The sequence below is a fragment of the Chelmon rostratus genome, chromosome 18, assembly GCF_017976325.1.
Source record: "Chelmon rostratus isolate fCheRos1 chromosome 18, fCheRos1.pri, whole genome shotgun sequence".
Classification (NCBI taxonomy): domain Eukaryota; kingdom Metazoa; phylum Chordata; class Actinopteri; order Chaetodontiformes; family Chaetodontidae; genus Chelmon; species Chelmon rostratus.
The window spans coordinates 4,385,805-4,529,983 of record NC_055675.1 but is presented as its reverse complement, the minus strand read 5'-3'; the positions used below and the strand labels follow the sequence as shown (position 1 = coordinate 4,529,983).

At 42.5% G+C, this 144,179-nt stretch overlaps 6 protein-coding genes and 3 pseudogenes across 6 annotated transcripts; 3 read left to right on the top strand and 6 right to left on the bottom strand.

The window, feature by feature from the left end:
* Positions 1-6,459: 6,459 nt before the first annotated feature.
* LOC121622385 lies at positions 6,460-13,165 on the bottom strand (annotated as a pseudogene).
* An 11,566-nt stretch (positions 13,166-24,731) lies between these two features.
* Positions 24,732-25,712, bottom strand: LOC121622384 (trace amine-associated receptor 1-like). The gene has a single exon (XM_041959344.1). It carries the CDS (start codon positions 25,710-25,712, stop codon positions 24,732-24,734), a length of 981 nt encoding a protein of 326 aa, XP_041815278.1.
* A 17,899-nt stretch (positions 25,713-43,611) lies between these two features.
* LOC121622383 (trace amine-associated receptor 1-like) lies at positions 43,612-47,995 on the top strand. Its single transcript, XM_041959343.1, has 3 exons — positions 43,612-43,710; positions 44,924-45,027; positions 47,092-47,995. The coding sequence occupies exons 1-3, from the start codon at positions 43,612-43,614 to the stop codon at positions 47,993-47,995; spliced, it is 1,107 nt and encodes a 368-aa protein (XP_041815277.1).
* A 20,945-nt stretch (positions 47,996-68,940) lies between these two features.
* Positions 68,941-69,921, bottom strand: LOC121622380 (trace amine-associated receptor 1-like). Its single transcript, XM_041959340.1, has one exon. It carries the CDS (start codon positions 69,919-69,921, stop codon positions 68,941-68,943), a length of 981 nt encoding a protein of 326 aa, XP_041815274.1.
* Positions 69,922-95,246: 25,325 nt separating this feature from the next.
* LOC121622379 (trace amine-associated receptor 1-like) lies at positions 95,247-96,146 on the top strand. Its single transcript, XM_041959339.1, has one exon. The coding sequence runs from the start codon at positions 95,247-95,249 to the stop codon at positions 96,144-96,146; it is 900 nt and encodes a 299-aa protein (XP_041815273.1).
* A 10,834-nt stretch (positions 96,147-106,980) lies between these two features.
* On the top strand, positions 106,981-110,410 carry LOC121622378 (annotated as a pseudogene).
* A 2,051-nt stretch (positions 110,411-112,461) lies between these two features.
* On the bottom strand, positions 112,462-113,463 carry LOC121622377 (trace amine-associated receptor 1-like). Its single transcript, XM_041959338.1, has one exon. It carries the CDS (start codon positions 113,461-113,463, stop codon positions 112,462-112,464), a length of 1,002 nt encoding a protein of 333 aa, XP_041815272.1.
* Positions 113,464-121,667: 8,204 nt separating this feature from the next.
* LOC121622376 (trace amine-associated receptor 1-like) lies at positions 121,668-124,187 on the bottom strand. Its single transcript, XM_041959337.1, has 4 exons — positions 124,147-124,187; positions 123,184-123,918; positions 123,034-123,146; positions 121,668-121,684 (listed from the first exon to the last, which is right to left on the bottom strand). The coding sequence occupies exons 1-4, from the start codon at positions 124,185-124,187 to the stop codon at positions 121,668-121,670; spliced, it is 906 nt and encodes a 301-aa protein (XP_041815271.1).
* A 9,482-nt stretch (positions 124,188-133,669) lies between these two features.
* Positions 133,670-134,576, bottom strand: LOC121622375 (annotated as a pseudogene).
* Between the last annotated feature and the right edge of the window lie 9,603 nt (positions 134,577-144,179).

Below are 144,179 nucleotides of genomic sequence, written 5' to 3'. Positions count from 1 at the left end.
GCCAGCTGAATCATTAGCACTGATAGCTAAGTTCTGCCTCCCCTTGGCTAGCGACACCTTTTTGACCTCATGACATCCGCATTGCATTTTTTCAGTTGATCTCTTTTATGGGCCCAGAACTTTATGTATTGAAAATTTTTCTTGGAAATAAATCCATTTTTGTGGAAATGCCTGCCTGCTTGGTCCCTCACAAGCCAATTGAACTGAAGCTAGAGAGTCCAGCTTCTTAAGAAAAATACAAGAGATCATCACACTTTCTGCTTTGTGTGACTTTTGCAAAGTTAGCAAAGAGTTTTCCTTCTTCCCATGTGTCTCCTTGGACTACAGCTGCCATGTTTGATCAGTTCCCTCCAGAGGTCCTTCAAGGTCAATCTTGTTGAACATCACTTCACTAGGTGTGGTACATGCAGTGTTTGCTGGTAGTATCACGTGCAATAGCATGCTAGCAACTCTGAAATGCTGTTTGTGTGAAGAATGCCTTTCTGACACAATCTGTTCACAAGCAGCTTGACATTTCGATGGTCTATGTAAGCACATGTGTTTTTGTCACAGCTCTGCTGGTGTTACATAAAAAGGGCAGTATCTCACAAACAGAGCTCCTTCACAGCAGTACCCTCCCTTGCACACTTGATTTTGCTTTTCATTCCCTGAATCTGACCTGTGGTAAATCAGTAAAGTGGGTTTGGTGATTGGACCCAACAGTTTGGGGTCAAGTTGTATTCTACCATAATTTGTTTTGATGGCCTCTGCCATGAATCGTTTTTTCCCTGAAAGTGTCAGTCTTAAACATTTCAGTCCTGCTTGATTTGGCAACACTTGCACTTACCGGTGGCAACAGCAAATGTGTATATTCTGTCCAATATATTATGACATTTTAAATGAAATCATGATGAGTTTTGGGTTGATTAGATGTGACAGAAGTGGGGTCTAGCTTCCCTCATAAGCACAATGATTACACATTAAGCCACTGACATAACCCGACATTAAACTGTAAAATAACTTTCCTTCATTTGATATTATTTTCATTTTAAACAGTGTTCTTCAGTAGTGCTGCCACTGTGGTGGGAAGAAAGGAAGGTCTGTGATTGCCATGACACACAGTGTGCATCCATCCATCCATCCAGTCTAAGCAGGGATGCCCAGACTTCCCTCTCCCCAGACACTTCCTCCAGCTGGGGGGACCCTGAGGCGTTCCCAGGCCAGCCGAGCGGCATAGTCCCTCCAGCGTGTCCTGGTAGGGCAGGCCCGGAACACCCTCCCAGGAAGGCATCCAGGAGGCATCTGATATAGATGCCCAAGCCACCTCAGCTGGCTCCTCTTGACGTGGAGGAGCAGCAGCTCTACTCTGAGCTCCTCCCGAGTGACAGAGCTCCTCACCCTATCTCTAAGGGAGCGCCCCGCCACCCTGCGGAGGAAACCCATTTCAGCCGCTTGTATCTGAGATCTCATTCTTTCGGTCATGACCCAAAGTTCATGACCATAGGTGAGGGTAGGAACTTAGATTGACTGGTAAGTCGAGAGCTTTGGCTCAGCTCCTTCTTTAGTACGACAGACCGGTACAATGACTGCATTACTGCTGCCGCCGCACCGATCCACCTGTCAATCTCATGCTCCATCCTTCCCTCACTCGTGAACAAGACCCCAAGATACTTGAACTCCTCCACTTGAGGCAGGAGCTCTCCTCCAACCCAGAGGGGGCAAGCCAACTTTTGTCTGGTCGAGAACCATGGCCTTGGACTTGGAGGTGCTGAATTTCATCCCAGCCACACTGCAGCACTCAATTCTGTCCATAAAAATAATGAACAGAACCGGTGACAATGGGCTGCCCCGCTGTCCCCGCTGAGTCCAACATGCACTGGGAAACGGTCTGATTTACTGCCAAGCTCCTGCTCCGGTCATACAGAGACCTAACAGCCCTTAATCTCTATCAATAACAATAATAATAATTATAATAATAGTAATATTTATTTATTTAGCACCTTGCAACATCAGACAGATGATCAAAGTGCTTCACAGAGAAATTACAAAAGATACAAAGCAAAAAAAACCAAAAAACAGTAATGCAACAGTAAAATGCATATCAAAGGGTAAAAGTTACACAAAATTAAAAGCCAGTCTAAATAAATGAGTTTTAAGATGTGATTTAAAAAGTGCCAAGTCATTAATAGAAAGCAATGCAGGGGGTAGGGAGTTCCACAATTTCGGGGCTGCTATCAAGAAAACACGATCACCCTACTGTTTAAAATTAGAAAAAGGAACTTACAACAGGGGCTGTTTTGAGGACCGGGGGGCTCTACAGTGTCGTCTAAGCTTTATACAATCTGACAGATACTCTGGAGCAAGACCGTGGATAGCTTTAAAAACAAACATTATCAATTTAAAAATGATCCTAAATTTAACTGGGAGCCAATGTAGTGCAAGAAAAACGGGAGTGGTGTGACTGTAACGGGGGTGTTGGTTAGAAGGCGTGCTGCAGCATTTTGTACCAATTGAAGGAGCGCGAGAGAAGATTGCTTGATGCGGAAGTACAAGGAATTACAGTAATCTAACCTAGAACTGATAAAAGCATGGATAACCATTTCAAGATCGTTCCTGCTGAGGAAGGGCTTAACTTTAGTGAAAAGATGTAGTTGGAAGAAACTCAGCTTCACTGCAAAGTCAATCTGCTGGTCAAAACATAGACCAGGGTCCAAAATAACTCCCAAGTTCCTTACAGCAGGTTCAAGAAGAGAGGCAAAGGAAGAAGAATCGCAGTTACTAAACATTTTCACATACATCAGAGGTACCAAAGACAATACATTCCATTTTAGACTGGTTCAAGTGAAGAAAATTTTGAGTCAACCATTGGTGGAGCATTGAACCTGAATGTCATCAGCATAACAGTGAAAGTGAGGATTATGAGTGGAAATGATCTTTCCAAGAGGCAGTAGATAAAGGGTAAAAAGAAGAGGGCCGTTTCTGAGGTATGATGAGAGCCATTCCAATACTGGACCCTGAATGCCTACATGGTTGGACAGACGGGAGATGAGATTGGAGTGATCAACTGTATCAAATGCTGCTGTAAGGTTTTTTTGTCAGCTGAAAGGAGGATATTGTTATGGATTTTAAGAAGAGCTGACTCAGCACTATGGCGGGATCTAAAACCAGATTGAATTTTTTTCGAAAATGGCATTGTCTTCCAGAAAAGATTGTAACTGAATAAAAACGACCTTCTCTAAGACCTTGGATAAAAAAGACAGGTGAGAAACAGGCCTAAAGTTGGATAAAACTGAGGGATCCACGTGAGGTTTCTTAAGAAGTGGTCTGACCACGGCATGTTTAAAAACATCTGGGACAGTACCTGGGCTAAGGCACATATTGATAAAAACAAGAAGGTAAGATCCGACAGTATGAAAAACCTCTTTCAGCACCTTAGCGGGGACAATGAGGAGTGGGAGGGAAACAGGGTTAAAATTATTAAAAACAGCAGTCGGGTGCAAAGAGGCAGAATTCAGCCCATTATCTGCGACGTTGTTGTTAGCAGTAATTTCTTCCCGCACAGAAACAATTTTGCCAACAAAGAATTTTAAAAACTCTTCACATATTGCTGTTGAAGCATCTGTGGGGCTACTAGTGGATGGATGAATGACAGAGTTTATGGTACTGAATAATACCCTTGGAGGATTGCTGCTCGTAGAGATGAGTCTGGAATTCTAACTTGGAAGTAGCTAACTTGTCCCTCCAGATACCCAGCAAAATGGGAGATTTTTGTTTCTTCCATTTCCGTTCTGCCCGTCTGCAGTCTTGCCTAAGAGCACGAGTATGATTATTCTGCCACGGATCAGCCCTGGACTTTGAGGATTTTATCCTTACAGGAGCTACAGAGTCGAGAATTAAAGTACAGGTCGAGTGGAAGGAGAAGATGAAACCGTCAGGTGAGGCAGGATAAAACAGGTTGTCTAGGGTAGTGGGATTACTATTCTGAAATGCTGATGCAAAGTCACTAGCAGTGGAAGAGGTGATAATGTGGCGACGGCAAGGAGGTAAGAGGGGCTTAATTGCCAGAGATGGCACTATTAGGTCGAAGAGTATGGGAAGATAATTGGAGAGGGGCGTGGCACTGATTTCTTTGACTGACACCGAGAGACCATAGGTAATTATCCGGCTACCAAGAATCTCATTACCCAATTGATTGGCTGAGCAGCAGACATGTATTTTAAATGTATATTATCGCCGCAGATAAGAATCTTGTCAAATTTTGGTAAAAACTCTGCTAAAAACTCAGAAAATTCAGAAATAAAATTCTGGTTTGCCTTAGGAGGACGGTAGATAATAGCACACAGGATGGAACAATTTCTATCTGACACAAAGACCTGCAGCTCAAAACTAGAGTAAGTATTTGTTGTGATTAATCTGCATTTTAATTTATTCTTGAACACAGAGGCTACACCACCACCTCAGCCTATGGCTCGGGGACAGCTGAAAAAAGAGCAGCTAGGAGGGAGGACCTAAGAAAAGGCGGTGACATCACCTGGTTTTTGCCAGTTTTCGGTTAACAGTAAAAAATCTATAGTGTGAGCAGAAAAAAGTTTTTCAAAATAAAAGTCTTATTGTTAAGAGATCTGGCATTGATCAGTGCCATCTTAATAGTCGAGGGAGGAGGAAGGGAGGAGGGAAGCAATGAACGCTAGAGACATGTATGTGCCCCTTGTTGGTGACTTTGAGCAGGGCGACGACTATACGAGATGAAGACAGGAATAACGAGTGGGGAATTGCACGGTGTAAAGGCTGCGTCGTCAGGTGATGATGAGCGGAGATGGCTAGAGATTGGGAAAGTTTGCAAACTTGTAGGATGGAGAGGGGGCACAGAGGGGGAGAAGGAGGGGTGGGCTTTTCCCCTGTCAGGGGCGGGGGGGTAATTCAGTTGTTATCAGTCATGCGTTCAATACTGCGTGTTGGAGGTTGCCAGACAGTACGCGGCGGCCCAGCCTGTTTGGATGAATACCATCACCCTGGTAAAAGGAGGGACAGTTCCAGAATAGATTAAAATTGTCAATGAAGTTAAAGTCCTGCTCTCTGCAGGCAACCTGGAGCCAGGAGTTAAGGGACAGGAGTCTGCTAAAACGTTCTGAGCCAAGATTGAGTGTGGGAAGAGGGCCACTGATGTAAACTGTTTTATCACAAGTTTTCAAAAACTCAAAAAATCTGTTGAATCCGGCTTTTAGCACCTAAGATTGCTGGTGGGCAGTATCGTTTGTCCCTACATTAATAATGATGCGGTTTACAGAGGGAGGAGTTGATTTGAGCGGGTGACTGTGTCATGTTTGTAGAAGGCCATTAAAGAACACCTACTGTACATGAATAAGACCTCTGTTAAAATGTCAAAAAAGAACTTGGCCTCCAAAAGCTTGTTGACACATCAGTGCAGAAATGATAACACTGAATGTGATGGCCTAACGTTTAGCTTTTGTGTCAGCACTAAAGTAGTGTTTGTGGTGATTCTGGTCATTTTCTTCTTCTTGTTTGTCTCAGACATTTTTTCAATCCTTGTTCCAATTACAGAACCATATAATGAAGGCATTCAAGACATAGTGCAGATCAACATCTCTAAATAGAACAATAATAACTATGAGTGACACAGAATTGCTCAGAATGGAGGCAACAATTATGTACATTTACAATCCAGCTCTCAGCAGGAGCAGACAGTTTGAGGTCAGTATTAGGATCATTCCTGCTGGGGGAAATGTGCTCATCCTGCAACTGTTCAACAATGTTTTTGAAAGCTCACCCACTAATGTCATTCAGTTCAGTTAATTTTAATATAAAATGTTGAGCAGAATTTGAAGTGTTGTTGCAAAGGGTCTGGATATTTATGTCAGTGTGATAGTTCAGTTTTTCCTTTTGAATAAATTTGCAAAAAAAATCTAAAATTCTATTTTCACTTTTTCATTGTGGCACACTGAGTGAAGATTAATGTGGGAAAAAAATAAAAAAGGATTGTAGCATTTGGCTGCAACAATAACAAAAGTGAAAAAAGTGAATACTTTCTGAATGCATTGTATGTTTTAAGATGTTTTTAAAAGTGTACCAGTTAAAACAATTGCAATCAACTCAGAGGTGCAGTAATCAGTATTATGTTGAATATTTTACTCAATGTGGGCGTCATAAAGCAACAGGAAAAGTTGAAACAAGCACAATTAAAATATACATGTGCATTTGTACAAAGTGTGTTTCAGCCATTTACATGATCACATGAACAGTTTATTATATTGAACCTCAGTGTGTGTTTCATTTGTAGCTTTTATGGAATCATAAAAGTTATAAAATCATTCAAGACATGGCACAAAGGTACACGTTGCAGAGTCTTATGACATGCTTGATCTTTATTGTTGTATTAGATTGCTATTCTTCGTTTTGATTGTTCCAAATGTTGTCAGTACTGAGTTGTCTGTTAGCTTTTTCTGCAGTCCAAAGAATAGATCAAAGCAGTTTTGAGTCAGAAAAATCACCTTGAAATATTTTTCTTGATATGATCAATCTGAAAGCTGATCTGAACCAGCTGTAAAAGAAAGCATAAATAAATGGGTTGAGCATTGAGTTTGAGAGTGCAAGCCAGTTAAGACTTTCAATCACAGCAAATGACACTGACACATGATTCAAAAGCTGAAAGGAAATACAGAGAAATAAAGGAGTCCAGCACATCAGAAACACTCCCATTACAGTTGCCAGAGTTTTAGTGGCTTTTCTCTCCATCTTACTGGCAGTGGCTCCAGACTTTGTTCCCTGGATGCTGCGTACCTGTCTCTGTGCAACAAGGAAAATCTTCAGGTAGATTCAGAGCATTAAAATCACTGGGAGGTGAAATGAGAAAATAGGTCCTAAAATGTTTTCAAGCATAACATCAATAACACACTTCTTGACATCTATCTTGTTGAAATCCTGCCATTACAAGGCAAATTGCTACTGAAAGAGAAACACTCCAGCTCACCACGATCATGACAACAACAACATGAACATTCACCTTCGTTCTATATGTCAGAGGGTGACACACTGCATAATATCTGTCAATAGAAATGCAATACAAATTCAAAATGGAGGCTGTGCTCAGTGCTACATCAAAGCTCTCTCGTACTTTGCAAAATAACTCTTCAGAGAACACACATGAACTAACAGAGAATTCCATGTTGAAAGGAAAAACTACAAGCCCAACAAGCAGGTCAGCTACTGCCAAGGAAAGGATGAGAGAGTTTGTAGGAGTGTGGAGCTGTTTGAAGTAAATGATGGAGATTATTACAAGAAGGTTTCCACATATTGTGACAACAGACAATGAGCCGAGGAAAACATACAATAAAACACATACTGTGGAAGGTGTGCTTGTCCTCCTACATGAAATATTATGTATTTCATAACAGGGATGTGAGCCAACATAAGTGTGCTCGACAGTGACTTCTGGTGTCATGTTTCTGGAGTTCCTGCAAATCAGTTTTCATAAAACAATATTTAAAACAGAAAATATATATAGATATTTATTAATATATTTTGCCCTGTATTAGTGAAACATGACAATGACATCACCTCTTAAACGCTGAAAGTAGTTGATGCATCAGTGTTGATGGATGTTCTCCATGACTGAACCACTGGGCATAATCCTGTTTTTATCAACTCCTGTCTCATTTCCATAATAAGCAACTTCTAGAATTGTCCAATCAGAAGTGGGACTTTTTATCTTGTTTACATTAGATGCCGCAGCAACATACTGTACTGTAGATGAGATTAACTTATTAAATCCTTTTGTGAGTCTTTTCATTTTATCAGAACTGCTAATGTCTGATTTATAACATCAAGACCTACATCTTTTTAAAAAATATTAATCCTTTAATTTAAGATGTGAGAATGGGCCCGCTCTGACAGGTTCATGTGAGGTAATTTTATACCCCTGGGCAGCACAGAGCGTGACAGGAAGAGACTGAACAAGCTGGTCAGGATGGCCAGCTCTGTCCTGGGCTGCCCACTGGACTCTGTGGAGGAGGTGGGTGAGAGGAGGCTGTCGGCCGAGCTCACAGCCATCATGGACAACAGCTCTTACCCACTGCACCGGACTGTAGAGGAGCTGAGCAGCTCCTTCAGTCTCCATCAGTGCAGGAAGGGGCGTTACAGCAGGTCATTCATTCCCACTGCTGTCAGGCTGTGCTGTACTCCAATGTGTAGTTATTATGTGCAATAACCACTGTTCCTCTCTGATTACAAACATTATAATCAACTTTTGCTGCGCAAAAGACACTTTCTATATTTTTTTCTTAAACTGACATATACATACATGTACATATGACCTTCTGTAAGAGTGAATTTCTCCATCGTGAGATTTATAAGGTTTTATCTAATTTCATCTAATCTATACTAACAGCAATAAAGTATAGTAGCTACGCTATAAGCTATAGTCACATATAGTAGCTACAGTATAAGTAGTTACATTATATGCAGTAATAGTGGTAGTACTGAGAGTTTACAACATTAACTCTTTCATTACGCTTCTCTAATGCTCTTCTGTGGAGAGAGGAATCTGGCAAGGAGTGGAAATCACTTGCACAATCCACATCAAAAGGCCATGAGGTATATGATCAAATCAATCAAATATCAAATATATGTTGGCTTAAGCATGATCAGGGGTAAACTGATGTTGGGAAGGTAGACCACTCTTAGTTATGGTATGTGAGGCCATGCAGGGCCATGGAGGATCAGATCAGGAAAAGGGACACCAGAGGTGGTAAAGTTTATAGAGGGGCTATTAGGACGTAAACCTCCTATAGAGGTAGATATAGATTGTCGCAAAGGAAAACATTCCTCAGTGGGACAATGCCCAGAACATGAACTGGTTTTTGAGTTAGGTAAGATATGGGTGGAGTAAGACAAAACGCCATGCTATGTGTTGTGTTGTCTGTATGTTAAGGGCAGAGTCTTCTGATCTGACCCTGGAGCTCTCTCGAATGGCCGGCATCTGATCTGATACCGCTTGTTCATAAAGGTCTCTTCAACTCAGTTCTTCCTACATCATCATCACACCACTGTTCAGCAGGACCTGGTTGATAAACATCAGCCACTCAGTGTATTGCTGTCAAACCAGTGATACAACCTCAGAGTACATTTATAGTTTAGAGGACGACAGAACATGTCAAACCTCATGCATCCTGAAACATACATTTAATTGAAACAGATCATCATCAGACCACCATCACATTTGAGTTTCCCATAATTAGAATAAGGACAGGTTTTTCTCAAGGAGGTGAATGACTAAAAATGGTGGACAGCTAGCTAGACAACTTCAGTAAAAACAGAGCAAATACAACTCTATTGTTCTCAACAGAATAATTTTCCATTTTATTTGTCTTTAGTGAGGATGGTGCCATCCTGTTGGTGAGAGAGTCTCTGATCCAGTGGCACAGTGTTGCAGGCAGACCCACTGCATGTAGCATTTAGCGCCAGCTTGTCTGGGATGACGGTGTTGAAAGCTGAGCTGACGTAGGTGTTGGGCTGCTGCAGGTGGGTCAGGGCTGTGTGTAGGGTGATGGAGACAGCATCCTCTGTGTACTGATTCCCTCTGTAGGCGAACTGAAGGCTGTCTAGGTCCGAGGGGATGAAGCCTCTGATGTACCTGAGAAAAATCCGCTCAAAGCACTTCATGATTACCGGGGTCAGAGCAACAGGCTGGTAGTCATTCTGGCAGGTGATGGATGTCTTCTTAGGTACCGGAATGATGGTGGAGGACTTGAGGCACTCAGGAACCATACACAGCTGCAGGGACAGATTGAAGATGTCCAGGAACACTCCTGCTAGCTGGTCAACGCATGTCCTCAAAGTCTTGCCTGACACCTTATCCGGTTCTGTAGCTCTGCGGGTGTTGATCCTCCTCAGGGTGGATGTCACCTGGTGCTACTGCAGGACGAGGGGCTGGTGCTGCTCTGCCACCCATGCATCTTCAGTGAACAGAACGGAAGCGAGACCAATCAGAGAGGGTTAAAGTGGAAAATGCTTGGAAATACTTATTTTATTGGCTGACAGGTCTGTCAATTCATCAAGTGATGGGGTCACTGTGACAAACACAAGCTACAGTGAGTCAGTCATGGACGTACAGAGATTTTTTGGTGACAAAATGTAAGCAGTGGCACCACCATCCTCTCATGCTGAGCCAGAAACACAAGGTTTATAAATGTCTGTATGATCTCCAACTTATGTGAACATGATAACAGCAGATCTTAACATGTATGCAACAACATACTTGCATGCCTTGCGCTGTGGCCAGCTAAACCACTAGCAGTGATAGCTTAGTTCTGTTGTGTCTCGTTGTGTCTGTTAATGTGTTTTGTTCACTGGAGTGATGTCTTGTTCTGCACTTCCTGTTTTATTGTGAAACCTAACTCTCCTCTCCTTTCAGACCATTGACTTCCTGGTGTCCTTCCCGCCAGTCTGATTGTCTGCCCTGCTGTGATCGTTTCCACCTGTTCCTTGTTACCTTGTGCATATATAATCTCTTTGTCCTGTGCCAGTTTGTATTGTGTACCTTGCCTTGTTACCTAGCCAGTTTTTGCCTTGCCCAGTGAACCTTGTAACTTTAGTTTTGCCTTGATGAAAACCTTGCGACTTTTGTTTGCCTTGTCTAATTACCAAGCACCTTTTGTTTTTGCCTTGTAAAAATCCTAGAGACTTTTTGCTATTAAAACGAGCCTTCGACTTTGACTTCCTCTTGTGTTTTGAGTTTCTGCATTTGAGTCAAAATCCCTCCAGCCTGAGAGCGTGTTAGGTTCAGCCTTCGCTTGGCTAGTGACACGAAACTAGCCCCGTCTAATTGTGTTCATGGATGTATAATTAGAACTGGATACAACTTTGGAGGTTAAGATCTGTTCATTCCTTTGAACTTTGCTCAGTGGCCCACCAAACAGCAGACAAACATAGAACACAGCAGAGCATTTAGCAGCTAAAGAGACAGATGTTCCTTTTGGGAGTTGTTGGAGACCAAAAACAGAGCAAAAAGGAGAGTGACTATTGGATTCCGTGACAGCTTGATGTGCAAGTTAGCAACACAATTGGCAAAACAACTTTACAAGATTACATTATGTTAAGGTTGTGTTTGCACTGGTTGACCCCCCGAAATTGATATATGCTGTTTTAAGTGCATTGTGAATGTAAAATAACATAACAATCTGTTTTCTACTGGTGGTCACAAGCTTGACTGGTGCCTGAAAGAATTAGATTGAAGATTGGTTCAAATAGCACTTGTTTACAGTGTGTCAGGGACTATATCGAGAAGAACTTCATGATTCAGGGGGACATTTATGCTATCAAGGCTGAGAGGGACCAGTTGCAGTTTCATCACCTGATAAGGGTGCCTCCTGGGTGCCCGTAGGATCTGGAGAAAGACAGCTTCTATTGTGTTGCAGAGATATCTACTAAAGTTAGCACGCTAAGCCAGTTAGCTGTGGCAGAACCTGTCCTGGAATACCACTTTGTACCTCAAGAGTTGATAGTGTAGCCCCTCATAGTTTCAGCTGGGAGATGTGTGTGGGTTTTCATGTATAAGCTGTGTTAGCTTTTCAAGTCAAATAAAAAAATAAATCACTCACTCAGAAAATATGAAGGGAGCAAATGTTCTTACATCGACTTCCTAGTGCTTTGCAAAGGCAGCTAGACTTGCTTGTGAATGGAAGTTTTTGCCTGGAATTCCCTTTTAAGTTTGCCATGTTCAGACCTCACTGACATTAACCTGACATTCTCTCACAGGACAAATGTGTGCATGTGCATGTGTGGGTTTGTGCATTTTTGATTTTTATCAAGGGTGCTGTGCTGAGTCATCATATAGGTGCAATACAAAATACATAAGAAACAGACACAATCCTGAACTTTCCCCAGTCCATCGACCAAAATAGGTCCCAGCCTGAGCAAATACTTTATTTTCAGGGTGAATCTGACCTCCAGTCACTCAGAGGGGTGGATTGGGTGATCTTATCTAACAGTTTGGGATAAAATTGTATTCTATCATAAAATTGTAAAATAAAGTCGCAATATTAAAGATTTCAGTCCTGGTTAATTTGGCGACATCTGTAGATGCTGGTGGTAACAGAAAATGCAGTTAAATACTTCAGGTCACGTAATTCTGGGAGTAGCAAACAAACTGCTGTCATATTCATGAAGAAGTGAGGCAATATTTGACCTTTTTCCATCATTCTGTGAGCAACCGTGATCAGATTTTATGATGCACGCAGCATGAGTCTGTGACCAGCAGGGAACAGTGAAAGGAGTTGGTTGCCTTACAGAGAAGTTGGAGGTTTGCAGCCTCACACCTGCAGGCCTTCAGTTAACAGCTTACTGTGGCTGCTTCTTCTTGTTCCCTTACTCCGTGCAATATTTCAGACTGATCCGCTGTCAGAAAATACTGAAAATAACTGTTGTCTTGCTTATACACTTATATTTGATGAATGAGTGTTAATCCCACGAACTGGATTTCTGGATGGATCTACACTTACACCTGTGGAGGCTAATGAGAGACTGAGGAAATGTGTTCAGTCCACAGACTGGAGCATGCTCTGCAGCTCTTATGGAGATGACATCGACTGCCTCACACACTGTACCACGGACGACATCAGCTTCTTTGTGGACAGCACTGTGCCAACCTGGTGGGTACGGTGCTTCTCCAAAAACCACACCTGGGTCACCCCTGAGCTCAAAGCCCTCCTGAACCAGAAGAAAAGGGCTTTTAACTCAGGGGACAGAGAGGAACACTCACTCCTCCCTCTCCATCACATCAGACCAGGTGAGGAGAGAGCTGCGGCGACTGAAGCGGAGGAAATCTGCAGGACCAGACGGCATCAGCCCCAGGCTGCTGAGGACCTGTGCGGACCAACTCTGTGAAGTCCTCTGACACCTCTTCAACCTGAGCCTCAGCCTGGAGAAGGTCCCCGTCCTGTGGAAGACCTCCTGTTTGATCCCAGTTCCTAAAACAACACACACCAAGGAACCAGCCCACTACAAACCTGTCGCCCTGACCTCCCACCTCATGAAGACCATGGAGAGGATCCTCCTCAGCCACCTCCGCTCCATGGTGAGCTCCACCCTGGACCCGCTGCAGTTTGCCTACAGGCCCAACATTGGGGTAGAGGATGCCGTCATCTACCTGCTGCAACGGGCGCTCACCCATCTTGAGACAGCCGGCTGCGGTGTGAGGGTTATGTTCTTTGACTTCTCCAGCACTTTCAACACCATCAGACCGGCACTGCTGAGGGGGAAGCTGGAGGAGGCTGGAGTGGATGGACATCTTGGTGCCTGGACCATCGACTACCTCACTGGCCGTCCACAGTACGTGCGACTGCGCAGCTGTGAGTCAGAGGTGGTAGTCTGCAGCACGGGTGCACCCCAGGGCACCGTCCTCTCACCTTTCCTCTTCACCATCTACACCTCTGATTTCACCTACAACACTGACAGCTGACATCTTCAGAAGTTCTCTGATGAGTCCGCCATCGTGGGCTGTGTGTCAGAGGGGAATGAGCTGGAGTACCGGTCAGTCATTATGGATGTTGTGGACTGGTGTGAGTGCAACCACCTGTGCTTGGACACCAGTAAAACAAAGGAGATGGTGGTTGACTTCAGAAGGAGGACACTACCACACTCACCAGTGAACATCCAGGGGGAGGACATTGAGACAGGGGATAGTTTCAAGTACCTGGGTGCAATAAACAATAAACTGGACTGGTCCCACAACACCAACGCCCTGTACAAGAGGGGCCAGAGTCACCTCCCCCTCCTGAGGAGACTGAGGTCCTTCAGACTGTGCAGACCCCTGCTCAGGACTTTGTATGACTCTGTGGTAGCCTTTGCTATCCTCTACGCTGTTGTCTGCTGGGCCCCGGGCAGCACAGAGCGTGACAGGAAGAGACTGAACAAGCTGGTCAGGATGGCCAGCTCTGTCCTGGGCTGCCCACTGGACTCTGTGAAGGAGGTGGATGAGAGGAGGCTGTTGGCCAAGCTCACAGCCATCATGGACAACAACTCTCACCCACTGCAATGGACTGTAGAGGAGCTGAGCAGCTCCTTCAGTGGCCGACTGAGACACCCTCAGTGCAGGAAGGAGCGCTACTGCAGGTCACAAAAATCCAAATCCACTACTGCTGGACAAAAGACACGTTCAATTTGAAACAAGGGCACGCAGTTCAAGAACTCCACCGGACAAGAGCGTGATTTCCAATTATAAAAGTCATAGGTTTATTAAACAATTATTTAAAATGAGCACAGACTAAATAAATCAAAATAATGATAATAATGGTCAGGAGTGATGTGAGGAGCAACCAAAAAGAAATGAGGGACAGGGCTGGGGCTTACCACGACAGCAGTAATGAAAAAGGGAGGGATCCAAAACTACACTGCACCCATGACACAGCAAACCAAAAAGTGAAAAGGAACCACCACCAGGGGAACCGCTGCTGCACTGGGCCTCAGCACCTGTCAACAGAAAAACAATATTAAAACCATAAAATCAAGGCAGTCCTCACACACAACATAACCCAAACATACCAAATACCCTGAAACCCAAGAGGAAACTACACTAAATCACAAATGATCAAAATCAGGGGAAACAAGGATTTCTAAACAATAACCCCAATAACCCAGAAACTCAACCAATAATAATTAAAAAAAAAAAGAAAAGAAATAAACTCAGGCAAACAAATGTCTGCTACTCTAAATTAATTTAAAGCAGTCTTTAGAGGGGACGGCTTGGTGTCCACGAGGGTCTGAACCCCCTCTTTCGGCTCACGTCAGCAACTTTCGTCCAGGCTGTATTACCACAGCCTTGGCCCCATTAACAGGGCCAGATAAAAAAGTCAGATGATGGCTGAACCAGAGCGCCGAGTTAAGGCAGTTGGAGTTCCCAAACGAGCCAAACCAAGGGGAGTAGGTCCACCTGAGAAGGGAGAGGAAACCAAACCAAAAGCCAAAAGAAAGCCGAGGCAGAAGCCAAAACAAAGTGAGAGAGAGAGAGAGACAGAGAGAGCCAAGACAGCAGCAAGGCTCACAGCGGTGAGTGACAGCCGCGCATGGAGAGCAGGATCAGGATGTCACAGCGGCAGGAGGAGGAAACCCGCAGCCCAGACTCTACCAGCGATGGCTGGGGGAAACAGTAATTAATACAACTCACCAGACCATCGGCAGCTCAATATAAGCAGCAAACAACTAAGCGTTTTACCCGCAGAGAGCGCACCACGCGCACACCAGCCCGAGGGAGACAGCCCTGCTCCGGTAACAGCACGCTGGCGGGCGGAGCGAAACTTCGGTAAACACCAGGTCCACGACAACGCTGAGAATCTCAAGTAGAACAGAGCATGCATACCTTACTTTGAGATCCAACCTGCAAACTAGCGAGGCACCGCCACACACGCTGTCAGCTCCGTGAAGGAGGAAGAGGAAACGGAAAGGGCGAGGAAGGGTCCCACCTGGTCTATTTATAGGCGATCGCTCGCAAATTGTCTACCACACTGCCCCTCATGGTAGGGAGCGCAGCGCTATCCTGCCACATCTACCCCCAGATTTTGCGTTGTCGGCCCGACGATGAGGTAAGGAAATTACAGATATTAACACCAGGGCCTAAAAATGGCCATTTGGGCATTAGACACAGGCTGTGGCGGAACTCCATGCTGGCCGGCAGGCGAGGGAAGATGATGAGAATTTGAATGGTGGCCAGCTGTAGCGCAAGCAGTCCGATGTGGAACCTGCTGACTGGTGGTTGATCTGAGGGGGACAAGGAATAAAGGGGTGGTACAGTGCCCTTCGATGTAGGAAACGCACCTGAACAGGCCTGAACCTCCAAACAGGTTTCGGCGGAGGAGCTACTCAGACCTGCAGGAGGCAAGGGTGTTTCAGGTACCAAAAGCCACAAGTCACCATCACTGAGGGAGCCAGTATCCACCTGTTCTGATCTACAAGGTGGTTGGGCCCTAGGAGGGGCTGCTAGATTCTCGGGGCCAAGAACAGCTTTCAACATGTCTCGATGGACTGTTCGTGCCTGGTGCAAGTTATGCACTGGAGCAACAGTGTAGACTGCTCCTTGATCTACTGGGGCTGTTAACACCTGGTGAACAACAGAGCTCCAGATATCCTGGATTTTATGCCGACCCCTAGAACTATGATCCTTTAGATACACCAACTGACCCACTGGGAAAGGGGCCTCACGAACACGCTGATCGTGGCTCTCCTTCCGGTGACCAGCAGCAGCCAACAATCGCCCCCGAGCACCCTCAAAAGCCACATTAAGTCTGGCTTGATGTTCAACAACCCGATCGTGTGCTTCCCCTCGTACAGGATCCTGAACTCGCCCTAAGAGGAAGTCAATAGGAAGACGAGGTTCTCTACCAAACATCAGGTAGAAAGGTGACTCTCCTGTACCCTGATGAGGTGTGGTGTTGTATGAAAACAACACTTGAGGCAGACAGGAGACCCAGTCCCGCTTCTTGGAAGCTGGAAGAGTGTGCAAAAGGTTATGAAGCGTTCAATTAAACCGCTCGCACTGCCCGTTGCCCGCCGGATGGTATGGCGTAGTACGAGATTTAGTGACATTGTACAAACAGCAAAGCTGGTGAATCAAGGCGCTCTCAAAACTCCTACCCTGGTCTGAGTGCAGACGACTAGGAACACCAAACTTGTAAAACCACTCAGTAAGTAGGACCTGAGCCACAGTGGAGGCCCGTTGGTCTCGTGTGGGAACAGCAACAGTGAACTTGCTAAACATATCCATCATAATCAGGACATTTTCCACACCATTGCGAGACGGCTCAAGCAGGGCGAAATCAACGGCCACAATTTCATTGGGCTCTGAGGCAAGCAAGTGAACCATTGAAACTGTGTGGAACTGAGCCAGAGTCTTTGACAACCTGGCAACGCTCGCACCCTTGGACCCACCGTTTGATGTCTGCTAACATCCCCGGCCAGTAGCAGCGCTGCCTCACCAAGTCGGTGGTCCGATCAATGCCCTGGTGGCCATGCTCCTGATGTAGCCGATTTAGAGTCTCGTGCTTCACAGCGGCAGGCAAAATCAACTGAAAGGATTCACTCCCACCATCAGGCTGAAAGACTGATGGTGGGACAGAGCACACCCTCTCTTTCAACCAAGCGGTCCCACTGACGCAACAAAGCCATTGCCGGCCCTGAAACCTGTGGTCGCTCGGCAGGAGTTGGCTTAGCCTGTCTCCGCCAGAACACCAGGACTTCCCCTATTGGGGGATCTGCCTCATGCAAGGCACAAATATCGGCAGGGGGATGAGATGGAAAAACTGATACAACACTCTGGGTTGCCACAACTCCCGGGTCTGGATGCGCTGCAAGCTGGAGGGCACTGAGGATGGAAGTGCCTGGCACAAGACCAGAACCAGACATATACTGCTGAGAAAGGGCATCAGCGTTGCGATTACTGTGACCTGAACGATACTTGATGTCAAAATCGAAGGCAGCCAGCTAAGCAGCCCAACGATGCTCAGTGGTTCCAAGCTTTGCAGACTGCAGGTAACTCAGTGGGTTGTTATCAGTGAAAACCAGACACTTATGGCCCAACAGATACTTCCGAAACTTTTCGGTCATGGCCCACTTCAACGCCAAGAATTCTAATTTCATGGAGCTGTAATTATCCATGTTGCGCTCAGTGGGCCTGAGGCCTCCACTGGCATAAGCCACGGGCTGAACACCTCTGTTGGTCTCTTGGGAGAGCACGGCCCCAAGGCCACTTTGACTGGCGTCAACCTACAAAATGAAAGGACGAGAAAAGTCGGCATAAGTCAAGAACATGTCTTGCAAGGATTTTCCTCTAGTAACATTATCAGCAGGGTTGTTGCTAGAGTCCACATATCTCCAGTTTTGACGGTTTGTGAGGGTTTGGATTTCTGCAACTCTTGCTCCTACAAATACTTTAAAGCGACAAGAGTCTGCCTGAATCCAGTGGAGTACAGTTGTGGAATCACTCCAAAGTGTTGTGCCTTGGATTGGCAAAGTCAGTTCATTTCTGATCACATCACAAAGGCGGGCACCAAATGTGCAGCACATAACTCCAATCTTGGGACTAACAGCTGTCGTTTTGGGGAAACACGTGAGCGAGCCAATATGAAACACAGCTCTACTCGTCCTTGGTCATCTTCTGATCTCAAATATGCAACAGCGCCATAAGCATGTTCAGAAGGATCACAAAAGATATGGATTTCTTTGACTGAAGTCGGAGCATGCATTAATGTGGAGGTGTAACAGCGAGGGATAATGATTTGAGGAAGATATTCAAGTTCTCCTTCCCAGGATTTCCAGACTGTTAGAACGTCATGTGGCAGCAGGGGGTCATCCCATTCCCTCTCTTTTCTCCATAGCTGTTGGACCAGGACTTTTGCACGAGTGGTGAAAGGCAGAAGGTAGCCTAGTGGGTCATACAGACGAGCAAGGACACTATATATGTACCGCATTGTTGGAATTTGTGGTTTAGAGTGTTTGTATTTGTACCTGAAGAGATCATGTTTGCAGTTCCATAGTAATCCTAGGATGCGTTCTTGGGGCTCACTTCGGTATTCTGAAAGCCAGAGTTCACAGCTCTCAGACCTTGCTTCAGGTGGTAAATGGTCGATGACAGAGGGATCATTGCTTGCCCATTGACAGATGTCAAAGCCTCCTGTCGAAAGGCTAGCTCTCAGTTTGTCAAGGAGTGTTTGAGCAGCAACAGCAGAGGGAAAGCTTTGCAAACAGTTATCCACATAGAAGCTCGGACTTACTGAATGCTGCACATCTTTATCGAGCTGGTGGTCTTTCGCATGTTTCTGCAGAGCATATGTGGCACAACAGGGGCTACAAGTAGTACCAATGGCAGGTCCTTCACCTGCCATTGGTACACTGAAGGGGGGACCTCTCTATTCATGTTACGCTACAGGAATTGAAGAAGGGGCCTGTCTTGAGGAAGAAGACGGATCTGGTGAAACATGCTTTTAATGTCACCACTTATTGCTACAGCATGTTGCCTGAAGCACAGCAACACACCAAGCAGTGATGGCCCAAGGATTGGTCCTGGTAAAAGGTACTTGTTAAGGCATTGTCCTTGGAAAGTGAAAGAGCAATCGAATACGATGCAATTTTTATTGTTATGGGTTATCATGTGATGAGGGATGCACCAAGCCTCTTTGCTGTTCTGTACCTCTTCAGGGGTTAGCTTGGTCATGTAACCAGCCTTCTCCAGTGTCAAGATCTGATCATTGTAGGATTTTGCTCTGTCAGGGTCCTTGGATAATTGCGATTCTGTGTTTTGAAGTCTTGACATTACAGCAGACTGAGGAATGTTTAATTTGCTAGCTTAAGAAGTGGAGTAGCGTAGCGATTGATATCATTGACTTGGACTCTTGTCGTGGCCTGTCAAGAAGCTCCAAAGCTTGTTGGTCTTGTTTTGATCTAATGACTGCTTTCTCACTTCTTGCAGGTAGAGCATCAAGTTGCCACAGTTTCTCTACATGGTAGCGTAGCTCCTCAAAAGAGAAGCTAATGGATGTGAAAAGACACTGGACAGGCAATGAGGAATGGTTAGATGTAAGCCTCTGATTGGCCCTTGGAGGGTCCAGCCTAAGGGAGTTTTAACAGCAGCGGGTGACCCATAAGGACTCAGTCTGACTGGTGCAACAGGGGGATGAGGTGGATGTGATCTGAGCCTATGAGCAGCAATGGGGATGCCTTGTGGATGTAAGGCAGAGGAATGTCTTGCAGATGCTTGTATTTCCGTTGCAAGGATAACACAGGATAAGTGTGATCTGACAATGCCAGTTGGCTTGCAGTGAAAGCATGATTAATAGTGAAAGTCTTGTATGGGTTGGCAAATGGTGAGATCTGGAAACTGACAGATGAGCCATGAAGTGTTTCAACGTTTTGGCGTACAGTCCTGAGTGATATTTTCTCAGCTTGACCATGTAGGTTGAGATGCTGAGCAGCTGGCTGCAGGAGAATTGTACGTTGCGAGCCATCATCAAGAACAGCATAAGTCTCCAGAGTCCTTTTTCCATTGTGGAGGAGCACTTTCACAACTTTCAGGAGCACACCATTGCAGTCACTAGGTCGATCAAGATACAGTGTTCTCAAAACAGGACTAGTATCATTGTTGGATCTCTTATTTACTTCACACAGTATTTGTAGATGTCTTCCTTTGCAGATGGCACAAAATTTCTTAAGGTCACATTTAGAAGCTTGATGAGCAAGCTTCTAAATATCCATTTCACCTTGTGATCCTTTGACATGTCATTGAAGTCAGGACATTTGCTGATATGGTGTTCAGTGGATCTGCAATATGCACAAGTTGCTCCAGATTTTGAGGGGAAGTCTGAAAATGATGTGGGTTCACAAGATTTGTTTGCTCCACGCAGAATCGTTGTCAGGACAGGTGTGGATTCATGGGGCTGTCTGTGCTGATTGTAAGATGAAAAGGAAATTTCCTTTCTAGGTTGACATCTTGCTTCAGTTTGTAACCAAGAGGAGAACACCAACAAGTCATATGTCATGGCACCTTGATTTCTGTAGACATGTCTTTTGAAAGGGCTGGAATGTTCAGCAGGTAGCTTCTCAAGGAGACGATCAACGTGAGAGCCACATAGAAGTTCTGCGTGTCCTTGATCTTTCATTGTGCTGAGCAGACCAACAAGCGCTTGTACATAAAGGGCAAAGTTGTCCAGACTGTGACCATCCTCTGCTCTGATAGGAGGGAGATCCATGATGTTTCTAAGCTCCTTCAGTGCCAGTTGTCTTGGTTGCCCATAACGTTCGTCAAGAGCCTGTATGGATTGTGTGTATGGATCAGGAGCATAGGAAAAGGCAAGGGCTAGTCGTTTAGCTTGGTCCACTTTAAGATGACCAAGAAGAACATGGTATTTGAATTGTTCTGTCTCATTTGGGTAAAGCAGGTTAGTGAGGGCCATACGCAGCATCCGATACTGCATCTCATCCTCTCTGGTCAGGTTTGGAAAGGAAGGAGCTTCACATTTGTAGACGTGTATCCTGCCAGAGGGTGCCAAAGGTCTCTGTTCCTGCTGATAATGAGAGATGGACTGTGGCCTTGAAGGTGAAGACTGCCTCTGTTGAGAGGAGAAGGAAACTAGAGGCTGAGCAGGATTTATCACTGAAGGATTCAAAGGCTGAGCACTCTGATTTTGTAGGTGAACCTGTAGTGATGCAGGAACAATGGAAGGTAACAAATCTGGAGAAAGGATCGGCCTGGGAAGACCAACCGAAGGAACTGCAGCATCAAGGATTGACAGGTTAGATAATTGGGGAATGGCAGCAGAGATAGCAACAGGATGACGACGGACCTCGGGTGGACATGAGGCAGACTTAGATTGGTAATGTGATTTAACACTGGGCATATCAGGTTGGAGCGTAGGAGAAACTGCTGGCCAGGTTACTCACAGGTGGTTTCTTCCTTGTAGATGACCCAGTTTTGGATGAGGATTTGGAGGAAGAGGATTCAGGAGTACAGGATCTATTCATAAAACGCTGAATACTCCACATCGTGACAAAAAGTTGCTTCATAATTTCAGTCTGATTTGTTGGAACAGGACTAGCACAGTCAATCATATATTCCCCTTCATCACTGTCACTGTCAGGCTCATGTGTTTGTTCCTCTTGTGTGTCATCCTCTTGTCAAGCTTGCAATCCATGTGTGTCATTTACAGCATGTGTGCATTCTGTTTGGCATTCAGCACCTTTGGTTCTAGGATATTCAACTTCATAATCTCGGAGATGAAGAAACACACATGGACCGATGTCTCTGAAACAAAGCAAATCAAGGATTAGAAATGATCAAGTCCATTAAACTTCTCTTAAAGATAAGGATAAATAAAGATCTAATTTAACTTCATGAAAATGCTAAATGTGCAAAACCAGCCCTTACCTGTGCTGCCGCCCCGTGAAATGGTGAAAGACTGAATGAATGGGTGAGCAGGACTTAAATAGGGCGTGCACAGGTGAATGAGGTGAGAGGCAACCAATGAGTGAAGAAGAAAGGGAGGGAAGCGAGGTAAAGGGAAGTGATGTAAAGGAAGTGAGGTGAGCTAAACAGGGTGGGGAGACATGAGAAATAAGAGTCTTTACAACACGTCTGGTCCATAACAAGATGGTGGCGGGTGCAGATTCAGCAGCTCGTTGCTCCCGTGATTCCGTTTTTGTTTGTTTGTTTTTACTTGTTTCCACGTTCACTACTCTTCTGGAAGCTCTAACACGGTACAGCAGTCTGAACTGTACTCGAAAGTTCAACAGTTTCGGACTCCACACACGCCCTAAACTGGACTTTATTCCACCGGAGCTGCTACGGACCCCAGAGACCACCGCCATCCGCCCGCTGCTGCCAAGGAGATGGAGGAGGCACTGTAAACAAAAGCGTGGCAAGAGAGCCAGCTTGTGCTAGGCTACATGCTAACCCTCACAGACCGGCTCTCTCCAGTTTCTTCCTCACTAACACCAGGTGTCTCGCCAACAAAATCGACAAGGTCCGTCTAAGGATAGCCTCTCGCCAGATGGACAGCTGTGTTACCGTTGTCACAGAGACCTGGCTGGATGACAACATCGCGGACGCAGCGGCGGAGATAGCGGGTGCTCTCTTTTCCAGGCGGACAGGACTGCAGCTTCAGGTAAGAGCGGAGGCGGAGGTTTGGCGCTGTATACACAATGCCTGGTGTACAGCCACACACACCGTCAGCACATTCTGCTCTCCTGATTTGGAAGAGCTGGCGGTGAAACGCCGACCATTCAAGCTGGTTAGAGAACTCTCGTCTGTTGTTATTGTGGCCGCCTACATCCCACCGCAGGCTAATGCAAAGTTAGCATTAGAGGAGCTGTACTGCCTAATCAGCGGGCAGATGAACAACAACCCGGAGGCGGCTGTGATAGTAGCAGGGGACTTGAATCATGTTTTTCACAAATACATAAAGTTTCCTACCAGAGACAGTAACATTTTGGATCAGGTTTACTGCAACATCCCTGCTGCTTACAAGGCTGTAGCAGCTCCACACCTGGCCATGTCAGACCCCAGCCATCCAGGCCACAGACTGTTTGTACTGCTTCCATCAGGAAAGCGATAAAGGAACATCCGCACCACCACCAACAGAGACCAGCAGCCCCTCACTGGAGTAAGAGACTGTGAGCACTATGAGCCACTGCACACTGCACACTGCACTTTTACACCTTCACCTCCACCTCCACCTGCACCTTCTGTGTACTTAACATTTAAGTACACAAACACTTAACTAAATGGTCAGCTATTGCACTCAGCAAAAACATTTTAGCATATTTCAGCTGCTGTTGGTACATTTCATTGGTATATTTTATTGTTTATTGTTTAGTGTATTTTATAGTCTTTTCATTTCTGGTATATTTTTATTGCATTTACGAATATTTTTGCTGTATGTTGGTTTATTTTATCCTAGTATTTTAATTTTATTTTATAATCTTTCTTATCTTTCTTATTATCTTGTTTCTAACATGGGGGTTGCAATGCAAATTTCATTGACATGTCATGCTCAATGACAATAAAGAAATCTTGAACCTTGAAACACTGGATCATGCACTGGATTTAGGCAGACACCTGTTGACAACAACAACTGGCTGTCGCAGACACGTACAGACAGTCCTGTCTGCCACTGATGTCGACAGGGGCCGAGTGCTCACGGTTTTGGTTCTGTCTTGAACTGCACTCATTTTGATGTGCTTGTCCTGCCCCGTTTTAGCTTTAATTTTAAACCTAGTGCAACTGTTTTCAATCCAAAGGGTTATGATGTATCTGAGTCGGTACCCACCAGCACACCCATGGCCCATGGATCGAAGCCAACTGCTGCACTGAACCAAAATATTTTAAATTCCAGTTCCCCATGCCTCCACTTCCTCTCATAGATTTACATTCCTTTAAGTCAAAGAGAGGTTTGGACTGAATGCATTTAAGCAGATCAGTGCAGAAATGATAACACTGAATGTGATGGCCTAACATTTAGGTTCTGTGTGCAGCACTAAAGTAGTGTTTGTGGTGATAAATCATTTTCTTCTTTTTTGTCTCAGACTTTTTTCAATAGTTGTTCCAATTACAGACCATATAATGAAGGCATTCAAGACGTGCAGATCAACATCTCTAAATAAAACAACAATAACAATGAATGAAACAGAATTGTTCAGAATGGAGGCAACAACTACGTACATTTACAATCCAGCCCTCAGCAGGAGCAGACAGTTTGAGGCCAGTATCAGGATCATTCCTGCTGGGGGAAATGTGCTCATCCTGCATGTGTTCAATAATTTTTTGGAAAACTCACCCACTAATGTCATTCAGTACATTTAATTTTATTACAAATATGTCTTTTTACTATGCATTTAAAAGTGTGCTAGATTAAACATTTCCAATCAACTTGGAGGTACAGTAATCAGTATTATATTGAATATTTTATTCAGTGTGGGCATCATAAAGCACCAGGAAAAGTTGGAACATGCACAATTAGAATGTGTGCATTTGTACATAGTGTGAATCAGCCATTTACATGATCACATGAACAGTTCATTATATTGAACCTCAGTCTGTGTTTAACTTTAATTTGTTGTTTTTATAACATAATAAAAAAGAATCATAAAATTATACAATAAATAATGCAAAGGTTCAGGCTGCAGAGACTAATGACATGCGTAAACGTTACTATTCCAAATTTGATCAGTACTGACTCATCTGCACTCCAAAGAATAGATCAATGCAGCTTTGAGCCAGAAAAATCACCTTGAAATATTTTTCCAAATATGATCAATCTGAAAGCTGATCTGAACCAGCTGTAAAAGAAAGCATAAATAAATGGGTTGAGCATTGAGTTTGACCGTGTAAGCCAGCTGAGACTTTCAATCACAGCAACTGAAACTGACACATGTTTCAAAAGCTGAAAGGAAAAACAGAGAAAGAAAGGAGACCAGCACATCAGAAACACTCCCATAACAGTTGCCAGAGTTTTAGTGGCTTTTCTCTCCATCTTACTGGCAGTGGCTCCAGACTTTGTTCCCTGGATGCTGCGTACCTGTCTCTGTGCAACAAGGAAAATCTTCAGGTAGATACAGAGCATTAAAATCACTGGGAGGTAAAATGAACAAAGAAGTCCCAAAATGATTGCAAGTTGAACATCAATAGAACACTCTTCTAGACATTTATCTTGGTGTAATCCTGCCATTGCGAGGCCAATTGTAAGTAGAAGAGAAACACTCCAGCTCACCACGATCATGATCACAACAACATGAACATTTATCTTCGTTCTATATGTCAGAGGGTGACACACTGCATAATATCTGTCAATAGAAATACAACACAAATTCAAAATGGAAGCTGTGCACAGTGTTATATCAAGGCTGTTTCGTACTTTGCAAAATACATTTTCAGAGAACTCACATGAACTTACAGAGAATTCCAAGTTGAAAGGAAAAACTACAAGCCCAACAAGCAGGTCAGCTACTGCCAAGGAAAGGATGAGAGAGTTTGTAGGAGTGTGGAGCTGTTTGAAGTAAATGATGGAGATTATTACAAAAAGGTTTCCACATATTGTGACAACAGACATTGAGCCGAGGAACACAGACAATAAAACACATACTGTGGAAGGTGTGCTTGTCAATATGCAAGAAACATTATGTATTTCATAACAGGGATGTAAGTCATCATAAGTGTGCTCGACAGTGACTTCTGGTGCCATGTTTCTGGAGTTCCCACAAATCAGTTTTCCATTAAAAATTAACAATATTTAAAACAGAAAATTTATATAGATATTTATTAATATATTTTGCCCTGTATTAGTGAAACATCAAAATGACATCACCTTTTAAACACTGAAAGTAGTTGATGCATCAGTCTTGATGGGTGTTCTTCATGACTGAACCACTGGGCACAATCCTGCTTTTATCAACCCCTGTCTCATTTCCATAATAGGCAGCTTCTAGAGTTGTCCAATCAAAAGTGGGATTTTTTATCTTGTTTACATTAGATGCTGCAGCAACATATTGTAGATGAGATTAACCTTTTAAATCCTTTTGTGAGTCTTTTCATTTTATCAGAACTGCTAATGTCTGATTTATAACATCAAGACATACATCAAACTTTTGCTTTCATGGCCAAAAATATTAATCTTTTAATTTAAGATGTGAGAATGCGCCCACTCTGACAGGTTCATGTGAGGTAATTTTATAATCATAGCAGTATCTGTATCGTAGCTATGCTAAAAGTAGCTACAGTTTAAGTACAGTATAAGTTGTAGCAGTAATCATGGTAGTACTGAGAGTTTACAACATTAACTCTTTTAGTTATGCTCCTCTAATGCTCTTCTCTGGAGAAAGGAATCTAGCAAGGAGTGGAAATCACTTGCACAATCCACATCAAAAGGCCACTCAGTGTATTGCTGTCAAACCAATGATACAACCTCAGAGTACATTTATAGTTCAGAGGAAGACAGAACATGTCAAACTTTATGCATCCTGAAACATACATTTCGTTACAACAGATCACCAAAGACAGTTGAGTTTTGAATTAGTTTTTCCAAGGAGCTGAATGACTAAAAATGGTGGACAGCTAGCTAGACAACTTCAGTAAAAACAGAGCAAATACAACTCTATTGTTCTCAACAGAATAACTTTCTATGTTTTTGTCTTTCCTGAGGATGGTGCCATCTTCCCCCTTTGTTTTTTTTTTCCAAATCTCTGGCCATTACAGCCATTCCAAGAATTAAAAATTGTGCATGCAGGAGGAAACATGAATGTTACATTACCTGGACATCTGGAGCTGTAGCCAGAATAATTCTCCACTTTAAGCAATTTGTCATTTTGTCATTAAAGAAGACAACAGTCTCGTAATTTTGCATCTTCAGTGAATGGAACGGAGGCAAGACCAATCAGAGAGGGTTAAAGTGGAAAATACTTGGAAATACTTGTGTTTTATTGGGTGACAGGTCTGTAAATCCATCAAGTGATGGGGTCACTGTGCCAAACACTAGCTCGCTCACACAGTGAGTCAGTCATGGACGTACAAAGATTTGGAAGCAGTGGCACAAACATCCTCTCTTTCTGACCCAGAAAAACAAGGTTTATGAATGTCTGTATGATCTCCAACCTATGTGAACATGATAACAATTCAATTCAATTTTATTGATATGGCACCAAATTACAACCAAAGTGGTCTCAGGACATTTTACATTTAGAGCAGGTACAGACCTAACTCTTAATCTACAGAGACCCAACAATTCCTTTATGAGCAAGCACTTGGCGACAGCGGCGAGGAAAAACTTCCTTTTGGGGGCAGAAACCTCGAGCAGAACCAGGCGAGATGAGGGGGAGAGAGAGAGAGAGAGACAGAGAGACAGAGAGAGAGAGAGACAGAGAGAGAGAGAGACAGAGAGAGAGGTTCGGCGTTGGACAGAAATCACTTTGACAGCTGTGATAGATTTATAAGCGTACAAAGTACATATGGCATGGTATATGCCTATGTGATATAGTTATGTATGTGATGCATTAACATATTAATAGTAGATAGTATATGAACATTGTACGGCACTAATGATCTAATAATAATGGCTGCATAGCTTATAACAATAAAAGTTGCAGTGGATGTTCGGCAGGTGAACTCAGTAGTCCAGGCTCAGCCACTCTCCATTCGGACCTGCGAGACGAGGAAGCACAAAAACTCCGGGGAAGAAGCCGAGTCAGTAACGTACCTTGATAGGACAGGAAAGCATACAGATGGAGAGGGAGAGAAGAACAGAGGAAGTCCCGCGGCAGTCTGATTCTGTAGCAGCATAGCTCGGGGCTGGTCCAAGGTAAGCCTGAGCCAGCCCTAAATGTAAGCTTTGTCAAAAAGGAAAGTTTTAAGCCTACTCTGAAATGTAGAGAGGGTATCTGCTTCCCGGACAATAGCTGGAAGATGGTTCCACTGGAGAAGAGCTTGATAAGTAAATGACTCTGGCTCCCATTTCTGGTTTTTGAGACTTTGGGAACCACCAGTAAGCCTGCATTCTGGGATCGCAATGTTATACTGGGGTAATAGGGTGCTACAGTGCCTATCATAAGTATTCACCCCCTTTGATGTTTTACCCTTTTATTGCTTTCATAAATCAATCATGGTCAATAAACTTTAGCTTTTTCAACACAAAAATTTATTGGAAAAAACTCTTTAATGTCAAAGTGAAAACAGATTTCTATAAAGTAATGTTAATAAAAGAAAATTATATAAATGAAAACTACTCAATACTGACTTAAGGGGGGTGAATAATTATGCAAACAATTATTTTTATTTATATATTTTTATTTCATTAACATTGCTTTATAGAAATCTGTTTTCACTTTGACATTAAAGAGTTTTTTTCCAATAAATTTTTGTGTTAAGAGAGCAAAATTTTATTGACCATGATTGATTTATGAAAGCAATAAAAGGGTAAAACATCAAAGGGGGTGAATACTTATGATAGGCACTGTATAAGTCCTTTAAGATAAGATGGTGTCTGACCATTTAATGCTTTGTAGGGAAGGATTTTAACTTCTATTCTGGATTTCACGGGGAGCCGGTGCAGAGTGGCTAATATCGGAGAAATATGGTCTCTTTTCCTGGTCTTTGTCAGAACACGCGCAGCATTCTGGATTAGTTGGAGAGTATTTAGCAATGAATTGGGACAGCCTGATAGTAAGGAATTGCAATAATCCAGCCTGGAAGTAACAAATGTGTGGACTAGTTTTTCTGAATCATTGTGAGACAGAAAGTGCCTGATTTTACAATATTTAGGTCGACTGAATAACACCTCCAGCGTCTCACCTGAAAGGCCCCTAAGCTGCACCAAAGTGCCTGTGTGAGCTTTTCCCACACAGGCACACAAAACAATACATAACAATGAAAATAATACATGAAAGCAGGGAGTGTCCAGTGTCCATTAATATGCTGAAACAGTACTGTGGGTCTGTCAGTTCTTCAGCTGAACTGTTGCTCTACCAAATGCTAGCTAGCTCGCATAGCTCGCAGTTATTTTTCTTTCAGAGATGATAAAAATCCATCAGTTACTATCATATAGACACTATCCTTCAAACTCTTTAAATGCAGAGTCTTGCTAGAGAATCGCTGTTTGGGGTGAAGGGTATAGCTAATGGTTAACTCCTGCCATCTCCTACAGCCCACCTACTTTCAGCAAGTGTGTTTCCATTCATCAGCCCAGTCTCCTGGAACCCTAATCTTAACCAAAGTGCATGTGACCGACTGGCATCATTTTACCAACAGGCTAGGTGTCAAACACTGTAAACTAAAAGCTCAAAGTCCATTGACAGCTGTCTAACTTCACTATTATTCTTCTGTTGTGTGAGTACAGTGTGTGTACAGAGACATAACTCAATGATGTAAATAAAGAATTCCATTTAGGCTGAATCATCATTCCTACACTGAAGAAAATGTCTGATGTGATATTAATTGGGTAAAAAATGTATTCCCCAAACTATAAGGAGGGTTATTCTTTCATTTCTTGTTTGTTTCTTGTTCTTCATTAAATTGGACTCTGTAGGTGTATTATGTCATTATTCAGATCATTAATTGGCCATGAATTTGTTTTGCTCTATTAGTTCTGTTATTGCTAGAAAACATTAAGGCCCCAGGTTGAGGAGGTGTGATGAAGTAGTCAGGAAGTGTGTGTGTGTGTGTGTGTGTGTGTGTCTGTGTGTGTGTGGGTTTGTGACAAAGGCAGCCCAGGGACCAATAACCACAACATCCATTCACACCTCTAATTGAAGGCTGTTGCATCACATCATCTAACTGGAGACATAATTATGATGACATAAGCGGGAATTCGGACCAATGTGCATTAAACTTTTAATTTAAAAAAAATATATGCTCCCCACACCAGGAAGAATAAACATACAGTGATAAAATTATATAAGGCAAACAAAGTGTAAAGTCGTGAATTATAAACACTGCTACAGTTTAAAATAAAACAAACAAGAAAACAGAATGAAAAGAGCTGATTGTGACAACTGTGTGAAGTTCTGTCCTGAACAGCTATTTTAAGCTATTTAACCGATGTTATCCACAGTAGCTTCTCAGGCCTGCTGGAGGTGGAAACCATGACTCTTTTTGCTTCTACTATTCGGTTCGATTCATAGTTGCTGACAATGAACTTCCTTCATTTTTCCTGACCCTGCTGGCATCATCATGCACACACACCTCAGTATGCACATCAATAAACAACCAGCACTCTTTCTGACTGTCTTCAGTTCAGCAGAAAAGTCTTTTGATGGTTCAGTGTTTTGTTCAATTAAAAGTCAAATGTCCTCCCAAATAGAACAACAGAATCAGTTATTTCAACAAGTGTCCCAAAACAAATTGCCATAATAATTATGACTGGAGTGAAGGAGCAAGACATCATTAGAGCAACAAAGAATGTAGCCCTGCCAAAACAATGGATTTAATTTGAGGACTAGGCCGATACAAGGAACATTTCTATGGCTTTTGCTTCAGTAAGCTTTCAACCAGGAAGTAACAGACTGTGTACAATGGCTGAGTTGTCAACACTGCTTTCAGTCAGCACTGAGGGGATCTGAAATACAAAAAACAACTGATTCTGGCAGTAGCACGGATGATTCAGATGGTCAGGTGTGCCTGAGTATTTGATCTTACAGCTTAGTTCATACTCTAAAGCAGGAGCTCTCAAGCTTATTATTCAAAGGCCTGCATTTGATTTTTATTCAAGGTCAGAGGTCTGGAACGATTGACGATAGCAAAATAACATTTGATCTGGTAATTAATGTCACATCTCTTGTGATTGGGACAGCATGAAAGGAAGCGAGACGAGGCTCAGACAGTTGGTCCATATTTGTCTCTGACTGACTCGCACAACTACATTTACACTAACTGTAGAAACTGTGTACTCAAGAACATGGGACACCTTCTATATCTGCGACTGAGGAGCTGATAGCAAAGGTGTAATTTTAGTGTGTGAACTCAGCAGCAACAATGGACAACAATCTCTCCAGCAGTTACCATTGCAGTGTCAACAGTGTCACCAATGAGGAAATAATCCACACATATTTTGACTTTCAGTGTGAACAGACTAAAAATCATGGAAAATCCATAATGATACTTGCTGTCAGACCTCCTCCAAAGAGGCAGTCAGTGCTCAATTCAAAACCTGCAGTTACAATGAAAGAGTCTCTGTCTCAACAGAAAACTCAACTTTGTGATTCCAGGAAGAAAATAAATAATCAGTTTGAGACTTAATACAACATTTGGCCAACAAAGATAAACCCAAGTGACACCTCTTGCTTCTAATTGATAAGCTTTAAGTCAAGTTTAATTTTTATAAGACACATTATTCCTCTAATATTCAAATAATTTCAATTACTTCCTAATTGAAATTATTTGCTTTTATCAGTACCTGTGGCAGTCATGTTTTCATTCGTATTGAAGTGAACTAATGTCATGTTCTACAGATGCCTGTTTGAACTTCAGTTTTCCATAAAGTGTGTGTGTGTCCACAAAAAAAATCAGTCCAGTAAATAGGTGCAGATGAGTAAAACACTGAACAGAAGCGAAAAGGACACAATGACCTCATCAGCTTTTCTTTCTTCAAGAGAATTTTTAGTTAGTAGACCCAGGGGTTTTTATATTTTAATCCCTTCTTAAGATTCAGGTCCCCTTATCGGACTTACATAGCAACAAGCTTACATAGTAAGATAAATCCGATCAAACAGAAGCATTTCTTAACAAATCACTATTAAAGCTTCCATTAATTATATTAGCCACCCAATATGGTGGTTTGTAAGAATGTAGGAACACACAACCAAAGCCAAGGATTTGCAAGATTCTTCATGAACTTCATAGCAAATTTGGTTGTTCATTTGTGGACTCTGTCGTCATCAGTGCACTCTATAGGTTAGCGGGCACTTTAGAACTGCTAACTTTCAAATGCCCCTCACCTCAGTGTTGCAAGCTATAGATTTGCAGCTAACTCTGAATGACCATACTGTACTGCAAACAGCAGTGTCACCATTTGAACAAACGTGCCTAGCCAGCTGTCAACTGCCACCATTAAATCAATGTTTGGATTCAGCATTTATCTCTTTATTTTCCCCTGTGGTTTTATTGTAGCCCAGTTAGCAACATTTCTGTTTGACAGTTGTCAAGCAGCTGAGCTCAATCACGTACAACCAGTCAGAGGTGAGGACCAAGTCAAGGAGAGCCACAACTAGTGTAGGTTCATCAACAGCTGCCCATAAGTTTTCATTAATATCTATTATAACGAGTAGGAAAAGCTTATATGAATCAGTTAGATTCTGTAGAACTAACCATCAGAATTATGGAAATGCATCAAATGACTACATACTGCTTCCACCAACCAGCTGCTCGTCGCCCTCAGGAGACCATCTAGCTGTGTTTGGTTAGGAGACCAAACCCCCACTACATGTACTCAATATTGGACTTAGTTCATTGGGCGACCAGAAACATGACTGCATATTAATCTTTAGATTCTTGCTTTTTGTCTGCTTGATGGGTTTTTCACAAAACATAGGGTATTCATTTGGCTGCAAACTGTGGTTCTGAAACTAATGAGTCATACTTATAATAGGAATAAAAATGACTCTTTCTTGACTCTGAAATGTTGTGAGGGAACATTCAGTGGAGACAAAGCATGCATACTGGTATTGACTGATATTCAAGCTACAGCACAAAAACAAGGCTGGGAGCTGTGAGACTTCAAAAGCACACTCACACAAGCAAACTATTCTGCTCTCCACCTGTGTCTTTATTATTGTGTGAAGCAGGTAACCACAAATGACAAACACTGAAACAGCAAAAACAGTCTTGGAGTCCCATTCCTGAAAACACAATTTTTGTCACATTTGACATAAAATACTGTGCTCAAACTTCCCCCATTGAGAAACTAAAGAATTAAGGCCAATAGATATTTCCTGCAATTCTCAACATCCATTTTATTTCCAAACCTTAGAAGTAGCATAACCTGGATGAATGAGAATCTCCACTGACAGTCCATTTTATTGTCTGTTTCCATACTTTATGTATAACTACTATATAGTAAGTGAGGCATTTTACATTTTTCTATATTTTGTGTTGGGGCTGTGCTGACTATGGTTTAACAGACAGGAGCACTCCAGCAAAACTCTGTCTGACAGGTCTGGCTGTCAGTGGTGCCATCTACTATGATAATATTTTTGGATCCTAAATGGATAGGCTAGCCACAGCCTAGAGTAACTAATGAATATGTGTTGAATCAAGAAAATGCAAACTGAACTGTGTTTAATGAATTTAAAAATGCAGGATTTGTGTGGTTTACTTATAATCTATAAAAACACACTGCAAAACCCCCTAAAACTGAAAAAATCTATCCTAGATATGTTTCTTTCCAGCCAAAGCTGATGAAAACTAGCACAGTCAGCTACGTTTCTGCCAACTCTGATCTGGCAACACCAAATTGAAACACATCATGTGCGCATATTGAAGCACCCTGAAAAAACTGAAAAGCGCACACACACAGTGCATCGTTGTTCAACTTTGTTCTTTTGTTTGTTCATCACATGCAAACAGGTTGCAGTTTCCTATTCCCAACTGGACAACAGTTATGGTGATGAGATGGATGATGAGAAGTATTAAGGTTCTGCACAGTGTTAAATGTCACCAGTCAGCACTAATGCATTGACGATCTTGAGGGTTTCAGAGGTTTGAGATGAAAAATAAATGGATGTGTTTCCTTTTTTCAGTTGATATTGTTGACACTGTGCATTGTTTCTGACTCAGATAATATATTTATGGAAATATATTTTCTATTGCAATTTCTCTATACTGTTAATCATAAAAATTGTATTGATTTGTAGGAACCCTAAAACATGGAACCAGAAGTCACTGTCAACAGGACTGCTGTTAGGACTGACATACATCCCTGCTATGAAATAGATCATTTCAATTACACACTGACAAACACTCCTTACATTGTATGTGTGTTATTATATGTTTTCCTTGCATTATTGTCTGTTATCACAATATGTGGAAACCTTCTTGCCACAGTCTCAATCATTTACTTCAAACAGCTCCACACTCCTACAAACTATCTTATTCTCTCTCTGGCTGTGGCTGACCTGTTGGTTGGGATTATAGTCTTTCCTTTCAGCATGGCCTTCTCTCTTAGCTCATGTCTGTATCACGAGGATTCATTTTGCAAAGTACGGAGCAGTTTTGATATATCACTGAGCACATGTTCTATTCTGAATTTATGTTGTATTTCTATTGACAGATATTATGCAGTGTGTCAGCCTCTGACATATAGAACTAAACTAAACCATCATGTTGTTGTGATCATGATCCTGGTGAGCTGGGGGGTTTCTGCTCTAATTGGAATTGGCGTCATAGTTGCTGGATTAGACAATGAAAAATATGGGGAAAGGTGAATGATCATTTCTGGGAAAGTATTTCAAGGTGATTTTACAAACTCAAATTTGCACTGACATACTTTTTGTGCAAAAATAGACCAAAGAAATGTCAATGTCTCAGTAAATTCTGATACAATGAAAGTGACTGCATTCACACAGGAATTGATGCAGTTTATTTAACTCTACCTAAGCATCACATCCTTAATGGTAATAGAAATATAAATGAAACAGTGTATATGAAATATTATAAAACACAGTGTGTCTGAAGAAGACTTTTATTCAACAAGGTCACATATAAATAAACATGAGTAAGAACTGAACAAATACTTGCAAATTCTTCCGGTTCATCTTTTCCAAGCAACATTATGCAGGAATTGGTATTCTTTGCAACTTGGTGCCCCTGCAGTTTGACACCCCTGTTGTAGCGAAGTGATTTACAGTGGCTATGACTAGGAGTCTGATGGATTGCATTTTATGTAAAAATATTTGCTGGTTTTAACTGTGATGTCTTCCAGCTGCTCCACCTCAGCTCTCTGTGATTTATGGAGTTTCCTATGGACACGTGGCTTTAGTTGTGGCTAACAGTTAACTGCTGCTAACTGTAGCTCCTGTTAGCTAGTAAGCTCAGTCAGCTGTGTGTTTTTTTTTTTTTAATGATCTTTAGTCTAAAAATGACTGATTGCATTTAAGTCAATATTTAGGTAGCTAACCCCACACACAAGCTTTAGCATTATTAATCAATAACAACTAATGTTAATGCAAAGGAAACATGAACTATACTATTTTCGTACCTGAGGTCAAGTGTGAAGCACACTGACTGGAGATGTCGCAAGAGGTCGACAGCTCCAATGAGTGTGCTTCACACTTGACCTCAACGACTCCAGCAACTCCAACAACTGCTGTTACACAGCCAGGAGTCCCCACTAGTGAATTAAAACTCAGGAAGCTCCTTGGACAAGATGCAAAACCTTTTATTCTCTACAAAGAAAGCTAGTCACCCTTAATTTAACTCTCAAAGGGTTAAATCCAAACCAGGCCTGTATTTGCTTTTCAACAGTGAAAAATTGAGTTGTAAGACTAGTTGACCAGCTCTGGCTACATAGAAACAAAGACTGTCATTTATATTTAAAATCAAAGCCATCATGGAAGCCACACAGGACAGGATGGGATGAACAAGTGACTGCAAATGGTCCTGTTTGAGATTACACAGACCCCCTTGAACAGCAAGAATTCTCCTTTGACATTGACACCACTCACAGGGACGAGCATGTCCATGGATTGCAGATTTTTCTGATTTTCCTTTCCAAACTGTCCACAGAAAGTGATATGCAAAAGCTTATCAAATTAAGTCAGACCACTGGCTGCGCTGTGAGGGTCACGTTCTTTGACTTCTCCGGTTCTTTCAACACCATCAGACCGGCACTGTTGAGGGGGAAGCTGGAGGACACGGGAGTGGATAGACATCTGGCTGCCTGGACCATCGACTACCTCACTGACCATCCACGGTACGTGCGACTGCGCAGCGGTGAGTCAGAGGTGATAGTCTGCAGCACAGGAGCACCCCAGGGCACTGTCCTCTCACCTTTCCTCTTCACCATTGAGGTTTATGATCAGATGAACCAAATATCACATATGTTAGATTAAGCATGATAAGAGGTAAACTGATGTTTAAACTGCAAGCCACTCTTAGTGGTGGTATGTGAGATGACACAGGACAGGCCAGCAAGAGGGAGTCCTAATGTGGAGATGTATACAAAGGGGACCGTTTAGAGGTGAATCCCCAACAGAGGTGGACATATATGGGTGAGAGTGGAGGAATGCACTCCTCAGTAAGACAATGTACAGAACATGGCCTTTTTTGTGAGTTATGTAAGATATGGGTGGAGTAGGACAGACCATTATGCTATATATTGTATTGTCTTTAGGATAACGACAGAGTTTTTCTGATCTGACCCTGAAACTCTCTCAGATGGCCGGCATCTGATCTGATACTGCTTGTTTATAAAGTTCTCTTCAACGCAAGCTTGTATCAGCGGAGTCCTTTCTACATCATCATCATCACACCACTGCTCAGCAGGACCTGGCTGATAAACATCACCATCTACACCTCAGACTTCACCTACAACACGGACAGCTGCCATCTTCAGAAGTTCTCTGATGACTCCGCCATTGTGGGCTGTGTGTCAGAGGGGAATGAGCTGGAGTACCAGTCTGTCATCATGGACTTTGTGGACTGGTGCGAGTGCAACCACCTGCCCTTGAATACCAGTCAGACGAAGAAGATGGTGGTTGACTTCAGGAGAAGGACACTACGACACTCACCAGTGAACATCCAGGGGGAGGACATTGAGACCCCTGCTCAGGACTACTTTTTTTTTTTTGACTCTGTGGTAGCCTCTGCTACCCTCTATGCTGTCATCAGGAAGAGACTGAACTAGCTGATCAGGAGGGCCAGCTCTGTCCTGGGCTGCCCACTGGACTCTGTGGAGGAGGTGGGTGAGAGGAGGCTGTCGGCCAAGCTCACAGCCATCATCGACAACAGTTCTCACCCACTGCACCGGAGTGTAGAGGAGCTGAGCAGCTCCTTCAGTGGCCGACTGAGACACCCTCAGAGCAGGAAGGAGCGCCACCGCAGGTCATTCATTCCCACCGCTGTCAGGCTGTACAACTCCAATGTATAGTCAGTATGTGCAATAAAATGTTCCTCTCTGATTACAAACATCCAAATCCACTGCATCTCCAAATCCACTATTGCTGAACAAAAGACACTAATTTTTTTTCTTAAACTTAATGTACATATGAGAATTTATTTTTTAATTTTCAAATCCTTTTTGTGGTTTGCACAGTTGTAATTTATTGTTCTTATTTGCACCTCCTTTGCTGCTTGCCTCCCCCTTCATGGGTTCTGTTTCCCCTAGTTTCTTTAACTTAGTGTGTTCGTGTCATACTTCAGATGTGAATTTAGTCTTTCTCATGTTATTGTGTTAGCAGTGTATATTAACCCCTCTGTAACAGCTATCACAGACTGTGATGGCAGCAGTGGAGCTACAAACAGGAACATCGCTAGTTAGCTACATTTTCAGGAGTGTGGGGGTAGCGTTGCTGTTTTTTGAGTCAAGTAGCTTTTCAGTCACTTCACATTTTACAGACATGTGAGCTTGAGTTTACCTGATGAAAATATGGCAGCGGGTGAGGACAGAGAGGAATTGAACCCAAAGGAGTCAGGATTTTTTCATTTTTCTACGATGGTTTGAGTCATTAGATTTTGAGTTATCTTACAGTTTGTTCTGCGAATGTGCCCATGTCGAAATTGAGCATACCCATGCTTCCACCAGGCTGTCAGGATGCTGAGCCCTCTCCCCTCTGCCCCAGAACGACTTGACTGTAATCCCCGTCCCCTCATCACACACTGTACATATCCAGCACCAGCCACTTTATATGAAGGGACTATATAAATAAAATCCGCTGCCATCTGTTCTTGCACTATGAACCCACCACTGTTAAATTTTTAGCACTCTTCAGTAGTTTTGTGTCAAACTGGGCACATCTCAATTCTCTTCAATTGCCTCCACGTTTCCCTCACTTGCATCTTTTCCTTGCGTCTTAATCCCTGGCACTGGGGATGCATGAAGAGACACAAGGAAACCACGCAAGGAGAGAAGAAACAAGGAAATATGTTTCAGGAGAATTGAGACGTCCTTTCCTCTGAAGCGTCACGTAAAGCAACATCTGTTTCTGGTGACGCGGCACACCTGGATCTGCTGCATTTGCCATTATATTCACACCCCTACCACCCCCGCCCTCAATACTCAGCATAGACAAACTTCACTTATATTGACATTATTAGAAAAAAAGTCTCCAGCACTAGCAAGTAAGTATGTAGTACTTTTATTAATGCACATGAAAATTAATAACTTCATTCTTGGCTGGATGCCTGTTGCTGGTAAACAGGTGGTCATTTTCTGACCTGAACTTTATCAGGTCAGAAAATGAAGGCAAAACCGACAAGCCAGGAAACACATTATTTCACTCAGATAGCATGCAGAACACATGACGAGAGGTCAGTGTGCTTGGTTTATGTATCAGTGACAGTTCTGTAAACATGCCGTGGAAATGTGAAGGCTTGTTATCATAACTTCACAGTTTCCTCCACTTGAAGTTTGATAAATAACAGAGTGCTGTAGTATAATCAAATATGTTACACGCATGCTGGGAGGCTGCTGTAAGTGAGATTTCTAACATAACAAAACAGGTGGTGGATGAAATAAATTTAACTGAAACATGACAGATCCTCATACTCTTGTATTTTTGCTCTTTGGAGAATGTAACGTTAAGTTAGGGACGTCTGAATTACAGCCATTCATTGCAACAGATTCTCTGTCATCTCATTCAAATGTGCCAGCTGTGGGGGCGGAGTCTTCATACCTTTAGTTGAAAGACTTCTGGGAAGGATGCACTCGTGTATCCTCGCTCATGGCTCCTCCGAGATCCCTCCTTGTCCTTGGAGCAGAAATAAGAGCTTTGACCTGCAAGATGGCGGACCATAAGAACTTCCAGTTCGAGCAATGATCGAGGAAATGACAATTAAGAGAATTGAGATGCACCCTCTGTGTTTGCCAAGTCTGAGATTAAAGCTGGTAAAGATTATCTTTATGTTCTGGTGCAGGTTGGTTTGGGTCCTAAACCAACCGGTTACAGTTTCGTGCCTCTGTATTTATTTGCCTTGTTTTATCTTGTCTTCTTTTTATCTTTATATTTTTGCACACACTGTGGGACTGTCAAACAATATTTCGATCCCTCTTCATGTCCTATACATATGGCAAAATTGACAATAAAGTTGACTTGACTTTGACACCCCTTTTGCCCTCCATGTGGTTCCTGGTGACTTAACCCATGCCTCTCTATCTTCCCATTTGTCCACCTTCACTCAATTTGCTGTATGCAACACCAGACACTAGGGGTGGGTGGTACACCAGTGTCATCATCATCACCGGTGTCATATTGTGTCATATCATATTGGATTTTGCCATACTGTCACTACCATGACAAATATATTCCTCACTATAAGGCTAACTTTGGTAACACAATGTGCAGGGTAACATTAGAATTATGATCATAACAATTTTCTTTGTTGTTGGCTGCAAGAACCAAGACAAAAAGCTTCATCAACTCCCACCATCCAAGGAGGTGAGGACCCAGTGGCTGTAGGACTCTATATCTAAACACTAAAAGGCTATGTCTGTCACAGCCCAGCCCTAATCTGTCCTGCAATCTAACATGCAGGGTTGGCCCTGTATATTCCGGCCCACTTTTCCCCTGTGGCCCTGCCCTCTGGTGACAATGGTCTGAACCTACACCACACCACCTGCGACCAATCACCTACCACAGCCCGGCTACAGCTGCTTCCACTCTGCTCATCAGCCACGGCTTTAAAACTAAGCCAAGGACTATGGTCATCGCAAGATTGTTGGTTGCCACTCTGAAGTGTACTCTGCTCCTGTTGCTTGTGCTCAAGCCTTGCTTTGCCTGTTTTTGCCTTGTTGTGACCCTTCTTGCCACGTGAGTTTTGTCTTTGTTATTGTTATCTTTGTTTTGGCTATTGCACATTATAACTATACAGTAGAGTTGTACAGTCTGACAGCGGTGAAGGACCGTCCATGATGGCTGTGAGTTTGGCCAACAGCCTCCTCTCACCCACCTCCTCCACAGAGTCCAGTGAGCAGCCCAGGACAGAGCTGGCCCTCCGGACCAGCTTGTTTAATCTCTTCCTGTCCCGCTCTGTGCTGAACGGGGCCCAGCAGACTACAGCATAGAGGATAGCAGAGGTTACCACAGAGTCAAAAAAAAGTCCTGAGCAGGGGTCTGCACTCTCTGAAGGACCTCAGTCTCCTCAGGAGGTGGAGGCAACTCTAGCCCCTCTTGTACAGGGCGTCAGTATTGTGGGACAAGTCCAGTCCAGAGATGAACACCTAGGTACTTGAAACTGTCCACTGTCTCAATGCCTCCCCCCGTATGTTCACCGCTGAGTGTCGTAGTGTCCTCCTCCTGAAGTCAACCACCATCTCCTTCATCTTACTGGTATTCGAGCACAGGTGGTTGCGCTCACACCAGTCCACAAAGTCCATGATGACCGACTGGTACTCCAGCTGTAGGTGAAGTCGGAGGTGTAGATGGTGAAGAGGAAAGGTGAGAGGACGGTGCCCTGGGGTGCTCCCGTGCTGCAGACTACCACCTCTGACTCACAGCCACCCATTTGCACGTACTGTGGATGGTCAGTTAGGTAGTCGATGGTCCAGGCAGCAAGATGTCCATCCACTCCCGCATCCTCCAGCTTCCCCCCAGCAGCGCCGGTCTGATGGTGTTGAAAGTGCTGGAGGAGTCAAAGAACATGACCCTCTGTGTGCTGCCGGCGGTCTCCAGGGTGGAGTTCACCACGGAGTGGAGGTGGCCGAGGAGGAGCCTCTCCATGGTCTTCATGAGGTGGGCGGTCAGGGTGACAGGTCTGTAGTGGGCTGTTTCCTTGGCGTGCGTTGTTTCAGGAACCAGGATCAAACTGGACAGGGACCTTCTCCAGGCTGGGGCTCGGGTTGTAGAGGTGGCAGAGGACCTCACAGAGCTGGTCCGAACAGGTCCTCAGTAGCCTGGGGCTGATGCCATCTTGTCCTGCAGATTTCCTCTGCTTCAGTCGCCTCAGGTCTCTCCTCACCTGTAAGCGTCCTTCACTTACAGCAGGTCTAGTGTCTTATTATCCCTCGTATGACACTTAACATACTGTGTGAATTTTGGGAGAGAGGCAGAGAGTGAAGCGCAATTGAAGTCCCCACTGATCAGCAGCAGTGCTCGGGGGTGGCGCGTCTGGATCTGGCTGACAGCGCTGAAGCCTCCGCCGAAGGAGGAATGTACACGCAAAACACAATCACTTGCGAAAACTCCCTTGGTAGATAGTAAGACCGCATGGCCACAACAAGAAGCTCCAGGTCCCGCATGCACAGTTGTTCCTTCACGTACACGTTCGTCAGGTTGCACCAGCGCTCATTCACATTCCTACCGCTCTCGGCTGCACTCGCACGCGAGTGTAGATCCGTCAAGAAATCCAGTTAGTGAGATTAGCACTCATTCATCAAATATAAGTGTATAAGCAAGACAACAGTTATTTTCAGTATTTTCTGACAGCGGATCAGTTTGAAATATTGCACGGAGTAAGGGAACCAGGAGAAGCAGCCACAGTAAGCTGTTAACTGAAGGCCTGCAGGTGTGAGGCTGCAAACCTCCAACTTCTCTGTAAGGCAACCAACTCCTTTCACTGTTCCCTGCTGGTCACAGACTCATGCTGCGTGCATCATAAAATCTGATCACGGTTGCTCACAGAATGATGGAAAAAGGTCAAATATTGCCTCACTTCTTCATGAATATGACAGCAGTTTGTTTGCAACTCCCAGAATTACGTGACCTGAAGTATTTTCTGTTACCACCACATTTTCTGTTACCACCAGCATCTACAGATGTCGGCAAATTAACCAGGACTGAAATCTTTAATTTTGCGACTTTATTTTACAATTTTATGGTAGAATACAATTTTACCCCAAACTGTTAGATAAGATCACCCAATCCACCCCTCTGAGTGACTGGAGGTCAGATTCACCCTGAAAATAAAGTATTTGCTCAGGCTGGGACCTATTTTGGTCGATGGACTGGGGAAAGTTCAGGATTGTGTCTGTTTCTTATGTATTTTGCATTACACCTATATGATGACTCAGCACAGCACCCTTGATAAAAATCAAAAATGCACAAACCCACACATGCACATGCACACATTTGTCCTGTGAAAGAACGTCCGGTTAATGTCAGTGAGGTCTGAACATGGCAAACTTAAAAGGGAATTCCAGGCAAAAACTTCCGTTCACAAGCAAGTCTAGCTGCCTTTGCAAAGCACTTAGAAGTCGATGTAAGAACATTTGCTCCCTTCATATTTTCTGAGTGAGTATTTTATTTTTTTATTTGACTTGAAAAGCTTACACAGCTTATACATGAAAACCCACACACATCTCCCAGCTGAAACTATGAGGGGCTACACTATCATCTCTTGAGGTACAAAGTGGTATTCCAGGACAGGTTCTGCCAGAGCTACCTGGCTTAGCGTGCTAACTTTAGTAGATATCTCTGCAACACAATAGAAGCTGTCTTTGGTCCTTCTCAGCCTTGATAGCATAAATGTCCCCCTGAATCATGAAGTTCTTCTTGATATAGTCCCCTGACACACTGTAAACAAGTGTTATTTGAACCAATCTTCAATCTAATTCTTTCAGGCACCAGTCAAGCTTGTGACCACCAGTAGAAAACATATTGTTATGTTATTTTACATTCACAATGCACTTAAAACAGCATATATCAATTTTGGGGGGTCAACCAGTGCAACAAGCTATAAACACAACCTTAACATAATGTAATCTTGTAAAGTTGTTTTGCCAATTGTGTTGCTAACTTGCACATCAAGCTGTCACAGAATCCAATAGTCACTCTCCTTTTTGCTCTGTTTTTGGTCTCCAACAACTCCCAAAGGGAACATCTGTCTCTTTAGCTGCTAAATGCTCTGCTGTGTTCTATGTTTGTCTGCTGTTTGGTGGGCCACTGAGCAAAGTTCAAAGGAATGAACAGATCTTAACCTCCAAAGTTGTATCAAGTTCTAATTATACATCCATGAACACAATTAGACGGGGCTAGTTTCATGTCACTAGCCAAGCGAAGGCTGAACCTAACACGCTCTCAGGCTCGAGGGTTTTGGACTCAAATGCAGAAACTCAAAACACAAGAGGAAGTCAAAGTCGAAGGCTCGTTTTAATAGCAAAAAGTCTCTCGGATTTTTACAAGGCAAAAACAAAAGGTGCTTGGTAATTAGACAAGGCAAACAAAAGTCGCAAGGTTTTCATCAAGGCAAAACTGAAGTTACAAGGTTCACTGGGCAAGGCAAAAACTGGCTAGGTAACAAGGCAAGGTACACAATACAAACTGGCACAGGACAAAGAGATTATATATGCACAAGGTAACAAGGAACAGGTGGAAACAATCACGGCAGGGCAGACAATCAGACTGGCGGGAAGGACACCAGGAAGTCAATGGTCTGAAAGGAGAGGAGAGTTAGGTTTCACAATAAAACTGCAGCAGTCCCTGCAGCAGGGACAGTCCCTGCAGCTGTCTATGGTTCCTGAGTGCCTCAAGTCGTCCACCATCATTCCAGTACCTAAGAAGACATCCATCACCTGCCAGAATGACTACCAGCCTGTTGTACTGACCCCAGTAACCATTAAGTGCTTTGAGCGGATTATTCTCAGGTACATCAGAGGCTTCATCCCCTCGGACCTAGACAGCCTTCAGTTCGCCTACAGAGGGAATCAGTACACAGAGGATGCTGTCTCCATCACCCTACACACAGCCCTGACCCACCTGCAGCAGCCCAACACCTACGTCAGCTCAGCTTTCAACACCGTCATCCCAGACAAGCTGGCGCTAAATGCTACATGCAGTGGGTCTGCCTGCAACACTGTGCCACTGGATCAGAGACTCTCTCACCAACAGGATGGCACCATCCTCACTAAAGACAAATAAAATGGAAAATTATTCTGTTGAGAACAATAGAGTTGTATTTGCTCTGTTTTTACTGAAGTTGTCTAGCTAGCTGTCCACCATTTTTAGTCATTCACCTCCTTGAGAAAAACCTGTCCTTATTCTAATTATGGGAAACTCAAATGTGATGTTGGGCTGATGATGATCTGTTTCAATTAAATGTATGTTTCATGTAACCCAGGTTAAATAAATCTGCCGTACCATTAATGCACTCCGAACACGTCACCCGGTCATGTGACTGAAATCCAACCAATCACGTCCTACCGAGCGAAATTTGTAGCAGCTGCGGCGGATCTCCTCTCAGAGTTGCGGGGAGAGCCGGTCAGCAGCTGTGTGCAGGTTCGTACCATCTCGTTTTTACAGACATTCACTCGTTCGTTTTACTCAGCATACTTAGTATGTCGTAATTTTTAGATCCGACTACTGGGGTGCTTGGAGTCCGTGCCGTCGCCGTCGTGTGCGAGGTTTTCAAACGGAACTGGTGAGTGTGTTTACGTGTTTGGGATGTTATGCTAGCTCCGCTAGCATCTACCGTTCATGATTTACTCTGATTATGTTGTGTTAAGTAATGCAAGTATTACCTTGTGGGTTGGTGGCTATGTCCACTGCTTGTATTATGGCTGTAGCACAAGCTGTTCACAGTGAGTTAATTGTCGTAATTTGCTATTGTGTTAGCGTGTGCAAGCTGTATGCTAACCTGAAGTGCTTGTGGTTATAGCTAAGACAGGGAAACTTCGCTAGCACTTGGGATGGTTGAATGTACTACATTTTCTATATTTAGTTTATTATTTTCCATTTAATTGTGTACACATAAATGGATCAGCTGATAGTTAACACAACCATTGTCTGACACATTGGTTTGACTGGACCTGTTATCTTGATGCAGGCCAGGTGTCTCCTTTTGGAGCTAAAAGATGGCGAGCTAAGGAACATTCGGCTGGGAGCCAAACAACCTTTGCATCATTACAGCATCACAGCCCTGCTGGCCTGGTAGGAGGCTATCACAGCCTGGCCCCCGTAACACTCACTTGACTGCCACATATCCACCCACATCCCTTTTCCCCTGAATGGACAATATTAACTGACAAATCCCTTTGAACACTCACTCACATCCTTGTGGACCCTTGTGGCAGTGTGTAAGCAGCTTGGATTGTGTTATTTTCTCATTATGATTTTTTTGTAAACTGTATGTATTGCGTAAGATCCAGAACCAAACTGAGCTATATGTAAAGTGCACTTTATAGTGATATTCAACCGGTTGTCATAACTGCAGTTTGTATATTTTGGGGTTTTCTATTTTTTTTCCCTTATCATTTGTTGTTGTAAATAGTTTGGGTAATCATTCACTTGCAATACAAGGTACCTGCTAACTTACTGTCTCTAGTGTCCTTATTGATTGCTGACCACCAGCTCCCACAGCCGTGTCTAGACTTCTGTTCAGATCTAGCCCATAACATTGGTTAATATTACCAACGCACTGACATTCAGCTAACAAGTGCAAATACCCGTTACATGAGGTTTGACATGTTCTGTCGTCCTCTAAACTATAATTGTACTCTGAGGTTCTATCACTGGTTTGAGAGCAATACACTGAGTGGCTGATGTTTATCAGCCAGGTCCTGCTGAACAGTGGTGTGATGATGATGTAGAAAGAACTGAGTTGAAGAGACCTTTATTAACAAGCAGTATCAGATCAGATGCCGGCCATTCGAGAGAGCTTCAGGGTCAGATCAGAAGACTCTGCCTTTAACATACAGACAACACAATACATAGCATGGCGTTTTGTCTTACTCCACCCATATCTTACCTAACTCAAAAACCAGATCATGTTCTGGGCATTGTCCCACTGAGGAATGTTCTCCTTTGCGACAATCTATATCTACCTCTATAGGAGGTTTACGTCCTAATAGCCCCTCTATAAACTTTACCACCTCTGGTGTCCCTTTTCCTGATCTGACCCTACATGGCCAAACAGCGAATGGAGGTGCAAATGAGAACAATAAGAACAATAAAGGTGTAAAATAAGAACAAAAGGAGCAATCAATTACAACTGTGCAAACCATAAAATAATTTAAATATGTATTTTTTTTTAATTCAAAAAATAAAAGGTCATATGTACAGTCAGTTTAAGAAAAAATATAGAAAGTGTCTTTTGCGCAGCAAAAGTGGATTATAATGTTTGTAATCAGAGAGGAACAGTGGTTATTGCACATAATAACTACACATTGGAGTTGTACAGTCTGACAGCAGTTGGAATGAATGACCTGCGGTAGCGCTCCTTCCTGCACTGATGGAGTCTCAGTCAGCCACTGAAGGAGCTGCTCAGCTCCTCTACAGTCCGGTGCAGTGGGTAAGAGCTGTTGTCCATGATGGCTGTGAGCTTGGCTGACAGCCTCCTCTCACCCACCTCCTCCACAGAGTCCAGTGGGCAGCCCAGGACAGAGCTGGCTCTCCTGACCAGCTTGTTCAGTCTCTTCCTGTTACGCTCTGTGCTGCCCAGGGGTATAAAATTACCTCACATGAACCTGTCAGAGCGGGCCCATTCTCACATCTTAAATTAAAAGATTAATATTTTTTAAAAAGATGTTGGTCTTGATGTTATAAATCAGACATGAGCAGTTCTGATAAAATGAAAAGACTCACAAAAGGATTTAAAAAGTTAATCTCATCTACAGTACAGTATGTTGCTGCGGCATCTAATGTAAACAAGATAAAAAGTCCCACTTCTGATTGGACAATTCTAGAAGTTGCTTATTATGGAAATGAGACAGGAGTTGATAAAAACAGGATTATGCCCAGTGGTTCAGTCATGGAGAACATCCATCAACACTGATGCATCAACTACTTTCAGCGTTTAAGAGGTGATGTCATTGTCATGCTTCACTAATACAGGGCAAAATATATTAATAAATATCTATATATATTTTCTGTTTTAAATATTGTTTTATGAAAACTGATTTGCAGGAACTCCAGAAACATGACACCAGAAGTCACTGTCGAGCACACTTATGTTGGCTCACATCCCTGTTATGAAATACATAATATTTCATGTAGGAGGACAAGCACACCTTCCACAGTATGTGTTTTATTGTATGTTTTCCTCGGCTCATTGTCTGTTGTCACAATATGTGGAAACCTTCTTGTAATAATCTCCATCATTTACTTCAAACAGCTCCACACTCCTACAAACTCTCTCATCCTTTCCTTGGCAGTAGCTGACCTGCTTGTTGGGCTTGTAGTTTTTCCTTTCAACATGGAATTCTCTGTTAGTTCATGTGTGCTCTCTGAAGAGTTATTTTGCAAAGTACGAGAGAGCTTTGATGTAGCACTGAGCACAGCCTCCATTTTGAATTTGTGTTGCATTTCTATTGACAGATATTATGCAGTGTGTCACCCTCTGACATATAGAACGAAGATAAATGTTCATGTTGTTGTTGTCATGATCGTGGTGAGCTGGAGTGTTTCTCTTTCAGTAGCAATTTGCCTTGTAATGGCAGGATTTCAACAAGATAGATGTCAAGAAGAGTGTGTTATTGATGTTATGCTTGAAAACATTTTAGGACCCATTTTCTCATTTCACCTCCCAGTGATTTTAATGCTCTGTATCTACCTGAAGATTTTCCTTGTTGCACAGAGACAGGTACGCAGCATCCAGGGAACAAAGTCTGGAGCCACTGCCAGTAAGATGGAGAGAAAAGCCACTAAAACTCTGGCAACTGTAATGGGAGTGTTTCTGATGTGCTGGTCTCCTTTATTTCTCTGTATTTCCTTTCAGCTTTTGAATCATGTGTCAGTGTCATTTGCTGTGATTGAAAGTCTTAACTGGCTTGCACTCTCAAACTCAATGCTCAACCCATTTATTTATGCTTTCTTTTACAGCTGGTTCAGATCAGCTTTCAGATTGATCATATCAAGAAAAATATTTCAAGGTGATTTTTCTGACTCAAAACTGCTTTGATCTATTCTTTGGACTGCAGAAAAAGCTAACAGACAACTCAGTACTGACAACATTTGGAACAATCAAAACGAAGAATAGCAATCTAATACAACAATAAAGATCAAGCATGTCATAAGACTCTGCAACGTGTACCTTTGTGCCATGTCTTGAATGATTTTATAACTTTTATGATTCCATAAAAGCTACAAATGAAACACACACTGAGGTTCAATATAATAAACTGTTCATGTGATCATGTAAATGGCTGAAACACACTTTGTACAAATGCACATGTATATTTTAATTGTGCTTGTTTCAACTTTTCCTGTTGCTTTATGACGCCCACATTGAGTAAAATATTCAACATAATACTGATTACTGCACCTCTGAGTTGATTGCAATTGTTTTAACTGGTACACTTTTAAAAACATCTTAAAACATACAATGCATTCAGAAAGTATTCACTTTTTTCACTTTTGTTATTGTTGCAGCCAAATGCTACAATCCTTTTTTATTTTTTTCCCACATTAATCTTCACTCAGTGTGCCACAATGAAAAAGTGAAAATAGAATTTTAGATTTTTTTTGCAAATTTATTCAAAAGGAAAAACTGAACTATCACACTGACATAAATATCCAGACCCTTTGCAACAACACTTCAAATTCTGCTCAACATATTTATATTAAAATTAACTGAACTGAATGACATTAGTGGGTGAGCTTTCAAAAACATTGTTGAACAGTTGCAGGATGAGGACATTTCCCCCAGCAGGAATGATCCTAATACTGACCTCAAACTGTCTGCTCCTGCTGAGAGCTGGATTGTAAATGTACATAATTGTTGCCTCCATTCTGAGCAATTCTGTGTCACTCATAGTTATTATTGTTCTATTTAGAGATGTTGATCTGCACTATGTCTTGAATGCCTTCATTATATGGTTCTGTAATTGGAACAAGGATTGAAAAAATGTCTGAGACAAACAAGAAGAAGAAAATGACCAGAATCACCACAAACACTACTTTAGTGCTGACACAAAAGCTAAACGTTAGGCCATCACATTCAGTGTTATCATTTCTGCACTGATGTGTCAACAAGCTTTTGGAGGCCAAGTTCTTTTTTGACATTTAAACAGAGGTCTTATTCATGTACAGTAAGTGTTCTTTAATGGCCTTCTACAAACATGACACAGTCACCCGCTCAAATCAACTCCTCCCTCTGTAAACCGCATCATTATTAATGTAGGGACAAACGATACTGCCCACCAGCAATCTTAGGTGCTAAAAGCCGGATTCAACAGATTTTTTGAGTCTTTGAAAACTTGTGATAAAACAGTTTACATCAGTGGCCCTCTTCCCACACTCAATCTTGGCTCAGAACGTTTTAGCAGACTCCTGTCCCTTAACTCCTGGCTCCAGGTTGCCTGCAGAGAGCAGGACTTTAACTTCATTGACAATTTTAATCTATTCTGGAACTGTCCCTCCTTTTACCAGGGTGATGGTATTCATCCAAACAGGCTGGGCCGCCGCGTACTGTCTGGCAACCTCCAACACGCAGTAGTGAACGCATGACTGATAACAACTGAATTACCCCCCCGCCCCTGACAGGGGAAAAGCCCACCCCTCCTTCTCCCCCTCTGTGCCCCCTCTCCATCCTACAAGTTTGCAAACTTTCCCAATCTCTAGCCATCTCCGCTCATCATCACCTGACGACGCAGCCTTTACACCGTGCAATTCCCCACTCGTTATTCCTGTCTTCATCTCGTATAGTCGTCGCCCTGCTCAAAGTCACCAACAAGGGGCACATACATGTCTCTAGCGTTCATTGCTTCCCTCCTCCCTTCCTCCTCCCTCGACTATTAAGATGGCACTGATCAATGCCAGATCTCTTAACAATAAGACTTTTATTTTGAAAAACTTTTTTCTGCTCACACTATAGATTTTTTACTGTTAACCGAAAACTGGCAAAAACCAGGTGATGTCACCGCCTTTTCTTAGGTCCTCCCTCCTAGCTGCTCTTTTTTCAGCTGTCCCCGAGCCATAGGCTGAGGTGGTGGTGTAGCCTCTGTGTTCAAGAATAAATTAAAATGCAGATTAATCACAACAAATACTTACTCTAGTTTTGAGCTGCAGGTCTTTGTGTCAGATAGAAATTGTTCCATCCTGTGTGCTATTATCTACCGTCCTCCTAAGGCAAACCAGAATTTTATTTCTGAATTTTCTGAGTTTTTAGCAGAGTTTTTACCAAAATTTGACAAGATTCTTATCTGCGGCGATAATATACATTTAAAATACATGTCTGCTGCTCAGCCAATCAATTGGGTAATGAGATTCTTGGTAGCCGGATAATTACCTATGGTCTCTCGGTGTCAGTCAAAGAAATCAGTGCCACGCCCCTCTCCAATTATCTTCCCATACTCTTCGACCTAATAGTGCCATCTCTGGCAATTAAGCCCCTCGTACCTCCTTGCCGTCGCCACATTATCACCTCTTCCACTGCTAGTGACTTTGCATCAGCATTTCAGAATAGTAATCCCACTACCCTAGACAACCTGTTTTATCCTGCCTCACCTGACGGTTTCATCTTCTCCTTCCACTCGACCTGTACTTTAATTCTCGACTCTGTAGCTCCTGTAAGGATAAAATCCTCAAAGTCCAGGGCTGATCCGTGGCAGAATAATCATACTCGTGCTCTTAGGCAAGACTGCAGACGGGCAGAACGGAAATGGAAGAAACAAAAATCTCCCATTTTGCTGGGTATCTGGAGGGACAAGTTAGCTACTTCCAAGTTAGAATTCCAGACTCATCTCTACGAGCAGCAATCCTCCAAGGGTATTATTCAGTACCATAAACTCTGTCATTCATCCATCCACTAGTAGCCCCACAGATGCTTCAACAGCAATATGTGAAGAGTTTTTAAAATTCTTTGTTGGCAAAATTGTTTCTGTGCGGGAAAAAATTACTGCTAACAACAACGTCGCAGATAATGGGCTGAATTCTGCCTCTTTGCACCCGACTGCTGTTTTTAGGGACGCTGCAGGAGCCAGTGCCTCGGAGCGTGCCCCGAGTCACTTATTACTATCCCGCGCGTTTCTTCTTCTTCTTCTTCTTCTTATTAGGGACACGGGGCAACGTCCCGAGTCACTGATTACTATCCCGCGCGTTTCTTCTTCTTCTTCTTCTTATTTTTCATCCTCCTCCAAGTTTTCGTCCCTTAACTCGCCCCGCAGCTTTGAGAAAACCCTCGCAAATTATATATCAAAACGTGCGTATTGTTCGCGATCGGTGTGCTATTACTTTTCTCAAATTTATCGCAGTTTTTCGCGTCATAAGACGCGAAAAACTGCGATAAATTTCCCATAAGAAATGAATGGGACGGGCGAAAAAAACAAGATTGAAATTGGAGTTTTTCAAACATCTGTAGCTCAGGCATACATTCACCGAGAGACTTCATTTCAACTTTAAAATGTAGACCCAAGTCTGGTCTATTGGTGTGTTCATCCACATTTTGATTGGTCCTATAGTTTTTGATCAGTCACTGTTCAATGACAGTGATTGTTTGGAGGGAAATTTTGAGATTATAATGGGTGTGTATTGCGCGGAATGTTCGCGCTAGAGTGCGTGCTAGAGTGGCACAGAGTCTAAAAACGATCCTAAAATCTTCTCTTTTTCTCGTCGCTACGGCCACAAATTACACTCTACACGCATAATTTTGGGATCAGTTTGTAGACAAACTTGTCCTCTTTCATGCGATGTCCTCGAAAAAGCTGAGAGACTTACTGAATTTAAATAGTGAGGCTTTTTGTGCAGCCAGCTCCCTCCTGCTCTCCCATTAAGTCCCATGTTAAAATTCAGAGCTGTTTTGTGAGCAAAGCAGAAATGCCTCTTGTCTTTAGCTCGCCATAAAACAAAAAGTTGTTGTCTCAGGAATAAAACGAGGAGATGGTCGGACTCAGGAAGTTCTCGGGAGTCCGATGATCTATAGTACACTCTGATACGAGGTACGGTTCTCTCACCAGAGGATTTAGTTCGGGAGGTTCGCCGAACCCAAATCTCACTGCATACAATACAAACTCCTGTTCTCTGAGTCGCAGAGTCTTTTTAAGTCGACCATTTTGTCATTTTTCTAAAGAATATCTGGACACAAAACACACGTACATCTGGCCCAGACTTGTCCGCATCTCACAGTGTAATCGGTTTTTTGATAGCAGCTACGGTTTTGACACAATCGCAAGTTGTTCGGAAGAAACCGACAGCGAAAAAGCCGCTTTTCAAGGGAAGAGTTTAACAGGTGCAACTGTCAGTTACACACACACCGGTCAATAACCCACGCACACACATCTGCAGGACAACAAGCCTGAGAATGATTATCTTAACGAGCTCAGTCAAAACAAGGGCATTGTTTGAAAACAATCTCTGTCCAACAAACAGTTAAACTCAGCTTCAGAAAGCACTTTGCCAAAGAGTTTCAGACAGTAGTCACACAAATGCACACACAAAAAGGGCTAACCAACAGCTAAAAAGTGATTAAAAACAAGCACGTCAAAACTGAACAGGAACAGGTAAACAGTGGGAGAGGTGCAGAGGTAATTATCAGCAGGTGGGGCAGAAGTTACACACGCACACACGCACACACACACACACATTCAGACACACATATACCAGACACATCTCCATGTAGGAGCTGGTTGGGCTGCTTGTGTAGTTCAAGCAGACACACACACACAAACAGATGAAGACACACACATACGCAGTCACACACAATGACAGATACATAAACACACACACACACACAGACAAATGCATAATGAAAACCCCATCCCCCCGCCCCCTTGTTAACGCCGTTAGCTCTATTAGCTCTGTTAGCACAGTTAGCTCTGTTAGCGTTAGCGCCGTTAGCTCTATTCGCACCGTTAGCTGTTCGCTCCGTTAGTGTTAGCTCTGTTAGCTCCGTTCGCATTAGCTCCATTCATGTTTATTGATTCAGTTCATTAATTCATGTTAACAGAGACATGAAGCAGAGGAGAGAAGCAGACACAGACAGCTGAGGTGATCAACAGAGACAGACAAGGAGAAAGCCACAGAAACACAGCTGGGAGCAATTCATTAATCAGGGACTGACTGCCTCTGATATCTGCCGTTTTCTCACATTGCAGCCTTTTTCAATTGTCCGCTGCTTCGCCATAGTTTCTCCTAGAGACTTCATTCAAACTTTAAAACGTAGATAATTTTGTCGGCTCCAAATGACCCTCGGCACATTTTGATATCTCTTACGGTTTTCGAGCTATGACCATCGAAGGCCGACGTAAGACGCGAACAACTGCGATAAATTTCCCATAAGAAATGAATGGGGAAATTTCCTCAAATTTCAGCCTTTTTCAATTGTCCGCTGCTCGGCCATACTTTGTCCTAGAGACTTCATTCAAACTTTAAAACGTAGATAATTTTGTCGGCTCGAACACACCCCGTGTCCCTTTCAAAATTTCCCAGGGGGAATTTTCTAGTTAATCATTTTAACCCTGTTTCCCTCCCACTCCTCATTGTCCCCGCTAAGGTGCTGAGAGAGGTTTTTCATACTGTCGGATCTTACCTTCTTGTTTTTATCAATATGTGCCTTAGCCCAGGTACTGTCCCAGATGTTTTTAAACATGCCGTGGTCAAACCACTTCTTAAGAAACCTCACGTGGATCCCTCAGTTTTATCCAACTTTAGGCCTGTTTCTCACCTGTCTTTTTTATCCAAGGTCTTAGAGAAGGTCGTTTTTATTCAGTTACAATCTTTTCTGGAAGACAATGCCATTTTCGAAAAAATTTCAATCTGGTTTTAGATCCCGCCATAGTGCTGAGTCAGCTCTTCTTAAAATCCATAACAATATCCTCCTTTCAGCTGACAAAAAAAACAAACAAAAAACATGATACTAGTCCTCCTAGACCTTACAGCAGCATTTGATACAGTTGATCACTCCAATCTCATCTCCCGTCTGTCCAACCATGTAGGCATTCAGGGTCCAGTATTGGAATGGCTCTCATCATACCTCAGAAACGGCCCTCTTCTTTTTACCCTTTATCTACTGCCTCTTGGAAAGATCATTTCCACTCATAATCCTCACTTTTACTGTTATGCTGATGACATTCAGGTTCAATGCTCCACCAATGGTTGACTCAAAATTTTCTTCACTTGAACCAGTCTAAAATGGAATGTATTGTCTTTGGTACCTCTGATGTATGTGAAAATGTTTAGTAACTGCGATTCTTCTTCCTTTGCCTCTCTTCTTGAACCTGCTGTAAGGAACTTGGGAGTTATTTTGGACCCTGGTCTATGTTTTGACCAGCAGATTGACTTTGCAGTGAAGCTGAGTTTCTTCCAACTACATCTTTTCACTAAAGTTAAGCCCTTCCTCAGCAGGAACGATCTTGAAGAGCTGTTGTCCATGATGGCTGTGAGCTTGGCCGACAGCCTCCTCTCACCCACCTCCTCCACAGAGTCCAGTGGGCAGCCCAGGACAGAGCTGGCCCTCCTGACCAGCTTGTTCAGTCTCTTCCTGTTACGCTCTGTGCTGCCCAGGGGTATAAAATTACCTCACATGAACCTGTCAGAGCGGGCCCATTCTCACATCTTAAATTAAAAGATTAATATTTTTTAAAAAGATGTTGGTCTTGATGTTATAAATCAGACATGAGCAGTTCTGATAAAATGAAAAGACTCACAAAAGGATTTAAAAAGTTAATCTCATCTACAGTACAGTATGTTGCTGCGGCATCTAATGTAAACAAGATAAAAAGTCCCACTTTTGATTGGAAAATTCTAGAAGTTGCTTATTATGGAAATGAGACAGGGGTTGATAAAAGCAGGATTATGCCCAGTGGCTCAGTCATAAGAACACCCATCGAGACTGATGCATCAACTACTTTCAGCGTTTCAGAGGTGATGTCATTGTCATGTTTCACTAATACAGAGCAAAATATATTAATAAATATCCGTATAAATTTTCTGTTTTAAATATTGTTTTATGAAAACTGATTTGCAGGAACCCAGAAACATGACACCAGAAGTCACTGCTGAGTCCACTTATGTTGGCTTACATCCCTGTTATGAAATACATAATGTTTCTTATTTGAAGACAAGCACACCTTCCACAGTTTGTGTTTTATTGTATGTTTTCCTCGGCTCACTGTCTGCTGTCACAATATGTGGAAACCTTCTTGTAATAATCTCCATCATTTACTTCAAACAGCTCCACACTCCTACAAACTCTCTCATCCTTTCCTTGGCAGTAGCTGACCTGCTTGTTGGGCTTGTAGTTTTTCCTTTCAACATGGAATTCTCTCTAAGTATATGTCTGTTCTCTGAAAATGTATTTTGCAAAGTATGAGTTTTGATGTAGCACTGAGCACAGCTTCCATTTTGAATTTGTGTTGCATTTCTATTGACAGATATTATGCAGTGTGTCACCCTCTGACATATAGAACGAAGGTGAATGTTCAAGTTGTTATTGTCATGATCCTGGTGAGCAGGGGTCCGTTTCACAAAGCAGGTTCAACAAACTCTGAGTGTAACCCTGAACTCTGAGTTGATCTACTCTGAGATAGGAAACTCTGAGTTTTCGATTCCACAACAGCAGATTTGAGTTAGTTTGATTAACTCAGAGTAGGTTCACGTCGAGTTAAGCGCGTGCACTGCAACTTTAAAAAGACAGCATCAATGGAACCCCGATTTAAGGATTCACCATGGCAACGGGGAAGCGGAAGGCTGCCTACTTCACGCCACTGGAAATCAGACATTTTAATGCGCTCATACAGCGAATATGAACACGTTTTTAGACGGAAGTCCAACACCGCTGCAGCTGCGAAGGAGAGGGAGACGGCGTGGGAGAACATTGCTGCTCGGGTCAATGCGTGAGTATAAATGTAGTCCTTTGAAATCACAATAATATTACAGGGCAAAACTGCTTGAATGGTTGCCTATTAATTTATTTCATTTAGGTGCAATCCCGCGGGGGAGAAGCGCACTTGGCAGCATCTTAAAATGAAATATAAAAACATGGTTCAAACAGGTAAGACCTCTGGATGATCTCATGGAGGTAGCTACCTCATTTTGATCATGTTTTACATTGTAAATATTAAGTGGCTCCCTTTCATTGTAAAATTGGGTATATTGTGTTCATATAATGTTTTGTTTTTTGTGAACGAATGAAATAAAATTTAAAAATGAAAAAAGTGTTCTTATCTATATCATGTTATGTTAAATAATTAAGCCTATATTTAAACTAACACAGACTTTTACTTAGCCAACAGAAAGAAGGCAGATGCACGAAGAACGGGTGGTGGCCTAACACCGATAACTGTCTGGAAAAGCAAGAACATCGTGGTCTGATAACTATCTCCCGACGAATATTTAATTTTCTGCGCAGTATCGCTGCACCTTCATCCACGGGATCATGATCAAAAGATGTTAACATGCCATGTTAACGAAAAAAGTCACCACCTACTGTGCCTAATGGACTTCCCACTGGCTGATATTTTTAATGATTTTTTTTAATAACAGACGGCAGAACTATGCCAAAACTCGTCTGCCGACTGAATGAATGAATGAGGAAGTGAATGCGGTGTGCGGTTGAAAGAGGGCGGAGACACAGAGAAACTCGAGGTTCCTTGAGTAAAACCTGGTCCCGACCAGGTTAGGTTCATAGACTCTGTTACTGCGGTAACTGACTCAGAGTTTAACTTACCTCTGTCTGTGAAACAGGCTTGAGTTACCCCTCTTTCTCTGGTTTGACTTACCTTCCTATGTGAAACGGAAAACTCAGAGTTTCCCTCATTTCAGGGTTAACATACTCGGAGTTTTCAGTAAACCTGCTTTGTGAAACGGACCTCTGGAGTGTTTCTCTTTTAGTTGCAATTTGCCTTGTAATGGCAGGATTAGACCAAGCTAAATGTCATGAAAAGTGTGTTATTGATGTTATTGTGACGTATTGATCTGAGAGGGACCCAGGAGCGGAAACGGAGAAGGTTTAAACAAGGTTTATTCAAACAACAGAGGAAGCAAAAAGTCAGACAAATGAAGTACGTGATCCAAACAAACTCAAAAAGGCTTCAGAGAGTGCTGGGCTGTGTGGGCGCGGGAGGCACTGGAAGAAAAACAAAAGAGACACAAAATTACTCAACACGGAAAGTTTACAAGCGAAATAGTTAATAGTTTTACCACTAGAGAGACGTGAAGCCACTGGTACCACGGTACTGAGGAGTATACTCTGGCATCGAGGAGCGTCTCCGCAGAGTATAAATAGGCCTCTTGATTCGGGAAGTGAATCCAGGTGCGCCCAATCACTCCTCGACACAGCAGGGGGGAAGGGAGCCTCAGGAAATAAAAGTAAAGTAAGCGCACCAACACAGCAAAACAGGAAGAGGACCTTCAAAATCAAAGCACCGGAAATACCAACCGCCACAGTTATGCTTGAAAACATTTTAGGACCTATTTTCTCATTTTACCTCCCAGTGATTTTAATGCTGTGTATCTACCTGAAGATTTTCCTTGTTGCACAGAGACAGGTACGCAGCATCCAGGGAACAAAGTCTGCAGCCACTGCCAGTAAGATGGAGAGAAAAGCCACTAAAACTCTGGCAACTGTTATGGGAGTGTTTCTGATGTGCTGGACTCCTTTCTTTCTCTGTTTTTCCTTTCAGCTTTTGAATCATGTGTCAGTGTCATTTGCTGTGATTGAAAGTCTTAACTGGCTTGCACTCTCAAACTCAATGCTCAACCCATTTATTTATGCTTTCTTTTACAGCTGGTTCAGATCAGCTTTCAAAATGATCATATCAAGATAAATATTTCAAGGTGATTTTTCCAACTCAAAACTGCTTTGATCTATTCTTTGGACTGCAGAAAAAGCTGCCCTGGAGCAGCAGACGACTCAGTACTGCCAAATTTTGGAACAATCAAAATGAAGAATAGCAATATAATACAACAATAAAGATCAAGCATGTCATAAGACTCTGCAACGTGTACCTTTGTGCCATGTCTTGAATGATTTTATAACTTTTATGATTCCATAAAAGCTACAAATGAAACACACACTGAGGTTCAATATAATAAACTGTTCATGTGATCATGTAAATGGCTGAAACACACTTTGTACAAATGCACATGTATATTTTAATTGTGCTTGTTTCAACTTTTCCTGGTGCTTTATGATGCCCACATTGAGTAAAGTATTCAACATAATACTGATTACTGTACCTCTGAGTTGATTGGAAATGTTTTATCTAGTACACTTTTAAAATCATCTTAAAACATACAATGCATTCAGAAAGTATTCACTTTTGTTATTGTTGCAGCCAAATGCTACAATCTTTTATCATTTTTTCCCACATTAATCTCCACTCAGTGTGCCGTAATGACAAAGTGAAAATAGAATTTTAGATTTTTTTGCAAATTTATTCAAAAGGAAAAACTGAACTATCACACTGACATAAATATCCAGACCCTTTGCAACAACACTTCAAATTCTGCTCAACATATTTATATTAAAATTAAATGAACTGAATGACATTAGTGGGTGAGCTTTCAAAAACATTGTTGAACAGTTGCAGGATGAGGACATTTCCCCCAGCAGGAATGATCCTGATACTGGCCTCAAACTGTCTGCTCCTGCTGAGAGCTGGATTATAAATGTGTGTAATTGTTGCCTCCATTCTGAACAATTCTGTGTCATTCATAGTTACTTATGTCTTGAATGCCTTCATTATATGGTACTGTAATTGGAACAAGTATTGAAAAAGACCTGAGAAAAAAGAAGAAAATGATTTATAACCACAAACACTACTTCAGTGCTGCACACAAAACCTAAACGTTAGGCCATCACATTCGGTGTTATCATTTCTGCACTGATGTGTCAAAAAGTTTTAGGAGGCCAAGTTCTTTTTTGACATTTAAACAGTGGTCTTGTTCATGTACAGTAAATGTTCTTCAATGGCCCTCTTCAAACATGACACAGCCATTATGGATAGAGATGCACACTGTGTGTCATGGCAAGCCCAGACCTTTCTTTCTTCCCACCACGGTGGCAACACTACTGAAGAGCACTGTTTAGATGAAAACAATATCAAAAACAGCTCTAAAAGTTATTTCACAGTTTAATTTGTAATCATTGTGTTTATGAGGGAAGCTGGACCCCACTTCTGTCACATCTGAACAACCCAAAACCCATCATGATTTTATTTAAAATGTCATAATTTATTGGACAGAATGAAAAGAATTCTCATGCCGTGTGGCACATCGAATCAACTCACGGTGGCCAGTTATTGTCTGACTTCTTTCTCAGCTCAACAATTGGTTGTTAGCTGAATTATGTGACCTGAATTATTTAACCACATTTGCTGTTGCCACCAGTAAGTGCAAGTGTTACCAAATCAAGCAGGACTGAAATATTTGAGACTGACACTTTCAGGGAAAAAACTGTCAGGAAGGGGGGATTTACGGAGAACTGAGGGATAGAACCCAGTAGGACCCAATAGGAACACACTTACACAAAACACAACGGGGCATGGATGAGACAGCACAAGAACTAACTTAGAACGAGACAACTTAAGACACAGACGAGACTAGCAACTGGTGTTAACATAAAACATGGCACGACTAAGACAATGCAAGAAACACACATACATGAAACATGGCAAAACTAAAACACTACGGCTACAAAACTAGACAACCAAAAACGCTCCCGAAGGAGGAAAACACAAAGGGCTATGAAACAGAACTGACCAACTGAAAGAACTAGATAAGAAAAACTAGCAACTCAAAATACACTCCTAAAAACGGAGGAACCAGAATCCAAATAACAAATGTAATCAAACAGAAAATCACTCTTAAAAGAGGAAAATTCGGCAAAGCTATGAACTACAAAAAGAAAACAGAAAGTAAGTTATGAACGTACAAACAAATAACACGCACGACAGAACTATGGCATGAGAAACTCAAAAAACAGCTAGGGAATAGCAGACAATACTAAGGACGGGGAATACTACATATAACACGGCATGAACATGAACTAAGGACAAGAACAAGACGATAAGTTAACTAGAACCGTGGCAAATAAAAGACAAAGACAAACCAAGGATATAATCACATAAATCACGGCGTGGACATGAACAAAGAAAACACACTTACATAGACTGTTAGAATGACAAGAGACAATGACAAAACTAGAAGCAAACTTTACATGGAACGCGACACGGACATGACAAAGAAATCACACGACAAACACTCACTAAGGGACTATGGCTAGAACTATGACAATGCCACAGACTATGACTATGACTATGGTGAGGAGCGTAGACAGCAAGGTTACACAGACAACGACCCGACAAGGACAAGGGGGAAGACACGGACTTAAATACACAAGGGAGGAACACTAATGACACACAGGTGAAACACATCAGACAATCACACAGGAGGGAAAACACAGGAAGTAAAGTAAACCAAAGACACATAACAAGAACCTTCAAAATAAAACAGGATGTAACAAAAACCAAAGACAACACACAATGGGAAACTTAACAAAACACAAACACGATGGGGCAAGGGTAGAGACTAAGACAATACAAAAACTCTCTTACATAAAACATGGCATGACTGAGACAACACTAAGTAAATGAGACAATGGCAAGAATCAAGAAGAGGAAAACTAAACAAAACCGGCGTGCAAGGCACGGGTCATGACAAAAACGATACAAGACTGAGCTCATCAAAACAAATTATGGTAGAATACGACTTGACCCCAAACTGTTTTGTCCAACAACCAAACCCACTCTACTGATTTACCATAGGTCAGATTCAGGAATTGAAAAGCAAAATCAAGTGTGCAAGGGAGGGTACTGCTGTGAAGGAGCTGCGTTTGTGAGATACTGCCCTTTTTATGTAGCACCAGCAGAGCTGTGACAAAAACACATGTGCTTACATTGACCATCAAAATGTCAAGCTGCTTGTGGACAGATTGCATCAGAAAGGGAAAAGACAAAGGGTACATATAGGGAGGAGCAGGTGGACAATAGGGCACAGGTGAAACACATCAGGCTGATTAGTAAGGGGGGGAAACTTGACAGGAACTTGAGGAATGAACAGAAACCTACCAAAATAAATCACTGAGCACAAACTTGACAGATCATGACAGTGCCCCCCCTCAAAGGCACCCGACGGCCCCGCACAACACAGACAGGTCCGTAATGCATCCAGGGTCCATGATATTGCTAGCCGGAACCCAAGATCTCTCCTCCAGGCCGCAACCATCCCAGTCTACCAAGTACTGGAATCCCTGCCATGAGTTTCTTTACTGTATATATTGGTCCTCCATCAATGGACCAGGGGGTAGGTGGGGGTCTGGAAGCTGGGACCAAAGAACTCGCCTTGATAGGCTTAATGCAACTCACATGGAAAGTGGACTCTCATGGAGGGAGAGTCCACTGTATGTCCACTGATGTACAACTGGTGAGACTAGTGATTTGCTTTTTACTCTTTTCTGGACTTCTAAAAACAACATCGGGAGATCCGTTCAGCCATAGCTTCATTGTTTATACTCGGGATCAGCTGTTAGCGCTGTGATAAGGAGACAGAAAAAGGGATGTGGAGCTGGATTTAAGTGCCTGCAAACTACGGATAATTAGCCTCCTGTTAATTGAGGATCTGCATTTTAAGTTGTAGAATTGATTAAACCATGTTGAAATATACAGAATTGTCCTGAGTTATAGAAAGGTTTAAACACTCACTGGCCAAATAATTAGACTTTTCATTGAAGTTTAGCTGCCTGGGAAATTGTTAAATTCTTTTACTCTCAGACTAAAAAATACTTTTGTCATAATTACTTTAAAGAAGAAGACAGGCAACCGGACAGATGGTGGCAGCTTTTGTCAACAGACGAGAGGCAGCTAGGTCTCCCTGCTGAAAGAAAGTGTGTGTTTAAATATCAGAGAACTTCTCTCTAAGCCCTCCTCTCCACAGAGTTGCTAGTACAAGGCAGCAATGATAGCAATAGCAATAGCAACTTTATTTCTATAGCACATTTCATGCACAGGGGCAATTCAGTGTGTTTTACATCAGTTGTCTCCAACCTTTTTATCACCGTGGACCGGTCAACTCTTGACAATTTTACCGCGGCCTGGGAGGGGAGGGGGGTGTACGTAGATTGTTTATACTGTAAATATAAGAGCGGGCTCGGTGCATGGGACTCATCTGTCGCAACAAATCCATATTTCGAGTGGGACTCCTGGTATTGTCTGTTAACAGCTTTCTTTTTTCTTGTAAGTTGTCGGCTCTTCTGTCTCTTCACTGGGCCTTTTCCCCTTCGCAAAGAAACTTTCCAAAGACGTCTGGTTTTTACTCATTTTGCTTGCTTGTGGGTTGAATTTGAGCGCTCAAGTGACCGAGATGTAACCGTGAGAATCCGGTCATTTTTCAAAATAAAAGATTTTTTCAAAATAAAAGATCGTTCGGACTCAGATAATAAATAAAACGGTAATAATCAATTACTTCTTGTGCGGCCCGGTATCAATTGATCCACGGACTGGTACCGGTCCACGACCCGGGGGTTGGGGACCACTGCTTTACATAAATTAAAGCAAAACAACATCCTTATATAAAATCCAATTAAAAGAAAGTCAAAGTGAATAGTTAAAGGAGAATTAAAAGATAGCATAAAAAGAAAGTACTGAATACAATAAAAACTTAGTGCAAGTAGTCTAGACTGTGTGTTTCTCTCTTTTGGAACACCAAACAGAGAAACTTAATGCATAATGAGAGTAAAGTTTTTCTTGCATGCCAACGCCTGGAGAAGGTCTCACTGTTGTGAAAGACATCCCGTCTGGTTCCTTTACCAAAGAAGACCCTCCACAGTGCTGCCAGTAACTATAGGCCAGTAGCACTGACGTCACACATCATGAAGGCTTTTGAAAGACTGGTCCAGGATTTCCTCTTGTCACTGGTCAGCCCTCAAGTTCTCCTACCAACTGGATGTCAGAGTGGATGATTCAAGATTCAAGATTGAAGAGTCTTTATTGTCATTGAGCATGACATGTCAGTGAAATTTTCATTGCAACCCCTATGTTAGAAACAGATAATAAGAAAGATAAGAAAGATTAGAAAGAATAAAATTAAGATAACTACAATAAAATAAACCAACATGCAATAAAAATATTTCGTAAAAGCAATTAAAAATATACCAGAATGAAAATATACTAAGGCAATAAAATATACTAAACAATAAACAATAAAATATGGAAGTGAAATGTGCCAACAGAATAAAATATACAAGCAGAATAAAATATACACAGTGAAATGTACTGACAGCAGCTGAAATATACTAAAATGTATATAAACAGTAAACAATAATATATACCAATGAAATGAAATATACTATACATTATACTAAAAATATATATATATATAGTATATATATAATGTAGTTAAGTATATGTGTGTACTTAAAAGTTAAGTACACAGAAGGTGCAGGTGGAGGTGGAGGTGTAGGTGTAAAGTGCGGTGTGCAGTGGTTCACAGTTCTCACAGTCTCTCACTGCAGTGAGGGGCTGCTGGGGGTGATCGCTCTGACAGCTTTTGGGGAAGAAGCTGTCCCTCAGACTGTTAGTGGTGGTGCGGATGTTCCTGTACCGCTTTCCTGATGGTAGCGGTACAAACAGTCTGTGGCCCGGATGGCTGGGGTCCGTGGCGATGGATCTCGCCCTCTTCCTGACCCGGCCTTCATATATAGAGTCTAGGTCAGGAAGGGGGCAGCCCACGATGCCCTGTGCAGTTTTAACCACCCGTGCCAGTTGTTTCCTCTCCTGTGCCGCGCAGCTGCCACACCACACTGTCACACTAAGGCAGAGGATGCTTTCAATTGTGGCCCTGTAGAAATTGACGAGCAACCGAGAGGAGAGTCCAGCCCATTTCAGTTTCCTGAGGAAGAAGAGCCTTTGTTGTGCCTTCTTCACCAGGCAGGAGGTGTTCATGGACCAGGAAAGATCAGATGTGATGTGGAGGCCCAGGAACATGATGTTGTCCACACACTCCACCACTTCTCCGTCCATAAGGAGGGGGGCGTGATCCGTCTTCCTGGATGCCATCATATATAGGGGTGCACGATAGTTATCCGGCCGATAGTTATCCGGCCGATAACAGGAAATTATGACGTCATTCCGATAAGTCCGATATCATGACGAACAGCCCCGATAACATATGTGTTTTTATCAGTACGGCAGTGCCTCGCTCCCACTATGAGACCCGAATGGCCTGCAGTGAATGCTGCGTTCATGTGAGGTTGGCATAATCAGAAAAACTCTTTGTCACTGGGAAAAATCAAGAATACCTCCTCATGCCAGGAAACAACTCGATAACTCGGTCATAATTTTGGTAGTTGCTGACTTGAATTAACATTCGAATAGAAACATGAACTTAAAAAGTCAAAGTCAAAGTCAGCTTTATTGTCAATTCTGCAGTATGTACAGGACAAACAGAGAATCGAAATTGCGTTACTCTTCAACCTTTTGTGACAGGACATATATTAAAAAAGAGATAAATAAAGACTGTACAATCTAAATAAAAACTGTACAAACTAAGTAAAAACTGTACAATCTAAACAATGAAACATTGAGAATGTAAATGCAAATGTAAACGGTAGTGCAGAAAGAATTAGCTTAACAACTGGTGGTGAATAAAGTGACTGTGTGTTGTTTTCCTGAGGGGAGGATTTCACATCAGTGAGAGTTTGTAGAGTCCAGGGTGTATACGCGTGTGTGTGTGTGGTGGGAGCATTTCAGAGTCCAGGGTGTGTGTGTGTGTGTGTGTGTGTGGGGGGGGGGGGGGGGCAGCAGGGAGTTATAGTCCAGGTTGAGTGTTTGTGTGGAGGAGGGGGAGGGCAGGGAGAGAGTTCAGCATCCTGACAGCCTGGTGGACGAAGCTGTCCCGCAATTTGCTGGTCTTGGCCCGCAGACTCTGCAGTCTCCTCCCTGATGGCAGCAGGCTGAAGAGTCTGTGTGACGGGTGGGTGGGGTCTCTCGCAATGCAGAGGGCTTTGCGAGTGAGGCGGGAGGTGTAGAGGTCGTGGAGGGAGGGGAGAGAAGCACCGACGATCTTCTCGGCTGCTATCACGATGCGCTGGAGGTTCTTCCTGCAGGACGTGGAGCAGGCGCCATACCACAAGGTGATGCTTCTGGTCAGGACGCTCTCGATGGTGCCTCTGTAGAAGGTGTGCATGATGGGGGCCGGGGCTCTAGCTTTCCTCAGTTTGCGGAGGAAGTAGAGGCGCTGGTTCGCTTTCTTGGCCAGTGATGTGGTGTTGGTGGTCCAGGAGAAGTCCTCAGTGACGTGCACACCCAGGAATTTGGTGCTGCTTACCCTCTCCACCGTAGCACCATTGATGGTAAGGGGGGCATACTGGGGGCGTCTTCTCCTGAAATCCACAACAATCTCCTTCGTCTTCTCCACATTCAGAGAGAGATTGTTGTGTTCACACCACAAGGCCAGGCGGCTCACCTCGCTCCTGTAGTCCCACCGCAGCTGTGTCATCGGCGAACTTGATGAGGAGGTTGGAGCTGTGGGACGGTGTGCAGTCGTGGGTCAGCAGAGTGAAGAGGAGGGGGCTCAGCACACATCCTTGGGGGGCCCCCGTGTTCAGTGTGGTGGTGCTGGATGTGTTCCTGCCGACCCGAACTGCCTGAGGTCTCCCAGTCAGGAAGTCCAGCAGCCAGTTGCACAGAGAGGCGTTTAATCCCAGCTGGTCCAGTTTTGTGATGAGCTGTTGTGGGATGATTGTGTTGAATGCTGAGCTGAAGTCTATGAACAGCATTCTGACGTAAGAGTCTTTTTTGTCCAGATGTGTGAGGGCTGAGTGGAGGGCAGTGGAGATGGCGTCATCGGTCGGGCGGTTGGGCCGATAAGCAAACTGGAAGGGGTCCAGGGAGGGTGGGAGGACAGTCTTGATGTGTTTCAACACTAGCCGTTCGAAGCACTTCATTTTTTTTTTTTTTTCAAAGGCCGGCCGAAAGAACGACTACCAAACGAGGGAACGGGGGAATGTACGTTACACCTTGAATGCAGCATGCGGCACAGCGTGCTTATGAAAACAGAGTTTAGACTTCTTTGTTCCGAGCGAGTTCCACGAGGAGGGAGAAATTGCACGAGTTTTAATACTTCAGACCTGGTCAGCCACCTGAAACATAACCACCGCTTTGACAGAGTTTGGAGAGCATATGAGGACGGCCGGCCTGCTAAAGACGCTAACGTTAGCAAGGCAGCCGCAAAGTAGCCACCGGGACTGACACACGTCGGCGAGGCTTTCGAAAAATTCAAGAAATTTGCCAAAGATGACCCACGGGCTAAGGTTATTGAAGATTTAATCAGGGACATGATGGCGCTTGCCTTACTATGGACTGCCCTTTTTTCAGTTTGTTTACATGGATAAGTCTAAGTAAGGGATCATGTATCTTCCTTCAGAATGACATAGAAGCCTGACGCAAAGCGGTGGGGTTTATTTCTCCATAGGAACCTGCTCACTATACGTTATCCCGCTTAGAACACGGCTTACTACTATAGCATTCAATAGTGTGACATAAAATAGTGATTAAAACACATTTTATCGATTTAAAATGAGCCTATCTCGCCTGTCACATCGCTCACTGCGCAGCTACTCTGAAAGTAAACATGAACGTTGCATAGCAACCGCCTCTCACCATGCGCCGCTGTTTTTGGTTTTGTTTGTGGTATTGATGTCATGATGTTAGGTATATGTGTGTGTTATCGGTTATCGGTATCGGTTTTAAAAAACAGTTATCGTGCATCCCTAATCATATACCTGCTCCACCGTGCCTACACCCACCTGGACAGGCCAGGTGGTGTGGCCAGAATCATGTTCTTTGATTTTCCCAGCACCTTGAACACCATCCAGCCTGCACTGCTATGGAAGAAGATGACTGCCATTCAGGTGGAGGATGCTCCTCTGGTGTCCTGGATTGTGGACTAACTGACTGGACAACCCCAGCACGTTCGACTCCAGAACTGTGTGGCAGACACAGTGGTTGGGTCTCAGCAGAGGATTGTCCTGTCCCCTTGTCTCTTCACCCTGTACACCGTGGACTTAAGGTATGACACAGAGACCTGCCACCTACAGAAGTTCTCCAATGACTCTGCAGTTGTTGGAGGCATAAATGGGGAGTATGTATCGGAGTATCAGAAGGGGGTGGACAGTTTTGTGGACTGGTGTGAACTGAACTACCTGAAGCTCAATATCAACAAAACAAAGAAGCTGGTGATGAACTTCAGGACATCCACAACTCCTGCTACTTCAAGATGGTGGAGGTTGTACATGAGTACAAATACCTGGGTGTCCACCTGGACAGCAAACTAAATTGGACCAGTCCTAAAGCCAGAGACTCAGAGTGACCAAGTTCTCCATGGCATGCTGTGGTTAAAAATCCTACTTGGTTTTTGTTCTTTAAGCACATGAGAGATGTATTATGGGCCTAAACCATTCAGTGACTTACAGTCTAGAAGTGGCATAGTAGTGAATCTATTCAGTAACTAACTGGCAGTGTAAAACTCAAAAACAGGTGTACTGACTCTGTTGTCTTTGCTGTGGATAAAACTCTTGCGGCAGAATTGAAGCTGGCAGAGTGCCTGCAGGGAAACAACGGAAACTGCAGGGAAACGTCCTGTGTTGGATGTGGTAGTTTGCAGCACTGGGGCTCCACAGGGTACTGTGCTCTCTCCTTTTCTCTTTATCCTCCACACATCCGACTTCAGAAAAAAACACTGACAGCTGCCTCATCCAGAAGTTCTCCAATGATACAGTCATCGTTGCACCTCAACAACACACTGGACTGTACTACCAATACAGATGCCATGTACAGGGCAAAGTGATCTCCATCTGCTGAGAAGACTGAGGTCCATATTCAGACTGTTTTTGCACTGATGTGTGATTTATCATACACAAATTACCTTGGCCAATATTACTTTTTTTCACTCTCATTATGTACATAACCTATGCATACATACATGTACTCCACTTTGACACATGTATATTCATTACTGTGCAATAGTGTAAATGCTGTACTTACTTTATCCTGAACCCACTATGTGCAATTTGTGCAAAAACTGAAATTCTCTCGAATTTTTGGCAGTATATTTTCATGGCAGTATTTTTCATAGTTCTTTGTGGCAATATATATTCTTTGACATTTTTTTTATATCGGCCTTTGTATAAAATGTACAAATATATATTCAGCTTTTATTTTGCATTTTGTATTTCTCTATGCCAATGCTATTTTTTCCTATCCTTCCGCTATTGCCTGCTGCCTGTAACGCCTGAATTTACCCTGTCTGGGGATTAATTGAGTCTTATCTATCAATCTATCCATCTATGATCTGAATTCTGCACCAGGTGAGGCGTCTTTCTATCTGTAACAATATTTTGATTCCAGTCGACTAAGTTATTTTGTAGCCAAAGATGGTGCAGCTGGTCAAAGTGGTTAGCAGTGACACCTCTTTGGCTACTGGATGGTACTCAGTCAACGGGCAACCCCAGATCCACCACAAACCTCAACACCTGTGCAGTGAAACAGTGCAAATCTGTGCTCACTATCACTCAGTCCCCATTTACTCCTCAGAGAGACACTTCAACACTTTGCTCTCTGCTACATGAAAAACACTGAGGATTCATAAAAATGGTAGTAAAGGCTAATTCTTCTGTATCACTGGAGTCTTTGCCAGAGGCTGTAAAGGTACAAGTGCTCTTCAGAGATGGCTTCATTTGCAGTCTCCTCCAACATAACAATAGAAGACAACATAAATCTGTTTTACCTTAATTTGTAATCGTTATAGCATAAGAAAAAAAGGAATCATAAAATCATACAAGACATGATGCAAAAGTACAGGCTGCAGAGACTAATGACATGTGTAATCTTTATTTGGACTCCAAAGAATAGATCAAAGCAGTTTTGAGTCAGAAAAATCACCTTGAAAGATTTTTCTAGATATGATCATTTTGAAAGCTGATCTGAACCAGCTGTAAAAGAAAGCATAAATAAATGGGTTCAGCATTGAGTTTGACCTTGCAAGCCAGCTGAGACTTTCAATCACAGCAACTGGCACTGACACATGATTCAAAAGCTGAAAGGAAAAATAAAAAAAGAAAGGAGTCCAGCACATCAGAAACACTCCCATAACAGTTGCCAGAGTTTTAGTGGCTTTTCTCTCCATCTTACTGGCAGTGGCTCCAGACTTTGTTCCCTGGATGCTGCGTACCTGTCTCTGTGCAACAAGGAAAATCTTCAGGTAGATACAGAGCATTAAAATCACTGGGAGGTAAAATGAACAAAGAAGTCCCAAAATGATTGCAAGTTGAAGATCAATAGAACACTCTTCTTGACATTTATCTTGTTGAAATCCTGCCATTGCGAGGCCAATTGTAAGTAAAAGAGAAAAACTCCAGCTCACCAGGATCATGATCACAACAACATGAACATTTATCTTTGTTCTATATGTCAGAGGGTGACACACTGCATAATATCTGTCAATAGAAATACAGCACAAATTCAAAATGGAAGCTGTGCACAGTGTTAAATCAAAGCTCTCTCGTATTTTGCAAAATAAATCTTCAGAGAACAGACATGAACTAATAGAGAATTCCATGCTGAAAGGAAAAACTACAAGCCCAACAAGCAGGTCAGCTACTGCCAAGGAAAGGATGAGAGAGTTTGTAGGAGTGTGGAGCTGTTTGAAGTAAATGATGGAGATTATTACAAGAAGGTTTCCACATATTGTGAGAGCAGACAGTGAGCTGAGGAAAACATACAATAAAACACATACTGTGGAAGGTGTGCTTGTCCTCCTATAAGAAACATTATGTATTTCATAACAGGGATGTAAGTCATTATAAGTGTGCTCGACAGTGACTTCTGGTGCCATGTTTCTGGAGTTCCCACAAATCAGTTTTCCATTAAAAATGTACAATATTTAAAACAGAAAATTTATATAGATGTTTATTAATATATTTTGCTCTGTATTAGTGAAACATCAAAATGACATCACCTTTTAAACACTGAAAGTAGCTGATGCATCAGTCTTGATGGGTGTTCTTCATGACTGAGCCACTGGGCATAATCCTGCTTTTATCAACCCCAGTCTCATTTCCATAAAAGGCAACTTCTAGAATTGTCCAATCAAAAGTGGGACTTTTTGTCTCGTTTACATTAGATGCCGCAGCAACATACTGTACTGTAGATGAAATTGACATTTTAAATACTTTTGTGAGTCTTTTCATTTTATCAGAACTGCTAATGTCTGATTTATAATTAAGGTCGTCACACAAAGATCTTTTTTCCAAGGACATGAAACCAAAAGTTTCCTGGCCAAAAAATATTAATCTTTGATCTATTTAAGATTTGAGAATGTGACAGGTTTGTGTCAGGCAATTTTATAGTAATAGCAGTAAAGTATCGTAGCTATGCTAAAAGTAGCTACAGTCACATATAGTAGCTACAGTATAAGTTGTAGCAGTAATAGTGGTAGTACTGAGAGTTTACAACATTAACTCTTTCATTACGCTCCTAATGATCTTCTCTGGAGAAAGGAATCTAGCAAGGAGTGGAAATCACTTGCACAATCCACATCAAAAGGCCACTCAGTGTATTGCTGTCAAACCAGTGACACAACCTCAGAGTACACTAGTTCAGAGGAAGACAGAACATGTCAAACTTAATGCTACCTGAAGCATACATTTCATTAAAACAGGTCACCAAAGACAGTTGAGTTTTCATTAATTAGTTTTTTCTGAAGGAGGTGAATGACTAAAAATGGCGGACAGCTAAATTCAGGCAAAAGAGAGCAAATAATACTTTATTGTTCTCAACAGAATAATTTTCAATTTTGTGTTTCGGGAGGATGGTGCCATCTTTCCCCTTTGTTTTTTAGAATTCCAAGAATTAAAATTGTGCATGCAGGAGGGAACATGAATATCACCTAACCTGGACATCTGGAGCTGTAGCCAGAATAATTCTCCACTTTAAGCAATTTGTCATTTTGTCAAACTACCTCTGACGTGGATGATGTCATTACCGAACGCCGGGGGCTGCGAGCAGCCAGCCACAACACGGCTGACTCTGCGGCGGTCGGCTACGAATACGCAATAACGAACCATAGCTGTGCCAAACTACAGCTAAACTAGCCGATATAGAGGCTGCGCATGGATGCCCCGAGTACTCGCATTATACGGATATACGCACCGCTCCTCTGAGGCTAATTTCTTCAAAGTTTTTTTAGTCTAATCAATAAACATAATAAACTATTCTGACACCCATTTTCCTCATGAAACAGAAGAACACAAGGGTACACCTTCTGAATTCAAGTTTATCTCTTTTATTGAACTTCAGTCCCTGAGCTGTTTGCAAGTTAGCACCTCTTTGGACTCCATCAGCTCTTTTCCTGTATGACTTCTCACAGAAGTTTCACATGCCATACATCAATACAGGCTCCATGTGAGCTCATGCAGCATATTCATCATGGTGGGAAAAGGTGATGATGAAGATGATGAGGCCTTCTACACCACACAGATGTGGACTGTAACCTGCTTCAAAGTCAATCTTGTTGGAACGTCACTTCACAAGGTGCGATACATGCAGTGCTTGCTGGTAGTATCACATGCAATAGCTGCTAGCAACTCTGAAGTGCTGTTTGTGTGAAGAATGCCTTTCTGATGCAATCTGTCCACAAGCAGCTTGACATTTTGATGGTCTATGTAAGCACATGTGTTTTTGTCACAGCTCTGCTGATGTTACGTAAAAAGGGCAGAATCTCACAAACGCAGCTCCTTCACAGCAGTACCCTCCTTTGCACATTTTGCTTTTCACTCCCTGAATCTGACCTGTGGTAAATCAGTAAAGTGGGTTTGGTTATTGGACCAGTTTGGGGTCAAGTTGTATTCTACTATAATTTGTTTTGATGGCCTCTGTCATGAATCGTTTTTTCGCTGAAATTGTCAGTCTCAAACATTTCAGTCCTGGTTGATTTGGCAACACTTGCACTTACTGGTGGCAACAGCAAATGTGGTTAAATAATTCAGGTCACATAATTCAGCAAACAAACTATTGTTAAACTGAGAAAGAAGTCAGGCAATAACTGGCTATTTTTCATCATTCTGTGGGCCACCATGATTTGATTTGATGTGCCACACGGCATGAGAATTCTTTTCATTCTGTCCAATATATTATGACATTTTAAATGAAATCATGATGGGTTTTGGGTTGATTAGACATGACAGAAGTGGGGTCTAGCTTCCCTCATAAGCACGATGATTACAAATTAAGCCACTGACAGAAACCAACATTAAACTGTAACATATGTTTTAGAGCTGTTATTTGATATCATTTTCATCTAAACAGTGTTCTTCAGTAGTGTTGCCACCGTGGTGGGAAGACAGGGCTTGCCATGACACACAATGTGCATCTCTATCCATAATGGCTGTGTCATGTTTAAGGAGGGCAATTAAATAAATATTTACTGTACATGAACAAGACCTCTGTTTAAATGTCAAAAAAGAACTTGGCCTCCTTAAGCTTGCTGACACATCAGTGCAGAAATGACTGAAAACACCTAATGTGATGGCCTAATGTTTAGGTTTTGTGTGCAGCACTAAAGTAGTGTTTGTGGTGATAAATCATTTTCTTCTTCTTGTTTGTCTCAGACCTTTTTCAATACTTGTTCCAGTTACAGTACCATACTGTGAAGGCATTCAAGACATAGTGCAGACCAGGAACAATAGTCACTATGAATGACACAGAATTGTTCAGAATGGAGGCAACAATTACACATATTTACAATCCAGCTCTCAGCAGGAGCAGACAGTTTGAGGCCAGTATCAGGATCATTCCTGCTGGGGGAAATGTGCTCACCCTGCAAGTGATCAACAATGTTTTGGAAAACTCACCCACTAATGTCATTCAGTACATTTAATTTTATTACAAGTATGTTTTTTTTACTATGCATTTAAAAATGTGCTAGATTAAACATTTTCAATCAACTCAGATATACAGTAATCAGTATTATATTGAATATTTTATTCAGTGTGGGCATCGCAAAGCACCAGGGAAAGTTGGAACAAGCACAACTAGAAAATTCCCTCTGGGAAATTTTGAAAGGGACACGGGGGGCTACTGCCGGGGGAACCATCTATGTCAACATACACATGATCATCTTTCACTGAGCAATGATTGAGGAGCTGTAATCACATTAAGTCTTCTGTGTGTGTGTATCTCTGTAATCAAGTTACCTGTATGTGCGTGCATGTGTGTCTGTGTGTGTGTGTGTGTGCGTGTGCCAGTGTTTCTCCTTGTCTGTCTCCTTTGATCACCTCAGCTGTCTGTGTCTGCTTCTCTCCTCTGCTTCATGTCTCTGTTAACATGAATTAATTAACTGAATCAATAAACATGAATAAATTTAATGGAAATGAACCATCTCTATTATCATCCAAAGTTTCCTTTTATTAACAGAGCTAACGGTGCTAATGCTAATGGTGCTAACAGAGCTAATGAAGCTAACGCTAACGGAGCTAACAGAGCTAACACTAGCGGAGCTAGCAGCTAACGGTGCTAATAGAGCTAACGGCGCTAACGCTAACAGAGCTAACGGTGCTAACATTTCTAATAGAGCTAGCAGAGCTAACGGCGCGAATAGAGCTAACGGCGTTGTGCCTGTCTATGTATATGAGGCTGTCTGTGTGTATTTAACTGTATTTGTGTGTGACTGTGTCTGTGTGTATGTATCTGTCGTTGTGTGTGACTGCGTATGTGTGTGTCTTCGTCTGTTTGTGTGTGTGTGTCTGCTTGAACTAAACATTTATCAAATTGTCCCAAGTATTTTGAACAAGCAGCCCAACCAGTTCCTACATGGAGATGTGTCTGGTATATGTGTGTCTGAATGTGTATGTGTGTGCGTGTGTAACTGCTGCCCCACCTGCTGATAATTACCTCTCTATCTCTCCCACTTTTTACCTGTTCCTGAACAGCGACTTCCTCGCTGTCGGTTTCTTCCGAACAACTTGTGATTGTGACAAAACTGTAGCTGCTATCAAAAAAATGATTACACTGTGAGATGCGGACAAGTCTGGGCCAGATGTACGTGTGTTTTATGCCCAGATATTCTTTAGAAAAATGACTAAATGGTCGATTTAAAAAGACATACTCCGGCAGGCTGCGACTCAGAAAACAGGAGATTGTATGGGTTTAAATGGAGCAGCAGAGCAGGGCAGCTGGTGCAAGATCCCTCTTCATTTAAATTTGGTGGGGGCTAACCCTTTAAAATTGAACTTAGACGAGAGAGGAAAGAAAGAAATTCTGGCGGAAGATGAAAAATGGGAAGAAAAAACACACAGGATCGCCTCTATAGCTCTTTGAGCTATAAAGGCGAGTGGCTCTTGTATTGCTTTGAGCCACTAATAATAATAATAGAAGAAACGCGCAGGATAACAATAGTGACTCAGTGCGTTGCCCTGTGTCCCTAATTAGAATATACGTGTATATATATGCAATTGTACATAGTGTGAATCAGCCATTTACATGATTAAATTAACAGTTCATTATATTGAACCTCAGTCTGTGTTTAACTTTAATTTGTTGTTTTTTATAGCATAACAAAAAAAACAATCATAAAATTATACGATACATGATGCAAAGGTTCAGGCTACAGAGACTAATGACATGCATAATCGTTACTATTCCAAATTTGATCAGTACTGACTCATCTGCACTCCAAAAAAAAAAGATCAATGCAGCTTTGAGTTGGAAAAATCACCTTGAAATATTTTTCTAGATATAATCAGTCTGAAAGCTGATCTGAACCAGCTGTAAAAGAAAGCATAAATAAATGGGTTGAGCATTGAGTTTGACAGTGCAAGCCAGCTGAGACTTTCAATCACAGCAAATGACACTGACACATGTTTCAAAAGCTGAAAGGAAACACAGAGAAATAAAGGAGACCAGCACATCAGAAAGACTCCCATAACAGTTGCCAGAGTTTTAGTGGCTTTTCTCTCCATCTTACTGGCAGTGGACCCAGACTTTGTGGCCTGGATGCTGCGTACCTGTTTTTGTGCAACAAGGAAAATCTTCAGGTAGATACAGAATAACAAAATAACTGGGAGGTAAAATGAACAAAGAAGTCCCAAAATGTTTGCAAGTTGAACATCAATGGAACACTCTTCTTGACATTTATCTTGGTCTAATTCTGCCATTATGAACACAATTGTAGATAAAAGAGAAACACTCCAGCTCACCAGGATCATGATCACAACAACATGAACATTTATCTTTGTTCTATATGTCAGAGGGTGACACACTGCATAATATCTGTCAATAGAAATACAGCACAAATTTAAAATTGAAGCTGTGCACAGTGTTAAATCAAAGCTGTTTCGTACTTTGCAAAACACATTTTCAGAGAACACACATGACCTAATGGAGAATTCCATGCTGAAAGGAAAAAGTACAACCCCAACAAGCAGGTCAGCTACTGCCAAGGAAAGGATGAGAGAGTTTGTAGGAGTGTGGAGCTGTTTGAAGTAAATGATGGAGATTATTACAAGAAGGTTGCCACATATTGTGACAGCACACAATGAGCCGAGGAAAACATACAATAAAACACATACTGTGGAAGGTGTGCTTGTCTTCACATAAGAAACATTATGTATTTCATAACAGGGATCTAAGTCATTATAAGTGTGCTCGACAGTGACTTCTGGTGCCATGTTTCTGGGTTCCTGCAAATCAGTTTTCCATAAAAAAATTAACAATATTTAAAACAGAACATTTACACAGATATTTATTCATATATTTTCTCTGTATTATTGAAACGTCACAATGATGTTCTTTAGATGGAAATACAGATCTTCAGTTTTTGTCCTACCTCTTCAGTGCTGAAAGTAGTTGATGCATCAGTGTTGATGGATGTTCTCCATGACTGAGCCACTGGGCATAATCCTGCTTTTATAAACCCCTGTCTCATTTCCATAATAAGCAACTTCTAGAATTGTCCAATCAAAAGTGGGACTTTTAGTCTCGTTTACATTAGACATACTGTACTGTAGATTAGATTAACCTTTTAAATCCTTTTGTGAGTTGTTGTTTTTCAGAACTGCCAATGTATGATTTACAATTTAGGTCGTCATACAAAGAACTTTTTCCAAGGACATGAAACAAAAAATATTAATCTTTGATCTTTTTCAGATTTTTATAGCTACACTGTAAGTAGCTACAGTCACAATTAGTAGCTACAGTAGTAGATTACAGTATTAGCGGTAGCAGTAATAGTGGCAGTACTGAGAGTTTACAACATTAACTCTTTAGTTATGCTCCTCTAATGCTCTCCTTTGGAGAAAGGAATCTAGCAAGGAGTGGAAATCACTTGCACAATCCACATCAAAAGGCCACTCAGTGTATTGCTGTCAAACCACTGATACAACCTCAGAGTACATTTATAGTTCAGAGGAAGACAGAACATGTCAAACTTCATGCATCCTGACACGTACATTACATTACAACAGATCACAAAAGAGAGTTGAGTTTTTAATTAGTTTTTCTCAAGGAGGTGAATGACTAAAAATGGCGGACAGCTAGCTAGACAAGCTCAGTAAAAACAGCAAATACAACTCTATTGTTCTCAACAGAATAACTTTCCACTTCATTTGTCTTTCGTGAGGATGGTGCCATCTTTTCCCTTTGTTTTTACAGATCTCTGGACATTAGAGCCATTCCAAGAATAAAAAATGTGCATGCAGGAAGGAACATGAATGTCACCTAACCTGGACATCTGGACCTGTAGCCCGAATAATTATCCACTTTTTAGCAATTTGTCATTAAAGAAGACAACAGTCTTGTAATTTTTCATTTCTTCTTCATTGAAGGTGAGTAAACAACAGCCAACCATTAGGTACATAAAGTCATGGTCAGAGGAGTCCAGTTTGACACTGAGGGACTGTTTTGACACCACCGACTAGGAAGTGTTGTGCAGTCCTCATGGAGGAGGACACGGAGGACATTGACAGTTTAACAACATGGATCACGTACTACATTAACTTCTCTGAGGACAACACTGTGCCTACCACGAAGGTGCGGCGTTTCCTGAACAACAAACTCTGGGTGTCCCCAACAGAATGAAAAGAAAACGGTTTTTAAGTCTGGGGATAGAACTGAGTTGAAGAGGGTGCAGAGGGAGCTGAAAAGGGAGATCAGGAGAGGCAAGGAGAGCCACAGAAGGAAGCTGGAGGAGTGCCTGCAGAGGAACAATGGCGGAGAGGTTTGGAGGTGCGTGAAAACCAGCAGCAACAGCGAAAGGGGCCCAGAATCAAAGCAGCAAATGAGCTGAACCTGTTTTTTAGCAGGTTTGATTCTACCCCAACCTCCAGATCCCAGATCCCAGATCCCAGACCAGACAGCGTTACCTCTCAGCACCCCCTCCCTCCCTCCTTGTGCATCTTTGACACCAGCAGCTCTGTCCTCACACAACTTCACCCCCCTCCAATCCACATCACAGACCACAGATCCAGCCCCCCATCTCACCCAACAGGAGCCACCCCCTGTCCCCCACCCAGCCTCTACATAACAGCTGATCAGGTGAGAAAGAAGCTCAGGAGGACAAAGACGAGGAAGGATACTGGCCCTGATGGCATCATCTCCAGACTGCTGAGGGACTGTGCAGATCAGCTCTATGGGGTCATTCAGCACATATTCAACATGAGCTTCAGGCTGGAGAGAGTTCCTGCCCTGTGAAAAACTTCTTGTGTGGTTCCAGTGCCAAAGACTGTGTATCCCAGGGAGCCTAACCACTTCAGGCCGGTAGCCTTCACTTTCCAGCTGATGAAGACTCTAGAGAGGATGATACTGAATCACCTCTGTGACCTGGTGAGCAGCAAGCTAGACCCCCTACAATTTGCGTATCGTCCAGGCTTTGTGTGGAAGACGCTATCATCTACCTGCTCCAGGTATGAGGCTCAGGCTTGTTGACTTCTCCAGTGCTTTCAACACAATCCAGCCATCACTGCTGAGGGGGAAGCTGGAAGGAGCCGGAGTAGACTGTCACCTGGCTGCATGGACCATCGACAACCTCACCAACAGACCACAGTATCTGAGGCTTTGCAACTGTGTGTTGGATGTGGCAGTTTGCAGCACCGGGGCTCCGCAGGGTACAGTGCTCTCTCCTTTCCTCTTCACCGTCTATACATCTGACTTCAGACACAACACAACCAGCTGCCACCTCCAGAACTTTTCCGATGATACAGCCATTGTTGGACAGTACAGATATGGACTGAGGAGGCCTCCTTTGCACTTCAGGACTGCTTCGAACTGACAGACTGGACTGTGTTCAGAGAAGAGGCAGACCTTGAGGAGTACACATCATCTGTATTGTCTTATGTTCAGTTCTGCACTGATGCTGTCCTCCCTGTTAAGACCATCACAGTGTTTCCCAACCAGAAACCATGGCTGGACAGCACAGTGCGGTCCCGGGATACTGCCTACAGATCTGGAGACAGGCTGGCTTATAGCAGGGCTCGAGCAGAGCTGAAGAAAGGATTCAAGCAGGCCAAGCTCCAGTACAAAGACAAAATTGAAGATCACTTCAAGAACAACAACCCACAGAGCATGTGGAGAGGCATCAGAACCATAACGGACTACAAGCCGAACACTCAGCTCACCAGCCACGACCCCGCCCTGCCTGACACCTTAAACAGCTTCTTTGCCCGCTTCGACACATCAGGCAGCAGAGAAGCTACACACCTACCCCGGCTGGAGGAGCAGCACCAGCCCCTCGTCCTGCAGCAGCACCAGGTGTCATCCACCCTGAGGAGGATCAACACCCGCAGAGCTGCAGGACCGGATAAGGTGTCAGGCAAGACTTTGAGGACATGCGCTGACCAGCTAGCAGGAGTGTTCCTGGACATTTTCAACCTGTCCCTGCAGCTGTCTACGGTTCCTGAGTGCCTCAAGTCCTCCACCATCATTCCGGTACCGAAGAAGACATCCATCACCTGCCTGAATGACTACCGGCCTGTTGCACTGACCCCGGTGATCATGAAGTGCTTTGAGCGGATTATTCTCAGGTACATCAGAGACTTCATCCCCTCGGACCTAGACAGCCTTCAGTTTGCCTACAGAGGGAATCGGTCCACAGAGGATGCTGTCTCCATCACCCTGCACACAGCCCTGACCCACCTGCAGCAGCCCAACACCTACGTCAGGATGCTATTTGTAGACTTTAGCTCAGCTTTTAACACCGTCATCCCAGACAAGCTGGCGCTGAAGCTACACACGGTGGGTCTGCCAGCGTCTCTGTGCCACTGGATCAGAGACTTTCTCACCAACAGGCCTCAGGTGGTGAGAATCGGGAGCATCACATCATCCCCTCTGGTCCTCAGCACGGGCACACCACAGGGTTGTGTGCTCAGCCCAGCCCTCTTCACCCTGTTTACTCACGACTGTGCTGCCATCCACCCCACCAACACAGTCGTGAAGTTTGCGGACGACACTACAGTAGTGGGTCTCATCTCAGATAACAACGAGACCCACTACAGAGAGGAGATACACCAGCTCACCCAGTGGTGTTCAGCCAACAACCTGGTGCTGAACACAGGGAAAACCAAGGAGGTCATTGTGGACTTCAGGAGGTCCAGGAAGACGGATCACGCCCCCCTCCTCATGGACGGAGAAGTGGTGGAGCGTGTGGACAACATCAGGTTCCTGGGCCTCCACATCACATCTGACCTCTCCTGGTCCATGAACACCTCCCGCCTGGTGAAGAAGGCACAACAAAGGCTCTTCTTCCTCAGGAAGCTGAAACGGGCTGGACTCTCCTCTCGGTTGCTCGTTAACTTCTACAGGGCCACAATTGAAAGCATCCTCTGCCTCAGTGTGACAGTGTGGTATGGCAGCTGCACGGCACAGGAGAGGAAACAACTGGCACGGGTGGTTAAAACTGCACAGGGCATCGTGGGCTGCCCCCTCCCTGACCTAGACTCTATATATGAAGGTCGGGTCAGAAAGAGGGCGAGATCCATCGCCACTGACCCCAGCCACCCGGGCCACAGACTGTTTGTACCGCTTCCATCAGGAAAGCGGTACAGGAACATCCGCACCACCACTAACAGACTGAGGGACAGCTTCTTCCCCAGAGCTGTTAGAGCTATCACCCCCAGCAGCCCCTCACTGCAGTGAGAGACTGTGTGAACTGTGAACACTGCACACCGCACTTTACACCTACACCTACACCTCTACCTCCACCTGCACCTTCTGTGTACTTGACTTTTATGTACACACATATACTATAATTATATACATTTTAGTATATCAGCACATTTCAGTTTCATTGGCATATTTATTCTGTCGGTACATTTCACTGTGTATTTTTTATATTTTATTCTGCTTGTATATTTTATTCTGTTTGCACATTTCACTTCCATATTTTATTGTTTATTGTTTAGTATATTTTATTGCCTTAGTATATTTTCATTCTGTAATATTTTTAATTGCTTCACGATTTTTTTTTTTTTTTAATTGCATGTTGGTTTATTTTATTTTATTGTAGTTATCTTAATTTTATTCACTCTTTCTAGTCTTATCTTTCTTACCATCTAACATGGGGGTTGCAATGAAAATTTCATTGACATGTGCAATGACAATAAAGACTCTTGAATCTTGAATCTTGAATCTTGATGTGTATCACAGGGGAATGATTTGGAATAAAGGGTAGTAGTCGTTAACTTTGTCGACTGGTGTCAACAAAACCACCTGCACATAAACGCCAGCAAGACTCAGGAGATGATGATTGACTTCTGCAGGAAGGCGCCACGGACTACACCAGTGTGCATCCAGACATTGAAATCGTGGAGGAGTACAAATATCTGGGTGTCACCTAAACAATAAACTGGACTGGTCAACTAACACTTATGCCCTGTACAGGAAGGGCGAAAGTCGCTGAGGACTTTTTATGACTCTGTGGTTGCATCTGCAATCTTCTACACAGTGGTCTGCTGGGGCTGTGGAAGCTCTGAAAGGGACAGACAGAGACTGAACAGACTGGCTGGCTGGCAGAGCTGGCTCTGTCCTGAACAACCCCCTGGACTAGGGATGTGGAGATTCACCGATTCATATCGGTGGTCCGATATAAACGTTTGCGATGCGACTGCACCGGTAGAATGAACGTGCATCGGATATAATTCACGGGTGAATTCGCGGTGCATCTCTTCTAGCCCGTCTACACCGGCAAATCCCATTGTTAAATCGACTATTTCTATCTATGTTTTAGTATTTTCAAGGCAACCTGAATGCACCATCGCGTCCCCAGGCAGTGACGCAAGCAGGTGTTGTACACAACAGACAAACGAGAAAGACGATAACTGCGACGAGATATTTAATGCACCAAAAAAGACACATTAATCAAACGTGTGGCAATATTTTGGGGTTTTTTTAAGCGAGGGGGTCAGCGAGACAAGACGCACGCAATTTGCAAACAATGCCGTGCGGCTATCAAGTACGTCGGCAGCACGACGCAACAAGCGTTCCCTCTGAACAGTGTTCAGTACCGCTGGTGACATAGTAATAATAATAATAATAATAATACATTTTATTTGGAAGCGCCTTTCAGAACACTCAAGGACACTTTACAGAGCGGGTAAAACACAAATAACAAGATAAATACAAGCAGAATAAAAAAAAAAATAGTGACTGCTCAGCGCAGTTTGCTATTCCCAGAACATGTAGACCAGTAATATTTCTAAAGAAAAACCTGAAACTAAGCCATATGAGGTAAATCAGTGAGGTGTTTGCAGTAAATGGCATTGTTTGATTGCCAGTAGTTGATGTTTTTTGCTTACATTGTGAGCAGTTAAGAAAGACTTGTTAGGAAATGTTATTTATTTACATGTTTAATTTCTTATAGAAATTACACCAATACGTTTTCCTCCTAATACACAGGAGCACTATGGACATTGCACTTTGGAAAGAAATACCTCTATTTGAGCCCCTTGGTGAGAGTATTGTTTACAGCAGCTGTTACTGGCTGCCAGTTATAGTTTTATTTTTTTTACACTTGATTCTGTAAAACATTGTTATTTGATTTTCATTCTTTGTAAGAAATCAGTCAACTTACTGAAACAAGCACATCATTCTGGCAGACAGTAGTATGTGTTGCTGGTCATGTTATTTGCACTATTCACATGGTTAATACAGTGCTTTCTGAAACTGTTTAACTGTGAAGTTTTATACATTTTGTATAATTATAGAGACAGAGAACATAATTGGGAGTTAGGAGTGCTAATTATAAATACAATTGAATGCTCTGTCTACTGAAATATGTCTTTTTTAAAATATGATTTATTGGTTACTCCATAAAAAACAAATATTAAATACATCCCTCAAATCGATACAGAGAGTAAAGCAGAATTGTGCTATTGAGGTAAAAAACCTGATGTTACTATTACTCTCTCATACTGCAACTAACTGTATTGAATGATCACATCATATCGAAACATCCTTTTATAGTTAAGTCATATCGTTATCAAATCATTTTTGAATCACATCGTATCGTGAGCAGGAGTGAATCGTATCGCATTGTATCGACGGGAGCTTCAGTGTATCGTAACTGTATCGTATCGGTGTCAGCGCATCGAGATGTATATCGAATCGGCCTCAGTGGTGGAGATATACAACCCTACCCTGGACACCACTGAGGATGTAGTTGAGAGGAGGATGTGAGCCAAGCTGACATCCATTATTGACAACCCCTCCCACCCCCTACATGACACAGGTCCCTCAGCAGCTCCTTCAGCAACAGACTGCTGTATCCACTCTGTGAGAAGGAACACTACTACAGGTCCTTCATTCCAATAGCTGTCAGAGTGTTTAACAATAGGTGGTTACACTACTGATTTACACATTAGCGAATTGCTAGTTGCAGCATGGTTTCATATGACATACCATTTCATTTAACATGCAAACTCCAATATACTCTAATTCTCAGGCCGGGACTCAAGACAGGACTCTGACGCAGAGATTGATCAGAAAGCAGACTTCATTTATCACAAACACCAATGACCTCAAGGCAGAGTGACAAAAAAAGCAGGTTATGAAATTATTCTAAGGGAACTCCAACTCTCCAAGGGAAGAGAGCAAAAAACTCACTGAGAAAAGAAAACAGAACTAAAACAGAAACTCACTCTGGAAAGAGGAAAGGGATAAATGCACCAAACAGCTGAGAAAAGGTTAAGAAAACAAAATTCACTGCAGAGGGAGGTAAACCCAAAAGCTATAGAAATAAGTACCAAACAACGCTCCCACTGGAGGAAAAACAGACTATGAGGAAAAGTACAACAGAAACTCGCTCCTAGAAAATGGAGGATCTAAGATACGTTATAAACTTTAAATGACAAACCAAAAATCACTCCTTATGGAGGAAAACAACACAGCTATGAACAAAAACTATGATTAAATGGCATAAAGTAGATTATACAAGTTACAAACCAAAAAAATCACTCATTAGAGGATCAAGGGCTTACGTGCAAATAACTCTGGGGGCAGGGCAAAGGACAAGGACAGGCTCGAGTAAATTGATCATGGGACAAAGCCACTCTGGCACAAGACAAGGGAGACACAGACTACTTTAGCACATGGAGGGTAATGGGGAACAGGTGGAGACAATAGGTAATCAGGGCGGACGCACCGGCGACACATGAGGAAGGGCAAGTGCTCTAAAACGAGAGGAGAGTTAGTCTTTCAAAATAAAATCGGAAATGACAAGACAAAAAAAAAGGACGAGACAAACCTCACCACGGTGTGCATTATACATCTCTGTTGCTACTTTTGTACATCGTTTTACCTATTTTGCTCACCTGGAAGTACAGAAACACAAGCACATCAACATTACATGACTATATTTTGCAGGCTGTTTAGGTCGACTGAATAACACCTCCAGCGTCCAGTATGCTAGCTAGCTTGCACAGTCAGTAAGTCATGGATGTACAAAGATTTATGAACTGAGAAAATGTTGTTCATAACTTCAATCATGTTTTCACTTTTAACATTTCAGAGAGCACTGGTTTCCAGTCAGTTGGGGAATACTACGCAGTTGATATGTCAGTTGTGAATGGGCCTTGAAAATAACGCTTGATTACTACGTTAGGCTAAACTGGCTAGCTGGACGTGCTAATGATTGCAGTTATTTTTCTTTCAGAGATGATAAAAATCTATTCTTTAATCAAATACTGTCTACTATCATATAGACACTATTGAAGGACTCTCTTGCAGAGTCTTGCTAGAGAATCACTGTTTTGGGTGAAGGGTATCGTTAATGGTTAACTCCTGCCATCTACTACAGCCTACCTACATTCAGCATGTGTGTTTTCATTCATCAGCCAGTCTGCTGGAACATTTATATTCAACAAATCTGCAGCAGGAAATACATTTTGAAGTAAGCTAATGCTGACAGAATTATGTTTTCTATGAACCCAACGAGGATCCACTCATAGTGCACTGCGGTTTATCTGATATCACTGTGCTGGTTTTGTTCCTCCAACATTATTATAATGAATGTTGCTGCAGGACCATCACTGCAACTGACCAAGTCCGCCTGGGGAGCAGGTCAAGGTGGGTGAACGAGTCAGGCACAGGACTTTCACCATGGAGACTGGGGTTTGTGCCCCATGTGAAACTTTTTTTTTTTTTATTGTTGACTTATTATTATTTCAAGACTTGGTTCAGTTGTTATTTTCAGTTTCTTCCCTCCGTTGTAATACAGAAAAAGTCAGATGATACTTTCCGTATGCATGTGACCAACTGGCATCATTTTACCAACAGGCTAGGTGTCAAACACTGTAAACTAAAAGCTCAAAGTCCATTGACAGCTGTCTAACTTGACTATAATTCTTCTGTTGTGTGAGTACAGTGTGTGCACAGAGACATGACTCAATGATGTAAATAAAGAATTCCATTTAGGCTGAATCATCATTCCTACACTGAAGAAAATGTCTGGTTTGATATTAATTGAGTAAACAGAATGTATTCCCCAAACTATAAGGAGGGTTATTCTTACATTTCTTGTTTGTTTCTTGTTCCTCATTAAATTGGACTCTGTGGGTGTATTATGTCATTATTCAGATCATTAAGTGGCCATGAATTTGTTTTGCTCTATTAGTTCTGTTATTGCTAGAAAACATTAAGGCCCCAGGATGAGGAGGTGTGATGAAGCAGTCAGGAAGTGTGTGTGTGTGTGTGTGTGTGTGTTTGTGACAAAGGCAGCCCGGGGACCAATAACCACAACATCCATTCACACCTCTAATTGAAGGCTGTTGCATCATATCATCTAATTGGAGGCATAATTATGATGACATAAGCGGGAATTCGGATGAACGTGCATTAAACTTTTGATTTAAAAAAACATGCTACCCACACCATGAAGAATAAACATACAGTGATAAAATTATAGAAGGCAAACAAAGTGTAAAGCCATGAATTATACACTGTTACAGTTTAAAATAAAACATACAAGAAAACAGAATGAAAAGAGCTGATTGTGACAACTGTGTGAAGTTCTGTCCTGAACAGCTATTTTAAGCTATTTAACCGATGTTATCCACAGTAGCTTCTCAGGCCTGCTGGAGGTGGAAATCATGCTGACAATGAACTTCCTTCATTTTTCCTGACCCAGCTGGCATCATGCACACACACCTCAGTATGTACATCAATAAACAACCAGCACTCTTTCTGACAGTTTAGTAGAAAAGTCTTTTGCTGGTTCAGTGTTTTGTTCTATTAATAAAAAAGTCAAATGTCCTCCCAAGAACAACAGTATCAGTTATTTCAACAGGTGTCCCAAAAACAAATGCCATAATAATTATGACTGGAGTGAAGTAGCAAGACATCATTAGAGCAACAAAGAATGTAGCCCTGCCAGAACAATGGATTTAATTTGAGGACTAGGCCCCACAGCAACCAATGAAGCCGGTTCCCTTACAGCCACAAATAATAGGACTATATAGCAGTGAGGATGAATTTGGCCCCAGACAACCACCTCAGACACAGCAACTGTTAAAGGATAACTTTCGTTTTTACAACCTGGACTTTATTTGTAGCATTAATTACGACCATTTAGACACCCCGACAACTTTGGTGGCATTTGGAGTCGTTTTGAAGAAATTAGCCCCAGAGGAGCGGCGCGTATATCCGTATAATGCGAGTTATCGGGGCACCCGTGCGTAGCCTCTATAAACGCATAATCTGCGGCGAAACTCGTTCATATTCCAATATTTTGTTATGATATGCTGGTGCTATTCCCCTCTGAGCCCGTGGTGGCATGTTATCAACATCCAGTGTCTCTAGACAACTACTTCTGACGTGGATGACGTCATTTTCGAGCGCCACACGCTGCGAGCAGCCAGCCACAACACGGCTAACTCTGCGGCGGTCGGCTAGTTTAGCTGTAGTTCGCGACTGTTATTTTTCACAAAATGGATGAATATTTTTCCGACTCAAAACGGTAAGGACGTCCATCGTAAACAAAGTCATCGTCCACTAGCCGACCGCCGCAGAGTTAGCCGTGTTGTGGCTGGCTGCTCGCAGCGCGTGGCGCTCGAAAATGACGTCATCCACGTCAGAAGTAGTTGTCTAGAGACACTGGATGTTGATAACATGCCACCACGGGCTCAGAGGGGAATAGCACCAGCATATCATAACAAAATATTGGAATATGAATGAGTTTCGCCGCAGATTATGCGTTTATAGAGGCTACGCACGGGTGCCCCTGATAACTCGCATTATACGGATATACGCGCCGCTCCTCTAGGGCTAATTTCTTCAAAACGACTCCAAATGCCACCAAAGTTGTCGGGGTGTCTAAATGGTCGTAATTAATGCTACAAATAAAGTCCAGGTTGTAAAAAACGAAAGTTATCCTTTAACAACTACAGCCCTGCCCTACGAGCCCACAGCTTCATATCACAGCTCACAAGCAACACCGAACTATCCTCCACCTCGACCCCCCTCAATCTATAGCCTGCTTCAATATGCACCTATGCCATCATCTGTCGTGCCACCTCAATCACTGCCATTTCCCCCAGTAGTGATTGCTACTCAGCCTCAGTTCCCAACAAGCCAGGCTACAGCCCCACATGACTTTAATCTGCAACCACGCTCTGTATATGGTGTGCCAAAGCCAAAAAACCCAGATTTACCTACAGATAGTGAAAAGGAGTTTGCTAACCTGAAGTTAGCCCTGGATAACCTACTCAAGCCCTATCCTGAATTGATTGAAAAATACAAATACAGTGTGCTACTCGAACACCTCAAGCTCCCAGAAGCACAGATGATCGGTCAGTCCTGCAGACATGATCCATTCCCCTTCACAGCAACCATGCATGCATTACAGCTTCACTATGGTCAGCCACACCAGCTAGCGCAAAGCGAAATAGCAGCTATCCTCACTACACCTGATGTAAAGTCTGGGGATGCACGGACCTTCCAAAGCTTCGCACTCAGAGTCCATCTCTTAGTGAGTATGTTGCTGTCCTTGGAAGGGCCTCAGGGTATGGAACTCAACTGCTGCTCACACATCGACCGCCTGCTCAGTAAACTACCCAAATATCTCAGAGATGGGTTCATCGAATATCTTCAGTTGCAGGGAAAGCTCAACACCACAAGCCACAAGATTTGAATGGTTGGCTTCAAGGTAAAGCTCAGCGACAACATCTGTCAAACAGGCTAGTACAGTGCTATCAACTTGAGAAACCTACCAGTAATGGGAGAGAGAAAATTCCAGTCAAAGGCAAAGGTCAAAGTATAGCAGTGTACCATGGTGTTGAGCCCATACAACCAAGCACTTCAGGCAAGCCCACGTCAGCTAGTGAGTACATCAGCCGCTGCCCTAGCATTAAAGTACAATCCACAGCAGAGCTGGACAGGTGGTTAACAGATGGAAAAAGCTGCTGGAAGTCTTGCAACCTCAAGAAACCTTGCAGTGACTGTGGCTGCATACATCTCCAAGTGCTCCACAGTGTTGCTCAGTGCCGTTTGACAGACCTACAATCAAGAACCTCAGAGAGCCGAGTATATCTGACACCCAGCACAAGCTCTGGCAAAGTGCTCCTGAAGGTGGTTCCTGTCCAGCTGCATAACAATTGTAATTCAGTAGAAACTTTCGCTGTATTAGATGATGGAGCACAACGGACTATGATCTTACCAATGGCTGTCCAGCAGCTGAATGGTGAGTCTGAGACCCTCGCCCTACGAACTGTACGGGCAGATGTCACACACCTACAAGGGTCAAAGGTTAACTTCGAGATCTCCCCCAAAGACAACCCCCAGAAGCAGTTTAAAGTGCAGGGAGCATTTACAGCAGCAGGACTAGATCTAGTAGAGCAAACCTACCTTGTACAGATGCTTCAAAAACGCCATCCCCACTTGCGAGGAATACCACTAGAGTCCTTCAACAAAGTACGGCCACTAGTGTTGCTCGGCTCAGATCACGTGCACCTCATTACAGCCACGGAGCCAGCCCGCAGAGGGTCCAATGGTGGACCCATAGCCATCCACACTGCCCTAGGATGGGCCCTGCAAGGGGCAGAGAGGTGTATGTCAGAGCGCTCATCAGTACAACAGTGCCTTTTCACCTCATTCACCAGCCCAGATGATCTCCTGTATCGGAATGTCGAGAGGTTATGGCAACTAGATGTCTCACCTTTCCGAAATGAGAAAATGGTTGTCCACTCTCGGGATGATCAGGATGCCATGAACCTTCTGGAAACAAAAACACAGCGAGTGGAAGTCCACCGCTATGCAACCTCCCTCCTGAGAAAAGTAGGAGCACCCAAGCTCAACAGCTCCATACATTCAGTCATGGCTCATCTGAGGGCCAGAGAGAAGCGACTCAAGAGGGAACCAGAGAGAGGGGCGATCTACTCAGCTGAGAGCACAAACTTATCAACGCTGGATACGTCAAGAAGCTTCAGCCTAAGGAGGCGGAACAGTCTGCAGAAGCACAGTATCTCCCCCACCATCTTGTGTGCCACAACAACAAACCACGCTTGGTCTTCAATTGTTCATTTCTGCACCAAAATGTCTCCCTGAATGAGCAACTCTTACCTGGGCCTACACTGGGTCCATCGCTGGTAGGTGTCCTCATCTGATTCAGGCAAAACCAGATAGCAGTGAGCAGTGACATCCGCGCTATGTTTCATCAGATCTGCCTGCTACCTGAAGACAGCCCACTCCTTCGATTCATCTGGAGGGACATGCGCTGTGAAGATCCACCAGATGTGTATGAATGGCAAGTGTTACCATTCGGCACAACGAGCAGCCCATACTGTGCTATCTTCGCCCTGCAGCAACATGCTCGTAACCACCAAGACAGCCATCCCGAAGTGCTACAGTCGGTGCAGCAGAGCTTCTATGTTGACAACTGTCTCAAAAGCTTTCCAAACATATCTACAGCCAAGCAAAGAGTCGACCAGCTGCGCACCTTACTGGCGGAGGATTTGACCTCAAGCATTGGGCCAGTAATAAACCAGCGGTGGTAGCCCATCTTCCCACTGAAGCCAGATCTCAAGCTACTGAGCAGTGGCTAAGTCACAGTCGTACAGACCCACTTGAACCCACCTTGGGCTTAAAGTAGAACTGTGCTGCTGACACCCTCAGCTATCAGTATCAGATCATTGAGCATTCTACACTGACGATGAGGACAGCCTATCAAGTGTTAGCCAGCCAATATGACCCTCTAGGGTTCATGGTGCCATTCACAACCCATGCCAAAGTGTTAATCCAGCAGCTTTGGTCCAAACAAAGAGGCTGAGATGATCCTGACCTACCTCCTACCCTCCGAGAAGCCTGGGAAGCCTGGGAGAACGAGCTGAAACATCTTAACAGTGTATCCATTCCCCGTTGTTATTTGCCCCTCCCTGCCAAAAGTACTGAGGCAAAGTGTGATCTCCATATCTTTTGTTACGCCTCGGAGCGAGCGTATGGAGCAGTAGCTTACCTCACGATCAAGACAGGAGGCACCATCCACACCTCCTTTGTGATGGCTAGGTCCAGGGTTGCTCCCAAACGACAACAAACCATACTGTGGTCGGACTCCACCACTGTATTGGAGTGGCTTCGAACAGATTCTTGTCGGTATAAGGTGCTTGTCGGAACAAGGGTGTCAGAGATCCAAGAACTAACTGACCGACAGGCTTGGCGATACATTGACAGCACAAACAATCCAGCAGATGATATAACAAGGGGGAAATTACTGCTGGAGCTAGCAGGACCTGGTCGCTGGAGTCAAGGGCCCCCACTCCTTAAACAGAGTGCAGAACACTGGCTGAAGAAACCAGAACAAATTTCAGCAGTAAGCTCATCTGAACTGAAAGGTATCACCTTCTGCTGCTTCACAGCTGTGGAGCCTGATGACAACATCCCTGATGCTGCCCGGTACAGCTCATGGAAGGGACTGGTGGAGGCAACACGACAAGCGGTGTCAGCGCTGGAGAGCTCAGCCTCAGGTGCCATGGATGGCAGATCTGCCGCAGCAACGCCTTAGACTTCTTTGTCCATCTTTCTATTCGACTGGCATTGATTGTTTCGGGCCTTACCTGGTGAAGATGGGTAGGAGGATGGAGAGGCGCTGGGGTGTGATCTTTAAATGCCTCACGACACGAGCCGTGCACATAGAGCTCCTGCATTCTATGGATGTGGATGCCTTCCTCCTCTCTCTTCGTCGTTTCATTGCCAGGCGGGGTCGCCCAAAGGAACTGCTGTTGGACTGTGGCACCAACTGAGCGAGCGAGAGCTCAGGGAGGCTTTCGCAGTTATGGAACCACAATTAAAAGATCAACTGACAGAATACCAGATTGACTTCAAGTTCAACCCAACAAATGCTCCCCACTTCGGCGGAGCATGGGAGAGAGAGGTACGTTCTATCAAATCTGGCCTCCAAGTTGCAGTGGGCAGCCTATCTGTTTCAGAAGATGTTTTGTACACCGCTTTGGTGGAAGTAGAGGGATCTTAAACTCAAAGCCATTGGGATACGTGTCACCTGATGTAGCTGACCCAGACCCCATCACTCCAAACATCCTCCTGATGGGGCAGCGGGACGCGGCTCTGCCCCAGGGGTCTACACTCCCTTAGGTATGGGGCGTTGTAGATGGCGACACTGTCAGTTCACAAGGAACTACCTGCTGAATCTCCAGACACAGCAAAAGTGGCAAAGGTCATCAAAGAACATCTCAGTGGACTCTGTTGTGCTAATCATCGATCCCTCCCAAGAGCTCAGTGGCCCATTGGGAGAGTTGTAAAGGCCGTTGCTAGCCCGGATGGATGTATCAGAACTGCAGAAGCCAAAATCAAAGACAAAGTCTACCTGAGACCAGTTGCTCGACTTGTCGAGCTTCCTTAACTTCAGGACGATACAAAAGACACTTGAAGAATCCCTGGATTTACACATTTGCAAAACAAATGTGGGGGCGGCTGTTAAGAATTCTCCAAGTGTTCAAGTTAAGAATGTATTCATGCTTTTATTTGAAGTGGTCGTTTTATTTTGAAGACCGTTTATGTCAGTTGCTCTTCCGTTTCATTGCGTTCTCAACTTGACATGTTTACAACGGTACGGCAGTCACTGACGATGTAAGTTATGTTCACACTGATGAGAAATGAATGTGGACAGAATACTTACCTCTTCCAATAGTGTTGTGTTCCTCCTGGTGTATATTTGCACTCTTTAAAATGTCCGTTTTTTTCCTGTTAGTATGATCGCGAGTTAGGAACGTGTAAGCTAACTGAGTGGTTGTTTGGCCGTTAGCCTTCAGATTACCTTCAGTTTGCATGTGTATGTTACATGAAGCAGAACTTATGAAGATTAGATTGATTGACTGATTGAATTGATCAATACAGATGTAATGCATTTTATTTACTGTGAAGTGTTTATTTACTGTACTTGAATTACATCAGGACACAATTTGTTTCTTGTTTTATATTTCAGAAACTGCTCAATGATATCAAACGAAATTTCGATCCCTCTTCATGTCCTATACATATGGCAGAATTGACAATAAAGTTGACTTGACTTTGACACCCCTTATGCCCTCCATGTGGTTTCTGGTGACTTAACCCATGCCTCTCTATCTTCCCATTTGTCCACCTTCACTCAATTTGCTGCATGCAACACCAGAGACTAGGGGTGGGTGGTACACCAGTTTCATTATCATCACCGGTGTCATATTGTGTCATATCATATTGGATTTTGCCATACTGTCACTACCATGACAAATATATTCCTCACTATAAGGCTAGCTTTGGTAACACAATGTGCAGGGTAACATTAGAATTATGATCGTAACAATTTCTTTGTTGTTGGCTGCCAGAACCAAGACAAAAAGCTTCATCAACTCCCACCATCCAAGGAGGTGAAGACCCACTGGCTGAAGGACTCAAAATCTAAACACTAAAAGGCTATGTCATTGTTTTTGCACCAGAGTGGCAAACATGACCATGTCCCAACTTTTTTGAAACGTGTTGCTCTCATCAAATTCTAAATGAGAGTACAATTTTTTAAAACAATTACATTTCTCAGTTTCAACATTTAATATGTTGTCTTTGTGCTATTTTTAATTAAATATGGGGTTTGAGTGTTTTGTAAATCATCACATTCTGTTTCTATTTCACACAGCGTCCCAACTTTTTTGGAAACAGTGGTACTTCATTTTCATGTGTAATTGAAGTCAATATACTTTGAATTGTTTTTATTCTTTTTTTCTTCAGATATGCTTTTGTGCATTGCTAATAAAGGGAAAAGAGGTAGACTCATGTCTTGAGGGAAGTATCCTTTTTTTGTGAGGTCATGATGTAAATTTCAGGTCATATTCCCAACAAACAATAAAATACTGGATTTTTTTTTCATACCAACACCAAGGAGGCAGATAATTCATCACCTCTCCCTCCCCCCTGGGAAGATCTGCTTACAACCTGGTGCACCTCCTGCCTGTGTAGCTGCCAGCTGTCACTCACACAGTGAAAAGACTGTCAAGTCAAACAAGGCTGACGAGGCAGAAAGGACTGTTTTGATGCAGCCGTGGGGGAAGTATTATTGATGTTCTTCGTCTCACACACTGTATAATGTATAAAGTTTGTGTGTGGAGAATATCAGACCACCCCCCAACACACACACACACCCCTGTTCAGTCCTGCAACGCCTTTGTCTGAAGTGGCTGTGTACTGCCCGACCCCCACCTAAATCCCCTTGCCACAACATTCAGCTCACAGCTATCCTGTACACCCACCGCATTTCTGTTACAATGCCCTAATGCCCCAACCACAACCTCCAGCACACAGGCCCCTGGCCCTAATCTGTCCCTCAGAATAAACCAGGTGAGGAATGATGGATCGAGGCAAGAAAGGCTCCAAGTCCAGATGTCATTAGCTCAAGGCTCCTTAAGTCCTGTGCAGACCAGTTGTGTGGGATAGCTGAACACATTTCCAACCTGAGCCTGAAGCTGGGGAGAGTGGGTGAGAGGGGATAAACAGGCTTCATGCTAAACTCAGCATGGGAGCCATTGGAGGAATCCAGTTTCGCCACCATGGCCTTTTTAAAATTATTAATCCCATTTAACAATCCGTCCACGTGTCGAGCTTCCGAATATCAGAGCTTTCGATTGAATTGTTATGGCCCTCATCTTATCCTTCCAGTCCATAGTGTCATGTCCCGCCGTGTCTGATGTGTCTGTTCACAGTGTTTAGTCTTGTCGGGCACTTCCTGTTTTATTGTGAAACCCTAACTCTCCTCTCGTTTCAGACCCTGACTTCCTGATGTGCTTCCCGCTTGTCTGATTGTCTGCCCCGCCTTGATTGTCTCCACCTGTTCATTGTTACTTCATGTATATATAGTCCGCGTCTCCCTTTGTCTTGTACGTCATGTGCTCCCTGTATCTCGTCTTGCTATCAGTCCTGCTAAAAGTAAATTCGTAGTCTATTGTCTTGATTACCGTAGCGTCCTTAGTTCTCCTTTTTGAAATCCTTAGCATTTTTTGTTGCTTGCTTCTGACACGACCTCTGAGCCCTGAGTTTGCCTGTATTGCCTTTTGCTTTTTGTAAATAAATCAGCCATAGTGCTCACCTTTTGTTGGAACTGTGTTTGGTGTCCTGCCTTTGAGTCCTGACTCCTTCGAGCCCTTGGGCCTTTCACATAGCACTACTCACATTAAAGGAAACGTAATCCATAAAAGATCTCAACTTCTTTATCTCCTCCAAGCAAGAAATTATGTCTGCTGGGTCTATTTCTGTCCAGTTTGTACTGTCATGCTTGTCCAAAGAGGGTATTTCAAAACTGGTTCGAACCAAAAGGCTAATGCGAATGGTGAGGCAGGCAAAGGTCAAAACAAAATACAGTTAATCCAAAAAAAAAAAAAAAAAAAAAATGCAAACAAATCCAGACAGAAACAGGCAATAAAATGACCTGACATGAACAGAGTGGGACCATACTCAAAACTTGAAACTGATTGGAGTCAGGGTTAGGGTCAGGGATTGAGAGAAACTTTTGGTTTCATGTCCTTGGACAGAGATCACACAAAATTTTGAAAGATTTTAAAAAGATGATGTCATCTCCACTAGATTAGGTTGCTCTGGCAGCTAATGTCAACAGCATGAACACCCCCACATCTGATTGGACTGTTAATAATGTATTTGTTATGCAAATGAGACATGACTTGATAAAAATCAAGATTGTGTCCAGTGGCACAGTCATGAAGAACACCATCAACACTGATGTAATTAGAGCCTGGTTCTGCTCGAGGTTTCTGCCTCCGAAAAGGAAGTTTTTCCTTGCCACTGTCGCCAAGTGCTTGCTCATGAGGGAGTTGTTGGGCTTCTGTAGACAAAGAGTTTGGTCTGTACCTGCTCTGTATGTAAAGTGTCTTGAGATAACTTTGGTTGTGATTTGGCGCTATATAAATAAAATTGAATTTAATTGCATTGAATGTGTGAACTGTCTTCAGCATTTAGGTATGAGAAAAACTGAATAACTGTATTTCAGATTTTTAGAGAGCTATGATTATAGTTTTGCATTCATGCTGGGCAAAACAGGTTAAGAATAAGCATTATTTTTTTGTTTTAAATATTGTTAATTTTAAATGGAAAACTGATTTGCAGGAACCCAGAAACATGGCACCAGAAGTCACTGCTGAGCACTCTTATGTTGGCTCACATCCCTGTTATGAAATACATAATGTTTCTCATATGAAGCCAAGCACACCTTCCACAGTATGTGTTTTGTTCCATGTTTTCTTTGGCTCATTGTCTGCTGTCACAATATGTGGAAACCTTCTTGTAATAATCTCCATCATTTACTTCAAACAGCTCCACACTCCTACAAACTCTCTCATCCTTTCCTTGGCAGTCGCTGACTTGCTTGTTGGGGTTGTAGCTTTTCCTTTCAGCATGGAGTTCTCTCTAAGTTCATGTGTGCTCTCTGAAAATGTGTTTTGCAAAGTACGAAACAACCTTGATATACCACTATGCACAGCTTCCATTCTGAATTTGTGTTGTATTTCTATTGACAGATATTATGCAGTGTGTCACCCTCTGACATATAGAACGAAGATAAATGTTCATGTTGTTATGATCATGATCGTGGTGAGCTGGAGTGTTTCTCTTTTACTTACAATTGGCCTTGTGATGGCAGGATTTCAACAAGATAAATGTGAAGAAGAGTGTTCTATTGATCTTCAATTTGCAATCATTTTGGGACTTCTTTGTATATTTTACCTCCCAGTGATTATAATGCTCTGTATCTACCTGAAGATTTTCCTTGTTGCACAGAGACAGGTACGCAGCATCCAGGGAACAAAGTCTGGAGCCACTGCCAGTAAGATGGAGAGAAAAGCCACTAAAACTCTGGCAACTGTTATGGGAGTGTTTCTGATGTGCTGGACTCCTTTCTTTTTTTATTTTTCCTTTCAGCTATTGAATCCTGTTTCATTTGCTGTGATTGAAAGTCTTAACTGGCTTGCACTGTTAAATTCCATGCTCAACCCATTTATTTATGCTTTCTTTTACAGCTGGTTCAGATCAGCTTTCAGATTGATCATATCTGGAAAAATATTTCAAGGTGATTTTTCCAACTCAAAGCTGCATTGATCTATTCTTTGGAGTGCAGATGAGTCAGTACTGATCAAATTTGGAATAATAGAGATTAACCATGTCATCAGTCTCTGCAGCCTGAATCTTTGCATCCTGTCTTGTATAATTTTATGATTTTTTTTTTTTGTTATGGAATAAAAACAACAAATTGAAGTTAAACACAGACTGAGGTTCAATATAATGAACTGTTCATGTGATCATGTAAATGGCTGATTCACACTATGTACAAATGCCCATGTATATTCTAATTGTGCATGTTCCAACTTTTTCTGGTGGTTTATGATGCCCACATTGAATAAAATATTCAATATAATACTGATTACTGTATCTCTGAGTTGATTGGAAATGTTTAATCCAGCACAATTTGAAGTGCATAGTAAAAAAAAAAACATATTTGTAATAAAATTTTAGTTAATTTAAACACAAGATACTTGTACTCAAAAAGAGGATTCATTCTCAGTGAAGAATCTTGGACCCCACTGGTCTTTGCCTCTATACATGCCAAAGAGCAGTGATTCCTAACACGTCTCTGGGGGTCATCAGGTGGATACCTCCCTTCAACAGTGTTTCGCCTACTTAGTCCCACTACACCTCCAGGAGGCTAGGCGGTGAACTCCGGCGTCCCAGAGTCACCCCCCTAGTGCCAATTCACACTGGTCCTACACAATCCAAACAGCACTGCCACGTTCAACTGACCCAGGCCTGTTTAGGAGATGCTCCAGTTAGTGGCCAGTACCGATGCTACCATTTAGCTAATGCTAATGCTAACCACTAAGAAGAAAAGAAGAAGACACTACAAGATTCAAGATTCTTTATTGTCATTGAGCATGACATGTCAATGACATTGGCCACATTAACCTAGGATACAAGCCAAACTGCAAGCACCACAACCTCAGTTTTCCTGGGAGCCCTGATTTATCTATTCTCTCCAGCCCTTCTGCAACATCCTTTCTAAATTGCACAACCTGTTCAACATCGTTCAGGTCCACATTATTCCACCGTCCTAGACTCGACTGATTTCTCCCTAATTGTTGGGATTTCCTCACCATCTATAGCAAACTTCCTATCACTTACTTTCCCTCTGTATATTGAAATACTCCTTGACTTACTAGGCTTAATCTTCATACTAGCCCACTTGAGATTCTGATTGACTTTATCTAACAACCTCCTTGTACATGGCACTGTTGAAGTTAGCAGTGTCATATCATCCATATAAGCCCTAATTGGTGGAAGACGCATTCCATTCTGCCGTCTCTCCCCACCTACGACCCACTTGGAAGCCCTAATAATTATCTCCATAGCCATTGTGAAAGCTAGCGGGGAAACTGTACATCCTGCCATAATACCAACCTCCAATCTTTGCCAGCCTGTTGTGAGCTCTGCGATACTTGCACACAGTCTGATGTCTTGGAAATATGCTTTCACCAAGTTAAGTCAAAGTCAAAGTCAAAGTCAGCTTTATTGTCAATTCTGCAGTATGTACAGGACAAACAGAGAATTGAAATTGCGTTACTCTTCAACCCTTTGTGACAGGACATATATTAGAAAAGAGATAAATAAAAACTGTACAATCTAAATAAAAGGGGGCGGGGGCAGCAGGGTGTATTTCAGTGTCCAGCCAGGGAGTGTGTGTGTGTGTGTGTGTGTGTGTGTGTGTGTGTGTGTGTGTGGGGGGGAAGTTATAGTCCAGGTTGAGTGTTTGTGTGGAGGAGGGGGAGGGCAGGGAGAGAGTTCAGCATCCTGACAGCCTGGTGGACGAAGCTGGCCCGCAGACTCTGCAGTCTCCTCCCTGATGGCAGCAGGCTGAAGAGGCTGTGTGGCGGGTGGGTGGGGTCTCTCGCAATGCAGAGGGCTTTGCGAGTGAGGCGGGAGGTGTAGAGGTCGTGGAGGGAGGGGAGAGAAGCACCGACGATCTTCTCAGCTGCTCTCACGATGCGCTGGCGGTTCTTCCTGCAGGACGTGGAACAGGCGCCATACCACACGGTGATGCTGCTGGTCAGGACGCTCTCGATGGTGCCTCTGTAGAAGGTGTGCATGATGGGGGCCGGGGCTCTAGCTTTCCTCAGTTTGCGGAGGAAGTAGAGGCGCTGGTTCGCTTTCTTGGCCAGCGATGTGGTGTTGGTGGTCCAGGAGAAGTCCTCAGTGACGTGCACACCCAGGAATTTGGTGCTGCTTACCCTCTCCACCGTAGCACCATTGATGGTAAGGGGGGCATACTGGGGGCGTCTTCTCCTGAAGTCCACAACAATCTCCTTCGTCTTCTCCACATTCAGAGAGAGATTGTTGTGTTCACACCACGAGGCCAGGCGGCTCACAAACAGGCACGACAGCACCTGTTCGCCGGGAGGGGATGGGGATTTTTGTGCAGGTGTGCTGTTGTGTGCTTCGAAGCGAGCAAAGAAGTCATTCAGCTCATTTAGCAGGGGGGTGGAGCTGTCACAGGTCTGCGGTGGGGGTTTGTAGTCCGTGATGGTCTGTATCCCTCGCCACAGGCTCTGCGTATCCCTGCTGTCGCTGAAGCGATGAGCTATCCTCCTGGAGTACACCTTCTTGGCCTCTCTGATGCCGCGTGACAGGTTGGCTCTGGCTGTCCTCAGGCCCTCCTCGTCTCCTTCTCTAAAGGCCGTGTTACGGGCCTTCAGCAGCCTGTGGACCTCTCCTGTCAGCCACGGCTTTTGATTGGCCCGGACAGTGATGGTCTTTGTTACTGTTACATCATCGATGCATTTGGTGATGTAAGCAGTGACGACAACAACTATCTCCAGCACTTTAAAGTAGTCAAAGGAACTCCAAATAAGGCTATGCCGCACTGACCCAAATGCATTAGCCAGATCTAAAAATACAACATTCAAGTCTCTTTTCTCCCTCTTAGCTGTCTGAATCTGATGCCATATCATGATAGTATGCTCTAAGCATCCTGCAAATCCTGGTATCCCTGCTTTTTGCACTGGCGAATCAATCATACCATTCCTTTCTAAGTAATTAGCCAGCCTCTGTGCTACGATACTAAAGAAAATCTTTCCCTCAACATTTAGGAGAGAAATCATCCGAAACTGGCTAAGGTCCGATGACTCCTTCTCCTCAGGGATGAAAATACCCCCTGCCCTGCGCCATGCTCTTAGAATACTTTGTTTCTCCCAAACTATTCTCAGGTATCTCCATAGTGTCCTTAAGATGCCAGGTGCACTCTTATAGACATGGTAGGGGACTCCATTAGGCCCTGGGGCCGTAGAAGCCTTTGCACGCCTAACCACCTCCACAACTTCTCTCCATCTAGGTGGGCTCACATCCATCTCCTGCTCCACTTCCCCTAATGGTGGCATGTCAGGTGGAAGACCTATGTTCCTATTCTCTGAATCTGAATACGTCGACTTCAAATACTGTTCAATCTCTGATTTCGTTGCCTTAAGTTGCCCTCCTTTTTCTTGATTAAACAAGCCCTTCACAAAATTAAAGGGGTTCCTAAAAAATGCTGACCTTGCACGTTCCTTCTTCTTTCTCTTCTCCCTAAGGTGTTCTGCCCTTCTGAGTACTGCTACCCTGCTTCTCAGTTCCTCCTGCAACACATTAATTCCCTCCCTTTCTTCTTCTGACGCCTTCCTCCACTGCTTTCTTAACTGCCTCCTTTCCTTTACTAACTTCTCTATTTCTCTTTGCTGTCTAGACTTGCCAACCTGCACCCTCTCGCCTTTCCTTTTGACAAGCACCCCAAATCTCTCTAGGCCATAGGAGTAGATCACATCTCCAATTTTATCCAATTTCTCCACTACATCTCCTCTAAGCTTGCTTAGTATGACTGATAAATCTCCATTAACTGCCTCCCACTCTTTACTATCATTTGCCCTCGGCCACCTAACTCTAGCTTTCTGCTCCATGCTTCTCTCCTTGGCTGGCCTGTTGACCTCAACACCAACTGCATCCCCTCTCTGTACCTCCTCCTCCCCAGGGATAGTGTGACTGATATCCTGTGAACTGTGGTTTTCTACCTGTCGCTGGACTTCATCCGACTGATTTGACTGACTTCTCAAGAAATACTGGTCGATGCGTTCTAAGGCCTCGGATTGATGTTATTTTCTGCCAGCCACATGGGCAAACTTGAAGCTTCTTATCCTCTGCTGCACAACTTTTACTCTCCTTAGTTGCCTTCACTGTCACCTCAGTACTGCTACCTCTGGGTCCGTGCCCCCATCCCTCACTTAGTCATGTATCCAAGGCATAGTCATATCTGTTATCCTGTTCATTACCATGCAATCCACCTGTGAGTCATCTTCCACCCCTGCTCTCGCTGACTCTTGGGGTATTTTCCTTATATTGGTTGTAGCTAAGTCTGGTTGTAGCAAGGCTAAGTCTTGCCACTGCTGCCATGGGTTGCTAGCCCATACCAGCACCTGTGGGGTCTTTTCCCTCCTGTCAGCTGTCTTTCCAAGCAGTCACATGGTCTTTCCCTTGTTGTCAGCTGCTCTATTCACAACAGTCACTAGCGAAGCTAGTTGTGAGTTCATTTAAACACAAGATACTTGTGCTCAAAAAGAGGATTCATTCTCAGTGAAGAACCTTGGACCCCTAATCTGCCTCTATACATGCCAAAGAGCAGTGATTCCTATCACACTGCTCCTACACAATTCAAACAGCACTGCCACATTCAACCGACCCAGGCCTGTTTAGGAGATGCTCCAGGTAGTGGCCAGTACCGATGCTACCATTTAGCTAATGCTAATGCTAACCACTAAGAAGAACAGAAGAAGACAATACAGTTCCGATGCAATCATTTAGCTTATGCCAATGCTAAATGCAAAACCGCTACCTGCTAAGAGGAACAGAAGAAGACAATACAGCTAGATTCACCTATACTGTTAATGTTAACTGCTAGATGCCAATACTAACTGCCAAGATACTATCATACGACCACCGCTTTAGCTATTGTTAGCTGCTACAATGCTAGCACAGGCTTAGATGCCACATGTAACTGCCAATTGCCGCACTACCATCTACCATCATCTACCCCTGCCTCTCACCAACTGCACCAATAAAAGCGGGGTGGGAATACAAACCCTGGTTGGGGTAGGGGGAGAAAAAGTAAAGCGGTAGAGTTAAAGATGAAAGTAGGGATTGCATAGGGGGGATTATCATGAATGTTGCTGCAGGACCATCACTGCAACTGACCAATTCCGCCTGGGGAGCAGGTCAAGGTGGGTGAACGAGTCAGGTGAAGGACTTTCACCATAGAGACTGGGGTTTGTGCCCCATGTGAAACTTTTTTTTTTTTTGTTTATTGTTGACTTATTATTATTTCAAGACTTGGTTCAGTTATTATTTTCAGTTTCTTCCCTCCGTTTTAATACAGAAAAAGTCAGACGATATTTGCCATATAAGGTTTTTTAATTCATTTTTAATCAAAATCACAATCTTTCCCTAATCTTAACCAAATGCATGTGACCAACTGGCATCGTTTAACCAACAGGCTAGGTGTCCAACACTATACACTAAAAGCTCAAAGTCCATTGACAGCTGTCTAACTTCACTATTATTCTTCTGTTGTGTGAGTACAGTGTGTGCACAGAGACATAACTGAATGATGTAAATGAAGAATTCCCCAAACTATGAGGAGGGTTATTCTTACATTTCTTGTTTGTTTCTTGTTCCTCATTAAATTGGACTCTGTGGGTGTATTATGTCATTATTCAGATCATTAAGTGGCCATGAATTTGTTTTGTTTTCTTAGTTCTGTTATTACTAGAAAACATTAAGGCCCCAGGTTGAGGAGGTGTGATGAAGCAGTCAAGAAGTGTGTGTGTGTTTGTGACAAAGGCAGCCCGGGGACCAATAACCACAACATCCATTCACACCTCTAATTGAAGGCTGTTGCATTACATCTAATTGGAGGCATAATTATGATGACATAAGCAGGAATTCGGATGAACGTGCATTAAACTTTTGATTTAAAAAAACATGCTACCCACACCAAGAAGAATAAACATACAGTGATAAAATTATAGAAGGCAAACAAAGTGTAAAGTCGTGAATTATAAACACTGCTACAGTTTAAAATAAAACAAACAAGAAATCAGAATGAAAAGAGATGATTGTGAAAACTGTCTGAAGTTCTGTTCTGGACAGCTATGTTAAGCTATTTAACCGATGTTATCCACAGTAGCTTCTCATGCCTGCTGGAGGTGGAAATAATGACTCTTTTTGCTTCTATTATTCGGTTCGATTCATAGTTGCTGACAATGAACTTCCTTCGTTTTTCCTGACCCTGCTGGCATCATCATGCACACACACCTCAGTATGCACATCAATAAACAACCAGCACTCTTTCTGACTGTCTTCAGTTTAGTAGAAAAGTATTTTGCTAGTTCAGTGTTTTGGTCAATTAATAAAAAAAAATGAAATGTCCTCCAAAGAACAGGATCAGTTATTTCAACAATTGTCCCAAAACAAATTTCCACAGCGAAGGAGCTAGACATCCTTAGAGCAACAAAGAATGTAGCCCTGCCAGAACAATGGATTTAATTTGAGGACGAGGCCTATTCAAGGAACATTTCTATGGCTTTTGCTTCAGTAAGCTTTCAACCAGGAAGTAACAGACTGTGTACAATGGCTGAGTTGTCAACACTGCTTTCAGTCAGCACTGAGGGGATCTGAAATACAAGAAACAACTGATTCTGACAGTAGCACAGATGATTCAGATGGTCAGATCTGCCTGAGGATTTGATCTTACAGCTTAGTTCATACTCTAAAGCAGGAGCTCTCAAGCTTATTATTCAAAGGTCTGCATTTGATTTTTATTCAAGGTCAGAGGTCTGGAACGATTGACGATAGCAAAATAGCATTTGATCAGTTAATTAATGTCACATCTCTTGTGATTGGGACAGCATGAAAGGAAGCGAGACAAGGCTCAGACAGTTAGTCCATATTTGTCTCTGACTGACTTGCACAACTACATTTACACTAACTGTAGAAACTGTGTACTCAAGAACATGGGACACCTTCTATATCTGCGACTGAGGAGCTGATAGCAAAGGTGTAACTTTAATGTGTGAACTCAGCAGCAACAATAGACAACAATCTCTCCAGCAGTTACCATTGCAGTGTCAACAGTGTCACCAATGAGGAAATAATCCACACATATTTTGACTTTCAGTGTGAACAGACTAAAAATCATGGAAAATCCATAATGATACCTCCTCCAAAGAGGCAGTCAGTGCTCAATTCAAAACCTGCACTTACAACCAATGAAAGAGTCTCTGTGTCAACAGAAAACTCCACTTTGTGATTCCAGGAAGCAAATAGATAATCAATTTGAGACTTAATACAACATTTGGCCAACAAAGATAAACCCAAGTGACACCTCTTGCTTCTAAAAGATAAGCTTTAAGTCAAGTTTAACTTTTATAAGACACATTATTCCTCTAATATACAATTTATTTTGGTTACTCTACTTCCTAATTGAAATTATTTGCTTTTATCAGTACCTGTGGCAGTCATGTTTTCATTCGTATTGAAGTGAACTAATGTCATGTTCTACAGATGCCTGTTTGAACTTCAGTTTTCCATAAAGTGTGTGTGTCCACAAAAAAAATCAGTCCAGTAAATAAGTGCGATGAGTAAAACACTGAACAGAAGCGAAAAGGACACAATGACCTCATCAGCTTTTTTTTCTTCAAGAGATTTTTTAGTTAGTAGACCCACAGGGTTTTTATTTTTTAATCCCTTCTTAAGATTCAGGTCACCTTATTGGACTTACATAGTAACAAGCTTACATAGTAAGATAAATCTGATCAAACAGAAGCATTTCTTAACAAATCACTATTAAAGCTTCCATTAATTATATTAGCCACCCAATATGGTGGTTTGTAAGAATGTAGGAACACACAACCAAAGCCAAGGATCTACCAAGGATCCCATTGCCACGCCTTCCTCTACGGAAGGCGTGGCAATGGGATTGAGGAGATCCTCAAAGTATTCTTTCCACCGCCCAACAATATCCCCAGTCGAAGTTCAACAGCTCCCCACCACCACTGTAAACAGTATTGGCGGGGTACTGTTTACCCCTTCTGAGGCGCCGGACGGTTTGCCAGAAAATCCTTGTGGCCGACCGATAATCCTCCTCCATGGCCTCCCCAAACTTTTCCCATGCCCGAGTTTTTGCTTCCGGAACTGCCCGGGCCACAGCACGCTTGGCCTACCGGTACCCGTCAGCTGCCTCAGGAGTCCCACAAACCAACCACGCTCGATAGGACTCTTTTTTCAGCTTGACAGCATCCCTTACTTCCGGTGTCCACCACTGGGTTCGGGGATTGCCTCCACGACAGGCACCAGAGACCTCACCACCACAGCTCCGAACAGCTGCGTCAACAAGGGAGGTGGAGAACATGGTCCATTCGGACTCAATGTCTCCAACCTCCCTCGGGATCTGGTCAAAGCTCTCCCGGAGGTGCGAGTTGAAAACCCCTCTGACAGTGGGTTCCGCCAGACGTTCCCAATAGTCCCTCCCCCCTGGAAAGATCCGCTTACAACCTGGTGCACCTCCTGCCTTTGTAGCTGCCAGCTGTCACTCACACAGTGAAAAGGCAGAAAGGACTGTTGCAGCCGTGGGGGAAGTATTATTGATGTTCATAGAGACACGGAGTCTCACGCACTGTATAATGTATAAAGTTTGTGTGTGGAGAATGCCAGACCACCACCCCCAACACACACACACACACACACGCACACCCCTGTTCAGTCCTGCAATGCCTTTGTCTGAAGTGGCTGTGTACTGCCCGACCCCCACCTAAATCCGCTTGCCACAACATTCAGCTCACAGCTATCCTGTACACCCAACGCATTTCTGTTACAATACCCTAATGCCCCAACCACAACCTCCAGCACACAGGCCCCCGGCCCCAATCTGTCCCTCAGAACAAACAATTTGAGGAATGATGGATCGAGGCAAGAAAGGCTGCAAGTCCAGATGTCATTCGCTCAAGGCTCCTTAAGTCCTGCGCAGACCAGTTGTGTGGGATAGTTGATAGTTGAGCCATTGGAGGAATCCCGTTTCACCAGCATGGCCTTTTTAAAATTATTAATCCCATTTAACAATCCGCCCCTGCATGGCCCTCATCTTATCCTTCCAATCCATAGCACTACTCACATTAAAGGAAACATAATCCATAAAAGAGCTCAACTTCTTTACCTCCTCCAAGCAAGAAATTATGTCTGCTGGGTCTATTTCTGTCCAGTTTGTACTGTCATGCTTGTCCAAAGAGGGTGTTTCAAAACTGGTTCGAACCAAAAGGCTAATGCGAATGGTGAGGCAGGCAAAGGTCAAATCAAAATACAGTTAATAAAAAAAATGCAAACAAATCCAGACAGGAACAGGCAACTAGAAAATTCCCTCTGGGAAATTTTGAAAGGGACACGGGGGGCTACTGCCGGGGGAACCATCTCTGTCAACATACACATGATCATCTTTCACTGAGCAATGATTGAGGAGCTGTAATCACATTAAGTCTTCTGTGTGTGTGTGTGTGTATCTCTGCGATACACCAGTTACCTGTATGTGCGTGCATGTGTGTGTGTGTATGTGTGTGTGTGTGTGATAGCATAAAATTACCTTTGTTGTGTGTGGGGGGAGGAATGTGCACACTGGTGTGTGTGTGTGTATCTATAACTGTGTGTGTGTGTGTGTGTATCTATAACACACACAGCGTTGCCTCGAGCCACTAATAATAATAAGAAGAAACGTGCAGGATAACAATAGTGACTCTGTGCGTTGACCTGTGTCTCTAATAAAATTACCTGACATGAACAGAGTGGGGCCATACTCAAAACTTGAAACTGATTGGAGTGGGGGTTAGGGTCAGGGATTGAAAGAAGCCTTTGGTTTCATGTCCTTGGACAGAGATCACACTGCCTCCTAAAAGGAAGTTTTTCCTCACCTCTGTCGCCAAGTGCTTGCTCATGAGGGAGTTGTTGGGCTTCTGCAGACAAAGAGTTTGGTCTGTACCTGCTCTATATGTAAAGTGCCTTGAGATAACTTTGCTTGTGATTTGGCACTATATCAATTAAATTGAATTAAATTGAATTGAATGTGTGAACTGTCTTCAGCATTTAGGTATGAGAAAAACTGAAAACCTGTTTTTCAGATTTTTAGAGAAATATGATTATAGTTTTGCATTCATGCTGGGCAAAACAGGTTAAAATGAGCATTATTTTTTTTTGCTTTAAATATTGTTAATGTTTAATGGAAAACTGATTTGTGGGAACTCCAGAAACATGGCACCAGAAGGCACTGCTGAGCACTCTTATGTTGGCTCACATCCCTGTTATGAAATACATAATGTTTCTCATATGAAGACAAGCACACCTTCCACAGTATGTGTTTTATTGTATGTTTTCCTCGGCTCATTGTCTGTTGTCACTATGTGGAAACCTTCTTGTAATAATCTCCATCATTTACTTCAAACAGCTCCACACTCCTACAAACTCTCTCATCCTTTCCTTGGCAGTAGCTGACCTGCTTGTTGGGGTTGTAGTTTTTCCTTTCAGCATGGAATTCTCTGTTAGCTCATGTGTGCTCTCTGACCATGTGTTTTGCGAAGTACGAAATAACCTTGATGTACCACTGTGCATAGCTTCCATTTTAAATTTGTGTTGTATTTCTATTGACAGATATTATGCAGTGTGTCACCCTCTGACATATAGCACGAAGATAAATGTCCATGTTATTATGATCATGATCCTGGTGAGCTGGAGTGTTTCTCTTTTACTTGCAATTGGTCTCGAGATGGCAGGATTTCGAGATAAATGTCAAGAGGAGTGTTCTATTGATCTTCAACTTGCAGTCATGTTGACTCTTCTTTGTTCATTTTACCTCCCAGTGATTTTAATGCTCTGTATCTAACTGAAGATTTTCCTTGTTGCACAGAGACAGGTACGCAGCATCCAGAGCACAAAGTCTGGAGCCACTGCCAGTAAGATGGAGAGAAAAGCCACTAAAACTCTGGCAACTGTTATGGGAGTGTTTCTGATGTGCTGGACTCCTTTCTGTCTCTGTTTTTCCTTTCAGCTTTTGAAACATGTGTCAGTGTCATTTACTGTGATTGAAAGTCTCAACTGGCTTGCACTGTTAAATTCCATGTTCAACCCATTTATTTATGCTTTCTTTTACAGCTGGTTCAGATCAGCTTTCAGATTGATCATATTTGGAAAAATATTTCAAGGTGATTTTTCCAACTCAAAGCTGCATTGATCTATTCTTTGGAGTGCAGATGAGTCAGTACTGATCACATGTCATTAGTCTCTGCCGTCTGAACCTTTGCATCATTTCTTGTATAATTTTATGATTCTTTTTTATTATGGTATAAAAACAACAAATTAAAGTTAAACACAGACTGAGGTTCAATATAATGAACTGTTCATGCGATCATGTAAATGGCTGATTCACACTATGTACAAATGCACATGTATATTCTAATTGTGCATGTTCCAACTTTTCCTGGTGGTTTATGATGCCCACATTGAATAAAATATTCAATATAATACTGATTACTGTACCTCTGAGTTGATTGGAAATGTTTAATCTAGCACACTTATAAATGCATCATAAAAAAACATATTTATAACAAAATTAGATGTACTGAATGACATTAGTGGGTGAATTTTACAAAACATCATTGAACACTTGCAGGATGAGGACATTTCCCCCAGCAGGAATGATCCTGACACTGGCCTCAAACTGTCTGCTCCTGCTGAAAGCTGGATTGTAATAGTATGTAATTGTAGCGTCCATTCTGAACAGTTCTGTGTCATTCATAGTTATTCTTGTTCTATGTAGAGATGTTGATCTGCACGTCTTGAATGCCTTCATTATATGGTTCTGTAATTGGAACAAGTCTTGAAAAAGGTCTGAGACAAGCAAGAAGAAGAAAATGATTTATCACCACAAACACTACTTTAGTGCTGCACACAGAACCTAAATGTTAGGCCATCACATTCAGTGTCATCTTTTCTGTACTGATGTGCTTAAATGCATTCAGCCCAAACCTCTCTTTGACTTAAAGGAATGTAAATCTATGAGAGGAAGTGGAGGCATGGTCAACTTGGATTTAAAATATTTGGGTTCAATGCAGCAGGTGGCTGAGATCCATGGGCCATGGGTGTGCTGGTGGGGTCCGACTCAGATACATCATAACCCTTTGGATTGAAAACGTTACACTAGGGTTAAAACTAAAGCTAAAACGGGGCAGGGCAAGACAGAACCAAAACCGTGAGCACTCGGCCCCTGTCGACATCAGTGGCAGACAGGACTTAGTCTGTACGTGTCTACGACAGCCAATTGTTATTGTCAACATGTTAGAAAGAAGATAATAAGAAAGATTATAAAATAAAATTAAGATACAAGGATAAAATAAACCAACATACAGTAAAAATATTCGTAAATGCAATAAAAACATACCAGAAGACAATATATATATTTTTTTATTAAACCTTTATTTTACCAGGAAAATTGGCCCATTAAGATTAAAAATCTCTTTTCCAAGGGCGTCCTGGCCAAGTGGCAGCACAAGTTACAAAGTGAAAAATTTCACTTCTGATATTGTCTCACAACTGTTACATTTTCTGTAAGAAGAACCTTGTATCAGATGAGTTCATGGGGGAAAGCAAGTTAATTGTGAAAGAGATGTATATGATGTGACATTAATATGTTTTAGTTAATAGTAAAAGTATGAATTTGAACATGTGGGAAATGTGTTTTGGTCACAGTATTGGCAGAATAAAATGATGCTTCCAGCGGCACACAGATAATTGTGTCTGTTCCTTACTGCTCCACAGTTATTTAGGGTTGTGAAGCAACAACGCTGCTGCAACAACGCTAGCACTAGCATTCCGGCTGAAAACAAACCGTGCTAGGCAAACCGGTACAAGTTAGGAGTCAAACTTTATGTGGTGGTCTCCTCAACTTAATGTCACACAAGCCCAGTGATTAAAGCCAGTAAAAACACAAAAACAGAGGTAAAATGTAAAAAAGAGAGTCTCATTCACGCAGTCTGAGGAGTGGCTACAAGCAGGGCTGCTAGGTTTTCTCAGCTTAATCCTTAAAAACAAGCTGTTCGACGATTAAAACCAACCATCCAGTTAAAAGTGACAGTTTTAAACAACAGCGATCTAAAAAGGCATAATGTAAAAATATTTCTTAAAACTGGATAAAAAGTCAGCTAATGACAGCCTTTCTTGTGCGGAACCACAACGATGACCGGAAGCAATCAAGCAGATTTTCCCTCCAAAACCGTTGACTCCTTGAACTCGGTTGTATCACACAGAAATCCGGTGTGAGTGTGTGGCTCTGGTCTTTTAACTGATGAAGTGCAGCCAACTGGCTTGATCACAATTCCAGAGTCCAGAGTCACAGTCCATCTGGTGCATCCATCGGCGCTCCTTTGAAGTCAGATGGTGATGGGGCTATTACGTCACTTCCTGTGTGGTTTAATGGCAGGCTGGTTCTCGTAGTCAGCAGAGGAAAACAGTGGACACAGTTGAAAGGGCCCAGGCTTATCCTTAGGTGTTATAATGTGTCTCCTGTAGCAACTCATCTCAGTGGAAAGACAAGGTGAAGCAGGGAGCGATGATTGTCATGTCCTTGATGACATCATGGCCATGTTGTAGGGATTCCCTTGAGTCCAATGTCCAAATGGAAGGCCTGACGGGGTTTTGCAGGTTTTTCTTTGTTCCCTGTCCTGAGGATTTTACTCAGGCTTTAGATTGTACATGTCGGCATATCTTTGTTCATCTATGTGGTGACGTTCCACAGTCTGTTACCACAGAAGCAGTTAAGAGTACTTTTCCAGGTGTTTATACATCTGTTTACGGACAGAATTCGTCAACGCAATAGAGTGTGTAATTGGGATAAAAATGAAGGCCGATTTTGATGATTGGTGTGCTCCAAGCAAGCGCGCTGGAAATCAGGATCTGGTCATGAGGAAGTAGGGAAGGGGGTATTTGCCCCCATACTGGATGCCCCTGACACATTTATTTTAACTTGCAGGTGGCTGTAAGCAAATTTCAATCATTCCTGTCCACGCTAATGTATTAGGTAAAACTAGAGGCTGGATATTAAGACTATTACACCATCTGCAGTTTTCCCTCCCTTTTGTCCTATTGTGCCTTTGTGTTTCCCATCCCCTCTGTCTCCTGTCTGTCGGTCGTGTGTGTGTCTAATTGCAGGTCCTGGACCTGGCAGGTCTGGTCCTGCCTCCCCCTTTCCTGAGCACACCTGACACCACCCAGTGTTTGGAATCTCAGTTCCACTATGATGAACAGACAATTTGACAGATCTACTAAGTATTTTTGCTACTGGTGCCTTGTCTACATCGTCAGTCTATGTCATGAGTAATCTGGAACTGGACTCCCTGCCTGTTCACTTTCTGTCGACTCGTCACCTTCAGTGTGTGGTTCTCCTCAACTCGTCTGTTGCGCATTCTTAGAACCTTCATTAAATCATTGCCTTTTTCACATGCTCCTGCCTCTGTGTCTGAATTGGGTCTGCTTACTCCTAGTGACTAAAATGTAACAAGACCAGCCCAATACCAAGTCGGTATGTATGGTGCAGTGAAACACACGACAAGGGAGAAGTGAGTTTAAGAGGTCAACTCTGTCAGCTCTATTCAATATGCCCAGCCAACGTGGCATGATCAACTTTTTGCCTATATTAATAAGGACATACATTATGCATGTGTTTTGCTGAATTACTTTCTAATTCTATAGACAGAATGTATAACGTATGTATAACAATGCAACCATTGTTAGTTTTTATCATATTTAGTGAACCTCATCCTGTTTAGCTGACAAAAAGTCTGGCCATTTTAGTTTTCGTCAAAGTAAACCATAACTAAAATCCATATTCTAAAAAGGTTGGGACGCTGTGTAAAACATAAATAAAGACAGAATGCAATCATTTGCAAACAAAGTGTGTCTAGTGACAGTAGTTTTGCAAAGTGTTCCTGAGCCCATGTAGTAACATCCTTTATGCAATCATGTGTTCACAAAGTGGTGAACCTCAGTTGTTACCAATGAACCTGTTTGCCTGTGGAATGATCCAAACAGGTGTTTTTGGAGCGTTCCACAACTTTCCCAGTCTTTTGTTGCTCCTGTCCCAACTTGTTTGAAATGTGTTCCTGCATCAAATTCGGAACAAGCAGATATGTACAAACTTGGGAATTGACATTAAAATTGACATTGGAACACTTTCTAACAGTATTGAACCTGGTCTTTGAAATGTTGTGACTGAAATACTATGCAGGTCATCACATTTCTTAATTGAAAATAAATCACCGGACATGGCTGTAGGAGGACTGATGGGATTATCAGGAGTAAAAAGATATATGTATTGTATGGAATGGAAAGCAGTTCGTGAACATCTTATGTTTTGTATGATGACATTGAAATTAGTACCTTCCTGCGACATGTTTCGTAACCATGAAAAGCTTGTCCACCAGTTATTTTTGCAAGGGAAACACTCAAATATTACAGGATAAGAAACCAACAAGCACATTTTAAACTGTAATACTACTACTCTACCTTTACATGTGGCACGATGGTGGCATTTAACTGTGTGTAGTCATTGTTTGGGTCATTACAATGACAGTTGGATCATCAAGATCATCAATATTTGTTCAGACACATAAAACTGCATAAGAAATATAAGTTATCATGCCAAAGTTTCCAAAAATACCAAATATTTCAGTCAGCATTATATGGAAAGATTAGAAAAATAATTGCAGAAGACAAACAAAATTATTATATCTGGCATGATGGTGAAGGTAAAAACTTTGATGTAAGCATCTTGAAGGAAGATCATTAATATGGGATGTGGTTAAACAATGTGGAAAGGCCACAACATCACATTGTGAGACAGGTGTGTTAACATGATTTCATTATGATATCATTATGATATCATATATATGATTTTCATTATGTTACTCTATGACTCTCACAGCCAGTCTTTCAAATGCCTGCCTGAGGAGTGACTTTAAATTAACTCTTCATTTACACTAAATACATACTGTCAAATTCTGCAAGAACGTGTTGCAATATCATGTGTTTCGTGCATGGTGTGTAAATCTGTTGCACAAATCCCAGATATTCACAAGAAGATACTCTGAAATCACATGAAGAGTTGACCAAATGCATTGTGACACTTTCCATTTGCAATGAAGTTTTATATTTAAATAAAAACATAAATATCTGAAACCGAGATACAGTGTAAGATGTAATATCAGTAAAACTATACAATGCAGAGTAAAGAGGTCGAACTTTGTGGTCCAAGCCTTTAAAGCAGCTTTGAGTTGGTAAAATCACCTTGAAATATTTTTCCAGAAATGATCATTCTAAAAGCTGATCTGAACCAGCTGTAAAAGAAAGCGTAAATAAATGGATTGAGCATTGAGTTTGACAGTGTAAACCAGTTAAGGGTTTCAATCACAGCTACTGGTGTTATATCATATGTTAAAGGCTGAAAGATCATGCAAAGAAAATAAGGAGTCCAACATAAGAGAAAAACTCCCATAACTATAGCCAGAGTTTTGGTGGCCTTTCTCTCCATTTTACTGACAGTTGTTCCAGACTTTGAGCTCTGACAGGATGTGTTCTGGATGCTGTTTGCCTGTTTCTGTGCAACAATGAAAATCTTCAGGTAGATACAGAGCATTATTATGACTGGAATGTAAAATGAGAAAATACATGCCAGAGTGGTTGATATTAGAGCATCAATTAAACAACTTTCTTCACATTTTCCTTGATTAAACCCTGCAATTACAATGCCAATTCCAATTAGAGCAGCAACTCCCCAGCTCACCAGGATCATAATCCCGATAGCACGATCATTTATTTTACTTCTATAAGCGAGAGGCTGACACACTGCATAATATCTGTCAATAGAAATACAGCATAAGTTCAAAATAGAGGCTGTGCTTAGAGTCACATCAAAGCTCCCTCGTACTTTACAAAATAAACCTTCATGATACCAACATGAGGTTACAGTGACTGCCATGCTGGAAGGAAAAACCAAAACTCCTACAGACAGGTCAGCCACAGCCAGAGACAGGATGAGGTAGTTAGTAGGGACATGGAGCTGTTTGAAATAAACGATGGAGATTATCACAAGAAGATTTCCACATACTGTGACAACAGACAATGAGCCGAGGAAAACATATAATAATACACATATTAGTGAAGGGTTGCTTGTAAATACATAAGTTCCATTATCTAACTCATAGCAGGGATGTATGTCATCAAGAGTGTACGTCCTGTTGACAGTCCCTTCTGGCTCCATGGTCCTTGATTCCTGCAATTCAATTTTTCAATATTAACCAATTACAGTGAGAAAACCTTTTAGATACTGTGATATTTACTTCAGCATGTGTAACCACAACAACATCAATGTTCTTTGGAAACAAAGATATGAAGTTAAGATTACAAAAGAATTGTAGTTTAAGTTTCATACCATAATGACACATCAGTGTTGATGTGAGTCCTTATTCACTATGCCACTGTGCAGAAGACTTTCTATTTAAATTATCAACTCCCTCATAGATTTACATCTATCATGAATATAAATGTTTCTTGTCCAATCAGATGGGATACACTACATCATGTTTGCATGTGATACGATAATACATAACACAATAACGGAAGAATACAGTAACTGTGTATGTGTGTGTCCTTGAGTCTGTTTTACCAGTTTTTAACAATTTAAACTTTTGAAACTAGAAAAGCTAAAGGATCTACTGTTCTTTATACAGACACCCTAACCCTAACTCTAACCCAACATCCTTTCTAAATTGCACAACCTGTTCAACATCATTCAGGTCCACATTGTACCACCGTCCTAGACTCTTGACTGATTTCTCCCTAATTGTTGGGATTTCCTCACCATCTATAGCAAACTTCCTATCACTTACTTTCCCTCTGTATATTGAAATACTCCTTGACTTACTAGGCTTAATCTTCATACTAGCCCACTTGAGATTCTGATTGACTTTATCTAACAACCTCCTTGTACATGGCACTGTTGAAGTTAGCAGTGTCATATCATCCATATAAGCCTTAATTGGTGGAAGACACATTCCATTCTGCCGTCTCTCCCCACCTACGACCCACTTGGAAGCCCTAATAATTACCTCCATAGCCATTGTGAAAGCTAGCGGGGAAACTTTACATCCTGCCATAATACCAACCTCCAATCTTTGCCAGCCTGTTGTGAGCTCTGCGATACTTGCACACAGTCTGATGTCTTGGAAATATGCTTTCAACAAGTTAACAACTATCTCCGGCACTTTAAAGCAGTGAAAGGAACTCCAAATAAGGCTATGTGGCACTGAGCCAAAAGCATTAGCCAGATCTAAAAATACAACATTCAAGTCTCTTTTCTCCCTCTTAGCTGTCTGAATCTGATGCCAAATCATGCTAGTATGCTCTAAGCAGTAAGTAATTAGCCAGCCTCTGTGCTACGATACTAAAGAAAATCTTTCCCTCAACATTTAGGAGAGAAATCATCCGATACTGGCTAAGGTCCGATGACTCCTTCTCCTTAGGGATGAAGACACCTCCTGCCCTGCACCATGCTCTTGGAATACTTTGTTTCTCCCAAACTATTCTCAGGTATCTCCATAGTGTCCTTAAGATGCCAGGTGCACTCTTATAGACATGGTAGGGGACTCCATTAGGCCCTGGGGCTGAAGAAGCCTTTGGACCACCTCCACAACTTCTCTCCATCTAGGTGGGCTCACATCCATCTCCTGCTCCACTTCCCCTAATGGTGGCATGTCAGGTGGAAGACCTATGTTCCTATTCTCCTTTGAATCTGAATACGTCGACTTCAAATACTGTTCAATCTCTGATTTTGTTGCCTTAAGTTGCCCTCCTTTTTCTTGATTAAACAAGCCCTTTACAAAATTAAGGGGGTTCCAAAAATGCTGACCTTGCTTCTTCTTTCTCTTCTCCCTAAGGTGTTCTGCCCTTCTGAGTACTGCTAACCTGCTTCTCAGTTCCTCCTGCAACACCTTAATTCCCTCCCTTTCTTCTTCTGACGCCTTCCTCCACTGCTTTCTTAAATGCCTACCTGTCGCTGGACTTCATCCGACTGATTCGACTGACTTCTCAAGAAATACTGGTCGATGCGGCCACTCTAACCTTCCACCGCTGAACACTTCCTCCTTCCCTGATTAGTTCTAAGGCCTCAGATCGATGTTATTTTCTGCCAGCCACATGGGCAAACTTGAAGCTTCTTATCCTCTGCTGCACAACTTTTGCTCTCCTTAGTTGCCTTCACTGTCACCTGAGTACTGCTACCTCTGGCCCTAAGAGATGGGTCCGTTCCCCCATTCCTCACTGAGTCATGTATCCAAGGCATAGTCATATCCGTTATCCTGTTCGTTACCGTGCAATCCACCTGTGAGTAATCTTCCACCCCTGCTCTCGCTGACTCATGGGGTATTTTCCTTATATTGGTTGTAGCTAAGTCTGGTTGTAGCAAGGCTACGTCTTGCCACCTCCCTTCAACAGTGTTTCGTGGAGGCTAGGCGGTGAACTGTGGCATCCCAGAGTTCCCCCCCCCCCACCCAGGCCTGTCTAGGAGATGCTCCAGGTAGTGGCCAGTACCGATGCTACCATTTAGCTAATGCTAATGCAAATGCTAGCGGTAATAATAGCGGTAAACCAAACTCTGTCGCCAGCTACGTCTCTCTCAGGTCCCATCACTTCTCCACATTTGACATGATTACGCTGAATAACTGTAAAGAAATAAGTTTTCTGCTTGCCGGCACAGTGAGAGCGGTGACAGACGAGAGTAGGCTTATTTTAAATCAATAAAATATGTTTTAATCACTATTTTGTGTCCCTTTATTAAATGCTTTCGTAGTAAGCAGAGTTCTAAGCGGGATAATGTATTGTGAGCAGGTTCCTATGGTCCCTGCTCACTATACATTATGCCGGATCCTCATGTTCTTGTATTATTACTCTTTGGAGAACGTAACATTAAGTTAGGCTCGTTTGAGAATTACAGCCATTCACTGCAGGAGCAGTTTTGAAGGCTTCATTGCCTCATTAGAAAGCCGGTCGCCGCTCATGATGATGAGCGGGCTCGGTGTGTGGGAATCACCTGTCACGACAAATCCATATTTCAAGTAGGACTCCTGGTGTTGTCTGTTAAAAGCTTTCTTTTTCTTGGAAGTTGTCAGCTTTTCTTCTGTTTCTTCACTGGGCCTTTTCCCCTTCGCAAAGAAACTTTCAAAAGACGTCTGGTTTTTACTCATTTTGCTAGCTTGTGTGTTAAATTTGATTGCTTGAGTGACTGAGATGTAACCGTGAGAATCCGGTCATTTTTCAAAATAAAATATTTTTTCAAAATAAAAGATTGTTTGGACTCAGATAATAAATAAAACGAAATAATCAATTTTTTGTGCGGCCCAGTATCAATTGATCCACGGGGGTTGGGGACCACTGCTTTACATAAATTAAAGCAAAACAACATCCATATATAAAATCCAATTAAAAGAAAGTCAAAGTACATAAAATAGTAATTAAAGGAGAATTAAAAGATAGCATAAAAAGAACAGAATACAATAAAAACGTAGTGCAAGTAGTTTAGACTGTGTGTTTACCTCCTTTGGAACACCAAACAGAGAAACTTAATGCATAATTAGAGTAAAGTTATTCTTGCATGCCTACGTCTGGAGAAGGTCTCAGTGTTGTGGGAGACATCCCGTCTGGTTCCTTTACCAAAGAAGACCCTCCACAGTGCTGCCAGTAACTATAGGCCAGTACTAGTACTAGTCCTCAGGGACTATAGACGTCGGGGAAAAACAGAGGTGGGGGTGTCTGTGTGTACATCAATGACAACTGGTGCGGGCACCACACGGTGCGGGAGACCACCTGTAGCCCCGACGTGGAGCTTCTTTGCCTGAGTCTGAGGCCTGTTTATCTGCCAAGGGAGTTTGGGAACATCACCCTCTGCGCTGTGTACGTCCCCCCCAGCGGGAACACTGCCAGTGCAGCTGCCTATATCACAGACTGCGTTCAGCAGTCTTCAACCACTGCAAACTGGAACTGTCCCTCGCAGGTTTTCATCAGTATGTGAAATGTAGAACAAGAGGAGACAGAATCCTGGACAAATGCTTTGGAAATGTGCAGAATGCTTATGTGAGTAGAGTGTGAGGGACCAAGCTGGCAAGCATGAGGAGACACAGGTGGATTTCCAAAAAAAAAAAGGATTTATTTACAAGAAAATAAAGTCAATACATAAAGTTCTGGGCCCATAAAAGAGGCCAACTGAACAGTGCTTAACTGAATAGAACTGAACTGACCAAACTAATATAATAAAGACAAAATAGACCTAACTGACTTAACCAACACAAGAACAGACCTAACACACACAATAGACCTCACAAACTGCACACAAAGGGGAACATATATAGTCGCTGATCAGACCATTGTGAAAAGAAGGGGATAACAAGAAACAAACATTACCAACTAGATTACAAATAAAACACAACAGGACAACTTGTCTGTCAGTAAGGCTATCTTGATATTTAATCTAAACAAAAACACCAAAGGCTTTACTATAATTTGAAGAAACAAAGAAAATCCTAAACTAAACATTTAAAAATCACACCCCGATGCTGCAGGCACTTGGTGTAGCCCAATTGGCCACTTCCTGCATTTAACAGGTCTGCTCCAGCAGTCATGCCTTTTGCTCAGGCCTGGCCCGAATGTCCCTCCAGCAGCAGCGAGACCCTCAACACTGGTAACTCAAAAAAAAAACAACATTAGAACTAAAGACAAACTAAATAGACAAAGTGCAATGTGACTGTACAGAAGCTAACTAAATGTGTGGCTACAAATAGAAACCACTGTACTGTCAACTTATGCTAAATAAATATGTATGTGTTGTATGAAACCAAAAGGTCTTTGTAATCCTTAATGTATTTGCTGTCTGTATGTGCAATGTGGATGTCATGAGGTCAAAAAGGTCAACTAAATGAATAATTAAACGTAAAGAAAACTAAGGTGAGTGTAGGAGGGTTACCGACATTTATACCAGCTGCGTGGCAGCAGTTGCAGCCATCACAAGAGCCAAACCCCCACTCTCTAACTCAGACCGCAAGACAATACATCTCATCCCCACCTACAAAACAGCCCTCAAACATAGCAAACCACAGAGAAAGACTGTTCAGGTCTGGACTGAGGACAGCATTGAGACCCTTTAAGGATGTTTCCTCTGCACAGAGTGGAACATCTTTCATGGGCTGGATGGGGACACTGCTGCAGAGACTGTCACAGACTACATCCAGTTCTGTGTGGACACAACCATACCAAAAAAGCAATGTCGAGGACAGTCTCTAAAATCTCTGGTCCTCTGGGTTCTTTTAATGAAGCAATAGGAGAGGATGTTGAGTCCCAAAAAATCAGTTTAAGTTTAACATCAGTAGAATAATTAAGATTATAGAGCTCTCGACCTTTCCCTGATCCACAACAGAGTTGGGTCAGTTCACGAAGTCTGACACACTATCTCTCCCTGACCCAGTATTTTATAGACAGAACATGAGGAAATGCTGAAAACGTTGTTGGCTCCTTCTCATTGACTCCAGGCGCTCTCTCTCCTCTGCTTGGTCATCTTTGACAATCTAACATCACTGGCCCAGCAACCTGTTTGCAAGGACAAATCTAGAGACACCCTTATCCCTGACGCCAACCTGTTTTGTCTTAAGTCGAGGGCTCCAAGATTTCCCCCATGCCAGGCCTTTATCTCAAAACCTCCTGTTCTAGGTCACACTGGCCTTAGATATATTTTGCACACAAAGAATCACTCCTCGTCTAAATCACTTCTATGAATAATAAAGGAAAAACTTACCCAGGAGAAATAGAATTTCTGTTCAGTCACACAATCCATCAGCAGAAATATGAATAAAATCAAAATATCAGGATCCAACTATCATTAATGTAAGCATATGCATGTAATCTAACTATTAACAGAATATATGTGTGTAATCAAACTTATTAAAGTATAGGAATATGACCCAAATTTACGTCAGGAAATAACTGTCTACCCCAACAATAAACAATATATCACCAAGGAGGTTAAAGACTGCATTAACTGTAAGAAAAGAGCATTCAGGAACCAGGACAGGGTTCAACTCAAACTGGTACAATAGGAACTGAATCACATGCTCAAGGAAGCTAAAAAAAAAAAAAAACACAAAGAGACAATAGAAAAAAAACTTTGCGGCAAACAACTCCAGACAAACGTGGGACACTATGAGGAGAATCACCAACATACTGCTCAAAAACGTCTCAGCACCCTGAATGACCAGCAGAGGGCAACAGAGCTGAATGACTTTTATTTAAGATTTGAAACCCAGGACTTCTCTGAATGTGAGGAGGTTCTGAGGTCGATATCAGCAACTGAGCAGGACCCAATGCTGGTGATTCATCCTCACAGGGTCCAATCCATGTTCAGGTCTGTTTGCACCAAAAAGGCCACAGGACCAGATGGGATATCTGCTTTTCTGCTCAAATCCTGTGCAGAGGAGCTTACAATAGCTTGGTACCCCATCTTCCAGAGATCTGTAGATTCATACACCATCCCCAGTCTCTGGAAAAAATCAGTAATCACTCCGGTGGCTAAAAAACTATGTCCTGTGGTCAACAATGACTTTAGGCCTGTGGCTCTAACCTCCATAGTCATGAAGTGTTTTGAGAGGATGATGGTGACTCTGCTCAGGAGGGAAGTAGATACACACTTGGACTCCTTTCAGTTTGCCAATAAGCAGGGTCAAGGCACTATTACAAGCGTCACTCATCTGGTCAGCAAACACCTCGAGGACCCCAGAGCTTATGCACGTGTGTTGTTCGTTGATTTCAGCTCAGCGTTCAACACTATGCAGCTGCACCTGCTTATGGGAAAACGGAAGGAGATGAATGTGAATTCTTGCATTCTGAGGTGGTATCACTCCTTCCTGACACAGCGCACACAGCAAGTCAGGGTCAACAGCGCCCTCTCGGAACCAAGATTGATAAGCACAAGCGCCCCACAGGGTTGTGTCAGCTCCCCGACCTCTTCACATTGTACACAATGATTGTGTAACAACACACTCAGAGAACTTTATTATAAATTCTCTGATGACACAGCTAAAATCAGCTTGTTGCATGCTGACGGTAGCCCACTGGACTATTTCTCAGAAACAGAGGAATTTGTCCAGTGGTGTGACCAAAATCATCTTGTGCTGAATGTGGGAAAGACAGAGATGATATTTGACCCAAAGTCCGTCGGGGACCATAGGCCAGTTGTCATTGAGAACTATACTAACTATATGGACTATAAGAACTATATGTATACTAACACATCAGTGAGGTGGGTTCATACAGGTATCTGGGGGTCCACATCGACAACACACTCAGGTGGAAGGTACATGTTGGAAGCCTCTGCTCCAAACTCCAACAGCGTCTCCAATTTCTACGCAGACTAAGGGTCTATGGAGTGGAGCAGAGGATCATGTTGCTCTTCTATCGGGCTGCACTGGAATGTATAATCAGATACGGCATTGCGGCCTGGTATGGCAACCTGACTGTGCAGTCGAGCTCACAGATTGCCAGTCTGCTGCAGACTGCCATGAAGATTATAGGGGTCAGGAATCATTCTCCCCTCCAGTTGCTTAATGAGCTGTCCGTCACCAGACTCGCACAGAAAATTGTGTCTGACCTGACTCACATTTTACACCATAAGTTCCAGCTCCTACCTTCCGGCAGGAGACTCAGGGTCCCCAGAACCAGGCTGAACCGCTATAAAAACTCATTCCTGCCAACATCCATCAGACTGCTAAACAACCAACAGTACCTCTTAGTGCAATAGGATACATGATGCAATAATTTCCTATCCGTGCAATATAATTTGTTTATATCTCTCTTGTATATAGGTGTGTATGTGTATGTATGTATATACATATGTGTATATATATATATATATATATATATATATATATATATATATGTGTGTGTGTGTGTATTTGTATATTTTTAATATTATTTTGTTTATATATATATTTACTTCAGTGAAGTATGTCGCTGCTGTACTTTCTTGTTTGGTTCTCTCCTTTCTGTTTACACTTGTAAACTGCAGCTGGACGGAGTCCAGGAAAAATTTCCCCACAGGGACAATAAAAGTATATCTTATCTTATCCTAAAGCCAGAGACTCAGAGTAACCAAGTGTTCCATGGAATGCTGTGGTTAAAAGTCCTACTTTTTTTTTTCTTTTTTTCTTTAAGCATATCAGGGATGTATTATGGCCCTAAACCATTCAGTGACTTACAGTCGAGTAGTGGCATAGTAGAATCTATCTATTCTGTAACTAACTGGCAGTGTAAACTCTTAAAACAGGTGTACTGTCTCTGTTGTCTTTGCTGTGGATAAAACTATTGCGGCAGAAGAGTATGTGGGACACTGTTTATAACATTATATGACATAAAGTGCCCAGTGGCCTGCTAGGGCTGTAGAAACTCTGAGAGGGACAGAAAGAGATGGAACAATGTGGTCTGGAGAGCTGGCTCTGTCCTGGCCTGCCCTCTGGACACCACTGAAGATGTCGGTGACAGGAGGATGTTAGCCAAGCTGACATCCATCATTAACATCTCCTCCCGTCCCCTTCATGACACAGTGGGGGTCCTCAGCAGCTCCTTCAGCAACAGATTGCTGCATCCACACTGTGAGAAGGAACGCTACCGCAGGTCCTTCATACCAACAGCTGTCAGAGTGTTCAACTGCAGTGTTGCTTAATGTAGCACTGGGTCCATATTCAGACTGTTTTCGCACTGATGTGTGATTTATCATACACAAATTACCTTGGGCAATATTACGTTTTTTTACTCTCATTACGTACTCAACCTGCATACATACATGTATTCCACTGTGAACAATATATATTCATTAGTGTGCAATATTTTAAATGCTGTTCTTACTTTATCCTGAACCCACTATGTGCAATTTGTGTAAAAACTGTGAAATTCTCTCACATTTTCGGCAGTATATTTTTATGCTAGTATTTTTCATTCCTCATTGTGGCAATATATATTCTTTGACATTTTTTTCTTTTATATCGGCCTTTGTATAAAATGTACAAATATATATTCAGCTTTTTTGCATTTTGTATTTCTCTATGCTGTTGCTATTTTTTCGTATCCCTATTGCCTGCTGCCTGTAACACCTGAATTTACCCCGTCTGGGGATTAATTGAGTCTTATCTATCAATCTATCCATCTATGATCTGAATTCTGCACCAGGTGAGGCGTCTTTCTATCTATAGCAATATTTTGATTCCAGTCGACTAAGTTATTTTGTAGCCAAAGATGGTGCAACTGGTCAAAGTGGTTAGCAGTGACTCCTCTCTGGCTACCGGATGGTACTAAGTCAACGGTCAACCCCAGATCCACCACAAACCTCAACACCTGTGCTGTGAAACAGTGCAAATCTGTGCTCACTATCACTCAGTCCCCATATACTCCTCAGAGAGACCCTTCAACACTTTGCTCTCTGCTGCATTAAAAACACTGAGGATTCATACAAATGGCAGTAAAGGCTAATTCTTCTGTATCACTGGAGTCTTTGCCAGAGGCTGTGAAGGAACAAGTGCTCTTCAGAGATGGCTTCATTTGCAGTCTCCTCTAACATAACAATAGAAGACAACATAAGTCAGTCTGTGTTTCACCTTAATTGGTAATCTTTATAGCATAATAAAAAAAGAATCATTAAATCAGACAAGATGCAAAAGTACAGGCTGCAGAGACTAATGACATGTGTAATCTTTCCAACTCCAAAGAATAGATCAAAGAAGTTTAAAGTCAGAAAAATCACCTTGAAATATTTTTCTAGATATGATCATTCTGAAAGCTGATCTGAACCAGCTGTAAAAGAAAGCATAAATAAATGGGTTGAGCATTGAGTTTGACCGTGCAAGCCAGCTGAGACTTTCAATCACAACTGAAAACTTCAACTGAAACTGACACATGATTCAATAGCTGAAACGAAAAACAGAGACAGAAAGGAGTCCAGCACATCAGAAACACTCCCATAACAGTTGCCAGAGTTTTAGTGGCTTTTCTCTCCATCTTACTGGCAGTGGCTCCAGACTTTGTTCCCTGGATGCTGCGTACCTGCCTCTGTGCAACAAGGAAAATCTTCAGGTAGATACAGAGCATTAAAATCACTGGGAGGTAAAATGAACAAAGAAGTCCCAAAATGATTGCAAGTTGAAGATCAATGGAACACTCTTCTTGACATTTATCTTGATGTAGTCCTGCCATTGCGAGGCCAATTGTAAGTAAAAGAGAAACACTCCAGCTCACCATGATCATGATCACAACAACATGAACATTTATCTTCGTTCTATATGTCAGAGGGTGACACACTGCATAATATCTGTCAATAGAAATACAACACAAATTCAAAATGGAAGCAGGGCACAGTGTTATGTCAAAGCTCTCTCGTATTTTGCAAAGCAAATTTTCAGAGAATACACATGAACTAATAGAGAATTCCATGCTGAAAGGAAAAAGTACAACCCCAACAAGCAGGTCAGCTACTGCCAAGGAAAGGATGAGAGAGTTTGTAGGAGTGTGGAGCTGTTTGAAGTAAATGATGGAGATTATTACAAGAAGGTTTCCACATATTGTGACAACAGACAATGAGCCGAGGAAAACATACAATAAAACACATAATGTGGAAGGTGTGCTTGTCCTCCTATAAGAAACATTATGTATTTCATAACAGGGATGTAATTCATTATAAGTGTGCTCGACAGTGACTTCTGGTGCCATGTTTCTGGGTTCCTGCAAATCAGTTTTCCATTAAAAATTAACAATATTAAAAACAGAAAATTTGTATAGTTATTTATTAATATTTTTTGTTCTGTATGAGTGAAACATCAAAATGACATCACCATTTAAACGCTGAAAGTAGTTGATGCACCAGTCTTGATGGGTGTTCTTCATGACTGTGCCACTGGGCATAATCCTGCTTTTATCAACTCCTGTGTCATTTCCATAATAGGCAACTTCTTGAATTGTCCAATCAAAAGTTTTCTTCTTGTTTACATTAGATGCCGCAGCAACATACTGTACTGTAGATTAGAGTAACCTTTTCACTCTTTTTGTGATTTTGTGATTTTTGTGTATCATTTTATCAGACCTGCTAATGTCTGATTAAAAAAATTCCTGGCTAAAAATATTAATCTTTGATCTATTCAAGATCTGAGAATGTGACAGGTTCGTGTCAGGCAATTACCAGATTACAAACATGGAGCAGAAACATTCAGATTCCCTGGTCACTGTTCTTTGGGTCATCAAATCTCAGACATAAACCGCCAAAATGCAGACAGCGCATATAGTGTTCCACAAGGGACGGTAGTACAGTCGACCACTGCTGCACAATACACTGTAAAAAGTGAACATGGGCAACCATTGATGTAAGGAAGGATATCTATTTGAACTGACCTATTATCGCTATGTTTCTGTCGTTGGTCCGGTTTAATGTATTATATTACTTTCATTCAATGTAAATCAAGGCCTCATTGGTTCAAAGTATTTGGCAGACTTAAAATCAAATATCAATTTTCCATTCAAGTGAAAACGTAGTATGTCACGTGATGTGCGTACGTACTGACGTCACGCCACCACAACCAGACTTGAACTGAATTTTGGATCCGCCATTTTCTTTGACCGCACGAAACCCATAGCTCCACACCGACGGGAAGACCAGAGAAAGAAATCGTGAAGAAATGTTCATGACTGTTGAATATGTGCATACATTATACACCACTCTTATACAAGGCGACTTTCCGCTGTCTTTTACCACACGATGTCGATGATAAGCCATGACTGTTATGCATATGTCGTCGTTCACGTTGAGCTAACATTAGCTTGCTCGTTTTGGGTGATGTTAGCTTAGCGGACTCCACTTTGAGATGAGTCTGCTAAGCTTTGAACTCGTCGTACATGTGTAATGTGTAGGGTGACCAGACATCTTCTTTCTCCCGGACACGTTTTCCTTTTGAGACTTTATGAAATGTCCGGGCGGAATTTCAAAAGCGTCTGGAATGTCCGTTGCATTTATGTCGTAGCCAGCCACCCACCCCCTCCTCCCGACAGTAGAGTTACCATCGTCGGTTGAAAATCTTGACCAGCCAGCCAGCACCCCCGCCCCCGGCGCACTTTTCTCACGTTTTTTGTCGAGTTTTCACGTATACATACGCAGTAAGTTAACAAATGTTTGTGAGGAGCCCTAACATAGTGCTCAGGTTGGTATACCCCCACGTCCACGTACACGTATAAACACAGGCCTTTCTGCTACCGTGGTCTAATGTTAGATGTCGGTAGTGTAGACAGGTAGAAGGGGGTGTATTCACCAGCCCCCGCCTGCACATACACGTACACATACATACAGGCCTTTTTGCCACCCCGGTCAAATGTTACATGTCGGTAATGTTAGGAGGAAAGGGATGTATACAAAAGTGAAAATGGAGGTCTTAAAAAACGTGCACTTTGCCTGAACGTTTCTCCAATGATAGTTTTCAGTGACTTTAAACTTATGTTTTGTTTAAACAAAAGGTGAAAAACAGCATTTTTGTGTGTTCCAATGGAAAAAAAACGGTCTTGTTTGTCACTTTGCTCTCATTAACAAGTGTGTCCTTTCTTCTAGGCCTGAAATCAAGTGGATAAAAGCAGCAACGTTTAATGGGTAAGTGTTCATATTTGAATGCCATTTGAGTTCTGCAGCTGAGAAACATTATTTTTGTTCAACACCCATGATGGGGAGTTTTATTACATAAATTGAGTTTTCACTATCTCTTCCACTTCTACCAACAATGCCAACAATTTGGGTCTTTCTTGTGCTCCAATCACCCCATCCTCCCCTTTTCAGTCATCTGCTGAATGTGGACGTGTAAAGATTGTGGTGTCACCAAATTACGCCAATCTGAACTTCTTTTTGGACGCCGCCGTGGCTATCCTTGCACATATTCAGGCTGCCCTTGTTCCTTTACCACCTGGAGTTCCCTTAAGAGCCATGTGTCAAGAAGCCACCCTAGACTGAATCCACAAAAGGACGAGCAGACAACTTTGAGATGCCTTTTGTGTAAATACAAGCAAAATTCAATTCTCAACAAGTATTTACAGCACTTAGGACAGCATTAGAAAAATCACGAGACTTTAAATTGCATTTTAAAGTGCAGTTGCTCGTACAAAACAAATGTTTATGGTTCATTCAGGACTCATCGGTACAGAAATCACAGGTTAGCCTCTGTAAGCGATTAAAAAGCTGAAATTGCTGTGGGCGTACAGCCAATCCACCATTTCTCTGAAGACATTAATGCTGATGATTTACATGAGGATTTTTCAGAGGATGAAGTAGCTAGTTCTGCCTTTGACAGACAAGATACTTAAGACTTGTCCAGTGCTATAGAACACAAAATTGCTTCAGTGCTATTGAAACTAGAGCATGTTTTCCTGGTCCCTAGTGTGGCCATTGATTATCTTTTGCAGGAGCTGTACTATTTGATTAGAGTAGTTTCAGTCCCTGTGACCTATGACACCATAACCCAGCTACTGCAGGAATATAACTGTCAAGTTGACATTGCAGTGGTACAGGAGTTAGCCTCTGTCCTGTGTGAGTCAAGTCCCATTCAAACCGCTGTTGGGAAACCTTCGTACCCACCTGAAGGGACTTGGATGCCCTGAGTTAGCAGTCAATTCTCTAAAGACCAAAGCTACAGCTGATGCCCATCCAGCAAAAAATGTCAAGCGACCTAAATGTGGTGAGGCCAACCATGTGCCGTCCTATCCAGTTGGTAAGACGGCAGATAATCTTGAGATGGAGCGACAGGTACTTTTGAAGGAAGTGAAGAAACGGAACAACGGGAAGATCATCCGTGAAAAAATGGCCAAGACATTTGCCCTCTGTCGACAAGAAATTGTGGAAAAACAGCCCAGGGTAGAAGAACTCCAGGAGCGGTGGCCAGCGATGTTTCAAGAAGATGAGGTAGGCTCACTGTCAAAATCTGTTAAAACTCTATTCCAGAGTCAAGTCTGCAAACACTATTTTCCTGATCATTTTCAACTTTGCCAATCATATCCCTTAACATGAAATGTGTTGTCTAATCTGTGTATTTCAGATCAATGCTGAATTTCTACGGATCACAACAGTACCACTACAAGCACGATTCTTTGCTGGTTTGGATAAGCAGAGCAGTCAGCTCCTTCGGGGCATGAGGGAAAAAGGTGGAGCCGTCGGGGAGAAAATCAGGGACGCCCTTAAGCCTTTGGATCAGGTATGAAATGCAGATGTAAAGCATTTGAGCTCCTCTTTTATCAGTTCAGTTCGCTCTAGTGAGTTGAAAGCTGATGTGTATTTTATCTTTTGATATGGCTTTGTTGCTACAGGGTGTGGACTTGAACATAAGAAGAGAGTGCATCCTGAAGTCACTTGTGATCTACCTGTGTGAAGACGTAAGGCACCTGATCAAAGAGTACCTGGTAAGTGACTGCTCTGAGATCAGGGTGTTTTCTGACAGGAGAGTAGGCGTTGGAGAGGGGGAGTAGAGGGGAGGAGAACTAGGGCAACAAGAGGGTAAAATTAGACAATAGAGGATTGGAATAATGTTGCCTGGTCTGATGAGTGATTTTTACTGCAATGCTCTGGTGGTATGGCCAGAATTTGGTGTCAACAAAATGAAAGCATGGATCCTGCTCGCCTTAAATGAACGGTTTAGGCCGGTAGTGCAATGGCGTAGGGATATTTTCTTGGCCCCATTTTGGCCCCTTAGTACCAACTGAACTTTGCTGGAATGGCACAGCCTACCTGAATGATGTTTCAGTCAGTTAAGGCAGTTCTGAAAGGGGGTCCAACCCAGCACTAGCAAGGTGTACCTAATAATACAGTGGCCGGTGTGGTATGTTTGTTTTTTTTTCTTCACGTGTGAAGTGTGGCAACCCTGACACGTCACGGGAAAAATAAAAAACTAAGTGGGAGCAAAAAATACTGGTTGTAGCGGACTTAATTTCATTTTTATTATGAGTGTAAACAAGTATAATCATTTACTGAATGAGTAATCCCCCTCTCCCCCTCCATGGGGAATTATCTGATTTTAGGTTGTCCAAAAGGAAGAGGCAGAGGCAGAACTTGAAAATGCCACCATGGCCATCTTTGTCCTCCGCGATGGTGACGATCTCGCCCCTCCAAAGGACATTGGCCTTGTTATCGATGGTGTTGAGGTACTTAACAACTTGTTCTCCATTGCATCGGCTTGTGCCATGCTATTTGGCCTGACTTATGCAGTCAACCTGAGTTACCCATTGGAACTCAAATATACTTTTGAGACCTTTCAAAAAATCATCATGGATATTGAAAGTAGGCAAATGTCAAGAAGGATTCAGAACCTCTCTGCTAAGCTGCAGGACTGAAAACTTGTAACTAGTCTGAGCCTTAGTATTAATCAGATTGCTTGTTGCTGTTGCACAAGCCGATGCAATGGATAACAAGTTGTTGAGTACCTCCATCGAACACCATCGATAACAAGGCCAATGTTCATTGACAGTCATTCAGTGATTTTGTTCATGTTCCATTTTAAAACAAACATGTTTCAGTTCAAATGGCACTTGTTTTATTGAGGCTGTTGCTGTCATAGTCGATTATCGGAAGGCCGTGATTTGTTGATTAGTGGAGGGCAGTGCACTTGTGCGTGTGTGTGTGTGTATGTGTGCGCGTGTGCGCTATTCTGTGCTAAATGCACTGTCAGAATTTATTTTTATATTTTTTTTCATTCAATGTTTTATTTATATATTGCCTACTTTTATTTTTATATATGGCCTACCTCACCATTTTGAACGGTTTCTTGTGCCAACTAAAGTTGAGAATGTAAAAGTATTTATTTTTATATATATTTTTATTTCATTTATATGCAGTTGTACTCTAAAGACTATGCCAATAATAAAAGAAATGTGAAGTTGGAAATTTGTCTCTTCATAATTTTATGTTGGCGTTAAGTAATTTGATTACTTGTGATAAGACAAGATGCAATTTCATTAGTTTTTCTCAAAGTGAAAAAATGCATTGTATTCATAGAAGATATTACTTTGAAGTTATATAAGATTTTGGCTCAAGCCAGGTTGATAATATAAGTTAATGCAAAGCATAAACTGCATATTACAAGTTGAAATTATGATTTCATTGTATTTGAAAACTGTCCTTGGTTCAAATTATATTTTGAAGGTAATATTACTACATTATTTACTTTGTTCAGACATTTTTTTTTAATTTGAGAGAAACTAAAAAAATTACATGTGACAAGTTGACGCAGATTTTTTAATTTGATCCAAAGAGTCAATTTTTACAGTGTATGAAAGGACGCATATCGCTCATTGTATTGTTGATACATGTGCAACTTTGCCAGCCAAGAAATTTGCCTTGTTTTGCTTGCTTGTCTTGCCAGTTGTACTTTTTCGCCTGCCAAACTGTTGACTTACACCTGTTCTCCTTGTCTTCAGGATTAGCAATCAGCTAACCTGCCTCTCCAGTTTGCCAAGCATGCCAGTCAGCTCACATACCTGGGAGACTGTCTGACAAGCCTTCCCTCTACATGCCTTTCCCATCTCCTCAGGCCAACTTCACCGGCCACAGTATGTGAGGATACAGGTGATACACTGTGAGTTATTCTTGTTTGCAGCATGGGGGACCTGCAGAGAACAGTCCTCGCTCCTCATAGTTTCAAATGGGAGATGCATGTTTGCAATTTATTACATTTCACAAACTCTCTTAGCTTTTTTAGTCTAATAAATAAACATAATAAACTTACAAAATATGACGAAAGGAAATATTCTGACACCCGTTTTCCTCATGAAACAGAAGAACACAAGGGTACACCTTCTGAATTCAAGTTTATCTCTTTTATTGAACTTCAGTGTACCTTTCACAGCTGGGACATACTGCAGACGTATGTGTCATTGTTGTTAAGTCCCTGAGCTGTTTGCAAGTTAGGACCTCTTTGGACTCCAGCAGATCTTTTCCTGCATGACTTCTCACAGAAGTTTCACATGCCATACTTCAATTCAGGCTCCATGTGAGCTCATGCAGCACATTCATCATGGTGGGAAGAGGTGATGATGATGTTGATGAGGCCTTCTACACCACACAGATGTGGACTGTAACCTGCTTATGGCAGCCACTGAAGAGGAAAGCCTGACTTTCAGTGCTGAGCTTGCAGCAGTCATTCTCAGACAGAGATCTTCACATGTGTCTACCCTGGACCACAGCTGTTTGATCAGTGCCCTCCAGAGGTCCTTCGAAGTCAATCTTGTTGGAACGTCACTTCACAAGGTCCGATACATGCAGTGCTTGCTGGTAGTATCACATGCAATAGCTGCTAGCAACTCTGAAATGCTGTTTGTGTGAAGAACGCCTTTCTGATGCAATCTGTCCACAAGCAGCTTGACATTTTGATGGTCTATGTAAGCACATGTGTTTTTGTCACAGCTCTGCTGATGTTACGTAAAAAGGGCAGTATCTCACAAACGCAGCTCCTTCACAGCAGTACCCTCCTTTGCACACTTGATTTTGCTTTTCACTCCCTGAATCTGACCTGTGGTAAATCAGTAAAGTGGGCTTGGTGATTGGACCAGTTTGGACCAGTCAAGTTGTATTCTATCATAATTTGTTTTGATGACCTCTGTCTTGAATCGTTTTTTCGCTGAAAATTGTCAGTCTCAAATATTTCAGTCCTGGTTGATTTGGCAACACTTGCACTTACTGGTGGCAACAGCAAATGTGGTTAAATAATTCAGGTCACATAATTCAGCAAACAAACTACTGTTAAACTGAGAAAGAAGTCAGGCAATAACTGGCTATTTTTCATCATTCTGTGGGCCACCATGATTTGATTTGATGTGCCACACGGCATGAGAATTCTTTTCATTCTGTCCAATATATTATGACATTTTAAATGAAATCATGATGGGTTTTGGGTTGATTAGACATGACAGAAGTGGGGTCTAGCTTCTCTCATAAGCAGGATGATTACAAATTAAGCCACTGACAGAAACCAACATTAAACTGTAACATAAGTTTTCGAGCTGTTAAGAAAGAAAGGTCTGGGCTTGCCATGACACACAGTGTGCATCTCTATCCATAATGGCTGTGTCATGTTTAAGGAGGGCAATTAAAGGACATTGACTGTACATGAACAAGACCTCTGTTTAAATGTCAAAAAAGAACTTGGCCTCCTCAAGCTTGTTGACACATCAGAGCAGAAATGATAACACCTAATGTGATAGCCTAACGTTTAGGTTTTGTGTGCAGCACTAAAGTAGTGTTTGTGGTGATAAAACATTTTCTTCTTCTTGTTTGTCTCAGACCGTTTTCAATACTTGTTCCAGTTACAGTACCATATTGTGAAGGCATTCAAGACATAGTGCAGAACAAGAACAATAGTCACTATGAATGACACAGAATTGTTCAGAATGGAGGCAACAATTACACACATTTACAATCCAGCTCTCAGCAGGAGCAGACAGTTTGAGGCCAGTATCAGGATCATTCCTGCTGGGGGAAATGTGCTCACCCTGCAAGTGATCAACAATGTTTTGGAAAACTCACCCACTAATGTCATTCAGTACATTTAATTTTATTACAAATATTTTACTATGCATTTAAAAGTGTGCTAGTTTCAACATTTTCAATCAACTCAGACATACAGTAATCAGTATTATATTGAATATTTTATTCAGTGTGGGCATCGCAAAGCACCAGGAAAAGTTGGAACAAGCACAACTAGAAAATTCCCTCTGGGAAATTTTGAAAGGGACACGGGGGGCTACTGCCGGGGGAACCATCTCTGTCAACATAGACATGATCATCTTTCACTGAGCAATGATTGAGGAGCTGTAATCACATTAAGTCTTCTGTGTGTGTGTATCTCTGTAATCAAGTTACCTGTATGTGCGTGCATGTGTGTGTGTGTGTGTGTGTGTGTGTGTGTGTGTGTGTGTGCCAGTGTTTCTGTGGCTTTCTCCTTGTCTGTCTCCGCTGACCACCTCAGCTGTCTGTGTCTGCTTCTCTCCTCTGCTTCATGTCTCTGTTAACATGAATTAATTAACTGAATCAATAAACATGAATAAATTTAATGGAAATGAACCATCTCTATTATCATCCAAAGTTTCCTTTTATTAACAGAGCTAACGGTGCTAATGCTAATGGTGCTGACAGAGCTAATGGAGCTAACGCTAACAGAGCTAACAGAGCTAACGCTAACAGAGCTAACACTAGTGGAGCTAACAGCTAACGGTACTAATAGAGCTAACGGCGCAAACGCTAACAGAGCAAACGGTGTTAACATTTCGAATAGAGCCAGCAGAGCTAACGGCGTGAATAGAGCTAACGGCGTTGTGCCTGTCTATGTATATGAGGCTGTCTGTGTGTATTTAACTGTATTTGTGTGTGACTGTGTCTGTTTGTATGTATCTGTCGTTGTGTGTGACTGCGTATGTGTGTGTGTGTGTGTCTGCTTGAACTACACATTTATCAAATTGTCCAAAGTATTTTGAACAAGCAGCCCAACCAGTTCCTACATGGAGATGTGTCTGGTATATGTGTGTCTGAATGTGTATGTGTGTGCGTGTGTAACTTCTGCCCCACCTGCTGATAATTACCTCTCTATCTCTCCCACTTTTTACCTGTTCCTGAACAGCTACTTCCTCGCTGTCGGTTTCTTCCGAACAACTTGTGATTGTGACAAAACTGTAGCTGCTATCAAAAAAACGATTACACTGTGAGATGCGGACAAGTCTGGGCCAGATGTACGTGTGTTTTATGCCCAGATATTCTTTAGAAAAAGGACTAAATGGTCGATTTAAAAAGACACACTCCGGCAGGCTGCGACTCAGAAAACAGGAAATTGTATGGGTTTAAAAGGAGCTGCAGAGCAGGGCAGCTGGTGCAAATTCCCTCTTTATTTAAATTTGGTGGGGGCTAACCCGTTAAAATTGAACTTTGACGGGAGAGGAAAGAAAGAAATTCTGGCGGAAGATGAAAAATGGGAAGAAAAAATGCACGGGATCGCCTCGATAGCTCTTTGAGCTATAAAGCGAGTGGCTCTTGTATTGCTTCGTGCCACTAATAATAATAATAGAAGAAACGCGCAGGATAACAAAAGTGACTCAGTGCGTTGCCCTGTGTCCCTAATTAGAATATACGTGTATATATATGCAATTGTACATAGTGTGAATCAGCCATTTACATGATTAAATTAACAGTTCATTATATTGAACCTCTGTCTGTGTTTAACTTTAATTTGTTGTTTTTTATAGCATAATAAAAAAAAACAATCATAAAATTATACGATACATGATGCAAAGGTTCAGGCTACAGAGACTAATGACATGCGTAAACGTTACTATTCTAAAATTGATCAGTACTGACTCATCTGCACTACAAAAAAAAAAAGAGATCAATGCAGCTTTGAGTTGGAAAAATCACCTTGAAATATTTTTCTAGATATAATCAATCTGAAAGCTGATCTGAACCAGCTGTAAAAGAAAGCATAAATAAATGGGTTGAGCATTGAGTTTGACAGTGCAAGCCAGCTGAGACTTTCAATCACAGCAAATGACACTGACACATGTTTCAAAAGCTGAAAGGAAACACAGAGAAATAAAGGAGACCAGCACATCAGAAAGACTCCCATAACAGTTGCCAGAGTTTTAGTGGCTTTTCTCTCCATCTTACTGGCAGTGGCTCCAGACTTTTTGCCCTGGATGCTGCGTACCTGTCTCTGTGCAACAAGGAAAATCTTCAGGTAGATACAGAATAACAAAATAACTGGGAGGTAAAATGAACAAAGAAGTCCCAAAATGTTTGCAAGTTGAACATCAATAGAACACTCTTCTTGACATTTATCCTGGTCTAATTCTGCCATTATGAACACAATTGTAGATAAAAGAGAAACACTCCAGCTCACCAGGATCATGATCACAACAACATGAACATTTATCTTCGTTCTATATGTCAGAGGGTGGCACACTGCATAATATCTGTCAATAGAAATACAGCACAAATTTAAAATTGAAGCTGTGCACAGTGTTAAATCAAAGCTGTTTCGTACTTTGCAAAACACATTTTTCAGAGAACACACATGACCTAATGGAGAATTCCATGCTGAAAGGAAAAAGTACAACCCCAACAAGCAGGTCAGCTACTGCCAAGGAAAGGATGAGAGAGTTTGTAGGAGTGTGGAGCTGTTTGAAGTAAATGATGGAGATTATTACAAGAAGGTTTCCACATATTGTGACAGCACACAATGAGCCGAGGAAAACATACAATAATACACATACTGTGGAAGGTGTGCTTGTCTTCATATAAGAAACATTATGTATTTCATAACAGGGATCTAAGTCATTATAAGTGTGCTCGACAGTGACTTCTGGTGCCATGTTTCTGGGTTCCTGCAAATCAGTTTTCCATAAAAAAATTAACAATATTTAAAACAAAACATTTACACAGATTGTGTTGCCTGTAATGCAATTGTTCATTTGGTTCAGTTCATCTTGTGATGCAGAGTGTTTGTAGTGTAGTATGTGTAGTTGCCACTAGGTGGAGCCAGTCCACCATAATGCAGACTGTTGTCTACTATGCACTCCTTCCAATGCTGTGTTGCTCTTAAGGTGATTCTTTTCGTAAATAAATAAGTTCATGGGTTTAACATATGAATACAAGGCTAAAAACAATTGTAATTTCATTAAGCATTGTTATATATAAATATTTCATGGTTATTTGTACGTTTAGAAGAATTAAGAAGAATTTTAGCGAAATAATACCATTTCCGGTTTTTCCGACCCACTTCCGGTTTCGCATCGTTGCACGGTAAACAGCAGGTATGCCATGGCTGGTGTGACGGTAATTAAACGAATCTGTTCCCATCTTCCTTGAAGAGTCAACAAGGCAATGCCGTAAGTGTCAAAATGTGTTTATAAGACGTTTAGTTATTATATTTTTGTGTTAGTTTAAAGACAGATGAAGTTTGTGCACTTTATTTTTGCGATCTCAAGAGCTCATATGCTCAATGCATTGTAATGTATTTTCAGTTTTCACCATTCGAAGAAGGAAAGTAAATCTTCAAAAACACGTCCCCTGTGGTCCTGGTCCTTCTTTAATGGTTTAGCTTGATGCTGTATCGATGGCATTACACAGATATTTATTAATATGTTTTCTCTGTATTATTGAAACGTCACAATGATGTTCTTTAGATGGAAATACAGATCTTCAGTTTTTGTCATACCTCTTAAACGCTGAAAGTAGTTGATGCATCAGTGTTGATGGATGTTCTCCATGACTGAGCCACTGGGCATAATCCTGCTTTTATCAACCCCTGTCTCATTTCCATAACAAGCAACTTCTAGAATCATCCAATCAAAAGTGGGACTTTTTGTCTCGTTTACATTAGATGCCGCAGCAACATACTGTACTGTAGATGAGATTAACCTTTTAAATCCTTTTGTGAGTTGTTTTTTTTTTTTTTTTTTTTTTTTCCCAGAACTGCCAATGTATGATTTACAATTAAGGTCGTCATACAAAGAACTTTTTCCAAGGACATGAAACAAAAAATATTAATCTTTGATCTTTTTTCAGATTTTTATAGCTACACTGTAAGTAGCTACAGTCACATATAGTAGCTACAGTAGTAGCTTACAGTATTAGCGGTAGCAGTAATAGTTGTAGTACTGAGAGTTTACAACATTAACTCTTTCGTTATGCTCCTCTAATGCTCTTCTCTGGAGAAAGGAATCTAGCAAGGAGTGGAAATCACTTGCACAATCCACATCAAAAGGCCACTCAGTGTATTGCTGTCAAACCACTGATACAACCTCAGAGGACATTTACAGTTTACAGTACAGGAAGACAGAACATGTCAAACTTCATGCATCCTGACACATACATTTCATTACAACAGATCACAAAAGAGAGTTGAGTTTTTAATTAGTTTTTCTCAAGGAGGTGAATGACTAAAAATGGCGGACAGCTAGCTAGACAAGCTCAGTAAAAACAGCAAATACAACTCTATTGTTCTCAACAGAATAACTTTCCACTTCATTTGTCTTTCGTGAGGATGGTGCCATCTTTTCCCTTTGTTTTTACAGATCTCTGGACATTAGAGCCATTCCAAGAAATAAAAAATGTGCATGCAGGAAGGAACATGAATGTCACCTAACCTGGACATCTGGACCTGTAGTAGATTTGTCATTAAAGAAGACAACAATCTTGTAATTTTGTATCTTCATTGAAGGTGAGTAAACAACAGCCAACCATTAGGTACATAAAGTCATGGTCAGAGGAGTCCAGTTTGACACTAGCTGCGTTTCCATTGCCCCTAGAAATGCACAAATCCTAAATATCGCAATAAAAAAACGGTAATGGAAACACCTAAATTTCGAAAATCCTCCCAAATATCGCAAAAACATTTTTACGCTCTCATGAGGTGGTTTTTCAGACGTGTCGATATTTAGGTGTATCGCAAAAGTGTAATGGAAACACTTTTTTCGAATTTACACGTCTCCGAGGTCAGCAGACTCCCCGTTTCGGGACGTCCGCATGCAGTCAGATATAACGTCTTGTCAATTTTGTAGTGTATTTTGTATGTTTTCTGGATCTCAATAAGTAGCAGACAAAAACACTACAGCTGTTCCAGCTGTCACGCTGGCTGATCTGTTAAAGACAAGCTTACAGCTGTGATCTCGTCCTGTGCGCACTTTGCAAAATCTAATCATTCCGTTTTCATTAATCGTGAGATGAACTTGTGATGAGTGTGTGCACCTCAGCTATGTGGGAGACACGTGTGCACGCCATTAACTTTAATATTTACACATAATTGCTGATAGAAAATATGTTCAAAGGACACTTTGTTTTACAATTCACAGTCCTGTATTCTGCTGCTGCTCCACCGGCGCGAGCTGACGCTGTCAGAGCGAGCCTCGCGTATTAACAAAGTGATAAATGAAAGAAGTCAACAGATAATTTCTTTATTTCACCTTCAGCATGTGCTTTTGAATTATAGGGCTTTGTGTTAAGTTTTACTGACGCACAGCACGCACACACATCTCGTGGGACGTCCGAGAACTTACGAGAATTTCGGCTGGTTCGCAAAACACTGTTCAATGGAAACACCTGCAAGTCGCATTCCAACTTTGCCGAAATTTCAGAAATATCGCTTTTATTTTGCGAACAACTGTAATGGAAACGCAGCCAGTGGGGGACTGTTTTGACACCACTGACTAGGAAGTGTTGTGCAGTCCTCATGGAGGAGGACACGGAGGACATTGACAGTTTAACAACATGGATCATGTACTACATTAACTTCTTTGAGGACAACACTGTGCCTACCACGAAGGTGCGGCGTTTCCTGAACAACAAACTCTGGGTGTCCCCTACAGAATGAAAAGAAAACGGTTTTTAAGTCTGGGGATAGAACTGAGTTGAAGAGGGTGCATAGGGAGCTGAAAAGGGAGATCAGGAGAGGCAAGGAGAGCCACAGGAGGAAGCTGGAGGAGTGCCTGCAGAGGAACAATGGCAGAGAGGTTTGGAGGTGCCTGAAAACCAGCAGCAACAGCGAAAGGGGGCCCAGAATCAAAGCAGCAAATGAGCTGAACCTGTTTTTTAGCAGGTTTGATTCTACCCCAACCTCCAGATCCCAGACCAGACAGCGTTACCTCTCAGCACCCCCTCCCTCCCTCCTTGTGCATCTCTGACACCAGCAGCTCTGTCCTCACACAACTTCACCCCCCTCCAATCCACATCACAGACCACAGATCCAGCCCCCCATCTCACCCAACAGGAGCCACACCCTGTCCCCCACCCAGCCTTTACATAACAGCTGATCAGGTGAGAAAGGAGCTCAGGAGGACAAAGACATGGAAGGATACTGGCCAAAGACTGTGTATCCCAGGGAGCCTAACCACTTCAGGCCGGTAGCCTTCACTTGCCAGCTGATGAAGACTCTAGAGAGGATGATCCAGCAAGCTGGACCCCCTACAATTTGCGTATCGTCCAGGCTTTGGTGTGGAAGACGTTATCATCTACCTGCTCCAGGTATGAGGCTCAGGCTTGTTGACTTCTCCAGTGCTTTCAACACAATCCAGCCATCACTGCTGAGGGGGAAGCTGGAAGAAGCCGGAGTAGACTGTCACCTGGCTGCATGGGCCATCGACTACCTCACCAGCAGACCACAGTATCTGAGGCTTTGCGACTGTGTGTTGGATGTGGCAGTTTGCAGCACCGGGGCTCCGCAGGGTACAGTGCTCTCTTTCCTCTTCGCCGTCTGTACATCTGACTTCAGACACAACACAACCAGCTGCCACCTCCAGAACTTTTCTGATGATACAGCCATTGTTGGATGTGTATCACAGGGGAATGATTTGGAATAAAGGAAAGTAGTCGTTAACTTTGTCGACTGGTGTCAACTAAACCACCTGTACATAAACGCCAGCAAGACTCAGGAGATGATGATTGACTTTTGCAGGAAAGCACCACGGACTACACCGGTGTGCATCAAGACATTGAAATCGTGGAGGAGTACAAATATCAGGGTGTCACCTAAACAATAAACTGGACTGGTCAACTAACACTTATGCCCTGTACAGGAAGGGCGAAAGTCGTCTCCATCTAATGAGAAGACTAAGTTCCTTTGGAGTATGTAGGACATTACTGAGGACTTTTTATAACTCTGTGGTTGCATCTGCAATCTTCTACACAGTGGTCTGCTGGGGCTGTGGAAGCTCTGAAAGGGACAGACAGAGACTGAACAGACTGGTCAGGAGAGCTGGTTCTGTCCTGGACAGCCCTCTGGACACCACTGAGGATGTAGTTGAGAGGAGGATGTTAGCCAAGCTGACATCCATTATTGACAACCCCTCCCACCCCCTACATGACACAGGTCCCTCAGCAGCTCCTTCAGCAACAGACTGCTGTATCAAACTCTGTGAGAAGGAACACTATCAAAGGTCCTTCATTCCAACAGCAGTCAGAGTGTTTAACAATAGGTGGTTACACTACTGATTTACACATTAGCGAATTGCTAGTTGCAGCATGGTTTCATATGACATACCATTTCATTAAACATGTAAACTCCAATACACTCTAATTCTTAGGCCGGGACTCAAGACAGGACTCTGACGCAGAGATTGATCAGAAAGCAGACTTTATTTATCACAAACACCAATGACCTCAAAGCAGAGTGACAAAAAAGGAGGTTATGAAATTATTCTAAGGGAACTCCAACTCTCCAAGGGAAGAGAGCAAAAAAAACTGACTGAGAAAAGAAAACAGAACTAAAACAGAAACTCACTCTGGAAAGAGGAAAGGGATAAATGCACCAAACAGCTAAGAAAAAGTTAAGAAAACAAAATTCACTGCAGAGGGAGGTAAACCCAAAAGCTATAGAAATAAGTCACAAAAAACACTCCGACTGGAGGAAAAACAGACTATGAGGAAAAGTACAACAGAAACTCGCTCCTACTGTGATTAAATGGCATAAAGTAGATTATACAAGTTACAAACCAAAAAAAATCACTCATTAGAGGATCAAAGGCTTATGTGCAAATAACTCTGGGGGCAGGGCAAAGGACAAGGACAGGCTCGAGTAAATTGATCATGGGACAAAGCCAATCTGACACAAGACAAGGGAGACACAGACTACTTTAGCACATGGAGGGTAATGGGGAACAGGTGGAGACAATAGGTAATCAGGGCGGACGCATCGGCAAAACATGAGGAAGGGCAAGTGCTCTAAAAAGAAAGGAGAGTTAGTCTTTCAAAATAAAATAGGAAATGACAAGACAAAAAAAAAAAGGACGAGACAAACCTCACCACGGTGTGCATTATACATCTCTGTTGCTACTTTTGTACATCGTTCCACAACCTTTGCTCACCTGGAAGTACAGAAACACAAGCGCATCAACATTACATGACTGTATTTTGCAGGCTGTTTAGGTCGACTGAATAACACCTCCAGCGTCTCACCTAAAAGGCCCCTAAACTGCACCAAAGTGCCTGTGTGAGCCCCACACAGGCACACAAAACATTACATAACAATGAAAACAATAAATATGTCGAAACAGTATGCTAGCTAGCTTGCACAGTCAGTAAGTCATGGATGAACAAAGATTTATGAACTGAGAAAATGTTGTAAATATGTAGTATTGGAAAGCTAGTGAATAACAAACATCATCTCCAGTACCAGACTGATTGGTCAGCCACAGGTAAGGGTCTTAATTTAATGGACAGGAGGCTGGCAACTTCAATGTAATTAGCCACTTTATTTACACATTCAATAGTACATCAAACAAATAACTACAGGGCAATTTATCGAGCTGGACTGCACTGTCATACACCGTCATTCATAGCATGGGATGCAAGGCGATACAATACACTAGGCTAAGATGCAGGACAAGATGCTCGTGGTTTCCAAGCAATTACTTGGCAACAACCTCAGAGACAGGTAATTAGTGGCCCAACAAACAAAATCAAGATAACAAACTCACAGCAAACAATAATAATTATATGATCACACAAAAAGAATGAATGCCACTGCAAACTCACACAAGGGACCTTTAAACAGGCTGTCTCTTTGTTGAGGAAAGGGATTGCAGATGCCCATAAATGTATTGCACTTCACCTGTAAAACTTATTGCACATTGCCCATGACAGCATCACTCAGCTCAGATTAATTACCAAAATATAATATGAACTCAAGGAGGAATAAATAATAAAATAAATAGCCTCCTCCCAATCATGCCATTTTCAACCATTACACATAACTTCAATCATGTTTTCACTTTTAACATTTCAGAGAGCACTGGTTTCCAGCCAGTTGGGGAATACTACACAGTTGATATGTCAGTTGTGAATGGGCCTTGAATATAACGCTTGATTACTACGTTAGGCTAAACTAGCTAGCTGGACGTGCTAATGATTGCAGTTATTTTTCTTTCAGATGAAAAAAAATCCATTCTATAATCAATTACTGTCTACTATCATATAGACACTATTGAAGGACTCTCTTGCAGAGTCTTGCTAGAGAATCACTGTTTTGGGCGAAGCGTATTGTTAGTGGTTAACTCCTGCCATCTCCTACGGCCTACCTACATTCAGCATTTCCATTCATCAGCCCAGTCTCCTGGAACTTACATTTATATTCAACAAATCTGCAACAGGAAATACATTTTGAAGTAATGTTGACAGAATTATGTTTTCTATCAACCCAACGAGGATCCACTCATAGTGCACTACGGTTTATCTGATATCACTGTGCTGGTTTTGTTCCTCCAACATTATTATAATGAATGTTGCTGCAGGACCATCACTGCAACTGACCAAGTCCGCCTGGGGAGCAGGTCAAGGTGGGTGAACGAGTCAGGCACAGGACTTTCACCATGGAGACTGGGGTTTGTGCCCCATGTGAAACTATTTTTTTTTATTTACTGTTGACTTATTATTATTTCAAGACTTGGTTCAGTTGTTATTTTCAGTTTCTTCCCTCCGTTGTAATACAGAAAAAGTCAGATGATACTTTCTGTATGCATGTGACCTGGCATCGTTTTACCAACAGGCTAGGTGTCCAACACTGTAAACTAAAAGCTCAAAGTCCATTGACAGCTGTCTAACTTGACTATTATTTTTCTGTTGTGTGAGTACAGTGTGTGCACAGAGACATAACTCAATGATGTAAACAAAGAATTCCATTTAGGCTGAATCATCATTCCTACACTGAAGAAAATGTCTGGTTCGATATTAATTGGGTAAACAGAATGTATTCCCCAAACTATAAGGAGGGTTATTCTTACATTTCTTGTTTGTTTCTTGTTCCTCATTAAATTGGACTCTGTGGGTGTATTATGTCATTATTCAGATCATTAAGTGGCCATGAATCTGTTTTGCTCTATTAGTTCTGTTATTGCTAGAAAACATTAAGGCCCCAGGATGAGGAGGTGTGATGAAGCAGTCAGGAAGTGTGTGTGCGTGCGTGCGTGCGTGCGTGCGTGCGTGCGTGCGTGCATGTGTGTGTGTGTTTGTGACAAAGGCAGCCCGGGGACCAATAACCAAAACATCCATTCACACCTCTAATTGAAGGCTGTTGCATCATATCATCTAATTGGAGGCATAATTATGATGACATAAGCGGGAATTCGAGTGAACGTGCATTAAACTTTTGATTTCAAAAAACATGCTACCCACACCAAGAAGAATAAACATACAGTGATAAAATTATAAAAGGCAAACAAAGTGTAAAGCCATGAATTATACACTGTTACAGTTTAAAATAAAACAAACAAGAAAACAGAATGAAAAGAGATGATTGTGACAATTGTGTGAAGTTCTGTCCTGAACAGCTATTTTAAGCTATTTAACCGATGTTATCCACAGTAGCTTCTCAGGCCTGCTGGAGGTGGAAATCATGCTGACAATGAACTTCCTTCATTTTTCCTGACCAAGCTGGCATCATCATGCACACACACCTCAGTATGTACATCAATAAACAACCAGCACTCTTTCTGACTGTCTTCAGTTTAGTAGAAAAGTCTTTTGCTGGTTCAGTGTTTTGTTCTATTAATAAAAAAGTCAAATGTCCTCCCAAGAACAACAGTATCAGTTATTTCAAGGTGTCCAAAAAACAAATTGCCATAATAATTATGACTGGAGCGAAGGAGCAAGACATCATTAGAGCAACAAAGAATGTAGCCCTGCCAGAACAATGGATTTAATTTGAGGACTAGGCCCCACAGCAACCAATGAAGCCGGTTCCCTTACAGCCACAAGTAATAGGACTATATAGCAGTGAGGATGAATTTGGCCCCAGACAACCACCTCAGACACAGCAACTGTTAACAACTACAGCCCTGCCCTACGAGCCCACAAGCTTCATATCACAGCTCACAAGCAACACCGAACTATCCTCCACCTCGACCCCCCTCAATCTATAGCCTGCTTCAATATGCACCTATGCCATCATCTGTCGTGCCACCTCAATCACTCCCATTTCCCCCAGTAGTGATTAACACTTCCCCGGCTACTCAGCCTCAGTTCCCAACAAGCCAGGCTACAGCCCCACATGACTTTAATCTGCAACCATGCTCCGTATATGGTGTGCCAAAGCCAAAACCCCCAGATTTACCTACAGATAGTGAAAAGGAGTTTGCTAACCTGAAATTAGCCCTGGATAACCTACTCAAGCCCTATCCTGAATTGACTGAAAAATACAAATACAGTGTGCTACTCGAACACCTCAAGCTCCCAGAGGCACAGATGATCGGCCAGTCCTGCAGACATGATCCATTCCCCTTCACAGCAACCATGCATGCATTACAGCTTCACTATGGTCAGCCACACCAGCTAGCGCAAAGCGAAATAGCAGCTATCCTCACTACACCTGATGTAAAGTCTGGGGATGCACGGACCTTCCAAAGCTTCACGCTCAGAGTTCATCTCTTAGTGAGTATGTTGCTGTCCTTGGAAGGGCCTCAGGGTATGGAACTCAACTGCTGCTCACACGTCGACCGCCTGCTCAGTAAACTACCCAAATATCTCAGAGATGGGTTCATTGAATATCTCCAGTTGCAGGGAAAGCTCAACACCACAAGCCACAAGATTTGAATGGTTGGCTTCAAGGTAAAGCTCAGCGACAACATCTATCAAACAGGCTAGTACAGCGCTATCAACTTGAGAAACCTACCAGTAATGGGAGAGAGAAAATTCAAAGGCAAAGGTCAAAGTATAGCAGTGTACCATGGTGCTGAGCCCATACAACCAAGCACTTCAGGCAAGCCCACGTCAGCTAGTGGCAAGAAGCCATTGAAAGTGCACTGCCTCTTCTGCGACAGCAAAGAACATTACATCAGCCGCTGCCCTAGCATTAAAGTACAATCCACAGCAGAGCTGGACAGGTGGTTAAGAGATGGAAAAAGCTGCTGGAA

What these genes read in the sequence shown, in the direction of transcription:
- LOC121622380 (XM_041959340.1), bottom strand. Translation starts at nt 69,921, where the DNA reads ATGGCACCAGAAGTCACTGTCGAGCACACTTATAATGACTTACATCCC.
- LOC121622383 (XM_041959343.1), top strand. Translation starts at nt 43,612, where the DNA reads ATGGTTCCTGAGTGCCTCAAGTCGTCCACCATCATTCCAGTACCTAAG. An exon ending in AGCCTGTTGTACTGACCCCA is followed by an intron (nt 43,711 to 44,923) that starts GTAACCATTAAG and finishes ATCTTGATGCAG; the next exon opens with GCCAGGTGTCTCCTTTTGGA. An exon ending in ATCACAGCCCTGCTGGCCTG is followed by an intron (nt 45,028 to 47,091) that starts GTAGGAGGCTAT and finishes TATTTCATGTAG; the next exon opens with GAGGACAAGCACACCTTCCA.
- LOC121622379 (XM_041959339.1), top strand. Translation starts at nt 95,247, where the DNA reads ATGAAGCCAAGCACACCTTCCACAGTATGTGTTTTGTTCCATGTTTTC.
- LOC121622376 (XM_041959337.1), bottom strand. Translation starts at nt 124,187, where the DNA reads ATGCCCAGTGGCACAGTCATGAAGAACACCCATCAAGACTG. An exon ending in AAGAACACCCATCAAGACTG is followed by an intron (nt 123,919 to 124,146) that starts GTGCATCAACTA and finishes TGTTTCTTATAG; the next exon opens with GAGGACAAGCACACCTTCCA. An exon ending in TTTCAGCTATTGAATCATGT is followed by an intron (nt 123,147 to 123,183) that starts GTCAGTTTCAGT and finishes TGTGATTGAAAG; the next exon opens with TCTCAGCTGGCTTGCACGGT.
- LOC121622384 (XM_041959344.1), bottom strand. Translation starts at nt 25,712, where the DNA reads ATGGCACCAGAAGTCACTGTCGAGCACACTTATGATGACTTACATCCC.
- LOC121622377 (XM_041959338.1), bottom strand. Translation starts at nt 113,463, where the DNA reads ATGGAGCCAGAAGGGACTGTCAACAGGACGTACACTCTTGATGACATA.